At 35.9% G+C, this 119,985-nt stretch overlaps 6 protein-coding genes across 8 annotated transcripts; 4 read left to right on the top strand and 2 right to left on the bottom strand.

Moving 5' to 3' along the window:
• Window positions 1-3,979: 3,979 nt before the first annotated feature.
• Window positions 3,980-5,853, top strand: LOC126714319 (scopoletin glucosyltransferase-like). The gene has a single exon (XM_050414415.1). It carries the CDS (start codon window positions 4,237-4,239, stop codon window positions 5,713-5,715), a length of 1,479 nt encoding a protein of 492 aa, XP_050270372.1. The 5' UTR covers window positions 3,980-4,236; the 3' UTR covers window positions 5,716-5,853.
• A 1,769-nt stretch (window positions 5,854-7,622) lies between these two features.
• Window positions 7,623-17,760, bottom strand: LOC126714320 (MOB kinase activator-like 1A). Its single transcript, XM_050414416.1, has 7 exons — window positions 17,553-17,760; window positions 14,799-14,847; window positions 12,754-12,862; window positions 12,360-12,453; window positions 10,784-10,917; window positions 10,535-10,698; window positions 7,623-7,856 (listed from the first exon to the last, which is right to left on the bottom strand). The coding sequence occupies exons 1-7, from the start codon at window positions 17,573-17,575 to the stop codon at window positions 7,785-7,787; spliced, it is 645 nt and encodes a 214-aa protein (XP_050270373.1). The 5' UTR covers window positions 17,576-17,760; the 3' UTR covers window positions 7,623-7,784.
• A 3,664-nt stretch (window positions 17,761-21,424) lies between these two features.
• On the top strand, window positions 21,425-35,286 carry LOC126714318 (SUPPRESSOR OF ABI3-5). Of its 3 annotated transcripts, none has more exons than XM_050414412.1 (16): window positions 21,425-21,630; window positions 22,625-22,767; window positions 22,982-23,022; window positions 23,316-24,051; window positions 24,152-24,223; window positions 24,313-24,405; window positions 24,489-24,568; window positions 24,918-25,068; window positions 26,489-26,576; window positions 26,664-26,755; window positions 26,879-26,947; window positions 27,722-27,901; window positions 28,337-28,529; window positions 32,849-33,808; window positions 34,107-34,291; window positions 34,872-35,286. In XM_050414412.1, the coding sequence occupies exons 2-16, from the start codon at window positions 22,720-22,722 to the stop codon at window positions 35,049-35,051; spliced, it is 3,168 nt and encodes a 1,055-aa protein (XP_050270369.1). In that variant the 5' UTR covers window positions 21,425-21,630; window positions 22,625-22,719; the 3' UTR covers window positions 35,052-35,286. The 3 variants fall into 3 exon arrangements, with proteins under 3 accessions (XP_050270369.1, XP_050270368.1, XP_050270371.1); XM_050414411.1 differs by having other exon boundaries at window positions 24,915-25,068; XM_050414414.1 differs by lacking the exon at window positions 22,625-22,767 and having other exon boundaries at window positions 21,562-21,630; window positions 22,982-23,057; window positions 24,915-25,068.
• Window positions 35,287-53,731: 18,445 nt separating this feature from the next.
• LOC126714317 (trans-cinnamate:CoA ligase, peroxisomal) lies at window positions 53,732-55,977 on the top strand. Its single transcript, XM_050414410.1, has 2 exons — window positions 53,732-54,094; window positions 54,237-55,977. Exons 1-2 carry the CDS (start codon window positions 53,897-53,899, stop codon window positions 55,794-55,796), a joined length of 1,758 nt encoding a protein of 585 aa, XP_050270367.1. The 5' UTR covers window positions 53,732-53,896; the 3' UTR covers window positions 55,797-55,977.
• A 22,114-nt stretch (window positions 55,978-78,091) lies between these two features.
• Window positions 78,092-107,734, bottom strand: LOC126714316 (ras-related protein RHN1). Its single transcript, XM_050414409.1, has 8 exons — window positions 107,499-107,734; window positions 107,301-107,378; window positions 105,095-105,262; window positions 104,667-104,715; window positions 103,554-103,627; window positions 85,739-85,832; window positions 83,351-83,465; window positions 78,092-78,357 (listed from the first exon to the last, which is right to left on the bottom strand). The coding sequence occupies exons 1-7, from the start codon at window positions 107,541-107,543 to the stop codon at window positions 83,365-83,367; spliced, it is 609 nt and encodes a 202-aa protein (XP_050270366.1). The 5' UTR covers window positions 107,544-107,734; the 3' UTR covers window positions 78,092-78,357; window positions 83,351-83,364.
• A 3,681-nt stretch (window positions 107,735-111,415) lies between these two features.
• LOC126701492 (uncharacterized) lies at window positions 111,416-112,162 on the top strand. Its single transcript, XM_050399624.1, has one exon. The coding sequence runs from the start codon at window positions 111,416-111,418 to the stop codon at window positions 112,160-112,162; it is 747 nt and encodes a 248-aa protein (XP_050255581.1).
• The last annotated feature ends 7,823 nt before the right edge of the window (window positions 112,163-119,985 follow it).

Genomic DNA, 119,985 nt, shown 5'->3' with positions numbered 1-119,985 from the left:
TGATTCACCAAGATCTTGTATTTCGAGTTTATTCATTAGATTTGGAATTTGGAGGTCCTTATCTTCAAGTGCTTTTGTGAGAAGGACGACCCTTTATTCCATTTCAACCATCTTTTCTTCCATCGTAGAGGTGTTAGTCATCATGACTGACACAACTTCCCAAGATGATGGAGAAGAAAGTGAATTGAAGTGAGCACATGAAATCTCATCTTTTGGGTTCCCTTCAGTGGGAGAGAATTCGTGCGACCAACTTCTTGTGAAGGAAAAAAGGGATTTGCCCCCATACTTGAGGTGTTCCAAGGTAGAGATGTCCTTGTTGATGACCTTGTTTCTTGTAAGAGGGTCTAAGGAGATGATTGTCTAGACCTTGGCTTCCTTAGTTGATTGAGATTGAAGTTAATTGTGAGCTTTAGGTTGGCTTCAATTGATTGCACCAATGCAGTTGTTGGTGGTAGCCGTACCAAATCTAATTGAAGTAGCTATTGTTGAAGCTTGAATGTTCTTGCTAGAGGTCATTGAAGTTGGTAGCAAGATGATGAAGATTTCTTTCTTTGAAGGAGAATGAGATGAGAGGTAGAAATGTCCCATTGGGCGTGCCAGAATTTGTGGACGACTAAATTTCTAGTTTGAAATAAATCAAAAAAGTAAAATAGTTTCACAAATATGAATTTGTCTTGATGAATATGTGATACAATTCTCTGAAATTACAAAAAAGTGATTCTCTGATTCAGTCTCCTTGAAAGACTTGTTGATTGAAATTGTAATAATGTGATTTTGACTCGAAAACCAAATATCCTTCAATTTGGATGAAGGATGGATCGATGACCCTTGAAACAAAATTATAATGAATCTTTGGCTATGAGCTTGTTAGAAATTCTTTGTTCTTCACGTTATTCGCGTGTTCTTCGTGCACTCTTCATCTTCGAAGGCTTGTGGTGGAAATTCTTCGGGGCTTTGGAGGCTTGAATCCGTAAAACTTCACCAATTTATAGTTTCTTGAAGTTTCTGGAGGCTTTTGACCTTGATTCCAATGACCTTTGAGATCTAGGAAGATGATTTGGATGATTTCTCTTCGAATGTTCTTCGTATTCGAAGTTGAAGTTCTTGAAGCTCCTGGAGGCTTCAGGGCTTGATTCCAGCAAAATTTCTGTACTTTTGAATCTTCTTTGATGCTGCTTGTGCTCTAGATGTCTTGGTGTCTTCCAAGATCTCTCCTAAGATGTCTTGGTGTTTGTAGAAATGCCTTAGGAAGGCTTCTATTTATAGGAGTTTGGGGTGGGTGAGTGACACATGGCAGAGTCTGATTGGTGACACATGTCACAGCCTGATTAGACTGCTTATGTCACTGCTTACACGTGCCTGACTGCTTATGTCATCGCTTACACGTGACGATGTGTGATTTTTTTTTTTTTTGGCATGCTTTTTATGCTTTTATTCCAAAGACACTTGGCAAACTTCTATAGGTTTCTGAATAGTGATAGTAGAACCTAGAGCAGGACATGGCGCTTTGTAATTAGCCATACTTTGTGGACTTGGTAGTATGATGTGTTTGTGATAAGTCTGGAATTTTCCCTCTTTACACCTGCCATTGACATCATTTCTTTATGCATCAATAACAATTTGTCCCCTAATGATGTTGCCATGGCTGAATTTTATTTTTAATGTCTTTAGAAATTAGGAGTTGAAAAAAAATTTTAACTCAAAAATCTCTGATTTCTGATATTGGTGCATTGACTAAGTTCGAAACTTATGCATGCTTTGTTAAAAGCATATTTTGCCAGTAATCTCGACAAAAGGAGGTCAACTATGAGTTATGTATTTCGGTTTTCTCTATGCCTCATATCCTCCTTGCTCTTTGTTTGTTGCGAAATTTTTATAGACATGGCATTATTCTCCTCTCTACAGTTTCCATCAATTACCAGGGTCTTGATTGGAAATTAAAAATTAAATTAAAAAAAAAAAACACCAAAAGTAAAAGAAAAATCAATTATGAAGTCAATTACATTACTATATATAATTAATTCATTTAAATGTTTGTAAAGCATAAAAAAGGATAAAATCTTAAAAGAAAAGGAAAGACAAGTATAAATCACTGTCAAAAGGGTAGCGCTTGGGGAAAAAAAAAACTTTTTTTATCTCAGCTCATGCTCACTAGCGTCTTTGATCTCAGTTCTTGCACAATTATGGCTTATCCAGATCCCCTACTCCTGTAGGCTCAGACTCAACAGATAGGATGCCGCTATAGTCACTCACGCCTAAATGAAAAATGCGATCAAATCACCTCTTATCCATTTTCTCCTAGCCCAAAAAAAAAAAAAAAAAAAAAAAAAATACTAGTCTGTCTCACTCAAGAGACAAAATAAACTGGATAACTAAACGTCTTGAACAAGATAGGAATGGTAACGGGCCTAGTTTGAGGCAGGTTTTTTTTTTATGCCGAACCCGATTCGTAGGCCAGATCCAAAAAAGCAAACCCGCCTCGTTTAATAAACGGGTTTTTTTAAAAAACCAAACCTGCCCCGATTTAGACCTAATATGTGGCCCAATCCAAAAAAAAAAAAAAAAAAAAAAAAAAAATTGCCTGAAGCCTGAAGCCTATACTGTGGCCCAATAAAATAAAATAAAAATTATGTTTGCACAGATTCAAGCAGCTGGAATCTAGGCAAACATATATATATATATATATATATTTGATTTTATACTAGCAGGAGTATACTTAGGTAGAGAAAATCAAAGAATAAAATTGAAAAATTGAAAAATAAAAAGACCCACCAGGAAATTATGGATGGATGAACAATGACCAAAGATTTATGATTTTCCCTTTCAAAATCACAAACACAAACACAAATCCTAACACCAACACAAACACAAAAATTTCAAATTTATGATTTTCCCTTTCAAAATCACAAACACAAACACAAATTTCAAGTTTACGATTTACGATTTATGATTTTCCCACTCAAAATCACAAACACAAACACAAAAATTTCAGATTTTTGATTTTTCCTTTCAAAATCACAAACACAAACACAAATCCTAACACAAACTCACATGATTGAGACGAAATGAACCCAAAAAAAAGAAAAAGAAAAGCTGGAGAACTAGGTGGTCCGGTGGAGAAACATGAAGGAAGCGAGGAGGCTAGGCTGCGGCAGTGAGGCGAGGGAACGAATGGGGATGATGTAGGGATGATAGTGAGAGTGAGGGAGGGTGAGGGCGGCTAGGCTGAGGCATTGAGTCTGAAAGTGAGAGGCGGTTGTATGTTGAGAGAGAATTTAGGGTTAGGTTTTGTTATAAGTTATATGTAATTTTATTTTTATTCTAAATGGGTCGGGTTCGAATTCAAATTCGGCGTGGGTATTACAAAAATCCGAACCCGACCTGGACCCATTTCAAATTTTATTTTAAAAACTCAAACCCAACCCTACTATTTATGGATTATCCATAAGGGTTGGGTCGGATACTTGCGGATCGGATAACAATTGTCATCCTAGAACAAGGTAGTGGGACACACCGAGTTTAAAACTAAAGTCATAAATCAGATCATATCACTCGATTTGATTCCATTCGTAACCACTTTTCCTCATTCCTTTAATCTCTACCTGCCAGTCCAAACTCTAAAACCAAAACATCTTTACTTGCTTTCCACTGTAATCATTACACACACTCCTCCCTCCCACTCTCGCTAATCCTTCCTTCTTGATCATCATCTTCTTTCTTCTTCTATATATTTCTTCTTCTTGTCAAGGTTTTTTTGTAATTTTTTTTTTATTCTAAACAGGTCGGGTTCAGATTCAAGTTCGAGGTGGGTATTGCAAAAACCCAAATCCAACCCGAACCCGGTTCGGGTTTTATTTTAAAAACCCAAACCCAACCTATCGTTTATCAGATCGGGTCGGACTGAATATCCACAAATCGAGTAACAATTGTCATCCATAGAACAAGACACTGGGACACACCTGGTTTAAAACTAAAGCCAGATGTCGGATCATATCACTCATTCGATTCGTAACCACTTTTCCTCATTCCTTTATCGTCTCTACCTGCCAGTCCAAACTCCAAAACCAAAACATCTTTACTTGCTTTTCCACTGTAATCGTTACACACACTCCTTCCTCCCACTCTCGCTAATTCTTCATTCTTGATCATTATCTTCTTTCTTCTTCTTCTATATATTTATATAAACAAGTTAGTCCAAACCAAAGCAAAAGGATCTAAATACAGAACAGGAACAGGATGGGAGGTGTCGGTGGTGAGATATTTGTTGTTACAGGTGCTGGCCAAGGTCACCTTCACCCTTGCATGGAGCTTTGCACCCACCTTTCCTCCCGCAATTTCCACACTACCCTCGTCATTCCCTCCATCTCCGGCACCACCCCCACTCAGATTCCCTCTTCCTTCTCTCAAAACCCACTCACTTCCTTCGTCTACATCACCTCGGGTCCTCCTATGCGACCCGGATCCGATCCGACCCGCCAGCAATCCGCCCTCGAACTCCAAGCCCATATCACCACCAACCGCTCTCAGTCCCAACCTCCCATCATCTGCGCCATCGTCGACTTCCAGATCGGGTGGACCAAAGAGGTCTTCCAAAAATTCAACATCCCCGTCGTTAGCTTCGTCAGCTTCGGCGCGTGCGCCGCCGCCATGGAGTTGGGCGCGTGGAAAGCCCAGGCCGGTCAGTTCAACCCGGGCGAGGAGGCCCGATTCATTCCCGGGTTACCCGAGGAAATGGCCATTACGCCCTCCGATCTTAAACGAAAACCTGTAGGTCCTCCACCTGGCGGCCCACCTGGAGGCGGCGGTGGTAGAGGTGGTGGTGGTCCGCCTAAACCCGGTGATCGGCCACCGTGGGTTCCAGAAGTTGAAGGCGCGATCGCGATGATGTTCAACACGTGTGACGATCTGGAGCGTCCGTTCATCGACTACATGACAGCTCAGATGGAGATGCCAGCGTGGGGCGTGGGCCCACTCTTGCCCGAACAGTACTGGAAATCATCATCGTCCAATTCGGTCATCCGCGACCGTCAGATCAGACAGCAGCAACGCCAATCAAATTACACCGAGGAGGAGGTGATCCAATGGTTAGACTCGAAGCCACGTGGCTCGGTACTGTACGTGGCATTCGGCAGTGAAGTGGGTCCCAGCATGGAGGAGTACCCACAAATAGCAGCCGCATTAGAACACTCAACAAACGAACCTTTTATCTGGGTCATACAACCCGGGTCGGGTATACCCAAACACGGTGGTGGTGGTGGGGGTCAACCCGGTTCAGAAAACCAAGAAGGGTACTATCCACATGGGCTGGATAGCAAAGTGGGTGAGAGGGGTTTGATAATAAGGGGATGGGCACCACAACTGTTGATACTGAGTCACCCATCGACTGGTGGATTTTTGTCACACTGTGGTTGGAACTCGACAGCTGAGGCTATAGGGCGTGGGGTCCCATTTTTGGCATGGCCCATTAGGGGTGATCAACACTACAATGCCAAGTTGGTGGTGAGCTATCTCAAAGTTGGGTATAAAGTGGCTCATGATCTTTCAGAAATGGTTAAAGAGGAGGACATTGTGAGAGGAATCGAGAGGCTAATGGGGGATCAAGAGATGCATGGAAGGGCTGCTAGGCTTCGTGCAAAGTTTGAGAATGGGTTTCCTGCTAGTTCTGAGGCTGCTTTGGATGCTTTTGGGGATTTTATTCGCCAAAAAGCACCTTAAATTAAGAGGACTCGAGATTTCAGTTGATGTTTACATCATTTTCTATGTTACCTTGTCTTGTGTGTGTGTACTGTGTGCCTCCTGTTCATGTAAATAACAAGGGCTTACAAATCTAATCCAAATAAGTTGCTTTTTTAATGCATGGATTAAGTGGTTTTAAGGCACATTGAAGAGCAAACAAGGACACTAGACAATGATGAAATCTATTTATTAAAAAAAAAAAAAAAAAAAAAACACTTGTTGATGGGATCGTGGCCTTTCATAACCATATTCCTTCTATTGAGGCTTTGGTTTCCCAACCTGCCTTGATTTTGGTTTCCAATTGGCTTTAACAATTCAACAATGTCCATTGTCATTGCCTCAGCCTTCGTCACATATGGAGAAGTGTCCTCCTTGAAATGGTGTGATAACCACAAATACACGGTCATAGACAACGCTTGATGCTAGTCTCTCGAGATCCAAGAGCTGGTTGACATCATTTCGAGCAGAAACCTTTAGCATGCCCGTTGCATTTTTGACAATAACATTCTGAGTGCGGGTTGAAGCAAGCCTCAGGATATGGTACATTGCTTTTGGGCCTCTTATATTAACTGGGGCAAAACAAAAGTTAAAACGATCTTCAAGAAATCATTTGTGTACTCTCTCCAACATATTTGCGACCTTCTTTATATGATCATGTCAACACGGAAACTATGATCCATCTAGACCGCAATTTTCATCAAACTTTTCAAGTAGATAGAAGAATACTACATTAGGGAGTCGAATAGCACAACAAATGGTTCAACCTGTTCAAAGAAAGGAAAGAGACAGACTTTCCTTACTTCTTCAGAGGGTTGCTTCAAACACTCAAATGTAGTCTAAATTATTCTTCTAAATGCAAGGTTGTGACTCCGTCCCAAAGTAACAGAATAACGGAATACTTGTTGCATCATCTAATCTTCCAATCACACCGCGTTTGCTTCGCACCCTTCTCCGCTCTTAAGTTGCAATACACATCAACAGGATCCCGTGATAAAACAGTCAAATAACCACCCTCAATAGCAACCATGGAATGGTGAACAATACCCTCCTCATTCACATGTTTTTCCTACTCAACCATGGTTGTACCACCAACACTACTATACAACCCTCATCTACTACACCTTGCGGCAATTCAACAGTTTTCCTATCATCTGCATCAAAATCACATTCTGATTCAACCATTGTCAAAGTGTCATCATCATTAGGAACTGTAGCTGAAGAAGAAGAAGAAGAAGAAGAAGAAGAAAAGGGTTCTAACAACCAGTGGGAAATGGTCAGTTTGGGACATCCAAAGCAGAAGCAGCAGGCTAATGCAAAGGAAGATAATCATACACTGTCTAAAAAAGAAAAAGGAATTGAAATATTGGTTGAATAGCAAAACCTAGAAGAAGAGGGACATGATGGTGATTTAATTTAAGTTTATTTAACTAACACACACTCACATGGAAAACCTGGCAGGCTGGAACACTTTCGGAGGGAGAGAGAACTAATTTGGTTGAGCTTGCTGGGCGATGACAACAGAACAGACTTAAGTCTTGACTCTTGCGGTGTTGGTCCCTCCTTGGTGCTGGTGGGTGTGCATTCATTGGATGAAACATGCCACCACAGTCCACAGGTTGATTCACTTTCTTGGTCCGCAAGGACGAGGTGAAAAGTTGGCAGAGACAATTTGAGAAATCAATGGATGTAGCAAATGCACAGCATTGCAACTTAAATGTTCTTAAGCCACCTACATATCAGCTGATGCTTGATAGCCTTCAGCCATTTTCACAACCGCACTCTTGACACCAATGCGATGACTGCTCATGTGCTTTTAGCATTTTCTTGGTCCACAAGGAGAAAAAAATAAAAAATAATAATTGAGAGAAATGCTGGCATAGAAACACTTCAAAAAATCAAAGGCATACATATAGCACACATTCACAGGAATTTGTAATATAAAGCAATTTAGGACAAACTCTAAAGTCATACTCACAACCAGTGTTTGTTTTACTTTATTTAATTATCGTTCCCTTATATATAGTCTTTCACAGGATACGCAGATCCCTTTAGAAAACAACAATGGATTCTATAAGCTCTTGAAGTGGAGCCAGCTCCTTTCTGTCAATTAGCACAAATTCCTGCACAAAACCACAGTGACAAGTTTAGCTAAAAACTTCACAATCAAGGTGCATTTTATATCAGACATACTCTAAATAGCTTATTGTATGTTAAAGAATGTTAAACACATGTCAAAATTGCACATTTGGGATGTCAAAAGTCAAAACACATTGGGACACTTAATGGAGAAAGCAATGAGATGCCTCTCCACTTGCTACGTCCAAGATTAATGGAGTAAGTATATTAAGGTTTTCCATGACCTGAGGTTCAAACAAATTATTCTGCAGAACCATGATCCAAGGAAACAAAGCTCTTTTTCTTTTTTTTGATAAGTAAGAAAGATGTATATTTAAAAATCTACTTTATGCATGAAAAGCACAAAGCTGACCAGCATTTACAAAGAAGAAAAAGAAACAAAGAAGAGAATAAACAAAGAAGAAAACTAAGAATAAAAGAGGAGAGAACAAAGGAACTAAGGGAGAGAATCACTAGATGAGAGTCCCCAAGCCCGAGACTAGTCAAATAGAGATGAATAGAGATCCACTAAAATAGGCAAGCAACTGATCTCTGGAGCTATTGAAGAGTCCTCAAAAGTCTGCCGATTGCACTCCTTCCAAAGACATCACAATAAGTGCTTTGGAACTGTTCTTGGTAAGACTCACGAAATCTCAAAAGATTTAAGAACAAAACTCCACAACCAATGAGCCTTCGCACAATGAAGCAATAAGGGGCTATTTGGATTTTTATTTTTCATCACTCACCACTCCTCACTTAATTTTCGTCACTCATCACTCATTACTCATCACTTAAAATACACCATCACTCTACACGAAGTGTGTTTGGCACCATCACTCAACTTGTCATCACTCGATATTTTTCAACTGTTTGTGGGCCCCATATCTCTCACTTGGTGCAGCTTTTATGTTTTTTTTTTTTTTTTTTCCTTTAACCCTCAGTACCCAAACTCACCGAACCCAGTAAAAAAAAAAAAAAAAAACCCCAAAAACCTGAAGGTCCCGAACCCAGTGAAAGAAGAACAAAAAAAAAAAAAAAATCCCATAAACCCCAACCCAATGAAAGAAGAAGAATAGTGTGAAAGGAAAAAGAAAAAAAAAATGATGAAGAAACCGAACCAGTGAAAAAAAAAAAAAAAAAAAAAAAAAAAAAAAAAGAGGGTCAAAAGTTGGCTGACTCTGACCGTGGGATCTATATGTAGTTTTAATTACGGAAATGTCATTGAAAACAAAGTTATGAAAACTAAAAATACCTAAAATGTGTTTTCAGTTTCCATAACTTATCACTTAAAAATCAGAGAATTGAGTGATAAAAACAGAGTTATGAGTTATGAAAACATGAAATCCAAACAAGCCTCTCAATCATGGGTCCCACCATTTTTGAATTATAGGTGATGGAAACAGAGTTATGAGTTATGGAAACATGAAATCCAAACACCCCCTAAGTGATCCACAATCTCCCCACAACAATGACACATAATACACCAATCAACAAAATCAAAACCCCTAAGTCTCAAATTATCAAGGAAACAAAGCTTTCATGCTAGGAAATGCTTCAAGTTCTTTATCTTTAAAATAAAAAATAAAAAGTTATGTTCCCCAATTGCAAATCCTAGTGTAAAATGAACAAGCACAAAAATGGACGAGATCTCACTTTGAGGTTAATGCCAACATTCTGCAAACTAATGCTAGCTTTGATTTGTTACAATGGGATGTTCCCCAATGTCAGCTTTGATTTTGATCTTTCTGAACACTTGTGCAGACTATTACTAAATAGGAAGTTGCATCAATCAATGATAATGCAACAAATTGTTGGCTTCTTTAATATTATTTACATCCCACTGTAACAAATTTAGTCTTATGATGGTAGCAAGGCATCGCCTAGGTTCAGAATTACCAGATGTTATCTCAAAACATAGTAATATTTGCTGTAGGAACCCTTGCCAGCTCCAAAGATCCAAAACAAGCATAAAGAAATGAGAGAAGTGATTTTTAAAACCAAACCCATCTTGTATGATTGAGTTGTTACAAAAGATTAAAGAATTTCGCAAAAAATTGAAGTCACAAAGCTCAGGATTAAGAAATGTAAAACTTTATGCATGACTTGAAATACACATATTTTATTCCCTTTTTGTTTTTTGGTAAGCTACACTCCAAGTGGGTCATGAACCTACAACCTCAAGTTACGCACCAAGTGGGTCATGAACTGACGACCTCACATGCTATGACAAACACATTGACTAGTGATCCACAAGCATCATATAGTATATTAAATCAAATGCTTGAATAATGCTATAGAATCTTTAGAATTTAGCATGGTTTTATCATATATATATATATATATATAAGATTCTGGTGTAACTTAGAAATATCGTCTTTCAAAAGCATGATTAAGGGAAGAAAAAGGCAGACTTTTGGATCATCAAATGATCATGAATCAAGATTTGCTAGAGTAGTAGTAGACTCTTATGGTTACTTATTTTCCTTTCTTATCAAGTTTCACTTCTTTAATATTATGCAGACTGAGTACAAAAATTATATAGAGAATAAATTATGGTATTTATTTCAAGATCATGTTGACGGTCAATAGATACTAGTTCTGTTCATGAAACCACCATGGAATGAAGAACTCAAACAAAAGAATAAAGAAAAATAAATTAGTCATTGAGATATAGAAGACTTACACAAGTAAATAGTATAAAATGCTTGAAGCATGTATTTAGATGGGCCTCCTCCTTGAGGCTTACAATTTTCTGAAAGTGAGAGTGGTAGATGTGGGCATATACACGGAACAATCTTTTGAATATTGTCTTGACAACATCTTTGAAGTTGGGAGGAAAGGGTGACCCTATGAAATTTTTACTAGAACAAATAAATATAAAAAGCATAGAGATATAATTGAGATAATGTACAAATATGACAATGGATATTACCGAGCTTTTGAGGAAAAAGGGATTCATTATCAAGCTGGCCTTCAATCCAGTCCATTAAAAGTTCAACATATCTTGGAGCAGAAACCTCAATAGGTTTCTTGATTTTTTCACCATCTGCCCACCGATACTCGTATCTGTAAAATTTATAAGCATATTGAAACTGTAAATCTATACTTACAATTATCCATATATCTATCTAGAGTTTTTTTTTTTTTTTTGATAAGTGTATCTATCTAGAGTTTTAACACTTCTTTATTCTTTTTTCCTTTTTATCTTTTTTGTTGAGAGGGGGGGTGTGGGTGTTTAAATATAACTGATTTTAACAAAAATTATTTCAAGAGATTTATATAGGCATTTCATTTTATATCACCATTTAATCAGTTTATGTCATTCTAGGAGGCATGTACTAAAAATATAGATTAGTTTGTAAATCTATAGGCTTAAAATATATGGGAAAAAAAAAAAAAAGGCTTCAATGTTAAATATTCTGGTAAATAAATATATGGCAAATTGCACTCTCCCCTCTTAACTATGGTGCAGTTGAAATGTCCCCCTAAACTACAAAACTAAGCAATGATAACTTAAGGAAGCGGGGTGTAATTATTTTGGAGTGGTACTTCATGTGTAAAACTGAGAGAGTGAATCACCTATTTCTACAGAGTGTCATGGCAAGGGAGTTGTAGTCTATGATATTTTTCTTGTTTGGGGAGAGGGGCATTACTCACTTTTGAAGTTTAAGGGGTACACTTCAACGGCACCATAGTTGAAGGAGGTTGGGGGTGGGAGGTGCAATTAACCCAAAAATATATACACAATGCATCTAGATATCACATTTAGAACCACGTCTTCCCCAAAATGATCAGAAAAATAATCCATATGCTGATTAATTATAGCAAAAACTGCCAAAAAGAAACAACTTCTTTCAAGTTTTAAAGTAGTAAAGGTCATGTAGACATGATGCTTGTTTAGACAAGAAAATCAGTTATGTGGTAGTTACCTGGGAGTAACAAGTAACATTGCCACACAAAATGGAACCATGTGCAAGACAAGTGAGGCAAAGTGAGGTTGAAAGGACTTCATTTACATATTTAATACCATGTAAGTAATATGGGTAGACCAAAAGCTATTAATTTAGTTGGATTTTTAAAAATTTTATACAAACAATTTAATTAGGTGAGGGAGAGACCAACTTCTCACTTTATATGTTACTGTAGATGGAAAAGAACCCACCAATGGAAATATCCCAATTACTACCAAATTGGAGGAAATTTGAAAAAATCAGTGGAAAGTAACACTATTGAATTTCTATAAACTAAGTGTGCATTTGGCTACAACTTAAAAAGCCAACTTATTTTATTATTCAGCTTATTTTTGTTACTATTTATAAGTCCCACTGCACTTTTTGGTACTATTCATGGGTCTTCCTGTATTATTTTAATTAACTTTTACCTTTATTTACAGTACTTTCAACAAAAAGTTTTCAGTTTCAGTAAAATAAACGGATCCCAAACAGACCCTAAATGTCATAAAAGAAGATGAAAAAAAAAAAAATACAGGTTTCAATATTATTCCATACTTGGGGCCTGCTGTCATTGTTGGACAATTCTCATTAGTACAGAATTCTGTGAGGGTCCCATAGAGCAAATTTACTTGGTTGAAGAAATCCACAGCTGAAGAAAAAAAAAAAAAAAAAAAAAAAAAAAAACCAACTTCAAATTTGAATCTCATGCAAGAGCTGCAGCAAAGCAAAAGTTGGTTGGAAAAAAGTATTATTACATTTAAGCATCAGCTAAATAAAGAACATTACACAAATTAGATAATACAGCTGAATAGCACATGATTGTACTAAACCTAGCAGATTGACAGGCTTAAAATGAAGGGAAAAACTCACATACATTAACAGGCTACATATTCTGAAATTGTAAGTGCACACATGCATGCAAGAGAGAGTGAGAGAAAGAGAGAGTTACTGTTGACAGCAAGCCACTCATTCAAGTCCTCCCCAGTAGGAAGTTTTACAGCCTCCCTTAGGTTTCCACTACCTAGGGTGGCATCAATGTGCTTTCTAAGTTGTGCCCCCTGCAATAGAACAGGATAAGTATTGGAGCTTTCAGTTATACCAATAAAATAACAATCAGAGAATCATTAATAAAGAGGCAATGTATTTCAATTAGCCACAATAAGACAGATCTAAAGAACTGGACCAGAGGCTCTGGAAATGGCAACTTGATCATCATATCAAAAAGAATATCAAATACATTTTCTACATGGTTATTCAATTCATTAAATATGCATTTAAAAAAGTACCATTGCATTGACTCAACCTTGTTTCTCTGTCCATTTTTACCACTCAATTGTTTCTCAGCACATGTTATCCCCAAAATAAACTATTGGCAGTCATATTTCAGCCACTGGATCCAAATAAGGCCCCAATGAAATGACATGGACTAAAGGGGCTTTGTAGGCGGCAGGATAGTCCTTTAAAGAAAAGGCTGGAACAGCCCCATAACATGACCAAGCTGCGGGCGCCAAGTGGTTGACATTCACACAACAAAAGGACCTGATTTCAGCCAATTCCTGGGATGTTTCCAGCATTGAAATTGGGCCCTGCTCCCACAACCCTGGAAATTGATTTTGCAGCAGAGAGGACTCTTTGCTAAAGGTTTAGGTCTTAAAATCTTGTTTTAATTGGATAAAGTGACTGCTGATAGAAGCAATATGACGCAGATGCATATGCATAAACTTGTTCTCCTTCACCAAGAATGATTTTTCAGCCTATCAAAAAGAAAAATATGCTCTCTCTATGTAGATATACGTTCACTAGGGATCAAACTAAGGGATATAAGCATATTTGATTTGTTGGGGATAGTTTTTTTATATAAGTAATAATGAATTTTAATAAATGAACTCTAAAATTGTTTCCAAAAGAACTACAATCTAAGATCTACTAAAGAAATAGAAGACATTCCACCAATTAGAAGACATTCCACCAATTATAATACAACACTCAAACAAAGAAAGTAAAAATATAGATTTCATCTCAACGACTCTACCCCTTTAAACATTCAAGTATTCCTCTCTCTCCAAATTGTACACATAACACACTGAGGATTAGAATTCCAAATAAGACTATTAGTATGTCAACCGTACAGCCCTCTCCAACAAGCATAGTCATCTATCATATTCTCTAGCATCACCCAATCAATTCCTATTACAGAAAATACAAAGAACCACATCCTACAGGCAAATGAAAAGTGTAACAAGAAGTGATCCACAGACTGGCAACTATATGACATAAGTATTAAGCATAATTTTCATCTATGAAATAACAGGTGTTACTTTCATGCTTTATCATCACTGTCTGTGTAGCTGTTTCTTCTTAAGAATTGGAGATTTACTCCTTATTAGTTGTAACTAATTATTACACTTTTGCTATAAACAATTAAAACCTATTTCCAAAAGTGAATTTGGTCTTACATATTTTGAGCCTTAAATCAAAAGGCCAAAATCTGGATCATCAACAACTCAGATAACCCACATAAGTCTCCCATATAAATATATATATATATATATATATATATATGTGAGTGTGTATCATGAAACTGACCCCTAAAAAAGAAAAAAAATAAACACAAAGCACATAAAGCACCAAAAACTAAGGTCTAGTGAGCCATGACAAATATTGGATAAAGGACATCAGTCAATATCTACTGTTCTAATTTGGTACTGAATTCCTAAAGATCCTACACTAGAGAGAGGGAGAGAGCAAGTGTTGATGATGGTGGTGGTGGTGGTGTTCATGACAAAGACAATAAAGATGGCGAAGACTGAAGAGACAATGATGATTGAAGCAAGTTCTTTCCCATACAAGAGTAAGCAATACAAGATTTTCTGATGGTACAAAAAACAAATGAGCACCCATGTAAAACAGATAAATAAATAAAAACATTTTAAAAATCTTGTAAAACCCAAAGCACCAAGAAAGAGATGTGACTAGATAGAAAAGGGACTTAACCTTGCTCCCTGAGGGCGCACTCTTTTTTGGGCGGAATGTCCTTTGGTTTCTGTTTGCAGAAGAATTAAAAAGGCGAATATATATCAGCAAAAGAGGTGCATCACATGGTTTTAAAGGGCATCAATATTCAAATAAAATCTAATGTAATAAGGAATATTTATGAACAGCACAAAACCATGATCTTCACACCTACAAGGACACACACACACCAAAGGAGCAATAGAACCACATACTGAAACTTTGGCATCAAGTCAGGTAGAAACTTGTATAAATAGTCATTCCCAGCAACAATAATAATTTCAAATTAAAATAAATACATACATAAAAATGTACAAATAGCCTGGAAAAAAACTTCCCAATGCACTCTTGACTCATTTTACCCTAAATTAACTAGCTTTGGTACAATACATTTATATGCTTTGAACTTCACCACCATGTTTCTCATAATGAGAGGCCCCTGGTCTAGATTATTCAAGGATCCACTACGAGTTTAATAAAATAGACAACATTAGCTTACCTGTCCAAAGTTTACTATCTAATTTTTTTTATAAAGCAAAAGCCTTCTTCCTTTTAGTTTAGAACCAATCATTGAGCATGTATATCTCCCCTATAATCTTGCAATACATAAAGTCATCCATATAACACTGCCATCCCTACATAATCAAACTCTCTTCAAGGATCTCATTATCACTTCTTAAGTAATAGCGATGTCCTTTACATTCATACCCAATCATTGAATTTTTTTTTTTAACACTCCCGGTGGGTTTTGAACCCACAACTTACCCTCCACCCTTCCTTATGTGGGGGAAGAGGTGGGATTTGAGCTAGAGCTCATTGGACAATCTTTTTTTTTTTTGGGATTTACATTTAAACCTAACTGCAAAACACATTCTCTCCTCGGGTGCGTTGCATTTTTGGACTTTGCAAGAAGTAATCACTAAAGCTTTGCAAAGGCAGATGAAGTGTTTCATAATAAGGTCGCTCCTCTTCAATTTAAATGGCATCCCTTTTCCATTGTTTAAAAAAAAAAGCATCCTACAATACTGATATAAGGCTCTTAAACATATCACGGAGAATCGTTCCTATAATAGAAAAAACAGACAAGAGGGCTCCTTTCTCAAAGCAAGCCCTGTCCTTCTTGGTGCCATATCTTTCAGGAAGTTACATTCTGACAAAAGCAATAGCATATAATTCAATTATGCTAGGCAACTAGCTCAACAATTGAGCAGTCATTTATTTATATCCGGTGGAAATGCACCTATAGCATATATTATTTCTTTTTCTTCTAAGCAAGATTGTATTTGTAGAAGAAAATTACATTCTGAAAGAAGTAATCAAGATATAAAAAAATGAGACCACACGTTTAGCTCACCAATTCAAACTATCATTTATTATGTCTAATTGAAAAAATGCCCCTATAGCATATAAATAACCAACGTTATCTATTAAAAATACACCACTTAAAAAATGCACACCACAGACATTGTGAACAGTCAATTTTAAGGTGCAGACAGCAGATGTCTACCAGCAGAACCAAGATATCATCATAAACAGGCAAATGCATCTGAATCCATACATGTGAACAAGTTAATTAATTTTTGAATAAGCATATCAACCACTTAGAAGATGCTGCAAAAACTTGTTCAGAATTTGAATCCATAAAGTGAATACTATCACCATAATCAGCGGTTTCTTTTTCCAGAGTTTGAAACTTTTGGTCATTGTGAAGAAAACAAGAGATGCTGCAAAAACTTTCCTCTTATTCTATTTTAGATTGAAACCATCATGTCTATTCCTTTCTAATAAAGGAATGATTCTCCATCTTAGTTCATACACATAAAATGTTGACAGAACTATTGCTTAGTTCTTATAATGAAAAAGGAATGAACAGGGGAAGTTTTCATGAAGACCAAAGTTGTTATGCAACACTTCATTCATTCTAAAACTTCAATGTTCACTTCATATGAAATCCATCAGCACAATGCACTCACGGCATCTTGTGTACAATTAGAACGGGGATTTCCCACTTTAGCTTCATCTTTTGAATACCCAAAATAACTTTTAGATAAAATTACATGTTTAATAGAAGATCAAATATCTACAACCAAGACTAAAATAGTCAAAAGAAAAATTCAAGAACACCATTTAAAATGAACTACCATCACTCAAATTCTAACCCATATTCCCCACCACTTTCTCCTTTATAGTTTATCTTTCCTTATTTCACTATTTTCCGACTCTCTTATAACTAAATAACTTCCCACATCTACTCACATAACTTCTTTATCTCATATTCTCAACTAGTTAGAATATTATAACGCAAAAACAACTATAGAATGTTAAAATTGAACTTCAATTTGGATTTTGGACCCATTCAATTCAAGTAATTTTTGTTTTTTTGATAAATAATTTTAACATATGGCGTCCACAATTGCTCTTTATCATCATGCCAAGAAATCAATTTGTTTTTGGTGTAGGTGGGTATCAACCCAGACCTCTTATTCCACCATGAAGCTTCTATTTGTAATAATTATAAATAAAATTATAAAAAAAAAAAAAAAAAAAAAAAAACCCATATACACAATCTTGATCATATAGCTTTTTGAACCCATTTGCAATTATGCCAAATAAATAAAAAGTAAATATATAACCGTTCGAAGTCACTATCTAAAATCACTAATCTGATCTAATCTTCTTCACATAAAGCAACCCAATAAAAAGAGAAGTACATTTTTTTTTTTTTAAATTATTTACCTGCCGAGGCCAAAGAGACTCATGGCTAGCGCGAGAGAGAGCGAGGATTCAGAATTCTTTCAGGTGTGCTATTTGAGTAAATTTCGAATGAGTTCCTGAATGTGCTCTTATTTGCGTGGAGCGCCCCAGAGAATGAGATGTGATGAGATATAAAATTATGCAGAGATTGACTTTTTTTTCTTTTTTTGAGAAACAATGCAGAGATTGACCGCCTGTACATGTGCTGTAAAGAAAAGATGTACGTATTTTAAGGGAGTTTCGGCCCTACGTAGGGACCACTACTTTTACCACCATTTTGGGCCGTCAATTATTTTCATAACGATCTACCATTCGTTCTTTACCGTTTGTTTCTAACAAAAAGTAAAACATATTTGTTTTTCACTACTCATATTTGATCACATTCTAGTTCCCGTAAAAATTGTATCCATATATTTTCTTGGTAAGAAATGAGGTCTTTTTTTTTTTTTTTTTTTTTAATCAGAAAAGAAACAAAACAGCTTTATAAACTAAAAATGAGAGATTACATCTTGGATTATAGCTTACTTAATGAAGTAAGGATTCTCTTCAATCCATGTTAAAAAATCAACAATGCCAAAAGGGACACGCAAGGAATGAGTTTAATAGTGTATCAAGAGGGACACATAGTTAGGTGAATGGTTTGTGGGGTCTGTTGGAACTATTTTAATTCATTCATTATTATGCCAGAACTGCCCCAAAATATGATAGGCAGGGATTGGGTTCACTTCTTTTGTGCATTAGACTTATTAGAACGTTGATGTGTGGCAAAAGTTTGAATCACAATAGGTCCAATGCACAAGAGAACAAGACTCAAGTTAGATCCTAATATAACATACTTTATATACTATATAAAAAATGAGTCCAAATTTGATAATGATGGGGTGTAAAACCTATTTTTTACACCCTCCAACCATAACATGCCACATAATCTATACACAACTTTTCACTATTTGAAGAATAGGGCTAACCACACAATCATTCATCTTATTAAGAGCCCTCTAATAAATAAAAAATCCCATCCTCCTTCCCTTGGAATCGAAGAATCACCAATGAACAAACCTCCACCTACCAATTTGACAACCACCGGAGACATTGCCGGAGTTTGAAAAGGAAATATTTGTTTGGATCCCCTACACTTTGGCTATGTGTGTGGTGGTGCTGAAGCACTTGCTTTTAACCATTTTGTTGTTGGGTTCTATTCGTTCTTACCGTGTGAGCTCTCAAGCAAAAATCCATCAAATACATTTTTGAATTTTGGTAAAGAATTTTTTTTTTTTTTTTTTTTTTGGGTTACCAACACTTAACTTTGTGTTTGACAGTGCCCAAGCTCTTCTTTTTTTTTTTTTTTTTTTTTTTGTGTTGGGTCCTCTTCAATCTTCCACTGTGCAAGTTCTCAATGATATTAGCCTCTTCGATGTCTCTTAGTCTGGTGAGGTTTGTGGTGGGAGTTGAGGAGGGAGATGAGATTTTAGAGACTCTTTTTTACATTGGTTTGAAAACGTGAAATATGATTTTTTTTTTTTTTTAGATGTTATTAGATGTATTAGGATGTATTGATTTTACAATGAGTCTTAAGTAAAAGGCTGATGTGGCATGTTCTTATTAGCTGGTATAAACCAAAAGGTTTACACCCCGTCCTTATTGAATTTATTCTCATAAAAAATTGGTCATAGAAATTACTGATGCACCAAGTAAATATACTCTCCTTAATTATTACACATGCAGGGTAATTTAAACTCACCCTATAGGTACTTGTCCCATCTTTTGCCCCTAATGAAGCGGGTTTTGCCCACCCCAGTAGCAAATAGGGTGGAGACAAGGAGTTAAGAAGGGCTAAGTCCTTCCCCATAAGTACCCCTCCCTTTATATAATATTTTAATATGTTTTTTAAAAGGCATATATATATATATATATATGTGTGTGTGTGTGTGCACACGCGCATGTGTGTGTTCTTTAACTTTCAAAATTAAAATTAATGAATCTTGTGCTGTTTTATTATTTAATTTATATTCTATATTTAATATTTAAGATTTCTATTTTCCTTTTTATAAAATTGTTGTATTATTGTGTTTGAATTGTTTTTATATGTTTCAATACTTGAATTATTGCATTGTTATGGCAATGGGTGAGTATGGGGTAGGTTTCTATTCCCCCCCCCCCCCCCCGGTCCTCTCATCTTGGGACTTCCCATTCAATTTTCTGTTTTATAATTTTATTAAAATACCTCATACATTAAATAAAAACCATTCTATCTTGGCGATCAAAAAAATTAAATAAAAACCATAAAACATAAAGAAATCAAGATATGATATTACAAAACTGTTATTTACCATCTATTTATATTTCATAGCATCCCAAATTGCATTGTAGCTAACTCAAGCCAAATGGAAACCTAACTACAAAAAAAATAGAGGCTAATTTACTATTTCATTGACTTATTACCGCATGGTTTCTTATTCCTTTACAATCACCCCATATATTTTGCTGCTTTTTTTCTTTTTTTCTCAATGAGATTTGTACGGCACCGAGGTCCCAATACCCAATTGGGCCCTGGGTTCAGGCCCAACCGCATGGCCCCATTACTTTTGTACGGCACCGAGGTCCCAAGACCCAATTGGGCCCTGGATTCAGGCCCAATGGCACTGCCCCATTACTTTAAATTATGCTTGAAACTACCTTCACAAACTACGAGTTTTGAGCCTCGACCCCTAACTAATGCTCGGCATAAATTTCCCGAACAAACAAGGAAGTCTTGTCCAGACGTACCATAGGATGCTCGGCAGTTCAGGAAACATCACTACCGAGCATATTAACCTGAGTTGGAACCAAGTTCCAAAGTCATAATCGCTGCATTCCACTCTCACCTAAACATCCACTTACAACAGATAATATTGGACCTTCAATTGCACTAACAATGACAGTAATCATGATCTCCCCACTAACTTAGAGCTATAATTAAGAGAAGTTGGGGAAGAAATGGGGGTTGAGAAAAAAGAGAAAAAACAGTTACTCAGGGAGGGAGAGAGGATATTACTTTGAGTCTCTGTGCCGAGAATGACCCAAAGTAGGAAATCCTAAAACCCACCTCATAAATAAGTTGTGAGCCCAAGTGAGGCTAAGCCCAATAGTCTCATTTCCGGCGCGCACAAGATTGTTGAGTTGGACTAATTTAAAGAGCAAAGCAAAGTATAGGCCTTCTTCACAAATTATAGTTTTGCATATATATGGAGTCATGAACATGTAACACATTTATATTAAAAAAAAAAAAAAAAAACACGTAACACTAGTATGTGGGCAATGTTTATGCACTAGGAATATTTCACAACCCTAATCATGTGAAACGACATCGATAATGGAAGAAGTGGCAAGCGCCCAATATAAAAGTTCATCCCTGCACACACCAAAGTATGAGTTAAATCCCAAAATACTATGCATATCAAATATACCATCATTGTGAGTGTTGACTTAAGCATCAAGGAAGTTTTGATTGGCACTTCACTAATACCAACTCCATAATTTGGGTGATATTTGTTTTGCCGACCTTCTAAAATTTATGCAAAACCTTTTAACTACTTAGATGCTGTTTTTTAAGATGTCTTTTAAGATTTTGTCATTGGATTTTTTCTTATGAGATGAAAGTGTATTTTTTTAATTAAGTAACTACATAACTAAATTATAACTGAATTTTAAAAGGAGAGAATCTAAGTAAAAGTAACTAAGATATTAAGTTTTATCCACATATATATATATATATATATATATATATAGAATATTCTATTCATGATAATGATAAAAGATATATAGTATATACATGGCATGAATATCGTCCAAACTTGATGTAAAAGACTATAAAATAAAATAAAAGGTGAAGTTGTTCGGTCAAAACAAAAGTCTTGAGGGCAGTCACCACCACCACCAGTGGTTGAGGAATTATAAAACCCTAAGCACAAAACGAAACAGCAAAAATTAAAGAAGAAGATAGACTAGACCAGACGAGAACCCAACTCGCCGTGGACCCAGATCGGATCGGATCGGATCCGACTCGACTCATATCCTCCTGGTATGTACTCGGTCCTGTCTTCCTCGCCAATTAGGGTTTTCGTTCTCTACTAATTTCATCGATTTTTGTTCTGTAAGAGAAAATCAGAGAGGAATAGAGCTTGAATTTTCCTTTCCATATATCTATCTATCTATCTATCTATCTATCTGTTTCGCAATCCTAATTTGATTCCTCATATACATAGGCATATATTGATCGTTGATAATTTCTTTCAAAGATACAGTTTTTATAGCTACACTGGTTTTAAATTATGGTGTTAGTATGAATGTTGTGGAAAATTCATATTGGAATTGTTGATAGATATGCATTTTGAAATGAATGGCTTCTCCTTCTTGGAGGATTTGCTAAAGCAGTTTCAAAACCACATATTTTTTTTCTTTTCCAAGTACAGTTCACTTTTTTTCAACGTGCAGCTTTATTTAAAAACACCATTTTTTAAAAAGCTGAAAATTAAGCTGTACCAAGCAAACAGGTGCTGTATGACCCATCTTCTCTTGTGTTGAAAGTGTTTTATGTTTTGTAATGAATCGTGATAAGCAGAATAAACAAATAAAATTTTGAAAGAAATTTTTTGTTTTTAGCTACTGATGATATTGATGGCTAAAATTTGAAGTATATGAGTTTTTATTTTATTTTATGGTCTCTCTGCCAGCCAGCCTGCCTTGTCCCACCCTACTATGTGCTATGAAGTTGTTTTACGAAAAATGTCATGCCTGTTTATACTGGTTATCTAACATTTGGTTTAGGATTTGAAAATTTTTTTTTTCTTTCAAGATTTGGTAATATTCATGATCTCTTAGCTGATGCCCTGATGGGTTTCTACAATCAAGACCCCTCTGTTTTGTGTGTTAAAGAGAATTGGAAGATGGGTCTTACTGAATTTGTCGAAAGGGTTTGATTTTGAGGATTCCAGGGAGGCCAAGATGAAGTCGTGGGAGTTATTGCTTCTTGGTTCATCATGGCATAACTGTTTCTGTTTGTGCATATATTACAGGAGAGGTTTTCATACATTCTGCTCCTCAATCTTCTGAACAATCATCAAGGGCCTGCCTTGCAGGGGCTAACGCTGACGGGTATTGCTTGCGAGAAATGGATCCTGTTCGCTATGGTCTTCAGCAAGGATGGGATAATAACAGCGTAATTGTGGTTTCCTCCTTAATAATCACCTATATGGGATGATAAAACAAGAAACTATTAGGGCACATGTGATTGTCCTTTTTTTTCCGGCATCTCATCCTTAAAGAAAAATGAGAGAAAGCCGTGGGCAGTGAGGATTTGGACTGGATTTGCCTAAGCTCGTATCATGATTGATTATTTGTGGCTGACATAGCTTATTCTCTTGAATTCACAGGCTCTGGAGGGTTATGGTGCAGTACACGAGCCAAACTTCCGGTGAGTGTCGACCGTTGCTTATCATCGTCACAAGGGTAATTTAGTATTCGCGGGTATAATGCAGTCACTTAAAAATATTTGAATGAGAGGTTTAGTGTTTACTTTTTTTGGTATGTATTGCATGCATAATTGTGCAACAACACTTGCTAATTGATATTGATATTTATCATATATTTTCCTGGTTCTTATTTTTGTTGTTGTTGATAAGTCTATGTTTTTATGGTCTTTATTTGGAGTGCATGATATCACATTTTATCTTTTCTCTTCCATCCCATTTTACATTCTTTTGGCAGGGTTGGTGCTCCCTATGATGAGAGGAGGTTCTTAGATGAAAGATATTCAAGAGATAACATTTACTCGAGGAATGCCTTCCATCGTGATGTATTGGATAGGGAGAATTATCCACCACCACCACCACCACCACCGCCTCCTACTATGGGTCTTTGGCCACAGTCGAGGAGGAGAAGTTATGAAGAGGAATATCCACTTGATAGGGAATCTAGGCGACATGAGAAACCACACATTGATTCATTCCATGAGAATGATGAAATTCAGGAATTTGATAAGCTTCGGGATGACTATCGCAGTGTGGATAACTATCGTGATCATGGATTTGACAGGCCTGGTAGGTTTGGGGAGCGTGACCATGATGATTATACTTATGATGATTATGACTATAGGTCCCGCATTTCCCATCAAAACAGGGAGGATAGCCGTGACAGGGATTACGACTATGGTCGTCATAGTTATGATTCTGATTATGACAGAGGCAATAGGAGAGATGGTAATTGGAGGCGGCGTGACTCCCGTGATAAGAGATGTGCAAGTCGAGAAAGAGATCAGAGTCCATATAGAAGACATGAGCGCTCCTGGTCTCGGGGGCGTGATGATCGGCCTAGGTCAAGGTCTCCTCGGGGAAGAAGCCATGGTCGAAGTCATCGAGAAGACAGCTATGATGATGATCGACATGAAAGGATTGATAAGCGAAGGGAGCGGGAAGACAAGCGTCATCGGGAGCAATATTCTGTGGTATGGTTCAGCTGATTAACATGTATCTTGCATTCTCTGTGTTGTCTCTATGATTTGTTACATGGTAGGGGGCTTTAATAATAATCCTGTTTTCTTATAGGCCCCATCTGCGACTATTGTTGTGAAGGGCCTCTCACAGAAGACAACTGAGGAAGATTTATACCAGATCCTTGTAATATTTTGATGATTTTTCTGCAAATGCTATTGTTTCATTTCTATTTAATATTTCCTTGATAAAAACTCATTTTGTATGACTATCAGGCTGAATGGGGACCCCTTCGTCATGTCCGTGTGATCAAAGAGCGAAACTCTGGAATTTCTCGTGGATTTGCTTTTATCGATTTTCCTTCTGTGGTACCTATTATAATTAACTTGTTAATTTTTGATGTTTTTTATTTAATTAATTGTATAAATGGGAGATTATTGTTTTGGAATAGGGTGCAGCGCGTGCAATGATGGACAAGATCGGAGATGATGGTCTTGTTGTGGATGGAAGGAAGATTTTTTTTGAGTATAGGTAGTTTTTGTACTACCATATTTTAGATTTAGTTCCTTTTATTCTATCTGATAAGATTGTGTTCCACATTATTCTATGCTTGTTATTAATTAAAAGAAAATATTTCACACTTAATTGCATGTGAATGTCATAAGCATGTAACATTGATGACAAAAAAAAGGTTAAATGTCATAATCTTGTATTGAAGAATTAGTCTAAATCCTCAGACTGGGTGAAATCTGAAATTTTTTTTTTTTTTTTTTTATCAGTATCATTTTTTTTTTAAGTGAAAGCACTAGTGAATATGTCTCAAATACATGGCAATCCTTTGGTGCAAGTATACTTGCTGAACTTTGTTGTGTTGCAGTAGTAAGCCAACTGGTGGGTCAGGTGGATCATTTGGTCAAGAGAATGCTTTGAAATCAGGCCACTTTAATCATAAAAACATTACAATACCATCTGATTGGATGTGCAACTCTTGTGGCTGTGTCAATTTTGCACGTCGGACATCTTGCTTCCAGGTTTGAATTTTTGTTTTATTACCCTTGATTTTTCATCACCCTGTTTCTTTACTTGGGCTGTTGTGATCAAAGAGAATTTTTCAAATGCAGTCCAATTTGTTTTTTGGTTGGTGATCATATACAAGGGCCATCCTGCTCACTAACTCTTCCACCTTGCTTGTTCTAGAGGAGGTGCTATTTGAGTTAGAGCTCGTTGGCTGTAATATGGGAATCCAAAACTATCTATATTAAGTTACTGAGCATACTTGCATTTATTTGTGAACTGCTTTTCAAGAGAATCATCTATCTATTATTCTCTGATTAATTGTTTGGGGCCTGATGCTCTTTTCTGTTTTCATTTATTTTTCAGCCGAGGGTACATATTAACATTGTTGGTACAAGCGCAGGGCACACTTAAGTGCAAAGCGCAAGCGTGCGCCTAATTGAAGTGAAGTGTACATTTAAAAAAAAAAAAAAAATTTTGAAATTAATTATTAATGAGCAATACAACAATCAAGTGATCAAATAATTATATAAATTGAAATAAAACATTTTATATACTTCATATAACATTTATATAAACTCTCCTTTTGCAAATTTACCATAAAAATTGCAAGTCATTATTATTTTTTAGGTAAGCTAGATATGAGTATTACAATGCAATATCCCTTCTTGAATCTCTGGTAGCTATAATGCCCTATTACTAATTACTACTATCATTTAAATTATCATATCACTTAATGTTAATGACTATAGGTCTATAAGAATTTTTCAATTTAAGTCTAAGTCCTATGTTCAACATTAACTATAACTAAACGATTAACACAAATAAATTATATCATACCTTTTTTTTTTTTTTTTTTCATGAACTAAGAATTTCAGGACATTGCAGTTTTGGTAATTGGTACCAAGCAGATATTCGAGGGGGAAAATTAAAATAAGATGAAGAAGAAGATGGGTGAGTTAATTTTTTGGGGAGAAAAACCAAGAAAAATTTTAAAAATAAAAATAGAGAAGGACTAGGGGGCTATGGGTTTCAAGATAAGTTAAACTAAAAATATGCCAAAATCAATAATGTTAAGATCCTATGGCTACAATTCAGTTTTGGTTTTTTTTTTTTTTTTGAAAAATATAAAAAAGCGCAAAAATCGCTTTTTGAACATTGCAAAATAGTGTGCCTAAAGTGTGCTTCTTTGAATGTGCTTCCTGAATACGAATGCACTTCTTTGTCGCTTTGTGCTTAGCGCCTTTTTACCAACACTGCATGTTAAGGACCGTTTTTCAGCTTTATCATGTCACTGTTTCATGTCTTTTACCTGGTGCTTCAATGGACCTAATCAGTGTTATTGAGTTCTGCTGGACAGGGCTGATACTTAGCCTTTATGTTTGAATTCTATTTTAATATCGTATTGGTTGTTTCATTTTCTTCAATTCCATGCAGTGTAATGAGCCACGTACTGATGATGCTCTCCCAGCAGATATTGCTTTATCAAATTCAGCACCTTTAGGGAAGAAAGGATTGGAGGCAGGTTGGTTTTTGTTAATGCTTTGAGCATGCATGCGTTCTTTTTTATTATGCACTGCCATATAAGTTGATGTAATTGATATGTATTCAGGGCCTACTCATGTTTTGGTTGTTCGTGGATTGGATGAAAATGCTGATGAGGAAATGCTTCGGTATGAATTTTCCAAACATGCTCCAATTAAGGTACAAAAATGATAAGTAAATAATTAATAGCTTATTTGCCCTTTTATATTTTATTAACGAGAAGGCTGCACCCTTCTTCCCCTTTAGCACTTGCGTAGAAGTTTTATTGATCTTAAATTGCAGGACCTTCGTCTTGTCAGAGACAAATTTACTCATGTCTCAAGGGGATTTGCATTTGTACATTTTCATTCGGTACGTACATTTGTTGTCAGTGATTGAGCCCAATTGAAAATTTTATCCTTGTCCTTTATTCATGTTCCTAGCTTGGCACACATTAAACGTATAAAACTCCTGCAGCCTTCTACCTGGTTTGAACATAATGTAATATGGACTTCAATGTAACCACAGGATTCTCCATGTATGAGGTTGTAAGGGAAAAAAATGGAACCTTGCACAATTGAATTGTGGATACACTGTTTAATTTCGTCAAGTGAAATGAGTGGTTCGAAATCGATCAGTAGTTACTTATTTTCTCCTTTTTGTTAATTTTAATGCTGATTATGGTTTTTTTTTTTTTTTTTTTTTTTTGTGTGTGTGTGTGTGTGTGTGTGTGTGTGTGTAAGTTGTAACCATGTCAACATGAATACTGTGCATGTGCTTTAGTCTAGTGTTGAGCAAACTATATTTTGTTCATACCAAGAGAGTTTTAATTTATCTGAGCTTATTTGGTAATAACTTTCAATAAATACAAGTAACACAATCCCAATGCTTAGGCTTGTGGAGATTATCTTTGTTTTTATAGAGTCATGGATAGCTTTCATCTAGTTCCTTGGTACACTTTAAAAAGACTGGGCACTCCATGTCCTACAAGGCTGTGGAAATTGTTATTACTTGTCCTCCCGTCACCCTCTTTTCTCCCTAAATGAAGAATTTTTTTCTAAGATTCTATAATACACATGCACTTTAGGGTGTAGGTGGTTGCCAAAAAGTTTTGATTTGAGCTAGAACCATATCTGTTTTTTGTAGGTGGAGGATGCTACCAAAGCTCTTGAAGTAACAAATGGAACAACTCTTGAGAAGAATGGGCAGATCTTGAGAGTGGCATATGCAAAAAGCATACTTGGTCCAGGATCAGGGACATCTGGACCTTCCCAGTCAAGCAGCCTTGCTGCTGCTGCAATTGAGGCAGCGACATTTGCTCAACAGGTGCTTATATGTGTTTGTGTGTACTATATATATAGTATTTATTTGTTTATTCATACATAATGTTGATGCTTGGTTTTACCTGTTTTGAATACTTAGCATTAAAACATTATGGAAAGAAAAGTGATTCGGTGCGTATTCTAAAAGATTGATAAGTTTTTATCTTTTATAACCACTCATTGATCTCAAAAGAGTGATTATAAATTGATACAGGTAAGAAAGCACGAATTTCTTGTTTCAGTTGTACACTGGAGTTATCTACCTGCCCTCACCAAACTAGCAGAATCTATTTAAAGCAATAATGTTAGATATTTTGCAGTATATAGACATGAATATCCCATCTAGCTTTTTTTGCAGAATGAATGCCATTGTTTTCCTGTATTTTGGCTTGACTATAACGTGATGGCGTTCCATGCTCCTATCTTTTTTGCCTTTCAGTATGATGCAGTTGGATGGACACCAAAAGAATACAACCCAGATGATAAGCAATCAACCAGTGGCCAGGAGCAAATTGGTGGGGAGATTGCAGTTCAACATGATGGTTCAGCTCCGCAATCCGGATTTGTGTGGGATGAAGCATCTGGTTATTACTATGATGCTGCTTCTGGGTTCTACTATGATGGAAATACAGGTTTATATATTTTCTGACTGTATTATGTTGAAGCCATCTGAATCTTAATTATCTTGCATACATTGTGAACGAAATGGGGTGAAAACCGAATATGTTTAAATGTAATTTGTCTTTTCTTGTTTTTGGGTGTCATTCATTCTGAACAGCTTAATGTTGATCTACTTGGCCACACATGGGGAAATGCATTTTTCAAGTCATGGCCTAATGTCCACTGTCCAGCCACTGTTATAGTCTGGCGATTCTCTCTCTTTTTCTCACCCTGAACATGCACAATGCATTTTTACTCATTTACATACTGACATATGCACACATATATAGACAAGTGCCAACTGCCAAGAGATGAATAAAATATATTCCACGCAATGACTAAAAAAATACAAAACACATCTTGAATTGTACATATCAAGTTTAAGCTATCTATAAATTCTAAGAAAGAACACAATCATCCAAACATTGTATAGTTGATAATTTGATCATGTGGATAGGCCATTTGGTTCCATCAAAAGTTACATTACTGGAGCTATTGAAAAGATTGATGTCTTTGTTGGAAACACCTTCAAGTGCCGGTTGAGGTTGAGCTACAAGGCTCTTGGCATCCTTGTATACATACTAGTAGTATGCCCATGAGAATTAATTAAAAAAAAATATGCTTAACCTGTAACGACTCAAGGAAAAGTACTAACCACATTTGCGCTATACCTCAAAAGGACTAGTCACCATTGAGGCTCCTTGTAGTTGTTAATAAAGCCCAGTTCAACCCAGTAAATACCCGATGTGGGACTCATCATACACTCGCACACATCACACAATCAATCAAATTAGGGCATCACAATCTCCCTCACTTAAATCCCTAACGTCCTCGTTAGGGCCCACTTTGTGGGGTAGTGTCTCTGAGCCCACATGGGATTACCAACCTGGCTCTGATACCATATGTAACGATCCAAGAAAAAGCGCTAGCCACATCTACGCTATACCTCAAAAGGACTAGTCACAATTGAGGCTCCTTGTAGTTGTTAATAAAGCCTAGTTCAACCCAGTAAATACCCGATGTGGGACTCATCACACACCCACACATATCACACAATCAATCAAATTGGGGTATTACAATGTAACGACCCAAGTAAAAACGCTAGCCATATCTGCGCTATACCTCAAAAGGACTAGTCACAATTGAGGCTCCTTGTAGTTGTTAATAAAGTTTAGATCTATCCAGTAAATACCCGATGTGGGACTCATCACACATCCACACACATTACATAATCAATCAAATTGGGGCATTACAATCTCCCCCACTCAAATCCCTAACGTCCTTGTTAGGGCTCACTTTGTGGGTAGTGTCTTTGAGCCCACACGGGGTTATCGGGCCGGCTCTAATACCATATGTAACGACCCAAGAAAAAGCGCTAGCTACATCTGCGCTATACCTCAAAAGGACTAGTCACAATTGAGACTCCTTGTAGTTGTTAATAAAGCCCAGATCTATCAAGTAAATACCCGATGTGGGACTCATCACACACCCACACTCACACACATCACATAATCAACCAAATTGGGGCATCACATAACCCTTCAGGGGTAAATGTCTCTGGATTACCCAGCAACTGTCAACTGGTTTTGGTGGGTGGGGTCAGTTGCTTGTCAAAAGAGAAAATTTATATGTTAATAAAAGAAAACAAAAACAAAATATATCATTTTAGTAATATCTTTGAAACTATCTATTATTCAAAAAATAATAATCTTTGAAAATTTCTTAATAATTAGGGAGCTACTAGAAACTTTAATAGAGTTTCATCTAAGGTAAATTAACTATCTTCATAGCTAATGAGCCACTCATTAATTTTATGTGTAAATATATATTGAGTCACTTGGCAAAAACATTGTATACAGTGTGTAAGTTTTCCTATGTTAATAAACAAAATTATCATATATATTAAAAAAAAAAATAGAATGAATATTATTATTATTTTTAAAATTACTTGAATATTTTGGGAATTGAATTTTTGTTGGAAGTAGAATATTAAATTTCTTGAACTCATAACCTAACTCTCTACCTAAAACTTATTAAGGGGAGGAGGTGCAATGAGCTCTAGCTCAACAAGCACCTCCTCTTCTTATGAGTTCTGTGTGGAGGGTGAGGTTGTGGGGGATTCAAGACCCACTAGGTGCATGTATAACTTAATTAAAAAAATCCTAACAAATTAATAAATCACTTCGGTAATAGAGCTTAATATTAGGTAATTTATTGTAATAATTAATGAGTATAACCACTTGTCGCAAAGAAAAGATAGCCACTTGGCATAACCATGGCTTCTGGGATTCAAGTTTGATTTTTTTATATATATATATATATATTTTTTTTTATAAGTAAAAAAATATCTTTTATTATATAGTATATGATATATTCCTTCTTTCATGATGGTTCTTTCTTCAATTTAGAGTTTGTAATTTGGTTTCCTTTTCCATGCATACCTTCATGTTATGGTGCTTACGTTAGAACAACTTGTAGAATGATCTTTCATCTCTTGAATCAGATTTGATTGACTCTTCATGTTTGTAGTTTGTATGTGCTCCTACCTACCTACAGGTTCAACTATACTTGGTGTGACTTTTGGTCAAATAACATTTTTATACATATTTTGTTATATTTACCACTAGGGTAATTCTTATCATCACAAGAGTTGCATGTTAGTATCTTCCCCCAAGTTGCTGTCCACATGAATGTATGCTTTTCCACAGCATGCTCATCAAATATCAAGATCCACAGCATTCTTGTGTTTTTTTTGGATGACTAAGATCCACACCATTCATAGTAAGGCATAAATGGGCTAGATTCCTAAGAAAGGATGAAGTGTTCTGAAACCAATTCCTTCATCCATGTAATAGATTACCAACACTCCTTGGCAACACCCAATGAACCCCAACACTAAGAGGATAAAAGGCCACAACTCAAAGGCAACATCAAAATGCAACAATAAATTATCCATGGTTCACCACTATGTTTGCAAATGTAACACTAATCCACTAGAGTAATTCCTATCTTCATAAGATTCTCACACGTTAGAGTACTCCCCCAAGTAGTTGTCCACATGAAGGACGCATCCCTTTTTGGAGCCTTAATACAGCGATACTTTAACTAGAGCTTCTCAATGCTTTATAATATGAACAAAAATCAAACTTCCAATTAAGGTTCAACCTTCGTCTCATTTTGTCAGGACTTATTCCACTTGGGATGTTGGAATTCAAATATGAAAGAAACAAATAAATCGAATCCAATTCTCAATCATTGAAATTACAAATCAACCGGATCCAATTCTCAACCGATTAGTCCATGAACGTATCTTCCCTTCTTTATGAGACTCTAAAAAATGATTGATTGAAGCATCCTTATCACCAAATCTCATTCTTTCCAACAAGAAAACTAAGGTGTCACTGTGGACATGAGCATACACCTTTTTGATATCTAGCTTACAAATCACTCCTGGAACACCACTTTTAATTTGGCTATGAAGCACTCATTTGAAATAAGTATTGAGTCCAATATATGCCTTCCCACACTACTGACAAATGCATTATAGGACTTAGATACAAGTTTATCTACCACCAACTTCAATTTATTTGCCAACACCTTCACCAACAATTCATAAGCACTCCCAACCAAACTAATAGGCCTAAATTCGTAATATTTATATCAACTCCATCTAGGCATGTTGAGATGTGAAAGGCACGACTAGATGCCTCAATAACATAAAAGAATTCACTTAGAAGTGTTAAGCATGTCTAGGAAACAACTCTTACATGAGGGAATGTCTTGCTGGACTTGGGGTTTGACAGATAGAAATCAATCTAGAAGTTCCCATGATATCCAGTCAAAGAATGTATATTACTGCTTGCAGTGCATATGTATGTTGAAATTGATAGAGAAGTTATTGCAGAACATCCAAGCAGCACCTTGGTTGTTATATTTACATGCATCTCAAATGATCTTCTGGGACTAAGTGTGTCTGATAGCTAACTAGTGGTTATTGGGCAGTTTATTTCATGTGTCATAAAAAGGAATGAAACTATTGATGGATTTTTTAAGGTTACTTGTGAACTCTTCTCTCCCTAAAACTCTAAATACCACTGCCCAACTTTGTGAAGTGTGGTACCTGGGGTTTTTTATTTGTTGATGCGCAGGATCCTATTATTATTTTTAGATTTGCAAATATATATTGCAGTATAGGATAATTCTCTGAATTTTATTAGAAATTTCTTCTCTCTGAAGTTGCATTTAGAATAAAATATTTGTTGATTCTCTTGTATGTTCTTACCATATGCAGGTCTTTATTATGATGGTAATGGTGGAATCTGGTATTCATTTGACAACCAAACGCAGCAGTACATCCCTTGCACTGATCAGAATGACAACAAAACATCTGGTAACCAATCTGGGCTCCCCAAGGCATTGGATGGTTCCAGTAATAGAAAAGTAATCATCTCTGCACCAGCTACAACTGTAATATCAGTTGAGAAGGCTGCCTCATTACCAGACGCTGTACAGGCTGCAGCAACAGCAGCAATAGCTGCTGAGAAGAGAGAGAAGGAGAAGTCAAAAGAGATAAAGCTCGCTTCAAAGAGCAGTATTTTGGCTAATAAGAAGAAGATGAATAATGTATTGTCAATTTGGAAGCAGAGGAGTCATGAAGGACAAGCGACTCGTGTGGCTCTTGATGACAATCAACCGTCTGGGTCAGCTGATGATAGACCTTTTTCTGTTGCACCAGCCACAAAGAGCAAGTTTAAGACTGATGCAACAGCAACAAAAGATAATATTACATCCAGTTCAGTGGCTGCCACAACTGTTTCTGTGGCCCAGACTGTTGGTTTGGAGTCTTTGGTCAAGCCAAGGCCTGTGAGTAACAGCTTAGGTGGAACTGTGATGGGGGTTATTAGGGGCTCTGGAAGAGTTGCAGTGAGATCAGATACTTTGTATTCAGGATCTTCTGGTGGAGTTTCCACTTCAACTGTTGCAGCAAGTGCTGCGGGTATGTCAACAAATGCAGATATGCCTACAGTGGCAACTCCATTTAAAACGGATGCATCTGCCTTGGGTTCCTATACCCCACCGACGGCTGCTGGGAGTGCCAAGAGGAGGTTTTCTGAAATGCCATTAAATCCAGCTTCTGCTCACAAGGAGCAACCTCAAACTACCTATAGGGATCGTGCTGCTGAGCGAAGAAACTTGTATGGTTCGTCTGCTCTTGGAGATGATCTATCTGACCTGGGGCTCGGTGATTCAAGTAAGCTTGCTCAGCAATTTTTCTTTTAGTGGCATGCCTTTGATTGTGTCTTACATGCTTATATTATATATGTTTATTATAATATAGTATATAGAAAAATTCTCCAATAGATTGAAAACATCAACTTCCCTTTTACATTTGTCTTTGTAACTGGCCCTGGCCCTAGGATGCCTGCCACAAGTCAGTTTTTTGTATTAGAATTTAGTTATCCAAGTTTATTGTCCATTGTTCTCTACCTGTCAATTTTTGTATAAACTTCTGAGAATTCCTGTCTGTTTACTGTTGGTGAACCTCCAAGATCGAGATTTTGGATTAAGGAAGGGTTCTATGGATTCAATGCCTTTCCCACCTGGTGTTGGTGGAGGACGTGTGTTTGGAGAAGCTAATGTCAATAGTTATGAGGTGATTACTGCAGACAAAGCAATTGATGAGAGCAATGTGGGCAACCGGATGCTCCGCAGCATGGGCTGGCATGAAGGCTTGGTATTATTTCCTTCTTTGCACCTAGAATAATGTGGACTGTTGATGTAGTGGTTGAATATAATTGAAATTCCCATTCCTATATTTTTTCAGATGCATCTAACAGTTCCTCAATTTCTTCAGCTTGTCAAGCAGTCAAATATGGAGTATTTAGTTCTTAAAGTGTTCTATTTGTTTCTATAAATGCTAAAAAGCATATGATGCCAACATCGTCAATACCCTTAAAATATTTTCTTTGGTTTAATTCTACATCTTATTATCATAGTTACTATCCTTTTTTCTCCTTATTTTGGGGGTACTGGGCTCTACATAGGAAATGGTATCTCCTTAGAATATTATCTTTGGTTTAACAAACATCTTATCTTATATGATAGTTACTATCCCTTTTTTTTTTTGCTTAATGGACTCTACATAGGACATGGTATCTTTTTACTAGCTTATATTTTGGGCACTTCAAAATCTGAATGATACCTGTGGCCACATGGTGCATCTCTATGACACTTATGCTAAGATTCTAACATTTTCACTCTGGGGATTGTGTTTTTGGGTTTTGTTTTTGTTTTGGTCTTGATCTGGTGCACAGGGACTGGGGAAGGATGGAAGTGGAATGATAGAGCCAGTCCAGGCACAGTCCACAGAAAGTAGAGCAGGACTTGGGAGTCAGCAAAAAAAGGTTGATCCTAGCCTTGAAGTGCAAGCTGGGGATAGTTACAAAACTCTCATTCAGAAGAAGGCGCTTGCCAGGTTTCGGGAGATGTCGTAGATAGGTATGGAGTGACTGAAGCTGCTTGTGGAGTGAAGGAAGCAGATATAAAATCTTATGGTGGAAGATAGTGCCAGAGCTTTATAATTGGAATTGAAAAATGTAGATTGCAATAGCTTTGTGGTAAGGCAGTATTGGTTTGAGGTGTTGTATGACTCGTTGTCTTTTAAAAACTATATAGCTTTTCAGCAATAGCAAAATTCTAATAAAGCTTTGAATTTTGATTGCGCTTGTAGCCATTTTGTTCTCCAGATATCTTTTTACAAAACAGTATTACATCTTTCTTAATGGATTAGTAATGAAGTAGGTTTGTGCTATTGACCACTTGAAAGTGAATTGCTCTATTAATTTCATCAAAGTATATCTATTTAAAGGAAAAAGCTCCAAAAGCGGCTTCCTTTATCTAAATTGACCTCAATCTTCGTTCTTCAACTCACTGATAGATCTAGGGGCCCAAATGTTGATTAGGAATTTATAGTAGGGTTAGTTGTGCGTGAGTTCTTAGTCTATAGAAAGTATTTGACTCCTAAAATGAAAATCAGCCGAAAGAGCTTTGAAGTGATTAGAAAGTAATAGTCATCACTATGCGACGATCTATGATAGAAGAATCCTAAAGAATTTCTTAAACTGCCATGAAGTGGTAATAATATTTGATAAAGAGTAGTTCGGATTCCGTTCTCTTAAGAAAAGAGAGGAATACCATTGATGAAGTAGTTTATTGTATGATTGATTGAGTTGATTGATGAACATGCAATTAAAAAGATACTAGGATGGAAACTAGAAATGTCTTTGAAGCCTAAGTAAGAGAGTACCTTTATTGGAAATTAATCTAGAGAATGAATGCCGCATCTTTCTTGCCTTTGTTTGGCCTGAAATTCATTTTATAAAAAATCTTGGTGGCATATTGCCAAATCCTTAGCAAGATTTAGTATAGTTGTTAGGTTGCTTATCATGTATATTTTAGTTGAGTTCTATTTAGAGTAGTATCTAATTACATTCTTGGATGTATTGAGCGTGAATGAGATCTTTCCAGAGATTCTTGCCATATTTCCGCGCATTTGATGAGATCATATCTATACATGCTTGGTTGTCCTTACATGAGTATGTATATTTACATCCATGTGAATTATAAGGTTGGCTATTTTGATTCTTATTCCTTTGATTGAGCTATAATCACAAGTTACTGGTGGACAAAACAATAATTTAAATGGTAGGTTCAAATTAGAACTAATAACAATTTACCCTTTGAGATTTATTGGGAAAATTTTGTGAATATGACACTTCTCTTCTTTAGATTTATATATATATATATATATATATATATATATTAGATTGATAAGTTCTATGATGTTGGTATTGCCTTTATTAATTTGCTCCTTTTTTGGGAATGGGTTTGCGTGCTAGCTTTTTAACTAGTATTGTAAATTCCATTATCCAACATCAAATGGCTTGATCAAATTTTATCTCAAAAACATTTTTGAAATTTTTTCCAAATGCATTTTCCAAATTGTTTTCCACAAAAAAAAGGCGCTTTCCAAAATGGTTTTCAAAATAATTCTCCAAAGTTGTTTTTCCAACTTCCAAAAAAAAAAAACCATGAAATTTTCCTTTAAACCTTTACAAAAATCATGAGATTTTTCCATCTCTAATTTTTTTTTTTCTTTTAAAAAAACTTATGACTGAATTCTTTTTTCCTAAAAATTAAGGATTTTTACTCTTGAAAGTAACTTTTCAAAACACAATTTCACTTTTCCTTAAAAAAAATGTCTTCCATAAGAATTTTCCAAAAAAATCCCACTTTCTTTCAGAGAAAAAAAAAAAAAAAAAAATCCTTAAAAGACTCGTAAGAAATTGAATCCTTTTGAAAATATCATTCAAGAAAAACTCATGAGATTTTCAAAGAACAAAAAGTAGAAATTAGGAAAGAAACCAAAACATGGTTCTATGGTAGGATAGATGTTGTAGAGTTTCTAAAACATTTTTCACCCCATAATAAAACTTCCGAGTCCATATCAAAATGAAATGGATTGAACTGACCGAAGTTAAACTAATCAGAGTTGACATTTTTTTTTTTTTTTGAGAAAATCAGAGTTGACATTAATTGGCCCTGTGTTAAATTGTATGAATACGAACCAACTAAAATTTTGAGAACTGGTCGAAATCTAGGTCGTCTGCCACAGTTTGGGCCAATTTAAACTCTGTTTGGCTATGAGGATGCCAGAGCTGGTTGGAATTCGCCGAGATGGGTTCAATGGTGAATAACTAGCTTTGATTGATATGAGATTCATTTTATGTCAAATCTTGGTGACATATATTGCTAAGTTCTTAGCATGATTAGTTCATAGCTTTCTTATCATGTATATACATGATAAGAAAGCTATGATGAGGTTGTGCGATTTTTTTTTCATGTTGCCACCTATTTGATGAGATCATATCTATACATGCTTGGTTGTCATTACATGTATATGTATATATACATGCATGATGCATGCTGTATTTTTTTTTTCTTTTAAACTCTTATACATTAGATTGATATTTCTTGATGGTAGTTGGACTATTTTAAGAGTAACTTATAATAAAAGTTTTTATGTAACCCACTACGTGACGGTTAAAAAAACCATTCACATGTATGAAGTATTACTTATGTAAGTTACATGACTATTTAATAATGTCATGTGACTATCAATGCATGATGCATGTTGTATTTTTTGACTCTTGTTCATTAGATTGATATTTTTTTTTTATATGTTAGTTGGACTACTTTAAGAGTAAATTATAATCAAAGTTTTTATGCAACTCACTACGTGACGGTTAAAAAAACCATTTACATGTATGACGTATTACTTATGTAAGTTACATTACTAATTAATAATGTCATCTGACTATAAATGCATTTTTTTAACTATTAAAATAATTTATGATTTTATTAGTACTAAAACAAGAATTTAAAGGACCACCCCACCAAGCTCAACCTCAAACTGTTTCTTTGTTTTTGTCTATATTGCAGTGTGTTCTTTTGATACATACAGGTGCTTCTTTATATATACAAGAAGTGCGAACAATCATTTTCCCAAGATAATGCAATTCATTTTGATGTATACAGCTGTTGCTTTGTCTATTTAATTCTCCTGATTTTTTTTATGGAGTTGGTAGACTTTATATATATGGAGAGATCATAATTTGAGTTTAATTTTTCACCACATCTCATTTCGTGTGAAGAAGAAAAGAGAATAATAATTTTTGTTTTCCAACAACCATTCAGGGACTATGGTCCTCAACAAGAAAAGAAAGTCACATTGAAGGAAAAAAAAAGAGTCATCAGCCAAGACCTTAGAACCATTTTCAACCACCAATTAGCCTGTCCAATTCAATTGGGCCAAGTAATGAATTTAACCCCGAATAGTTGTTGGAGGTGAACCAATAGCTTGTCCATTTTGCAAAGAAAAATATAAATAAACTTGTTTTTTCTTTTTTGTTTTTGAGAAGTTAATGTGTAAACAAACTTCATTGTCTTTATAAGTACTCTGTCTGAACGTACTTGAACTTGCAGTGTAGATAGAACCTAGAAATCAAACTCAAGAGTTAAGACCTTCAATAGAAGTTTACAACTTGGAAGACCATTTTCCTTCAACAACCAATTTCTTGTCCCCTTTTGCAGATGAAAACAAAAGTTGCATGTGTTTCATAGTTTCATTTGGGATTTGAATTTCCTTCGAATCCCGTGCCTCGCACTAGGTAACGTGGGAAACGATTTTCATTTTTCACAACCACTTGTTCTTTCTTTATTTATTTACTTTGGTTAAAGGGAAAACCTCTTGTTCTTTCTAGTTGCAAGGAAGGATGTATCCATTTACCTGCAATAATAAAGTATTAATATTAAAAGCCAATAATTCTGCACGTAATGCATGAGGATGGACATACAATATTTTATAGTATGAAATAATTTCCACCCTTAGATTCGATTAGTTAGAGATAGATGGAATAGCTGTACGTTAAGCATTGCATTGCGATTGAACTAGCTAGTTGTTAAGAATATAGAGAATGATACGAATATGTTTCACGTGAAATACCTCTTAAGCATGACATTTTCCGAAAGGGACAGGAAAATCAGACCTAAATACCAAATACTTAACATGTTTGGTTACAAAAGAGCACTTTATCCAATTCTTTCCCATTGTTTTTTTTTTTTTTTTTTTTTTAATGATAAATATCTATTTCAATTCCTAGAAGATACGGAAAGTTCTGAATTTCTAATTTGATCTTTAAAATTTAAAATTGTACGTCTAGAATATTTTTACACCACTTTCACAACAAATTATAAATGGTTAGAACAAATTATAGGTGGTTAATTGTTATTGGTTCTAATTTGAACCTACCACTAAAATTATTTTTTTTCTCTATCAATAATAATCCGTAACAACCTGTCACTTTGGATTTATTGTGAAAGTGTTGTGACAATGTTGTGAACATAGTATTTATCTTAGTTTTTAACTTATTTTGTTTATATACAATTTTTTAAAATTTTATTATTTTCCTCTGAAAAATAAAACCTCATTTTTTTTTTTCAAATACAAGTATAAATGATATATCCATTAACCAAAAAAAAAAAAAAAAAAATCACAAAAGCCAAATAAGTTGATGATAAATGGATACTACATAATTTAAATTTTTGCAGTTAGATTCTTTGATTAACAAAAATTGATGATGTGTTTCATTAATTTCTTATGTGGCAGCTGAAGTGGCTAAAGCCTAAAGGAATTCCACCTGAGTATTTGCATCAATGTTGTCAATTCCGTACCGTACCGGCCGGTACGGCCGGAATATACCATACCGACCAGTAATCCGATACGCTCAACTCCCCTGTTTCGTACCGAAAAAAATACTGGCCGTACTGGCCATACCGGTCAATTTCGGGCAATACCGACCGGTACAGAAAAAATTTTTTTTTTTTTGTAATTTTTGAATTTTTGTTAGGAAAGAATGGTAACTTATTTGCATTAACTTATTAGTATTATTTTTTTTTTTAGTATGCAATAGTAACTTTTAAGCTTTCTATTTTATTTTTTTATTTTTTTCCCTTTTAATTGATACCAAAGTTTAAAACCATGAATAATTAGTTCTGAATTGAGAAAATGTTTTATGGTAAACTTTTATATTTATTATAATATATATATATATATATATGTATTTATTTATTTATTTATAAATATAAAAAATAGCGGTAAACCCGAAATGGTACACCGGTATTAACCGGTATCCGAAATATATCGTATCGGTGGCCAAACCGGTACGGCCTCCGGTACGGTATTGACATCCTTGATTTGCATGCTTACTTCTTTTTGATAGATACAAAATCAATGCTTACTTCTTTTTGACAGATACAAAATCATCAAAACCTATATTGTTACCTTCATTATAATTAGTTAATTATTATATATCATTAGGCCAAAACATTAATTAATTTTTGGTATAAAGGGAATTAAATTCAAAACTTTTATTCAAACGACTGCGCACCGTTGTGGAGTGTGGGGTGTGCATGGGGTGTGGGGGGTAAGGGCAGAGGTTCAAGTCTTTAAAAAGAAGTTTCATACATGTATACACTTAGATTAGGTTAGAGTAGAATTTCTATCTTGTATATATATATATATATATAAAACTTTATTAAAAAAAAATATTTTAAGATTAGGCTAAGGTAGAATTTCTATCTTGTATAAAAAAAATAACTTTTATTAAAAAATAAACAACTTGGACACTTCACCTAAGGAAAAAAAAAAAAAAAAATATATATATATATATATATACATATTTTTTTTCTGTCCGTATATGGTCTGTGCACATTTGCACGCTTACTTCACCCAATAATCGTTTTTTTCATGAAATTGTCAATCCAAGAAGCACCGGCCAAATCCCAAATGAATTCGAGTTGTTTGAATCATTTTAAAATTCAAGAATTATTATTAATTTATTAGTGACATGGATTGCATTATCCATGTGGAAAATATATTATTAATTGTTTCAACTTTTGTAGTTTTACACTTCACAAGAGTACCACGAAAGTCACGACTTCCTTAATGAGTGGTAAAGTCGTGACTTTCGTAGTTTTACACTTCACGAGAGTCACGACAGAGATTCTAACGTTTTACCTCTATTTTTTAAAATATTTGGCAATATGCTATTGTTTTGAAACTATATAGGTTCGTGCCCTTGTTTCGAAACTCGATTGATAGAAAATCGAGTATGGTGCGATCAAACTTTAAAAATAATAAAAAAAATGCATGGAACTCGAGTTCATGGAGCTCAAGTTCCATACCTATAGCGGCATTCAAAAAGACATATAATGGCGTTTTAAAGCCCTATAGTAGCATTTTCATGAAATTTTTTGTTTTTATAAGTTTGATTGTCCCATATTAGGTTTAGGGAGCCCTATAGTGGCATTTTAAAGCCCTATAGCGGGCATTTTCATGCAATTTTTTTGTTTCTATAAGTTTCATACAATTTAAATGGAACTCAAGCTCTAGGAACTCGAGTTCCATGCAATTTATTTATTTATTTATTTATTTATTTTTTTTAAGGTTTGATCGGACATAACTCGATTTTAAACCAATTGAGTTTTTCATTGAAACTTGATTTTAAGAAAATCGAGTTTCAAAACAAGGGCATGAACTTATATAGTTTCAAAACAAGGGCATATTGCCAAATATTTTAAAAAATAGGGGTAAAAGACTAGAATCCCTGAGTCACGACTTCATTAAAATTCCTTAAAATTTTCAAGAGTACTACAATGATAATACAACCATTGACATGACTCATTGTAATTAGAATAATATCCTTTCCGAATGAGTTTATAATTGAGATTTCATTTATTATACATAAATTATAACAAGTCATTTGAAAAGTTAGTTAAAAAATTGTAAAATACTTTTTTAATAAATATTTTGGGGTTAAACTACATATTTAGTGTTGGTTTGGCATGATTAATTTTGCCAGCTTATTTTACTATTCAGCTTATTTTTGCTACTATTCATGGACCTCACTCAGTGGCGGCTTCAGGATTATTTTTTAGGCGGGTCAATAAAAAATATAAATTATACAAAATTTAAAACAAAAGAGAACTTGAATATATCGACATTACAAAAAAAAAAAAATGAAATACATAAAGTTTTACAATTGCTTTTTACGATATTTCATATTTTGAAATCATTACAAAATATTTTCATTATCAATCCTATGAGTTACATCTCTTTCAATGTACACAGTTAAATAATCATTCATCTATTGATCTCTCATTTGATTTTCAAATTTTTTAAGATCTAAATGTGTTTTTTCTAAAATTTAATATTAACAAATTTCTACTTTTTTTTTTTTTAGATCAAATTGGTTTGTTATTGAGCTTTTTTTTTTTTGTGTGTGTGTTTAAAAATGCTAGGATATTGTTAAGATGATCATATTCAAACTTCTTTTAGCTGGGCTTAAAAAAAATCTAGGATTAGGGTATTCAAAATTTTATTTAAGGGAGGTCAAAACAAAAACAAGATTAAAAAATCATTATACATAATTTATTTTGGGTCAATTTAGGGGGTTCATTTGAACCCCTAGGCTCTAAGTGGAGCCACCCATGGCCCCACTGCACTTGTTGGTACTATTTATGAGTCTCATTGTACTGTTTCAGCTAACTTTTACCTTTATTTACCATACTTTCAGCAAAAAGTTTTCAATTTCAGCAAAATAAATGGATCCCAAACAAACCCTTAGTCCCTAACTTTTACCCCATATTTCAATTTAGTCCATAACCTTTCAATTGTGTCAATTTGGTCTCTAACCTTTCAATGTCGATTCAATTTAGTCTCTACCGTTATATCTTAGATTAAAATTCTTAATATGGCAAACAACCAAAATAAAATTTAAATTTATTGTCACATCAACATAAGCTAATTTTTATTTTTTTTTTATTTTGGCCATTAGATAGGCCATCAATTTTCATCCAAAAGATAACGGTAGAGACTAAACTGATACGGTATTGATAGGTTAGGGACCAAATTGACACAATTAAAAGGTTAGAGATTAAATTGAAATATAGTGTATAGGATAGGGTTCAAATACATAGTTTACTCAATAATTTTTTATTACAAACCGTGGACATGACTAATTGCAATTAGAATGATATTTGTTTCAATTGAGATTATGTTTATTATGTATAAATTATAACAAGTCATTTTAACAGTTAGTTAAAAGTGTAGGGTCCGACTTTTCTGATCTAGCCCAATATGTGTGGGACTTTAGACCAGCAAGCCTGATACAATGAATTTGTAGAGAGTGGGCCAAAGAGCTAGGCTTTGGTATATGTACAACAGTTATCATGGTGTTTTACTCGATAGGATGAGATGGACTGAGTTCATCTGGGAGAATTGATCCTCAGTACAGTTCCGGGAGCCCTTTATGGTCCCTCCTATGTGTTGGGGGGTCTTCGCCCTCCCCCACCCTCCTTTTATAGTAGTTTTCTTCCTCTGAATGGGGTGTCTAGGGTAGGTACCATTCCCTCCAGTTGTTGGGAGTGGTTGTAAGGACAGAGAAGTATGGTCGTGTCAGACTCAAGGCACTAAATGCAATAATGACAGCATTTACTTTAAATACTTTCGTTGTCCTTTTCTGCTTTAGTACTTTTCCCGCTCCATGGGATGATAGGGAGTGTCACTACCGGTGGCAGGTTGTCTCCTCCCTCCTCGGCTTCACTGTGCCGAGGAGGGCTCTCCTCGTGGCCGAGGAAGGACTTTTCCTCCCCGCGACCGAGGAGAGATTTTTCCCTTGGGCTGGGCCTTTGGCCCAATATAGACATCGACATGGGCCTACTGGTCTTTAACTCCCCCCCCCCCCCCCCCCCCACACACACACACACACACACACACAAAGATTGCAAAATAGTGATTTGTTTATAGATTTATTGATTTTTGAAAAACAAGATAGATTGCAAAATAGTGATTTGTTTATAGATTTATTGATTTTTGAAAAACAAGAATGAATGTTTTGACATTTTTTAAGTTTTTTTTTTTTTTTTTTTTTTTTTTTTTAATAAAAAATTTGGCAAACCGTCCCTTCATGGCTAGTAAAAGAGTATATCCTTCCCGCTAAACTTTCGTGGAAAAAGCTTTTATGATGACTACATGTAAAAAAATAAAAATAAATAATTGCCTTTATTTTTTCTGTTGTAAAAGTCAAATCATAATTGCCTTAAATAAAATAAAGTCAAAAACGTCAATCTCGTTTTGTTTTTTTTTGGGGACCTGGTTGCTGTCGAAAACCATAAGCTAGAAATTGAGTACAACCATAAAATAGATCTAGATACACCACAATTCTCACAAGTTTTTCTATAATTATTGAGGTGATAGATTGTGATTTATGTGTAATAAAAATTATATTAAATGTGGTCTCACATAAATTGATGTTGTTCCAGTCACAATTTGCTATATTAACATGTGAAATTTGTCATGTTTCTAACCTTGTTGGCAAGATAAAATATAAATAATCTTTCACTCACATCCGAACAAGTGGTCTCCATCTCCACTCTCTCGAGTTGTTTCAGCGGTGAGGAAGGTGATGGAGGATTTTGACGTTTTTTGTATATTCATTAAAAAGAAAAGAATCAAATTTAGGTAAAGTATTTATGTGCACTCAACTTAACACCATGTGGTCACGTGACAAGTTTTAACCATGTGGTCACGTGATAAGTTTTAGATTAGGTAAAGTATTCATGTGCACTTTACTATGTGGTCACGTGACAAGTTTTGAACACATATCTTGGTATTTATCAGGTTTAATTAGTACATTAACAGCATGACGTTGGAGTATTGAACCCAGGCAGTGTCAAAAAATGAAAAAAAAGTGGTTGACACTTGGAATAAGTATTAAACGACATAATTACTGCCCATACTTTACTTGTTCCTATTTTGGTTATCAAATGTGGGGTCGTTTGTGTGTATAGGTCAAGCATATTCCATTACAGGTTAGTCAAGCATGGTAATGAAGCAATTAAATTAGTAAAAAAATAGGCTTTGGCTTGTGCCATTCCCATATCTCTCTTGTTTTGGGTAGATGGAGTTTGTCTTTTTGGATATGGATTAGCCAATATCTTTTTGGATGAATGGGACTTCACTGGAAATAAGCAAATTCCAAGTATTTCCAAAAGTAAAAGAAGAAAAGAACCTCGGAAATTTCATAGAAATTGAGTCAACAAGAAACAATAAAATAGATTTAACACTTTATTTTTATTCCATGGAATGAAATTCACGTATTTGACTGGACTGGAGTGGCTGCGCTGTTTCTCTTCTATCTCGGTCACCATCGTCTTCGACTGTTTCAAAAAGTGGTCGTACTCGTTAGAGTCTAAAAATAAGTAATCTACGACCAAAGAAAGTAATTGTATATCACTAAAAAAATCATAACTTTTAGCATAATTATCTTATATAGTAGACTGTGATTAATAGCATGTTACTTTAAAATAAATATACAATTTTTTCTTCATGGCCTATAGTTAGCCATGTAGACAATTACCATAAAAATTGTGATTTTTTTATGTTATACTAGAATTTTTGAAAAAATAAAATAAAAATAATGTTACAAAGTATTACTATTCTTGATGAGGCTGACTGACTGACTGAGAGTCTTGGTTGGACTCTCATTGGGGCTTATGCATATTCCATGGTTTACACTCAATGTAACAGTAAGGACCCACCATGCACTCCCCCTCTCTTTCTTCTTGTCTTTCAATGATTTTGCTTTCCTTCTGATCAATGTTATGTTTTTTGTTAAACAACAAATTTAGTTTTAATTTCATTCCATAATTATTATTATTATTATTGTGTCAATTTAATTTCTCTATTTTCAAAATAAAATCGATTTTTATCTTTCAATATTTACTCCTTTAAATTTTAAAGGATAATAGCTAACATGTCAATAGAACCTTTTCTTTTTCTTTTTTTTTGAAAAAAGAAGGTACTATAGGAAGTTTATAAGTTTTGAAATCAAGTAAACTTCAACTATTTAAAAAAAAAAAAATCCTGCTCAAAATGGAAATGAGATAGTAAAATGACACTCATTTACTTTTGAAAATTCTAGAAACTAATACAATTGAGAAACCAAATTAAACTTCGTCCTATAATTGAAGAGAAAAAATGAAAAATTTGTAGCTTAATCTTCTTTTCATGCCCTTTCTTTTTGGTTCCAACCAATTGTAAGTTGTACATTTGTTTTTTTAATTTTTCTTTTTCTATCACCCTCTTAGTGCGTGCATATATTTAGGGAAATGGGAATTATTTCCTCCACATGCTCAATGGAGTGGGCACAAAAGATATCTTCCCTCGAAGAAAAGATAAAACAAATGAAACATAAAAACACACTTCAAAAAATCTAAGGAATAGTTAAATCCATAGTTGCAAAGATGTCATCCTATTCCATTATTCCACCTCTTAAATGATTAGGGGTAAGGACGTAATAAATATTTAAAATTTAGTTTTGGTTTCACATCAAATCCTAAAATTTTAATTGCATCAATATTTACTCTATAAATGTAAAAATATTGCAATTTGAGTTCTTAATGAGCTTTTATTAATTAAAAATATTGTAAATTATATATTTCTTTTCTATGTTTTGCATGTATGCATGAAGTAAAGTATACAAAGAGATTACCAAAGGCAAGCAATGACACATCACACAAATGAGATTCTAATGGTTTTTTTCTCTCGATTTAGGTCAGCCCATTTAGTTAGAGTATGTCTTTTAAGTTTGTGTGTATGTGTGTGAGAGATAAATTGTGCACCTTGGATGTTGGATGTTCATGAACAAAGGTGACCCTCTTTAGTCAAGAATTTTTCTAACCTTGGGATGTAGGCATGTGTACATTTTTTCTATTTTGACAACTCCATTGGGGACACTAGAGAATTTAAACCAATGAGATTTTGACACATAATTAATTACAATTAGTTCTTTTAAAATCAATCATAATTTATCACATATAATCATATTCATTTAGCCTTAGATTCCAAGAATGCATTTAGTGATCCACTGAAACTTGATGCTTTTTCTTGCATTTAGTCCATTGAAACTTGATGCTTATCTTTAAATCTAGTAGACCAATTTTTGCACTAAGGTATCCTTTTAATAGTGAGAGCTTTGATATTGTTTGGAATTATGTTCTTATCATTTAATGGTTTAAATGACAATTTAATCTTTCTTAATAAGATTACCAGTTTATTTTCGATTCACGAATTGACTTACTACAAAAAATGCGGACTATAGCCGTGTTTTTTTTAGCCACGTTTACAAAAACGCGGCTATAGCCTCATCATTTGGTTATGTTTTACTTGAATCTTCCTTTTGTTATAGTTCAAAAAAGTTGTATTACATACACATACACAAAAAAAAAATATATATATATATATATATATCCAATGCATTTGCCATCTGGCCAGGAAAAAAAAAAAAAAAATATATATATATATATATATATATATATATAGCTATGTTTTAAAAATGTGACTATAGCCAAAAAAAAAAAAAAAAAAAAAAAAAAAAAAACCAAAACAAAACAAAAGGGTTATAGCCACGTTTTTAAGATGTGGCTGTAGTTGTCCCCTATAACCGCGTTTTATAAACGTGGTTAAAGTATATATTATAGTTGCGTTTTTAAAAATGCGGTCATTGGTCCTGGCCTATAGTTATGGGTTTTAGGCCACGACTGAAAACACGGCTTAAAAAAACGCGGCCATTGGATTTTTTTTTTCTTTTTTTCTTTCTAGTGACGGCTATAAGACCTTTTTTTTTTTTTTTTTCTAGTGACTCTTATCTACAAAATAGAATGTTTACAGTTTCTTGGCATTAGTATAGATAGGTGGCATGCAGGGGTGGCACCATATACAATTGAGGGTGGTCACACGACCACCCTCAAACTTGAAAAATAAATAAATTTTATACCTAAAAAAAGGGAAATTCTAAATTAATATAGATTGTTGACCACCCTAAAAAAAAAACTTGAACATCCTAAATAAAAATATGTCCATTAAAAATAAAATTTGACTTCTCCAAAATTTTGGTCCATTGAAGATTGAACCAAAAAATTGCAAGAAGTGCTATATTCACAACATGTCCTCAACACTTTTATAACAAATTTTAAGTGGTAGATTGTTACCGGTAAAAAAAAAAAATTAATGATATGTAAATTAAAACTAGTAACAATTGCTAACTAGGATTTGTTGTGAAAATATTGTGGATGTAGCGCTTCTCAAAAATTGTCCAAACAAACAAATTAGCCTAAAAGCCTAAATCAAATGTTTAATTGTGATATTTTAAATTATGTTTACAAAAGACATTTTAAATTGCTATTTTTTTATTAAAAAAAATGCATATTTTCCAATAGCTAGTTAGTTAGTACTTGCTTTAGTCTTTAGATGAATTTATTGGATTTATGTGTTACATCTTGTACATACACATATGCACTAAAATAATACCTCAATATTTTATTGAACATGATTAATGTAACGGTTTAATGCCTAAGTTGAATACGTTGAATGAACTTGTAACTTACCCTTTATTTTTTTGTTATCACTATGGACAAAATTCTTATAAGGAAATTACTTTTATTACAAAATTTATCTTCTAAGTAAATTCGTATTCACTTGAATAATCTTCTTTTAGATCCTAGGCTATGAGAAAAGTTCTCATCTTTTCATCCTAATAATCAAGAGAAAATAAAAGAGCATATTTACAAAGATGTTCTTGTCAACCTCTTTGCCATGATTTCCCTAAAAAAGAAATTAGTAGAGCAGTGCATTAATTTAATCCTGATTAATAGCCATGTCAAAGATTAATAGCTATGTCATCAATCAATTGTTAAAATTCAAATTTTTGTAGTTTAAAATAATGCATAAAAGATGAGTTTATAAATCAAATGGTAAAATAGCATCCGATTGATATGAAAATTGGTATGCGTGTTAAGAACATATAGAACATGTAATTCAATGATTGGATTTTCAAAATATTAATTCAATAACAAATTATTGGGTGGTGTAACATTGCTTAGAGTTACACCATTCAATATTTTTTAATTGGATGCGAATATTGACAAATCCACCGTTAGATTACATTATCTTCATATATTCTTCATGCTTGTAAAATTTCGAGGTGATCCAAGATTAATAGCTATGTCATCAATAAATTGTTAAAATTCAAATTTTTGTAGTTTAAAATAATGCATAAAAGATGAGTTTATAGATCAAATGGTAAATAACATCCGATTGATATGAAAATTGGCATGCATGTTAAGAACATATAGAACATATAATTTAATGGTTGGATTTTCAAAATATTAATTCAATAACAAGTTATTAGGTGGTGTAACATTGCTTAGAGTTACACCACTCAATATTTTTCAATTGGATGCGAATATTGATAAATCCACCGTTAGATTACATTATTTTTATATATTTTTCATGCTTGCAAAATTTCGAGGTGATCCAAGATTAATAGCTATGTCATTAATAAATTGTTAAAATTCAAATTTTTGTAGTTTAAAATAATGCATAAAAGATGAGTTTATAGATCAAATGGTAAATAACATCCGATTGATATGAAAATTGGCATGCATGTTAAGAACATATAGAACATGTAATTCAATGGTTGGATTTTCAAAATATTAATTCAATAATAAGTTATTAGGTGGTGTAATATTACATAGAGTTATTGTGTGGTGAAGGGGAGAAAAAAGCTTCGAATTACGGAGTTAGCAGCATATTGTAATTATCTCTAAAAAAAAGGTTTATAATTGAACATTTATTAATCTTTAATTTATATAGTTAGGGTGTGAGAAAATAGAGCATCATTTCTCTATACTTATAGAGTATCAAAAAATTTTCCACTAACATTTAGCAAGTACCTTGACAATTGTGTATTTTACTATTTAATAATCAAGCCTTCTGGAGGCTTGAAAAGCATTTGGGACAAAAGTTGTTGCCAACAAAGTTCTTGGAAATTACAGATCATATACTTTACAAGTTTTCCAAGTACAGTCTAAAATGCAAAAAAAATTGAGAAGACAACTTCATAATGGTTTAAATTCCTAATTTCTATCTGCAAGTAGGAACTGACGATAAGAATAGAATTTTTTGCCCTTGACTTTCACCTGGTCTTGCCGTCTTGACTAACTTTAATATCAAGAAAGAGGAAAATTTGGTGGAAACTGATTTATATAACTCAGTTTCATTGCCCATAATCTAAAAAATGTAGGATTCACACAAAAAAAAGTTTATTTAGAAATTTTTTTGAGTATTGTTTCCATCACTCAAAACTCAAAAAATTGAGTTTGAGTAATGAAAACTGGAAATAATTTTTTTTGTGTTTTCAAAATATGGAATATGAGTTCCAGTGGCAAAGTTGTAAAAATAATCAAATTTATGGGACCCATTTTTCTGACTTCTCACTATTAAGTCATTAATGCCACTTTGCTTTTTTCTTCTTCTTTTTTTCTTCCTTTCTTCTTCAAACTGATGTTCAAACAACTCCACGCAACTGCCCTTTTTTTTCTTCTTCTTTATGTGGTCACTCTCATGCCAACTTTATTTGGTTCCTTTTATATATATATATATATATATATATATGGTTATGTTCAAGTTACACCTGATAAACTTTAAGTTTTTAAGTAATGTTACACCACCTAATAACTTGTTATAAAATTCTTATTTTGAAAATCCTACCATTGAATTACATGTTTTATTTGTTCTTAACATTCATACCAATTTTCATGTTAATTGGATGTTATTTACCGTTCGATCCATAAAATCATATTTTATACATTATTTTAAATTACAAAAATTTGAATTTAAACAATTGATTGATAACATGGCTATTAATCTTTGATCACCTCGAAATTTCACAAATATGAAGAATATACAAGGATAATATAATCCAATAGTAGATTTGTCAAAATTTGAATCTAATTAAAAAATATTGAGTGGTGTAACATTATTTAGAGTTACACAAAGTATAACTTGAACCCAACCCATATATATATATATATATATATATATGGGTCCAGTTAATATATGTCCTTAGAGCACATATTAATAATCTATTTTATGAACTTTTTATGAGTAATTGAAAAAGATGTAAAAAAAAAGTTGGTAATTTTTTCATTAATCATATATATAAATATTAACATCAATTAATTTGAAATAGTAACATCATAAGGTTTACATCAGTTTTTAACAAAAACAAATGGAATTTGCCTCATCCCTACAACAATTAATTGGTACCAAGACTTGATTCATGGTTCAAAACCTTTTGAAGAAAGGAAGGGAGAGAAAAAAAATTAATGGTCAGGAAATTTCCTACCAAATCCTATTTCAGATTTTAACAATTAAGTAGAAAATAGGATGTAACCTTTATATAATCTTGGAAAATCAACTGGGTAGTTTATACATATTTTAAGTATAGGTTAAGAGTCCCACAAATTCAGTGTTCAAAATACATTAAATTTGTCCTCGTGTGTGTGTGTGTGTGTGGGGGGGGGGGGGGGTGGTGTTGTTGAATTTTTTGTCGAGAAACAGAGTAGGAATGCGACACTATACCATTTAAGTATAGGTTAAGAATCTCACAAATTTGGTTCTTGAAATACAATGAATTTCTCCTTTTTGTGTGTGTGTGTGTGTGGTGATGATAGCATCATTTTTCTTCGAGATACAGAGTAGGAATGCCAAACCATACAATACAACAAATTTTGGTTTTCATGGTGTAATGGTATTTGTTTAGATTAAAACATGTTGGGTTGTGAGTATGTTCTGCTCTTTTTGTTAAGTCTCCTGCATAAAGATATGCCACACATACATGACTTAACATTTCCTTTCACATGAATAAAGAACATACCTACTCATCTAAAAAAATTAAATTGAATCTCAGATCCCTTCTTTAGCTAATGGAAGAATCGTTTGGATTAGTGTTTTCATTGAATACGGCTTTCTGCAGAATCCTATATGTATCTATGAGATTTTTTTTTTTAAATTTTTTTTATTTATTGAAAGTGGGTTAAAATACAATTGTACCTAAAATAGTAAGCTTTTAAAAAGCTGGACTAAGAAAATAAGCTAAGTAAATACTCAAAAAAGCTAAACCAAATGCACAAGTTTCTTTCTTTTTGGCTCTGTTTAAATTTTACATTAACGTTAAAAACACAACATTTTCACAACTTGTCAAGTTGTAATTTAAATAACATCACTTTCTTATGAAGTCAACTATTTGATATTGTTTTTATCATGGAATAATCATAATGGTATACTAGCAATTGTAATTAAACAGTTGAGGAAAATTTCTTGGTCCCTTAAATTTTAACCTTCAGATCTTTTCCAAAAAAAAAAAAAAACCTTCAGTTTTAATGTCTTTGGTTTGTTGATGAATACTGATATTTTTATGTTGGACAAGTAACAATAAAGATTTGTGCGACTGAAAAAGAAACGTCGACCAGCTTGTCCGATAATAATGATGATAATAAAATAAAATAAAAAACAAAACGAAACAAAAAACACTGTACATTATGTGTTTGTACCTCACTTTCCGGGTTGTACTTTGTGCAAGAAAATTATCACTATTAATTTAGGGAAATGTTAATGAATGTCTTTAGAGTTTAGTACATTGGTTAATAATTCATTTAAAGAAAGTTTTTATGGAAAAAGAAAAAAAAAAAATTAATGTTTTGACAGCTTCTTTCATTCCTCATAAAAGTGGTGTCAAAACTTTCCTAAAATTGATTGTTAACCAATGCCTTAAGGACACTCGTTAACATGACCTATTAATTTATTATGCTCTAAATAGGAATCACTGTTCACTAGTTTGCAAAAACAACAATCCTCCGTCCATTAACATTTTTTTACAAATTTTATTTTCTTCTTTGTTTAATAATGAGTTGAATTGGTAGATTATTATTAATCTAATATCATTTTTATATAGAATTCAATCGCTTCTAACATAACTCATATTATATAACAATCATACTCTGCCTAACTATTTTAAAAAAAAAAAAAAGTTGTTAAATCTATGGTGCACTAGTCGTTGTAAAAATCTTGCAAGGTGTGACTCAGTGCAGGGTCTTTCAATTGATATCAACCACAAATATAAAAAGCGAATATGAAGTATCCATTTACAAGAGTATGCGAGTAGCGAGCATAAATACAAAAAAGGGAGCAACAGTAAAATGGAAAAAATGAAAAATAAAAATTACATAATTTTTGCCGTAAATTTGTTCACGAAGCAAATTATAAGCAGTGAAGTTGTGAACACACTAATTTTTCTTAATCAAGTTGTGACAAAAATTATGCTATAAATGATTGTGACGCTAGCATTTTTCCATTAAAATGTAGTGCTAATTTGAAGTGGGAAAAGTCTCGCAGTCCACCAAAACGTGAACGGGGCATTAATTTTAAAGGGACCCAAGGGAGGGTCAACAATTTCTTTATAATAAGAACTGGTTCAACAGCCTTTTTTTTTTATTTGTCTAACAGTTTTTTTTTTTTGATTTGTCAAGTCTTTTTTTTTGATTTATCAACAGTCTTTTTTTATGTTCAAACTCAACTAATATCATACCTCATAACTCATAAGGCAATTTCCTTATAAATTTCCATACAAGCTCCAAGCATCTTTCCACTGATCCCCCATTTGGCACTATCTTAGGCCTAACACACTATATAACCTGAGGCCTTTCTGTGTTATTCACGTCCCTCATAACAACCCTCCACTCCTACTTCAGCCTCTCTCTCTCTCTCTCTCTAAATCTCTTCCTAGAGTTTCCTTTAAGGGTCTCTCAATAAAATTTAATGGATAAGTTAGAGAAATGTGGTGCCAACTATGCCCCTCTTTCCCCTGTAACTTTCTTAAATAGAGCCTCTAAGGTTTATGCCAACCGTACCTCTGTTATATACCAGGGTACCTGCTTCACATGGAGGGAGACATACCAACGTTGCTGTGCTCTTGCTTCTTCTCTTCTTACTCTTAACATTGTCAAGAATGATGTTGTATGTTACGCTATTTCTTTCCCACTTATGATTCAATTTATTTATTTATTTATTTTTTTAAATTTTAAATTCTAGAAAAGTTATGTTATATATATGATGAAAGAAACTAACTTTTAACTTGTCTACCTATTTTTTTCAACAGGTATCTGTGTTGGCTCCTAACATTCCAGCCATGTATGAGATGCATTTTGCAGTGCCTATGGCTGGTGCTGTGCTTAACACTATTAATGCCCGGCTCGATTCCAAAAACATAGCTGCTATTCTCCGGCACTCTGAAGCCAAGGTCTTCTTTGTGGATTGTCAATTTGTGTCAGTAGCAAGAGAAGCTCTCCTCTTACTTGTGGCCGAGTCGTCCAATATCCCTTTGGTGATTGTCATCGATGATGTTGACACACCAACAGGTGTTCGGCTAGGCGAATTGGAGTACGAGGAACTTGTCAAAAAGGGCAATCCTAGCAACAAGTATCTTCCTAGTGAGCATGAGCTAGATGAGTGGGATCCAATTGCTTTGAATTACACATCAGGAACAACATCTGAGCCTAAAGGTGTTGTGTACAGCCATAGGGGTGCTTATCTTAGCACTCTAAGCCTAGTCCTTGGATGGGAAATGGGAAGTGAGCCAGTGTATTTGTGGACACTTCCTATGTTCCATTGTAATGGGTGGACTTTCACATGGGGCATAGCAGCACGCGGGGGGACCAACGTGTGTTTGCGCAACACCACAGCACATGACATCTACAGCAACATTTCTATGCACAAAGTCACACATATGTGTTGTGCACCTATCGTGTTCAACATCATTTTACAAGCTGGACCCAATGAGCGCAGAGATATCACCACTCCGGTCCAAATACTCACCGGTGGAGCACCTCCACCTGCAGCACTGCTCGAAAAAATTGAACCACTTGGGTTCCATGTCACACACGCTTATGGCCTTACCGAGGCAACAGGACCTGCCCTGGTGTGTGAATGGCAAACCAAGTGGAATCAACTGCCAAAAGATAAACAGGCAAAGCTTAAGGCACGTCAAGGTATTAGCATACTAACTCTAGCAGATGTTGACGTCAAGGATTTGAAAACGATGGCAACTGTGCCATATGATGGAAAAACCATGGGGGAGATAGTCCTGCGTGGGAGTAGTATCATGAAGGGGTATTTCAAGGACCAAAAGGCTACATCCAAAGCCTTCAAGGATGGTTGGTTCTTAACAGGTGATGTTGGCGTTGTACATCCAGACGGGTACTTAGAAATCAAGGACCGGTCTAAAGATGTTATCATTTCTGGAGGTGAAAACATCAGCAGTGTAGAATTGGAGTCAGTTCTGTATAAACACCCAAGAGTCCTTGAAGCAGCAGTAGTAGCAATGCCACACCCTCGTTGGGGAGAGAGTCCCTGCGCTTTTATCTCAATCAGAAAGAACTCCAGTGGAAAAACAAAGGATGTGACTGAGACAGAGATCATATCCTATTGCAGGAAAAATCTTCCCCGTTTCATGATTCCAAAGAAGGTGGAATTCTTGCCGGAGCTACCAAAGAATGCAACAGGAAAGATTTTGAAGAATGAACTGAGGGCTAAAGCAAATGACCTTGTGATTGTCGCCGAGAATCTTTCAAACCACAAGTCCACCCAAGTCACACCCCAACTTGCTCCTCAACCTCAATATAATAATGGCGAGCAGATTATGGCCATGTCCCGGCTCTGAAAGTTTTATTAAGCTCGGAATAAAATATGTACAGTACTCTGTTTTGTTATCTGATATTTTTAAATATGTTATCAGTTAACTATATAGTATCTATTAAGTTATATTAGGTGGAGTTGGTCGAATCTGAATTTCGAAGAGCTAATACAAGTAATAAAAATGTTTCTTTTTTTGGGTTGCCCAATTGGCCATTTAGTCAACTTACTTAGTTGCAGTTTTTGCCTGCAAGTTGCAACCCAAACGCATAAATTAGCAAAGGTGTACTTCAAAAAAAAAACTAATACAGAAGGTACCAGGTGGTGCACATAATTGGTCGGGATTTGAAGAACTAATATAAACAATTAACTTAGTTAATTGTAGTTTTATTTGCATGCAAGTTCCAGCACCAAAGACATATATTAGGAGTATACTTTACAATTTATCCAAAAAATTAAATACAAGGTACTAGGAAGTGCATGCACACAAGGAATTTGTCAGGATTTTTTGAAGAACTAATAGAAACAAAGTGCCCCCCCACCCCCATTACAAAATGTTCAAGACAAACCCGAATCTCCAGCAAAGATATGTTAGGTACTACAAAAGACATGCTTCGCGTGCATCCAAGCTTTGTTAAGAACTCAACTGTTTGATTTCCTCAACGTTAGGAAAGAGAGAACTCTAAATGAGAATTACCATGCTAGGTGTGGTTGGTTGGTAGTTCTTGTATCACTTTATATAATATTTGGCAGGAATTGAGTGGTTCGATTAGCAAAGCTTCAACGAATGTGTTGTACCTACAATTAGGGCCGGCCCAAGGCCTAGGCCTAAGGGCCCCACCACAAAAAATATTTACCTTTACAAAAAAGGCTCTCGTCTCATTGTAAAAGGCTCAAAATTTTATAAAAGATATGATTTTTTTCAAAAGGTTGTGCAATTTTAGTTATTAGTGATGTTATGGATATCACAAATTTTACTATAAATTTATAAATTGATATGTTACCAATCACAAAAAATTATTTTAAATATTCATCAATTACATTATTGAAGTTCATCAACCACTATTATTGTCATATTATATTGTGATCATTTTATAGCACCTTTAGCATTTTCCTTTTTTATTTCTAACAAGGCTTTAAAAAAATTTACAAATGTGTTAGATGATCAATGATGATTAATCTCCCTTAATAGTTCGAAACTTTCATATTTTTAAACTAATCTACTACAAAGCCACACATCAATTAATATCATAGGTTATACATTAGATTATAAATGTAATTAACTATGTATCATCATATATCCAAGATAAATTAATTTTCTTTTTAAAAAATAATATATTTTTTCTTTTTGTTAAATTTATGTTTCAACTATGATATTCAATTCTCTATATGAAATTAACCTTAGTTTTAGTTCGTATTATTAATTAAATTATGTATTTAATACATCAAATTAACCTCATTTTGATTAACATTAAATAATTTTATTTAACTAGTATATACATATAAAAGGCCTCACATAAATCTTTCGCCTTATGCCCCAAATTAGGCTGGGCCGGCCCTGCCTACAATGATAGCCTTATTAAAGCAATAATGGTACACATGATATTACCCTTATCGACATGTGACGTGGAATCAATGAGTCCACATCAAAAACCCCTCTTTTATTATATAAAAAAATAATAATAATAATAATAAAAAGAGAAAGAAAAAAAGAACTCTAAATCAGAATTAGGCTCATGGAGAGGGGATCTGCAGTATCTAATGATACTAACAGAAAAAGGTTGCAGTAATAGTATGTTTAGAAAATGTAAAACCAGTTTGTCATCCATCAAGTTCCACGGGTGTGATCAATCCGAGTGTTTTAGCAAATAAAAAGCCATCCCTAACTGCTCAATGTTCTGTTAAAACACTTATTCTTCTCATAATAAATCTCCAAAAGCCAGGTAACCACCATAGCCTGCTCAATATATTTGGGAGACTAAGACAATAAGTTTAAAGTAGGATATTTTATATATTTAAATATCAATTAAATAAATTTATTTAATATTATAGAAACTAAGGTTAATTTGGTAAATTAATATTAACCAAACTAAAGTTAATTGCATATAAATAATCAAATATGATGGTTCAAACAAAAAGAACAAAAAGAAATGAAAAATTTATTATTCTTTTAGAAATGAGATTTACCTTATCTTGGATAAAGTAATGAATCGTTATAAATTTTTATTTTGGTGTTAGAAAAGAGACATATATTATTTGGTGTGTAGTTATGTGGTAGATTAGTTGGCTAATGTTGACAATTTATCATGTAGTAGATTAGTTGGCTAATGTTGACAATTTATCATATAGGATATTGGTTTACAAAAATTAAAACCTCAAAACATTTTTCTCATAAACAGCTTATGGTTTTTAATTGGGTTAAGTTTTTTTTTTTTTTTTTTTTTTTAATTTTTTTTTATGATAATGGGTTAAGTTTTTATTTTTTTTTTATTTTTTTTTTATGATAATGGGTTAAGTTTCTATTGATCTAATGTGCATTTGGGAAGTAATGAAAATTATAAATTATTTCACTATTTAGTTTATTTTAGTTACTATTCATAAGTCTCACTACACTTTTTGGTATTATTTATGAGTCTCACTGTACTATTTCAACTAACTTTTACCTTTATCTACATAACTTTCAGCAATAAGTTTTCAGTTTCAGCAAAATAAACGGTATCCAAATAGACTCCTAATGTGTGTTTGGCTCCAGCTTATTTTTGCTATTATTCATTGGCCTTACTGCACTTTTGGTACTATTCATGGCCCCACTATATTATTTCAATTAACTTTTACCTTTTATCTACGGTACTTTCAGTAATAAGTTTTCAGTTTCAGCAAAATAAGCAGTATCCAAACAGATCCCTAGTCTGCGTTTGGCTCCAGCTTAAAAAGTCAACTTATTTTTACTACTATTAATGGGCCCCACTACACTTTTTGGTACTATTCATGAGTTCCACTATACTTTTTGGTACTATTCATGAGTTCTACTGTACTTTTTGGTACAGTATTTTTAGTAAAAAGTTTTCAATTTCAACAAAATAAATGGATCCCAAACAAACCTCGAATATTATGAAGACATTTTTGGAGGTGAGAAGAATAGTGCTTAATTTTTTTTGGGTAAACTGCAAAGTTAGTCTTTATCATTTGCACCATATCTCAATTTGGTCCCTAACCTTTCAATTGTGTCAATTTGATCCTTAACCTTTCAGTGTAATGTCAATTTGGTCCCTGCTGACTGTTGTTAAGTGTTGAATGGAAATTGCCGATGTTGTCTAACGGACTGAATAAACTATTATTTCCATACATAGGTGGACTAGACACCTGGAATGCCACATCATTCTGATTTGATTGAATAAAGGCGCAATTGCACTTTTAGTCCCTACATTTTGAAGTTTTTCCATTTTAGTCCCTACATTTTATTTTTTCCATTATTAGTCCCTAAAACCAATTTACGCTTTCCGTTTTAGTCCTTAAAGCCTCATTCCGTCACCAATTAACGGGGAAACTGACGGGATGAATAAAATATTATTATTTTTACACGTTGGTGAATAAAATAAGGAAGGAATGAGGATAATAACTCATGTGAGTGTCACGTGAAGCACTTATCCTCAATTTACCTTCCACTGGCGCGCAGGTAATCAGGTAATCACACAACACTTGACACGTCCAGCCCCCACACGTGTGTACTTACCCACCCATGGCGCGCACCTTTCTCCCAAATCAGACTTAATCCCTAGTGCCTCTGCCGAAACATAGCAAATCACACTTCTCTCTCAAACCACCATCATCATCAACCATCTCAAGATCTTCAACCATTTTGAAGTCCCTGATCAGATGGAAGCAAGCGTTTCATCCAGTTCAAGCTTGAGAAGGAGAGCTCCATTTAGGTGCTACTGTGGTGAAAAACCAGTGTTAGTGGTTTCGTGGACACCAGAAAACCCTGGCAGAAGGTTTTATGGCTATATAAACTACTGGGTATTTCAATATTTTTTTTTTTTTAAATTAATCATGTTTTTTCTACTGGGTACTGCAAGCTTTGTTACTGTTGGTGGGTTATTGATGTTACTCTGTTTTAGTGAGATGGGGTTTACTTCCTCTCCATTGTTTTTGGTTTTTTTTTTTTTTTTTCCAATGTCTATTATTTTCTGATAAAACAAGGGAAAATCTAGGAAAATTGATTTTGAATCATGGGGTTTTCGTGTTTTTATTTTTATTTTTATTTCATTGGGGTTAAGAGAAAGGGAGGAATTGTGTTTTGCATTGGGGTTTTCGTGTTTTGCATTTATTTCGTTTTCCTGGGTTTGGAAGGAATAATTTTGGGTTTTTTCATTTCTTGTTTTACTAAGTTGTTTGGTGGTGTAAAAAATGGTGGGGAATTGTGTTGATATATCTGTGAGTTTTCCAGTGTTAGTGGTATGTTTGTACTTATAAAGAGGAAACCAGTGTGCAAGTGGAGAATTATCATCAGTATGGTAATGTTTATCGAATTAGCTGGGGAATATTTTCCTTTTGTTGACAATTGTATTATTTTCCTTGACAATTGTTGCAAGTGGAGAATATTTTCCTTCTCAATTTCATGGCAATTGTATTATACAGTCCTTATTGGTCATTAAGTAGCTTGATGGATAAAGAAATTGGTTTGTATTTCAGGTTGGGCGAAAGTGCAAATTCTTCCAATGGCGTGATGATGAGATATGTGAACGTGGTAAGGTGCTCATCCCAGAGCAAAGGCAACGGATTATCAGACTAGAGGCTGAGGTTGCAAGATGCTACAGGAGAGAGAAGTTTTACACTGTGGCTTTGGCATTCTTATTGGTGATATGTGGGATTTGTGTCTTTAGTTGTATGGGTCGTTAGACAAGTAGTGGAAGTTTGATTAGGCAGCAACTGGGTAGGTAGTGTGGAAGTGTTTATGTTTGGTTAGCATGTTACATAGATAGGGGAGTTTCAATATCCTGTAATTGCTAATGCATAGGGCTGGCAGGCTGGCAGTGTGTAAATTTTTTGGTTAGGCAGTTAGCATGGAAACACCTGCTGGCTTGTTTTTTTGTATCATTCCTGGAATGAAATGAATACCCCTATTTTCTAACTGTGTTGTTCAATGGTAAAATATTAATAATGATCCTTTCTCTCCTTTGTAACTCTTTCCCCACATTGAATGATATGGAATTTGTGTGTGCTTGACATTTGTTTAGTATTCATCAATGTGGGATAACTGTGTTTATGAACTGTGGGGCTGCTGGAATTTGTATATGAACTGTGTTCATACTGGTTTCAGTTTAATAAAATAAAAAATACAAAGTTAAATAACCAATTGGAAAAAAGAGATGTGAATATGAAATTTTATAATTTCAAAGTCAGAGAGTAAATGATGACAATTCAAGGCATGTTGGCACAGTACCAATGTTTCCAAATGTTACCAATGTGACAAAAAACAATCCCAAAGCCACAAAAAGAATAGATTATGAATTAAAGAGTTTTGACCAAGCTATATCCAAAAAGTTTATAAATCTTATTATATTGTTTTGTCTTTTTGGGTAATGCAACTTATATAGCATCAGACTCCAATATTAGGGATAGATAGACAAAGGCCAGGTGACCCAAAACTGCAAATATACTTAAGGCACACTACAAAATACTTGATGAACCAAACTTTTTGCAAATTTCTACCAACAAATTTCTGCAGCAAATTTCTGCAGAAATTTGTTTGATTTCTGCAGCAAATTTCTGCTGCAATAAAAATTTCTGTCTTTCAAACAAATTTCTGCAGAAATTTTTTGGATTGCTGCAATACAAATTTATGCAACAAATTTTGCTGCAATGCAACAAATTTCTGGGAAAAAAATTTCTGCAGCATATTTCTACTGCATATTTCTGCAGTTCCACTGCATACAGTCACAGTTCTACTGCATATTTCTGCTGCACACAGTCACAACTCACAGCACACAGCACACAGTAACAACTCACAAATTTCTGCTGCATATTAATAGTACAAACACTTACAGCAAACACAGTAACAACTCACAAACACTTACAAATTTCTGCTGCACACAGTAACAACTCACAACTTTCAGCTTGTGCCAACTAAGTCACAGTTTGTACAAACACTTACAGCAAACACAGTCAAACAAATACAAACACTTACAGCAACACTACAAAATATCATATGTATGGTCAGTTCTACAAATTTCAGCACTAGACCACAGTCACAGTTACCACTTTCTACAAAATAAAGGGCAATGTTCCATACTTAACCCTATCACCATAACTACACAAAACAAGCAAAAAAATTAACTTGTGCTCTCTTCACTTTCTTGGACCATGCACAGATGATGATTGACTCCCACCATGTCTGATTGCTTCCATGTATCTGGATGCATTCTTAGAAGCCTTTACAGTCTCTGATGTGACCACCCTTGCCTTTTTCTGCCTTGGCTTTGGGTTGCTGCTGCTGGAGTTTTGATGTGCACGTACATTCTGTGTGGTGCTGCCTGACTGGTGAGGTGCAGCTTCAGTGGAGCTGTGCTGTTGGGTATATGTGCTTCTAGTCCTGGCATGAGGTGTTACATTTGGACTGGTCTGAGATGGTGCAAATTGAGTGGCTGAGCTTGTCTTGGCATGAGATGGTGCACCTGGCCTGAAGCTGGGCTTGCTGGATTGGCGTGGTGCACTTGGAGTGGCTCGGCTATGCATGCTAGACTGAGGTGGTGCAGCTGGAGTGGAGCTGAGGCTATGCATGCTGGCCTACAAACAGCAACTAATAGTTGGATTAATGCTGTGTGTTCATAGGATTAGAAAAATCTGTTTTAATAAATGGCTAGCAAAGCAAGTCACAGGGCATGCAATGGCTAATGAGAGTCATGGAAAAGCACATATGTAAGCATGAGTTTACTGTAAAATGTAAATGACAAGCGGCCAGAAATTTTTTTTTTTTTTTTGGGTTTTGTTTTTGGGGCCAAGCAAATAAATTACTATGACAAGCTCATCTACAATTGTATTTCACATATATTACCTTTTTAGATGAACCGGTTCTATTTGTGGAATTCCCTCCAATCTCACCCTTGCAACTTCTTTTATTATGCCCTAACTTGCCACAGGTCTTGCATTGCTTAGAGATGCCGGCTCTCCTTGTTGGCTCATTAGGTTCCCTTGCTCTCTTCTTCTTTGGTCTGCCAGGTGGTCTTCTTCTGATGGGAGGCTGAACTGGGGTAACACCACTAGGTCTCCACATATTGGCTCCATTGATTGGTGTTATGATTGGTTCATAGCAAGCCTTGTACGTAGAGACATGGTAACATGGATGAACATACTGCTCAGCATCTTGTCTGTTAAAAAATATGCAGCTGATTGCATGAGCACAAGGTATGCCACTTATATTCCACTTCCTACAGCTGCAGTGTGCTGTGGCCAAGTCAACGGTGAAGCTTTGCAGCCCATTTTTTACTTCAAATTGGGTCTGTCCTGCCCAACAAGCTACCCACCTATTGGCTGCCAATTTTTCCTTGTGCAACCTTTTCAGAACCTTGGCACAAATATCTGACTCTACTCTCTGAATCTTCTCTCTGTTCTCTTGAAACCGAGTCATGATATACAGCCTGATACACTCAAGCTGCAAGTACATACAAGTAAAATAAAGCATTAGATATTAATTGCAAAATCTACTAAATTGTGAGTTGTTACTGTGTGCTGTGTGCTGTGAGTTGTATATGTGTGCAGCAAAATTTGTTGCAGAAATTTGTATTGCAGAAATTTGGATTGCAGCAGAATATTTACGTAACTTCCATGGAAAATATACGTAACTTTTTCTCATAGCTCATTAGAATATTTAACACTCAAAAGGAAAGGCAATCTAGAGAGAGGAAGGGATATTATTAAAAAAAACTAATATGCATTTAAATATATCCATAAGAAAATACCTTTAAGAATTCAAACATTGTGAAGCAAAATGATAGAGAAACTCTAAAGCTTTCTAGCTTGGGCACTCAAACCCAATTTTACCCTCAGCCCCAACCAACTCTTCACCTTACCTAAAGTCATAACCTCATCCCTATAAGGTAAAAAAAATGAAATTATGGTCACAACTTATCACTAAACAGCCCTAACTAGCTCACTTCTTCTGCTCTCTGCTCTATGTTTGTAGTGACAAAGGACAATAACCAGAAAAGCTATGTATTTGTAACATATTAAAACTATGAATCATATAATTTAGATTAATTACTCAAACAGCTTTTAACATAACCTCCCTAGCATGAACTCAATTTAACTTCAACCCAATGACCCTCTCCCACCAAAACTTCCTAGGCAGTTACCAAACTAGCTAGATGGTGCACACCAAGTATCAATGCCTGATTCATTCATTCAAAATTTCCTCCAGCAAAGCCACATATTCTTATTCCCAAAACCTTGTCAAAGATATTGTCAAGCAGTCTATACCATCACCATCCAAATACCATCCGATCCCAGAACATTCCCTTATTCCCATCATTTACAAAACCATAATCCCATCTCCAAAAATAACAATGGTACCAAAAATTAGTCCATGCATAATCCAATGCTTACCACAATTCTCACCCAATATCCAAAAGCCAAAAACCCAATTCCCATCTAGCAAGGCTCTTAATCCCCAACTCAAAAAAATAATAAATGATAGACCATAATCTAATCCATGCAAAAATCTAACAATACACCAATTCCTACTACAATACAAAACACCCAACTGCCATCTAGCAAAGACTCTACAAACCCTTTACTCTTAAATGACCAAAACAAAAACCAAACCGTTAGATAAAACATAGTACATCTTTACATGTGTTTGGTCCACGGCAAAGCATAGCAAAAAAAAAAACATGAAACAAAAAGAACAAACTTTTATTGCAGCAGAAATCAAACAAAACATACAAGTAAAATAAAACATGTGATATTAATTGCAAAATCTACTAAAAACAGTACCAAACAATGAACCTAATTAAATGTAGGTAATCACAAAGACTCGTACCATGCTAATAATAGGCTTAGACCTGAATTTCAGAATCCTACTGTTGAAACTCTCACACATATTATTTACTATAGTGTCAGTCAAGGCATCCTCACTAAACATGTGTTTGGCCCATTTTGTTGTTGAATGAGCATCCAACCAGCCGTGTGCATCAACATCAATGCCCTTCAATTCATCCATCACCCTATCAAACTCTTCTTTATAAGTTGCCTTGGCTGCCCTCCAAAAGAATTCTCTAATCAGAACACCGGGATGGTTCTTCCTTAAGTTGTTGTAGAGGTGCCTACAGCAAATTCGATGCTCATACTGTGGCCAGTTATCAATAAAAGTATGCACCAACCCCTGTCACAAACAGTACCAATGTCCTTAATTTGTCTTAGAGATAAATACAATGCGTAAATGAAGAAAAAAAAAAAACCAAATAGAGAATAAATTACACACCTTTTGCTGGTCTGACATAAACACCCATCTCTTATCCTGACCTATGTCCGCAAGCAACAAATTGATGAACCAAGTCCAAGAGTCCTTGGTTTCAGCCTCTACCACTGCATATGCAAGTGGGAAATACTCCTCATTAGGATCTCTACATACGGCAGTAATCAACTGTCCCCCAGACTTGTTCTTCAAATGGCAGGCATCCAAACCAATGAATGGCCTGCATCCAAACAAAAACCCCTTCTTGCAGCCCTCCAAACATATATATAGCCTCTCAAAATAAGGCACCCCACACACTAAATCCATCTCAGCCGCTAAATCGCCATCATGGAAGGTATGTACCTTCATAAGGATGGTACTACCAGGACTAGCTCTTCTTAATTCCTCACAGTACTCCCACAGCTGGTTGTACTGTTCTGTATAAGCCCCCTCAACATATTCTTGAACCTTTTCCTTAGCCCTACCTGCTTTTCCTACACTTATGTTTAGGTTGTACTTGTGATGGACAGCCTCTTGGATGTCTTTCAACTTCATATCGGGCTGTCTTTTCACCTTCTTCATCAACTTCTTCCCAATGTATGATGAAGTACACCTAGGATTCTTATATGTTCTAGAGCAGGTGTGTTCCAATGTCAAAGTCCTTAATTGGTAGCTCCTCTCCCTTGGCAGCTTTGTTAGATATGCAACAAACTTGCACCCTTCTTCGCATACAGCTCTTACCCTTTGTAGATCATTTTTAACAAATTTTATCCCCCATCCACCTGAAACTGCATAATCTGTTATTGCTTCCTTAAATTGCTTAGGTGTAGTAAATAGCATATCTTTCTCAAAATAAATATGCTCAGCCTTATCCACTGGCTTAAACATAGGGAACTTCCTCACTTGCTCTTTTTTTTGTTCCCTTTCATCTCCCACATGTGCCTGGTTATCATCCTCAGACTTATCATCACTATCATACCCATACTCATCATCAGATGATGATTCTACAACACTGTGCAATTCCTCACTCTCATAATCAGAATTCATTATACCATCACCTGGTTCATTAACTTCAGCATCATCCTTACCATCCCAACTGTCACTACTATCCTCAACAAAGTCCCTAACACCATGACCCAACTCTACATCATCTTCTAGGCCACTTCCCCCACCATCACTACTATCACTACTATCACTTATATCAATGACCTCAGGTGGATGCTCAGTGATAGGTCTTTACCTACTCTTCTTGAACCCGCTTGAGCAGCAGCCACCTTAGTAGGAACACCAACATTAACCTCAAACTCATCCTCATTTTTAAAAGTTTGATCATTAAAATACATGTCATCACTATCACTATCATAAAAATCATCCCCATCATCTTCACTGCCATCATCATTGTCATAACCACTTGTAAAGTCTTGCTCCAATGCCAATGGCAATGGCTGCACACCCTCACCAGCATCCTCTCCTTCATCAACTAATATAGGCTCATGTATTGGGTGCTCTACATACACATGAATATCTTGATGACTCCTCACTAATTTTGTCAGGTACATGGCATCACTATCACCAACAATCAAATGGAAGTCTGCCAGTTCTAGGTCCACTCCAGGCATTTTATACCACAGCCTGCTAATAGACGTGTACCCAAAATCCCTACATATACTATCTATCTCAACCTTAGACCACCTGTCAGGATCACAATTATCAACTATATCTACTGCACCTCCCACATATTTTCGACCATTCTCAGTAAAATGGCCACCATGATGCACGGATATACTAAATAGGTTATCCATTCTGCATGCAACATAACACCAAAACCAATTAAACAATGCTAGGTACAGAACAAAATATATATTATATTTAACAAAACAACACTCATTCCTAATAAAATATTCTATTATGCATGCAGACAACACAACACTTAATCAAATATTTAAGTAAAAATCATACTAAAAGAAACAGAGAAACCACTTTTGTCATACACGGGGAACACAAGGACCACACAGTAAACCACAAACAAACACATGCAGACAAGGACCAACAAACAGTCAAAAAGCCAAAATATACAAAAAGGCAACACAACACTTAATCAAATGTTTAATTAACAATACAACATTTCAATAATTTTGTCATACTAAAAGGAACAGAGAAAGCACTTTTGTCATACTCGGGGAACACAAGGACCACAATGTAAACCACAAACAAATACATGCAGACAAAGACCAACAAACAGTCAAAAAGCCAAAATATACAAAAACTTTGTGGCCCCTACTAGGAAAAAGCCAACAAGCTTCTTGTAAAGCTATAAATAAGGACAGAGAGAAGACCTTTTCACAAAGACAGAGGCCTCTAAGCTTTCATTTTCTCCACTGCCAGGCACCACAGTGTGGGTATCAAGTGGGATTTTTCGGAGATGGGCTTTGAGAAAGAAGTGCCTCTCGTGTGGGTATCAAGGTAGTGTCTCTCTTTCAGAGATGGGCTTCGTGAAAGAAGTGAGATTTTTCGTGAGATGGTTGATGATGATGGTGGTTTGAGAGAGAAGTGTGATTTTTCCTTAGCTTGATGATGGTGGCGTTTCGGCAGAGGCAGAGCTTCACTTCGCTAGGCTAGGGATTAAGTTTGATTTGGGAGAAGAGGTGCGCACCAGGGATGAAGGGTAGGTAAGTACACACGTGTGGGGGCTGGACGTGTCAAGTGTTGTGTGATTACCTGATTACCTGCGCGCCAGTGGAAGGTAAATTGAGGATAAGTGCTTCACGTGACACTCACGTGAGTTATTATCCTCATTCCTTCCTTATTTTATTCACCAACGTGTAAAAATAATAATATTTTATTCATCCCGTCAGTTTCCCCGTTAATTGGTGACGGAATGAGGCTTTAAGGACTAAAACGGAAAGCGTAAATTGGTTTTAGGGACTAATAATGGAAAAAATAAAATGTAGGGACTAAAATGGAAAAACTTCAAAATGTAGGGACTAAAAGTGCAATTGCGCCATGAATAAACTATTACATTTTTTTTTTAAAAATGTGAGGGGCTAATTCAGTTCTTGCACGAGATTGTCTGTTTGGGATCATAATCCAAGCTAGGTTTTTTTTTTTTTTTTTTTTTTTTTTTTTTTTTTTAACTATTACTATTCAGCTTAATAAGCTGTATTCATGGGTTTTGCTTATTTTGGTGTATTAATTTATACAAAATTATTTTTGTGGGCTTTCTGATGATGTATTTTTGCTATTTTAACAAAATTAAACTAAAGTTTGATTTTGTATTGACAGGTTCTTTTGGGAGATTTGATGCTTATACAAGGTCCTAGGATGAAGAAAGTTGGTAGGAGTAGAATAAATATAAAAAACTGGATCTTTGAGAAATTTGTTACTTTCCACTACAAATGTATTTTCTGCGTTCTTTCCGTCAGTTTCATTTACTGAAAAAGCAAAACCCAAAATAAGCACATGAACAAATACTCCCCACAACAAATCCCAACATCCAAAATAAGCAAAACCCATGAAACAAACCATGAAATTAAAGCCTCTGACCCATTTCAGTTCAGTTAAGACATATGGTATGTTTGGATAGAACTTATTTTGCTGAAACTAAAAACTGAAAACACTGTAGCAAAATAAATTTTAAATGTGTGAATAGTACTGCGGGACCCATTTTTAATGAAAAAGTTACTGAAAAGTGATATTTGTGGGTCTCGTATACTGTTCACGGGACCCACAGGATTGAGAAAAGTGACAAAAAAGTAGGAAAAGTGCGGCTACTGTTCATGAACAGTAGCCGTTGTCCCCTGCTGCAGCTGACAAAAAAAAAGAAAAAGAAAACGCAACACAAAACGCAGACGTGAGATTCATTGCTATCCAAACGTTCACATAGAGAGAGATTGTAAGAGAGAGAGATTGTGAGATAGAGAGCGAAAACTGATCGGAATGGAGCTGGAACTCGCCACCGGGCCTTGCCACTACTCCTTGCCTCTGAAACCTCATAGCCTCACCCTTTCTTTCTCAACCAAATGCTAGCTGCTCTCAAAATCTGAAGAGCAAATTTGAGGATTCCAAGTGTCCACTTACGTTGGTATGGAAATAACAGTTTATTCAGTTTGTTAGACACATCAACAATTTACATCCAACACTTAATAGCAAGGACCAAATTGACATTACACTAAAAGGTTAAGGACCAAATTAACACAATTGAAAGGTTATGGACTAAATTGAGATATGGTGCAAAGGATAGGGTCTAACTTTGTAATTTACCATTTTTTTTCTTTTTTTTTAAACGATTTATTATAATACAATTTTGAAAATGCTAAAGGTAGTATATATTTTACAACATAAAACATATGAAATGATGTGACAATGAATGTGATTAGTAGGCTTTAACCACCAAATAAATGAATTTTTAATTTTTTTTTAAATTTATTTGTGACATATTAATTTCTAAACTTTATGTAGTAAAATTTGTAATATCTCATAGCATTGCTATATAATTTAGGGCATTTTTATAAAGGAATAGGGCTTTTTATAAAGGGCAAAATTTGGTCCAATACTCCAATTCACTATACTAGTTGAAGTGATGACATGTGTCTACTTTTTGACCATGTATCGTCATCGCAACAAGTCCATTTATAAAGGGGTAGAAGTAGAACTATTTAAAAGGGGGCCTCATGTAGGACTGTAAACGAATCAAGCTTTTTCAAGTAGTGCATGTTCAAGCATGACTCATCTGAAAAAATCAAAAGTTCAAACTTGGCTCGAGCTTGTGACAAGTCTAAAAATAATGTTTGAGCTTGAACTCATAGGAAAGCCAAACAGCTTGAGTTTGGCTTGATTAATTAGTCAAGCCAAGTTCAAGCTAAATTTCAAGCTCAAACTCGAGCTCAGGTCAAGCTTTTGAGCTTAAGATCTAAGGAAATTACATTATCAAATGCTTAAATCTATAAAATTAAGAAAAAAAATAGTATACTCATTTTATCATGCGTCTAATCCTACTTATGATTAGCCATTATTTAAATTAAAATTTTACATAATTAAATTCATTCATTCATCCTTCCTTGTCTATAACTTCAACAATTTTTCAAAATACAATTTTTACATTCACGTTAGATGGTGAAGAATTAGAAAAATACTTGATTGTAACCATTGAGTGCAAAATACTAACATGTTTTATGTCTTTACATTAGATAATTGATGGGGAAGGATCATATGTGGAACACTTAATTAATTAATTTATTTTTAAATGTAATTAAAGTATAAAGTGGTTCTTGGTGAGTCTAGAGGGAAGGAAAAAACTAAGGTAATGGGTAGTGGTCTCATGCTGACCATGTCATTATTAAGATATATGTAATAAGTATATTTAGCTACCATATATAAATTTATAAATGATTCTATACTTGAATTGTTTTATTTATATCAAGCCTTATATCTCGCGAACTTGTTTGTGAACAATTTTTTTTGTTTAGACTTGGCTTTTATATTAAACGAGCCTAAAACCAGGACTCAAGCTTGGTTTATTTATAAACAAACAAATATGAAAGAACTTTTTATCGAGTAAAGTCCAAATTGTTCATAATTGACTTGGTTCATTTATAGCCCTGGCCTCATGCCTAGGTCTTAAGCCACCACTAGTAACCACAGCCCATTATGGTGCCTAACTAAGCCAGCCCCCACAACCAACTCACTCTCCTAGAAAAGAGTAGTCAGTGTTAGTTTGGTCAAATGCTCTAATGTACTGAATCTATTGAGTTGATAATATGTGTCCACTTTGACCATGTGTTCTCAACACAACAGATCCAATACACTTGAGGCACTCAATCAAGTATTTTTATAGAAGGGATAAAACCATTTAAAAATGGATATTAGGCTTGGGCTTAAGTTACCTAGGCATTCAACCACCACTAGTAACCACATACCATTATGCTACCAAATTGGACCCGCAACCAAATTTTCTTAGCTTTCCTAGAGAAGAACAAACCTAAGTCATTGTGTGTTTGATATGTGTGTGTGTGTTTTTTTTTTTAAAGTGATAACATGTAATCTAATCGGTGGAACCTACAGTTTTTAAAATATTTATAAAAGTACCATTGAACAATGTTATTTGAAAATTGAATACTGATAAGAGTAGTTTTCTAAATTTAGTGTTTAAACACCTAAAAATGAGAAACGTAACTCAAACACTTTTAAAAAAACACTCCTACCAAACATGTTATTTTTTTGGGGTTCACAGTTTTCAATGTTTAAATACTGAAAACTGTTGTTTGAGTTATGTTACCAAATAGGCCCTAATAATTTGAAAAAATTTATATGAAAGCTAATAAAGAAGGAATTACTATTATAAAAATTAGCTTGTAACCTCATGCATATGCATTGATACACTTATAGATATACAATAAGATACATAATATAATTCTTATATATATAATTTAAATACAATTGATAGTCATTTTTATATTTTGTTAACTCTTTAAAAAAATTTGTAAGTATATTATTAGGTATAAAATGTAAATTGTCCATTTTTTTTTTAATTATTGTGCAGCATTTTTTTTTTTTTTACGATTCATTTATTCTATACTCTTTGTTTTTGTACTTAATAACTCATTTTAGATAAATATTTATGATGTGGTCCCACATTTGATTCTAAAATTAAGAAATAAAATTCTTTAAGAATAAATAATTTAGGACACATGGCACAAAATTGGAACTCTAATTTGGAATTCTAATTTGAGTTTCTCTCAGCTTCACCTATTATTATATATATATATATATAGATATATATTATAGACTAGGTTGTAACCCATGCATATGCATGAATATACTTAAAGATATACAAAAAGATTTATAGTATAATTCATATATATATATATATATATATAATTTAAATATTATTAATAGTCATTCTTATATTTTGTTAATTCTTTAGAAAGTCTTGTAAGAATATTATTAGATATAAAATGTAAACTTTCCATGTTTATTTTTATTACTTCTTAATTTTTGTTATTGTGAAGCACTTTAAACTTTTATTTTTTATTATTCATTTTTTTTAAACTCTTTGGTTTTTGTACTCAATAACTCACTTAAATGAATATTTATGATGTGGTCTCACATTTGATTTTAAAATTAGGAAATACAACTCTCTCTGAAAATAAATAATTTAAGACACATGGCATAAAATTGGACTCTAATTTGAAAAACTAATTGGACTTTTTCTAAGTTTTGCCTATTAATATATATACTAGTATGTAACCCATTCTTACGTATAAGAATGATAAATTGTAGTGGTGCTATTGATGTTAGTTTGGATTATTAAATATATAGGATACTAGTTCGACTAGAATATTTGGAGGTACTAAAATGAATTTTCCTTGCGATCTATATGATATTGGTTACACCAAGTTTTTCATTATACCGTTGTTATGTATATAATTTTAAAAACCACTATTAGACACTACATATACAATATCAATTTACTATCAATATCCATGAAATTCTACAAAATACAACACAAAATAAAAGAATAAGTTGGTTCAATAGTATCTCCTAAATTGAATAAGGATAGGGGTGCATGGAATCGTTTAGCTCAGTAACAATTTGTTACATTCAAGATCTTCACATACAAAATATCTAAATGGAATAGTATAAAGAATATACTCATTAGTTCAAAAAAATAATAATAGAAAAATGTAAACAATTTAATTTGTATGAAAAACTAACAAACGTAAAATCTAATTTTGATTCTAATCAAATTTTCTCTAAGCTATTGACTACAAACTAATTTGTAATTAATGACTACAACTCCACTCAATGTTTTTTTTTATTAGATGTGAATTTTGAAAATTCTACCATTGAATAACATTTTTTTTGCATATCCTTTATGCTTGCAAAATTTTCAAAAGATTAAATATCAAAACTATATCATCAGTCAAATGTTTAAATTTTAAGTTTTTGTAATCTAATGTTAATTCAAAAGTTAATAGCATTAGATAAAATTTTGAAATTTGTGAGTCCAAAATTATAACAATTCTAAAGTTCAAGTGATTAATTATCCATTTGAATTTTTAAATTTTATTTTATTTTTTATAATACAATAGTTGGGAGTTGGAGGATTTTAATTTCGAAACTGAATGTCTCATTTAGAAATAGTAACTATAAATTAGGAGTATGAAAGACTAAAATTACTCACAGTAGTTCAAATTTTCAAATAATTAATTGACAGTTTTAAAACTTAGAAGTAATAAATTAAAATTAACAACAACATAAAAATTATAAGTATTAAAATCTATTTATAATAAAAATATTAAAGTTAAAACGGCAGTTTTATTGGTTGGAAAACAAGACAATAATGTTAACAAGAACAGTAGATCACAATTGACATGAGAGGCCATCAGTTTTGGACATTACTACAGGCTACAGCCAAACTTGGGACACCTTAAGCTGAAAAGCAAAACAATCCAATCTCGCCAAGGCCGTTGAGTTTGATATCAGATTCACTCTATGGCCTACACCACCCTTCTAAGTTCTGAACAGATTTTGATAACTGATAACCTCCCCCACCAATAAGTGACCCAACATTGACAAATGAAACTCAAAAGAACTCAGCTCATGTGTGCTGCACATTTTTTGGTTTGAAAGATACAATCGAATTCAAATCTATGACGTTCACTTCATAATAATTGTTATTGGTATAGATCTCTTATTCGACTAAGTGATATGCCATAATGCCACATTGCCACTCTTTCGACAAATAACGATCTCCCTTTACTTACATTTATTTTATTGAAGCTGGGGTTGGCCATCCATTTTTATCATATGATGGGAATGGCTGGTATTCTCTCTAATAATGGCGTACTCTCCAAATCTAAAAGTTACATGATGGGGTTTTTTGGCTTTATGTTTTTTAGTGCACACCTGTATGCACGTTCAGCAACAAGAGAAAGAGATTCAAGAGTTCAATTATTATGGGAGGGTGGAGGACAAGTTATGTCAAGTCCCTTTTAATTTGGATCAGTCACGTTGTCATGTCAGAAAATTGCAAATATCTGTTTAGTTACTGTAGATTACCAAAGGTCTCAAAAAATACATACCGTGACAAATTGTGTTGGATGAAGATGATTCTAACTTCGGTAAAAGAATAAGTTTGAAACGTAATAATTTTCACACATTTATATATATATATATATATATATATATAATATATTTTCACACATTTATATATATATAATTTATTTTCACACATTTATATATATATATATATAATTTATGGTGATTGATACATTATAATAGTGATATCAACCAAGCACCTAAATACGGTGGCATGATTGAGTAATGCAATGACTATAAAAACTCACAAAAAAAAAGAATGAGTTATGTCATATCCTTTCGGATCAGTCATGTTATCATGTTAGAATTTAGAAGTGGCAAATATCTATACATATTGTAGATGACCAAATGTCTCAAAAATATAAACTGGGTTGTGTAAGATGATTATAACTTTGGTACAAGAATAAGTTTGAAACGTAATAATTTTCAAAAAAAATTTATATAATTTATGGTGATTGATACATTATAGTACTAATATCAATCGAGCATCTAAATATGGTGACGTGATTAGGCAATGGTGATTGATACAATATGATATTGATATCAACATAGCACCTAAATATGGTGACATGATTGAGCAATGCAAGGACTACAAAAACTTACAAAATTTTGTCACGAGTTGAATTGTGAAAGTTTTTGTGGTCCTAGCATTTTTTAGACATAATTTGTCTTCTCTTTTCTTTACCGAATAATAATGGAGTGGGCCTAAGATTGATCAATTGCTTGAAAGCGGCACATGCTTGTGAAAAAGATACTTTTTTCTTTAAAATAAAAGAGAAGAAAGAAAGCATGGCTTCTAATTTGAGTGAATAATAGTGATGATGATATAATTGAATTTTTATGATTTTATTAAGCAAAAAAGATTTTTTTTTTGGTCCTACATTCCAAAGAATATCTTCACTCGTTGGCTTCTACCTTCCCGTTAACAATATTCGCATTGTACCAATAATTTTATAATATTGAATGATATTTCTTCTCTTTGCAAAACATATTGAAATTTTTCAATAACACATATAAAATAACAAAATCCAAATTAATATAAAAGCGCCATGTTATAGAGATTATTTCATGTCGACTCACTTATGATAGATAATTTGGGTGAATTTAGTGAAACAATGAACTCTAATTCAAATTGCGCTTTTCTTTTTTTAAAAATAAGATAGTGAGTGAGATTGTGAGTTCAAAACCTAGGTATGTGCATAGTTTTATTTTTAAAAAGTAAAAAAAAATAAAAATAAAAATAAAAAACTTAGATGAACTCAATGAAATGAATTTAAATATTATATTTGTTCAATTAAACAACAGTGACAAATACCTTAATGTTAAGCTCATTTTACATGCATTTCACATCTTTAGACTTTATGTTCATTTAATCTTTGTTTCATATCTTGTATCTCTTGTGTAGTCACATACTACTATCTACTAAGTAGTCATATGTTGAGATAAATATTAGGTAGTAATGATAAAAGTAATCGGTAGGTAGAGAAGCCCTCAATCACTAGCGAGTTTGGTGCAGCGGCAAGAAGCTCTCAAAAAAAACCCGTCACTTCAAATCAAGTGCCAAGAGTTTGTGGGTTTTAGTACTAGTACTGACCCATATTTTTTAATATGCAGAAATTGTGGTAATGAGATTAATAAGTGACATGTCATGCTGTGCGCTGGTGGTACCCATGGATTTTACCAAAAAACCCAAGTAGCAATATACCATGGGGTGATGATTACACATGCAAGCCCCCTTTTTTTGTTTCTAAAAAAAAAAAGTCAAACCTTCAAAATGAATTAAAGTATGCTTTAATACATATATTAGAATCTTGCCAAGACCCTTGTAGTTTAATTGGTATCTCCAGATATTTTTAATTGAGACATCCAAGGTTTGAATCCTCCTATTGTAATTATCAAATTTATGAAAAAACAAAAAACAAAAAAAAAAAAAAAAAAAAAAAAAAAAACAAAAACAAAACAAAACGTATATTAGAACCTCACATGAAGATAGTTTAGTTTTATTAACACCAAAGCACTGCCAGAAATGACACTATTATTTGGAAAATGTAGCAACATATAAATTGGAATTTCATTTGTTTAAGAAGCAAAATTCTTTAATTATTAATGGATTTTTCTTAAATTCTTTAGTTTTTACTAGCAACATTCTCTCTCTCTCCCGAGAGAAAGAATCTCTCCTTTGCTCCATTGTGAGCTCTACTCCAAAGTGAAAATCTCTTTGCCCAGTCAAAGAGCTTTCTCTACTTCTCTTGTGATTTTCTCCGCCCTTTGTGGCAGTTTTTGTCATTTCCTGCAAGGGACTTGAACCAACCTTGCAGTGTCTCTCTTGTTGTTGGCAGTCCAGATCTATGATCCTTCGGTCTAGCCTTAAACTTTGCACCAAAATGTTTGGATCTCAAGGTTAGAGTTTTAGTACTGGATGGGTTCCTCCTCATGACCATCGAACATTGATGTTTCATTACGAGGTGGGCTTTCTCTTCTGGGTCTAGTTTTTCCCAAGCAAATCTGGCTTTGAGGTGGATTATTGGAAAGCCTTGATTTTTTGTTTTTCAATTTGTATTGATGCTTCTCCTAAGTTTGATGTGGTTTTGATATTTTGGTGCCTGTAAATTTTCCTTGAGATTTTTGTTCTTTCCCAACATATACCATTGTTGTATTTTCTTTTACTTGTATTTTGATTTTAGCAACAAGATTTATACTGTTTAGCTTTAAAAAAGGGGTATTTTCAAGACAACAATCAGGTCATTTAACTCAATCATAATGTACTTAAAATCCTAACAATTAATTATTACATAAATATTTTATTTTTTTGCCACGTGAATAAGTTTTTGAAGAAATATTTATTAGTAGTTATATATATCTAAGCAATTGAAGACGTGTCAAAATCTAAGGAATTTAAGAACTTTATGATTGAGGTAATTTAGAAAATGTGGAAGATCTTCAGAGCATCAGTATCCACACATGTAAAACTCCTAAAATGCTATATTTTAGCATCAAACCACAAAAGGGAAGCATTATCCGGCATGCTAATTGAAAAAAAAAAAAATTACAATTGAGCTATAGTAGTATTCTACATTTAGAAACTACTGTAGTAATATGGTATAATTTTAAAATAATATTTTATTGGGTTTTATTTGGGTATTGGGTTATATTATTTTATTGTATAGATATATTATTTTAATGTATTGTATGACAAAATAAAAGTTGAAATGTTAGGTATATTGTAAAATGATATGACATAATAGATAAATTAGCTTTTACAAAGTAAAATGAGATATTTTCTAGAAACCGGATGCTTACAAGATCAATTCCTCCCCAAACAATTTGGTCTTCCAGAGATACACCAAGGCTTCCCTAATAATTCAAGTGGCATCATTTCTGTCTCTTTCTGAGACTCTACAGTCCTTTGCACAACTCTGTTGGTTCATGAGTTTGTGGTTCATATGCCTTGATATTGCAAAATGGACTCTATTGAATTATTTTAAGGGTACGATCTCTGCCTCTTTCTTACCAGATTTTTGTCTGGGGTATCAAGATGAAGATGGGATCAATCCTATCTTTTGTAAGCTGTTTTTAAATTTTTTTTTATTGAACATCATACTTGAAAAAAAGAGAAAGAAAAAGAAAAATTAGTAGCTTTCTTAATTAAGGGAAAAAAAAGAAAAAAAAAAGAAGTTAGGTAGCACTCTTCATCATTTTTCAGATTCATGGGCCGTGAGTTCCATTATTTGTAATCAATAGAACAATGGTGATACAAGGAAAACTGCAACAAGTTAAACTAGAAAACAAACTATAGTATTGCTTTAATCAGTGCACACATCCATTTCAAAGTTAGATCGTGTCCATATACTTACATCTCTAAAGATTAAAAAGAACAATCTTTAAATTCGGTATCTTAGGCTTAAAAGAGCAGAATAGTGAGAAAAATGGACAGCTCTTGATGAGGTCTAAAGGAACATTACAAGATAATATTAATATCTTGAAGAAGAGAACGTATATGATATAAGAATTCGTTCACATCTGCAATGTTGTACTTGACCTGCAACATGATAACGTGAATCAAGTTTTCACATGAAAATGCAATAACAAGACAATCAAACAAAGCAATCCCAAAATCTGTCAGTTATTTTTCGCAACCTCAAGACAATTTTGGTACCAAGGGCATGGTGTCAAGTCAAGAGTACTGATACACTCTTGGATCAGTACAGTCAGGCTGAGTCACTTGATGAACTATACGAAATCACGATAAAGTGAGCTCCTGAATGATAAAACGTACTCTGGGATTTTTGGGGTACATAAAAAAAATGGGTCCTAGTTTGTGTTTTGTTGCCCTTGGTATTATTATTATGGGATATGTTAATGAGCACAGCCTGGTGCTTGTTAAGTACAAAAAAAAAAAAGACAAAAGAATTTGTCAAAAAAAGAAACCAAATAGTCCCTACAAAACTGAAAAAATGACATAAACTACAACAACAACAAAAAAAACAAAAAATTTGCCAGAAAAAAGTAAAAAATATTGTGGTTAACGGGCACCTTGCGGTGCCCATTAACACAACCCTATTATTATTACTTTGAAGTCGTACTATCTCTGCAGCGACAGCTAAATGCCCATACTCAATGAGAGCGAATCTCATTTTAGAAAATCAGTTTGAAAATGATAGCTTTTCAAGAAAACTTTTATAAAACGGATCACAGATTGGGGTTATAGGTAAAAACTATATATCTGCTACGAGATCTAAACATTTCAACCTCAACATGAATAATACCAACTTCCAGTTTGAGACTTCGAGGGCAAAAAAAGAAAAAGATGCTTCTCAAAGTAAAATATACGAAGGAAATATTAGGTAAAACAGTCTTGTGATCTTTATACCTTTCTTGATGCCACCGGCTTTAACAGGTTGAGTTATCTTTAATACCTTAGTTTTTTTTCCTCTCTAAATGATTGCTTTATATGTGTGTGTGGATATATTTTGACAGTGTCATTACCTTTAAAGAAAGATTAATTTTGCTGGTAAAACTGGAATTTTTAAAGTAAATTACACAATTTATTTTGGGACAAGATGATTACTACTTAGGTTTCCGGATTAAACTCTACCCCCCCCCCCCCCCACCACCACCACCACCACCACCACCATAACTTCAATCAAAATGACAATTAACCTCAAGCACCAACTTCAACTTCACACTGTTAACAGCAAAGTTAATTTTTTTCCATAGATTAACCTGTCCTTGGTCAAATGATTTTTTCCATGTGGTTCATTCATCTGACCATATACTAGAGCCACTTTCCACTATTGGGTTGTACCATACATATTAAAAGGTATACAATAATGGCGTATTCTGACTAGGGGAGCTTTCCGTTCTTGATTCTTTTGTAGTTGGATCCTTCGACAAGGAATTCAAAAAACAATTGTTCTTTAAATATATATATATATATATATATATATTAAGGCTAAAACATTATTTTCGTATCTAAACTTTTAAAAAATCGTTTCTCATCTCTAAACAATTGAAATGTTTCACTCTTATGTCCTTCAACTTTAAAAAATAACTTTTACTCATCCCTAAACTATTAAAAAAAGCCCTCTACAAAATTTAGGAACGAAAAACAAACTTTCTAAAATTTAGTAATGAAGAAAGAACTTTTAAATAATATTTTAACCTAATATTAATGTTCTTACTTCTTATTGTACTCTTAGCATTTAGATGTGTCACCCAGTTTACCCCTAGCTTCTTTTTGCACCTACTACGAAATCATAATTCTGCCCCTAAAAAGACATCAAGATTCCCATATTGTCCCTGCATTATTAGTGAAATCCTCATATCCGCCAATATTGATTTTTCAGGGATTGCCATATTATCAAAGAGAAAGTCTATTATAATAATAAAAATTGTCAGATGTGGCAAATTGTTAATGATAAGTAAAAAAGTGATGTCACTAGTGAGCCGGGATGAGAACTAATACAAGCATGCCAACTCAACTCTTGTAAAAAGTGTTTTCAAATTCTTTGTGTATCTACTGCTCCGTTTGTTTTGAAGTAAAATATTTTTCAGAAAATGTTTTCCCATTTTCAGGTGTTTGTTTGCATGTAAAATGTGGTCAAACTTGTAAAATATCCCCTCACCCCATCTGGTGGCTAGGTCACCTGTTTGGTGGGCTAGGTAGCTAGTGCCTAGAGCCACCGCTTCGGCTATCGGTGCTGGCAATATGGTGGCCAGAGCCACTGCTCTGACAACCGATGATGGTGGTCTAATCACCAGAGACACCATTTGGGCAACTAGTACCTAAGGTTTGATAACTGGAGTTCGGTGGGCTGGGCAGTCGATGTTGGCAATCGGGTGGCTAAAATCACTCCTCTGGCAACTAGAGCCGGCGTTCCAGCAACCTGTACCGGCAGTCTGATCACCAAAGAACACTATTCTGCCAACCAGTGTCGGAGGTCCAATAATAGGAGAAATCGTTTCAGCCACTGGTGTTGGCAATCTGGTGGTTGGAAACACCGCTCCAGCAGAGGTCGCTAGCAATCCAGTTGCCGAAGCCACAGTTTCGACTGCCAGTTAGGTGGTCCAATCACCAAACCTTTGACACCAATGGCTTCAGTGGCTGAGCCACTAGTTTTAGTGATTTGCTTGAAAAATTTTACTTATCATAACAAAAACCTGAAAATATTTTACTTCAAAACAAACAAAGCATAAATCACTTATTGGCCAATACAGTGGATTAAACATTTTGGGTTTCGAAAAATCCAAATTGGCAAGCACACCCTCAATTCGGAGTTAAGAATTTGGTTGTTTGAAGCTTGTCATTGTTTAATGCTTCAAATTTCTTGCTCTATGGTTCAATTACTGATTGGTTCAGGCTTTGAATTTTTTTGTCCTTTACAATAATTGGAGGAGAGAAAATTTGAATCCTGAATGTTTTTGTTGAAAACACTAAGAGATACCAATTAGTTGAGCTACAAGCCTATTAGCTTGAATGATGGCTTTACAAGTGATTGATTTAGAGAAAAACTTAAAAAATCTATGGTTTCCAAAAGCCTTCTCTATCGACCCATTTAGTGAATCTGCACTAAAGAATAGCGCCACCCTTGTCGGAGCATTCTATTGGAAACTAATCTCCTTTGGATAGCAGCTACTCAGTGTACATAAGCAACGATGAGGTAGGATTGAAAGGCTTGGTGGGTGAGCTAACGCATCCAATGTCAAAAAGTGATGACGATCTTACTAAAAAACTGCGATGTAAAGAGAGGGACTCTTTGATGGGAGTCTTTCATAGTGATAGGAGGGGTAGGCTCCACAAATGTAGATTGCTTTGGATTTTTTTCTTTTTTGGTTGATAATTCAATAGTTACAATAATGGGGGAGGTGGGATTCTCGTAATAAAAAAGAACATGCTATCTCATTGAGTTACAAGGCTTTAGACTAGATTGTGTTTTGGGTTTGACAGTCCTAGTTTGGGATTCTATGAAGCTGAATCTGGGTGGGCAAAGCCTATATGAGTCAACAGCTTTGGTTAAAGGGGTTCCGAGTTCATGAATCTAGTAATTTTGGCAGCCACTCAGTTGGGTGATGGTAGAGAAGCTTGGGTGACCTTAGATGATCCAGAGCTCCTCACATTTACTTCTTTGGTTAATGGTAAAAGAAGATACTAAAATTAACAGTAGGTGTGTTTAAATACATTTAAACACAGTTAATAAACATAAAAATTTTAAAAATAAAATGAAATATTTCATTAAGAGTTAGTAACAAAACTTATTTATTATGATTATCACAAACCACAATGGGAAGTGTCATTTCAACCGAATTTTGGGGGTGAGTATTAATTCTTGGAGCCTCAACTAAGGTTGGTAGTATAATTTAACTTGAATCGACAAAATTAACTTGAATCCTCAAATCGACAAAATTAACTTGAATCCTCTAAACAAAAAAAATCTTCAAAACCTCTTAATATGAATAAAATGCCTCTAAAATCACTAAAATGAAAAATACCCCAAAACCATCCAAATGGTGAAAATAGCTCCTAAAACCTTCAAAATAACCATGGTAAGCCTCATATCATTCGGAATCCACTCCAAATTTTTAAAAATTGCACAAAAACAACTTTCAAATGCCATTTTAGAGGTTTCAAGTGTTTGTAATTACAAATGTATGTGTAGTTAAAGTTGATATTTTTTGTTAATTGTTTTATTTATTTTTATTTCTATTGCACCCATATTTGAATTTTTTTTTTTTTTTTTTTTTAAGTTGATTTTAGTTGTTTTGTATTAATATTTTAAAGTGGTGAAATAAAGTGTTTAGTTCATATCCATATAAAAAATATAGGAAAACTAAAGATTTTTCATGAGGCAAACACCTGAACCTGAAAATGTTTCCTGACAAAAAGGTTTTTATATTGAAACAAACAGAGATAACCTTGACTCTAGTATATCATAATAAAACATAAAACAATATATTAAAACCTATCTAACAACCATGGACACTTATTGTTGGGTTTTACCTTAATCTTAAGCTTCCAAAAAGGATATTACTTCTCTAACCATGCCATGGTTGCACCATCATGTGAACTTTTTTTATAAAAGTAACAAATTCTATTAAAGAAGAGGAACTAAATTATGTACACATAAGATACTCCTAAAGAATAACAATTCATAAGAGAGACAATCAATGAAATCTACAATAAATATATCTCAATAGAGCTTAAAACACAAGACCATTCAAACAATGATCTTATAAAAGGCGAATTCACCTAGACAACTGTGACTTCCCCTGATTGGCACACACATCTAGGCAGTTTAGAAAGATTTACAAGAGACATGGGAATCTGAATTCAAAAGCATGAATTAAAATTGTAAATTTCTATTGGGATGACAACAAACAGAAGAGACACGTTTAATATAGCTAAAGTGTACAATTTCTAGATAATGTATCATTTCAAATGCATTATTAGTTCCACACACTTTTGGCTCGGTTCAAAACTACAGTGCCATTTTAAGTATATATTTAATTAAAGAACAGAAAGAAAAAGGACAGACCTATAAGAAATGCTTTATGAACAGCAAGATGTCGCTTGGGATCCTTCTGCAGGTCTATCCACAAGGACCATCCCTGCTGGGTTCTGAGCAGGCTGAGATCTAGGCAACCTTTTAGCTGTAACAGAAGAATTTCAGAAGGAAAAACCAAAAATAAAATAAAATGTTAATGACCGAAGAGGCCACCAAAGAGGAAAATAAACAAAAAACACAAGTAACGAGACCTGGTATACAGTCATAATAATTCAAGTGAAAGACAAGTTATGAGAATGATTTGTTTTTTTATGAGAAGCATCAATAATAGGTAATATCAAAATTTCTTGAAACCACAGGCAAATAGAAAAAATGGAAAAGGTAAAAGAATTTCCCTTAAACTTGGTTAAAAGACTAGTAATATAGAATTGAAGATTGTTCACAATGGTAACACAATACGGGTAGACCAAACAGCAAGGTTCTAACTCAATGAACCAACTGACTGATGGACCGTGGGAGCCAATATGAATTTCTTTTAGGTAAATGTATGTTTAACCTTAAGTTGTGATAAGTAGTTTCAGTTATTTGAAGTTATAAAACTCGTGGAAAAAGTATTTTGTATCAAATTATACTATGTCATCCATATAAAAATCCAATAAAAGATAGACATGTGTACAAAAATAACTTCCCACTAACACATGTCTTCATTTGTTAGTGGGGTTTGTTATTTTTGTAGACATGTCTCTCACTTATTTGAATTTGATATGGCTAACATGGTATCATTTGATACCAAATACCTTCTCATCCTTGTGATATTTAATTATTTGTTTGATGAAAGAGGAGAAAAAAAAAAGCAGAAACAAATGCTAAGCATTTAATCAAAAAAAAAAAAAAAAAAACTAAACATATACCAAAAAAGAAAAATAAAAAGGACAAATAAAAAACCCATCATTTAACACAATTGAAAAGGCATATAATGGGAATTGCTGAAGCCCCAATGCTATATTGTTGTAAGACTAAATTGAACACAAAAAAAAGGAAGAAAAGTAGATAGAATATTATACAGTTCAACGATAAGTTTATTCTTAAGGTAGATTGTACAACGGTGGGTGATGGCTGCATCTGCTATTAATACCGTACTCCAAATGTTCAACAAATGGAATTACAAAGATTTTGATTCATAATCCAAACCAGTCCTAAAAGATATACATTACATCACTCTAAAACATATTTTATCCCTCTTAAAACACAATGCAATCCCCAGTGAAATATATCCACCCAATATGATTCACCCTTCACTTATAAAAGAGTCATTACCTAGTGCTATCCTAGCTGATTGGGGTCCTAGGTGTGTGGTTTAAATACAATCCTATAATTTTGAATAAAGTGACTGCTCTAAGGACTCAAACCCACACACTTCCACTTGGCAGCTTGAGACTACCAACACGGCTCCTTTCTCCCTTCACTATCCTCTATCAAATTAAGCTCATACAATGCCTAATGCCATATTCCAACTAAAGATTAGTCTGAAACCAACAAAATTGTAAGATTTACTATTTTTATTGATGTGTTGGGCATGGAGTAAGTTGACCATACAGTTTGTTTCTTCAAGTTTCTTCTTTCTGTCACTTAAAACTTGCATAACTAAGCCACCATTAATTATTACACAATAGACCTAGGTACAGAACTAACTGAGCTGAAACATATAATCTCTTAAAAAAACTAAGAAGAATGACTTGATGCCAGCAAAAGAATGGAAATCTCTCAACCAGCTCTCATTTACGTCTTGATTCTTTGCCAAAGATGAAAGCAAGGTCAATGGGAACTTCCCTGAAGGGCTACAGTGGACCAAACCATATGCATGCACCAGTGCCTTTTTCGTTATTGGTAAATTGCACGTGCAGCTAGAGGATCTTGAATCCATGACCTCACCCTTTATCTCGTTATTAAAAGAGGAAGAAGTGTCAGTTGAGCTATAGCTCATTTTTTATTTGTAAGTTACAAAAACACCCAATGGGTCTTAAATCCATGACCTCACCCTTCCCCTAGAACTTATAAGGGGAGGAGGTGCCAGCTGAACTAGATCTTATTGGCAATTGAGCTATAGATCATTGGTGTAAGGATACAAAATAAAAAGAGGAAAGAAAAAACAAAAACAAAAGAAGCAACACATATATATAGTCATTTTATTTTCAAAAAAGAATACAACAATAATATCACAATTCATTTACTGCTTTTTCTAATACTCTACTGATATCAGACATTCATTATGTAGCAGCAAAGGCTACTCTCATCGTCTAAAAATTGACATTAAATTAAAAAATCATAATAAAATAAAATAAAGAGAACAAAACTGAATGAATAAAAATCATGCTAAGATATAATGCCCATATGGAAACAATCAAATTACAATCGCACCTATTTCATAAAATATATCATTGACATTGACAGCTGTTTTGGCAGAGGTCTCAATGAAAAAGAGTCCATTTTCATCAGCATATGCACGTGCCTCCTGCAACATCAATCAGTTAAAGCACAATAATTTTTTGCTAAATGGTCAAAGCACAACTGCTTGGTCAAAGCACAACAATGAACAAACAACACATAATTTGAAGAGACAACTGAGTGCAACAAAACAAATAGATAAAGTAACATATTGAAATACATAGAGAATCATCAAAGAAAATTGAAGCAGATCATTGGTGATAAAGAATAGACAAAACAAGATGTATGTCAATAAGTTCACAAATTACATCATTTAGAAAAATTTTGAATAAAGTGAGTTGAATAAGGATAGAGAGTGAAAAAGAAGGGGGAAAAATAAAAAATCTCTAGGTAGGTTTTTTTTTTTTTTTTTTTTTTAAAGAAAAAACTTCACATAAAAAGCATAACCTTACAAAAATAGGACAAAATTTAGCTACAAAATTAGTTGTAGCCTAAAGTTACAACTTTACTCAATAAAATAAACATTACTACATATTTCGAAAATCTAACCATTGAATTACATGTTCTTTATGCTCTTAATACACATGTCAAATTTTTTGTCAATCGAATATTATTTATTATATGATCTATAAGTTTATATTTTATGCATAATTTTAAACTACAAAAACTTGTAATTTAAACAATTTATTGATGACATAGCTATTTGATCTTTAAATTTCTAGAAATTTTGCAAGTATAGAGGATATAAGAAGAAGATGTAATCCAATGATGAATTTGTTAAAATTCACCTCTAATAAAAAGATATTGAGTAAGGTTGTAGCATAAAACTACAATCAATTTTGTAGCTAAATTTTGTCCATAAAAATAAGCATAAAAGAATAAGCATGAATGAAAAGAATTAGCCCAGTCACTTATAAAAATTAAAAGAAAAATCCTAGTCGGCAGTTGCTTAAAAGAAACCAATGATAAATAAACTAAAATTATAAAGGAAAAAGGAGGTATGAATTAATATCACTTTCGGATTAAATAACCATAAGTTAACCCTAGCTCACAAGCTCAAGATAGCACAATCATTAATTCCATAGAAATAGCCAGCAACTGGTTGCTCAAGCTGCAAGCCTACAATTAGTCAATATATTTGATTTTTGCCTCAAGACATCAGCCAGAAGGATTCAATTTATCTACAATCATTAATTGGGAAATGCTCACATTTAAGGTAGACATTATATTCCGAATTTATCAGATACACCACATAAAACTCCAATCATAATGTGTAGATGCTAAATTGTAACTGTGGTTCTAAATGTCAAAGATTAAATAACTGGTAGTTGCAACTTCAAATTAAACACCTCCACCATCCACAAAGATCACGTCTAGAATTGACAGAAAGCATGGGAATGTTTCCATCCAAGCCATTCCAAAACTTCACACTAAACTAACCAAATTGATGCAAATAAAGTCATGGAGGTAGAGAAAATACTACAAGATAAGAGAGAAGATTATGCAGCACATTTGAAGATCAATTTGTTACAACTTCACAAATTTGTCCATTCAAGATTTTATATTATGGGCCCACATTTGAAATTCAATTGAAGTAAAATTTGTGTGGTTTTAAAGGTTTAGGTGTGAGTCCTTTAGGATTAAAACAGGTTTTTATTTAGGTTGAACCTTCTCTACTGTAATTTCCTGAAAATTAATTATAGGTGCTCTTATTGCTGTCACTTTGGCCAAAAAGCAAATGTTTATACAGTCATTGCCAGACAAAAATCAAGTAGGCCACAAAGGCAAACAACACCAGTTTAGAATTTTCAAAGATTTGAAATAAAATGATAATTAAATCAGTATTGGAAATTTCAGCAAACTATACGTGACCTACGCACAACTTCCATATTTCTCAAAATATTCAAAGGAAAACTAATTTGATAATGAGAGAGAAAAATAGATTAAATTGAGAATCCGCATCACTCACTGGATAAGAAGAGCATCTTTGAATTGTAGAAGAAATTAACTGTAAACAACTTTTTCTTTTTACCAAAAAATATTATCATATTGAATTTTCATGCAAGGAACACACTTGGGTTTGTGTTCCTTGACAAGAGAATTCAGTTCTTGAGGGCTTAGTTGCTGTAATTTGGTGTTTAGGGCCTTCGGAATTCGGCTAGGGCTTAGGAGGATGGCAGGCTAAGGGTTTGATATGAGATCTTGATGAGAAGTAGCTAAGGTTTCAAGGGAATGCAAATAGGGTTTGGTTTGCATGGGAATGGTGAATGGATTGAATAGGCTGTGACTTCTTCGAGAGAGATGAGATTGCTTCTAGGGAATCTCTAGATCCAAGAGAAAGACAAGACGAGAGAGAAACTTGCACAAAGGCAACAATGTGGTTATACTTCATTCAATAATAAGATAGGAGTTACAAGTTGAGTATTTATAAAAAGCTCAATTCTTATTGGTTGTTCATTTAGCAGATATTAAATAGGTTATTCTCATATTTAGCATGTGTTAAATTAAATGAGCTCCTAAACTGATCTGACTAATCCATGCATGTTCCACTAGTAACTAACTAAATAACTTTGACTTATCAACCATGCTACATGAATAAACCCTAATCTGAACTTCCCATTCAAGTTACAAGCTTCCAACACGTGCATCTAACTATTAAGAAGCTGCTGAGGAAAGATGGAAGCAAGGGCAGGCTCATGGTTGGATCAACACTTGAAAGTGTCAATTGTCCTATTCAGACAGCCGATCAGCAGTCACGTTCATGTGGCTACCCTAAGTGTTGATTGGCACTTAGGGTCAAAAACTCTATCTCTTAAGTTATGCTCAGTTTGTGACCCAATTGAGCTTCTAACATGCTCCTAACATATCAAAATAGACCAAGTACAGAGACAGTTTGAGATAACTGATTGATAAATTACATGGAGCTTTCTTTTACACTAGACGGTAAAAAGGGAATAGGAAGTTAGGAATTCGTGGCCACAATGGTGGTGGAGAGGGTGAGGGAAGGGCAGAGCCTTTTTTTTTGGAGGAGAGGGTGGAGCCCTTTATTGGAGGAGAGTGGGCAGAGGAAGCAATTGGGGAGGACAGATGAGAGGTCCTGCTCCAGCCAAGACAAACCATGATGACACTCATCTTCATTGTCAAGGACCACAACTTTGACATGTTTGTGGTCGGTGTGGTGGGAAATGGGGTGGAGAGAAAACTCATACATTAAATCAAACAAGTTCCCACGGGTAGCCTTTTTCATACCGCACAAATTAGAAAAAGTGATAACATTTGTTGCAGCCTCTTCGTTTGCTAATTCCAGGGACGGAACACCCAATCAAATGTATAAAACAAAAATACAAGGGACAAAACTAAAACATGTCAATTTATTTTATTGGTAAGTTACACACGTACCTAGTGGACCATGTACCAATGACCTTAACCTCCACCCAATACTTTTAAGGACCAAATGTGTATTTTAGCCTATTTTTAATAGTTTTAGTCAGGTGTTTTGGTTTGTACCATTCACAGCAAGTGGTTAGTTAAGGTTGATTATCGGTAGGGTCAATTATCTAGACTTTATTTCTTAAGTTCTGGTTAGTATATAGGTCCTTTTGAATTTACTTCAGTTGTATGCTCAATCGACTTAGAGAAACTTGGTCCCCAAGTTGGCAAGAACCCTAGTATAATGCTAGGTTGATCTTTCCTCATCTTTCTCTCTGTTTCCTTTTCTCTTTATTTGCTGTTTGCTGTGGTATGCCCCTTGACTCACATTATTCCAGCCATAGTTGTCAAATCATGAATCATATCGTGAATCAATTTTTTATTTTTCTGTATCGTATATCGTATTGTATCGTGTATATAAAGGGTATATTTGTTATAAATTTTGAATATATTTAACTAATGACTAATTTATTCATCACTTTTTGTAATAATATTTAACAAACTAACTAAATAAATCAAACTAGCATTTGTTTATAACTTACACATTCAAATTGATTAAACTTAAAGAGTGATAATACATTACAAATGACCCAATATAATAATTTATTTTCATCATATTCATTATCTTGCCTAATCAACTTCATTTAAGTCAATGTTATCATCATGTTCATCAATTTGCAAACTTATTTATTCATTGAAATTTTGTTCTTCATCATCAACGTTTACTATCTTTTCTTGTTCTATTATTTTAATAATTTTAAAAATATATATTTCTTCTTGGCATTCTAGTTTTTTAGACTTATAACAATAATGACAAAAATAAAAAATAATTATATTGTTAGTTAATACCTTATTCATAGTATAGAAAGAAATTTGTAAGTATAAAAGTGAAGTATAAGTGTGTAGTCCAAATTTTGTAGGAGAAAGAAAAAAAAAACTTAAGGACATGTTATTTTATTAGGCTAAATTAAGTAACCTAATAGTTCCTCAAAAAAAAATTTAAGTAACCTAATAATATTGTGTTAAAAACAAGTCTAACAACTTGTTAGATTCAAATAAAAAGTACAAATTTTAACAAAAAAGACTCATTTAAAGCATATGTCAGTGTATCATTCGATACGTACACTGTATCGTACAATTCATGAGCACTTCTGATACGCCCTTACTATGCAAAACTTTTTTCACATTATATGATACATATCGCATTTCGTACGATATTGACAACTAAGATTGCAGTCTTAATCACTATGTCCCTGCCCAAAACACCACATACAGAACTAATCTTATTACACATATGCATCAGATCTGTTAGTTTCCCCAATACTAGCCCCAAAAATTCTTAGATTTTTTAGTCATTAGATAATGAACTATAAGATCCTGCAGAACCTCCAGTAATATGCATTCCATACTCCTCAATGTCTCCATCCTTACAAATGATCTAGTTCAGATACCCAGATTAGTCATGAAAGCATTCTGATATTCATGTCTTTCAGAGGCCTGGCTACCTCAGATTAGTCAGATATTATCTCTTCTTTATTTTTCTTTTTCATTAGTATGGGAGGGATACGTAGTTTTTTCATTGAATCGAAGCTTTTTCAGTTGGTGGTGGAGGAAGGAGGGAATTTCTTTGCGTTACAAATCTTTGAACGGGGCAAACACTTCATGAAATCGGTGTTTATGGGCAAAAGCGCGGCATTATGGTTGATGAAAAATATAGAACACATGGTGATTGGGGTAAATCCTAAACAATTTTTCACACTTAGGGAAGGTGATTCTGCCTACACCTTGCAACGGGGATCAAACTCTTTTTGTCAGTTCCTGCTAGTGTCTGAACTCAAAGTTGGTGGTCTCTGAAGGTCTGTCATAATCCCTGAAGGGAAAGAAAAACATGGTTGGAAGGTGTTTGGCCTAGAATTGAGGAAGATGTTAGAACCCAATCAATATGCTCTTGGTCACTCAGGCCATGCAAAATTTATCCCTCAAAAACAAAAGCGTAATTCAACGGCTCATCCATCTCGGTCTTTTGTTGAGACAGTGAAGGGTCAAGTGCAGGCCAAGGGTGGTATTCAACTGATCCATAAAGCCAAGGATGTAGGACAGAATATTTTAGATGGGGCGATGGGGGAGAAACAGCAGAACAGGACAAAGGAAACAACGAAGGAAACGACGGCAGTGCCTCTGAAACAATCTTGGAATCAGGTTGTGGATGGTCCGGTAGGTCAGCCTGGTACAACAGCCGTGAGGGGAGGGAAACGGAGAGAGAGGAGCATTAATTTGGGTATTAATTTAGGTGAGAAATTACCGGTGCGTAATAAAACAAGATCTCCATTAAGTTTCAGTTTGAATTCAAATAAAGCTGAACATGGGAAGGGGCATGATCTGAGGGATTCACGTTGGATTGGGAAGGGATTAATAGTGGAGGTGGCTGAGAATGGAAAACGGCAGGTTTCTTGGGATAATTCCAAGGGCGAAAAATCTTCTTTTAAATGGGTGATACGGGCTCCCATTGAACAGAAGGAGGAGGTGGGTATTGGTTTGGGCCCATAACTTTCGGAAGCCCACTGTGTATCTAATTCAAGCCCGAGGAGTGCAAGCCCATATCACTTAGAGGTTGGGGAATGCTCCAACACTTTTTTAGACCCAATCCCTTTTACACTTAATCCTGATGGGCTGGAAGAGAATCCCACGGTCTCTCCATTATGCGTAGTGGTGCCGGTAGAGTTGTCGAGGAGTGTGAATGAAGGGAGCGAGAATGAAGGGAGCTTCTTGGTCTCTCAGTTGCATGTGGTGTCGCCAACGACGGAGAGGCAGTCCGATGCAGATGGATTTTTGTTTGCTCAGCCGTGGTGTGCTTCGCCGATAGGAGTGTTGGGTTGCACTGAAAATATTCAGCATATGGCTTTCAGACTCAGCCCTGACCGGAACAGTATTTTGGGCTCAAATAGGCTGTCGGGTGGGCTGTTTTCTGAAGGTAAGTGGTTGGTTACTCTTGATTTTGTGCCGCGACTGGTTGGACCCTCTTTTCCCGATCTTTTTCAGGAGTTTTTGCGAACTGGGTCACTGGGTTCTGGTGTGTCAGGTAAGGGGGCAAATTCCTACTCTAGTAAGGATCTGTTAAGCCTTCCTAGGGAGGTTATGTTGGTGGAGGAGGCAGCTGATTTTTCTGTGGGTTTTGGTGAAGCAAAAATGTCGGATTATTTACCTTTGCAGATTATTGCTCCGAGTTTGTCAACAATTTCAACGGAGTTGGAGGAGGCCACTAAGGTATTGAGCATTGAGCCTAAGTTAGATATCTCTGGGAGGGTGAAACACAAAATTCCTGGGTTCAGTAAATTGGTTGGGTTATCAATGACTCGACATGAGAAGTTGTGCATTGCTCTCTTACAGAGGCTAGAAACTAAGATGGAGGCAACCAATGTGTTACACAGGAAAGAAACGGGTAACAAAAAAGTGGCTAAGTCCAAAAACAGGAGACGTAGAGAGTTGCAAAACTTGATCTGTTCGGTGAATTATGACAGGAGATAGAGGGTGGTTTTGTGCTGGTGTCAGTAGTTGGGGATATTTTTGTGTTTATGAAGATAAAAATGATTTCGTGGAATGTTAGGAGTTTTAATGATCCTCGGAAACAACTTGTGGTGAAGAATTTGTTGCGGGAGTGGAAGTGTGATGTTGTTTGTTTACAAGAGACGAAAATTGCTAACATGAATAGACAGCTGGTTTGTAGTTTGTGGAGCTGTCCATATGTGGATTGGGCTGTTTTGGAGGCTGATCGGACTGCTGGTGGTATTTTGCTTATATGGGATAAAAGGGTTTTGGATAAGGTGAAGGTTATGGTTGGTACTTTCTCAGTTTCGGTAAAGTGGCAAGGGGTGGGGGACGGTTTTGTATGGGCATGTTCAGGGGTTTAGGTGGCCCAAATGAGAATAATGAGAGGGGTCACATGTGGGATGAGTTGGTGGGTATTTAGCAGTATTGGAGGATACCGTGGTGCTACTTTGGGGATTTTAATATTGTTCGCTTTCCTAGTAAGCGTAGGGGTGAGACACGGTTGACCCTAGCTATGGAAAAATTCTTTGAATTTATTAAGGATCTTAATTTGGTTGATTTGCCTTTGGAAGGAGGTAGCTATACATGGTCAAGTGGTACTGAACAACCAACGATGTCTAGGATTGATAGAGCTTTGGTCACTCCAGATTGGGAGGGCCATTTCCCAGATGTTATTCAAAGGATTTTACCCTGTCCTATCTTAGATCACAGTCCAATTCTCTAGGAGGCAGGGGGAATGGCAAGGGGAGGGATTTGTGGATAGAGTTCAATCCTGATGGAATCGGCACTCTTTTGTAGGTACACCTAGTTTCGTGCTTGCAAAAAACTTGAAGACTCTGAAAGAGGACATTGTGCAATGGAATCGCCAAAAGTTTGGTAATGTAGAGCGTCAAAAGAAACAATTATTGGAGGAGTTGAGAAATTTGGATGCTAAGGAAGGGGACTTTGGTCTCACTGATGGGGAGAAAGGTCATAGGACAGCTTTGAGGTCCCAGGTGGAGCATCTTCTTTCCTTGGAAGAAATTTCCTGGAGACAAAAATCTAGGATGTTATGTATCAAGGAAGGGGATAATAACACCAAGTTCTTTCACAAAATGGCTAACGCCCATAGAAGGTTTAATCATCTAAGAACCTTGGAGGTGGATGGGGTGGTTTTTGAGGAGGAATCCGAGGTAACTAATGAGGTAGTATAATTTTATAAAAATTTGTACAAGGAAATTGAGGGGTGAAGGCCTTTTGTGGAGGGTCTGGAATTTGATCGTATTGGGGATATGGAGAGGGTTTGGCTTGAAAAGAAGTTTGAGAGAGAGGAGATAATTCAAGTTGTAAGTGACTTGGAAGGGGACAAAGCTCCAAGTCCGAATGAGTTTACTATGGCGTTTTATCATCATTGTTGGAGAGTAGTGGAGAAAGACGTCTTAGCAGTCTTTGAAGAGTTTTTTCAACATTGTAAGTTTGAAAAATCCCTTAATGCTACCTTCATTGCATTAATTCCTAAAAAGAATGATGCCTCTAATATTAGAGATTTCCGACCTATTAGCTTGGTGGGGAGTGTGTATAAAATCTTGGCTAAGGTTTTGGCAAATTGATTGAGAGTGGTTTTAGATCAGTTGATCTCTGAGACTCAGAATAGCTTTGTGGGTGGGCGTCTTGACTCAGTTCTTATTGCGAATGAGTGTGTGGATAGCCGAGGGAAGAGTAGGGTTCCTGGAGTCATTTGTAAACTTGATATTGAGAAAGCCTACGATCATGTGAACTGGGAGGCTTTGTTGAATTTGTTGCATAGAATGGGCTTTGGAGTGAAGTGGTGTAAGTGGATCCGTACTTGTATATCCACAATTTAGTTCTCTGTTTTGATTAATGGGTCTCTAGCTGATTTTTTTGGGTGTTCAAGAGGTTTAAGACAAGGGGATCCACTATCTCCTATGCTGTTTTTGATTATGATTGAGGTATTTAGTAGGATGTTGAGAAGAGTGGAGGGAGCTAGCTTGATCCGTGGTTTTAAAGTTGAGGGTAGGAGGGGTGGTGGGGAATGTGTTACACATCTACTGTTTGCAGACGATAATATCCTATTTTGTGATGTGGATGTGGAGCAAATTCTTCATATTCGGTTGTTGTTACTTAGTTTTCAAGCGGTAACAGGTTTGAAGGTTAATGTGCATAAGAGTGAAATGGTTCCAATAGGGGAGGTTGATGATGTGCATGCCCTGACTGAAATTTTGGGCTGCAAAGTTGGAAAGTTGCCTATGTCTTATCTAGGCATGCCATTGGGGGCTTCACATAATTTCCCTTCAATTTGGAATCCTATTTTGGAAAAATTTGAGCGGAAATTAGCCGGGGGGAAGAAGCTGTATTTGTCTAAGGGGGGTCGATTGATGTTACTCAAGAGTACGCTATCTAGTCTTCCTACCTATTTTCTATCGTTATTCACAATTCCTACTCATGTGGCTAATAGAATTGAAAAGTTGCAAAGGGACTTTCTATGGGGTGATAGTAAAACTCATCTAATAGGATGGGATAAAGTTTGTGCATCTATAGCCAATGGTGGCTTGGGGATAAGGAAACTTACTACTTTCAATAAGGCCTTATTGGGGAAATGGTTGTGGCAGTTTGGGAGGGAAGAGGATCGGTTATGGAGGAGGGTGGTAGCTTCAAAATATGGGGAAGGATGGGGGGGTTGGACCTCAAAACTGGGTAGGGAAGTTCATGGGTGTGGTTTGTGGAGAGGTATTCGCATGGGATGGGAGAATTTTAGCAAAAATTGTCAGTTTGTTGTTGGGTTGGGGAATAGAGTGAGGTTTTGGCAGGATGGGTGGTGTGGGGATCAACCTTTTCAATAGGCTTTCCCAAGATTGTATGGTATTGTCTTTTTTTTGATAAGTAATAAGACTTTTATTGAAAAAAAATTGAACATCGTGCTCACGATGGTGAACACTTTGAACAAAGAAACAAATACAATAAGATCAAGAGCTAAAGGAAATAGAAACTAAAAAATCAGCTACAGTAGTACAATTCGTACACCCCCAAATACGAGCCCAAAGAAACAGAGTACGAAAAAGTAAACATTTTAAATGTTTCAAAGTTCTCGCCTTGTCTTCAAAAATGCGGGTATTACGTTCCTGCCAAACTAACCACATTAAACATGCTGGGACCATGTTCCAAATGATAGAAAGACGCTTTCCAAACCAGTTTCTCCATATAAAGAAAAAAGATTTCACTGACCTTGGCATTACCCATTGAATCCCAAACACTGCAAAAACTTCACACCATAAGGCATGAGAGAACTTACAATGAAGAAGAAGGTGATCCACTGATTCCCCATCGCAACAACACAAACACCTATTAACCAAAAACTGACCTTTCCTAATAAGGTTATCAATGGTGAGTATCCCATCATTAGCTACTGTCCATAAGAAGAAAGACACCCGTCTAGGAACCTTAGTACGCCATATACCCTCCCAAGGAAAGGCATCAGTGGTGGAACTAGCTAATAGCTTATAAAAAGAGCGCACATCAAAAACAACAGATGTAGTCAATCTCCAGATCAAATGATCATCCCCCTCACCCCTCAGCATAGACGAATAAATAAACTCAAAGAATGAGTAGACAGTGGTTGCCTGCCAATCCTGAGGACCGTGACGGAACAATAAATTCCAGCTCCTACCTCCTTCTAAATTTGAAACAACCAAATCAGAGACCCATGCTTCTTTAGAAACAGAGCAATCATACATGGAAGGAAAAAGTTCCTTCAAAGGAGTAGGCCCACACCATGTATCATGCCAAAAACGAACACGGTTACCCTCCCCCACATTATACAAAATTTGGCTAAAGAACTTCTCTGATCCTTCTCTAATACTCCTCCACTTTTTTTTGATAGGTAATCAGAAATTTATTAATAAAGAGAAAAAAGAAAAGAAAAGAAAAGTACAAGTTGTTCATGATGATGAACAAGAGGAAAAAAACAAACAACACAGCAAAACAAGAAATTAGGAAACTAAGCTAAGAGAAGACATAAACTCAAAGAGAGAAGAACATTCAGTAAAACCCCAACATCGAGACCACTCTAATACTCCTCCACATCCCACACCTTGCCTCTCCATATTTGTCTGCTATAACCTGACGCCATAATCTATGATTCTCTTTCCCAAACCGCCACAACCACTTCCCAAGTAAAGCCTTGTTAAACAGTCTAACTCTTCGGATTCCCAAACCACCACACTCAACTGGCAAGCATACCTTATCCCAAGCAACTAAAGGATATCTAAAAACATCCTCTGAGGCCCCCCAAAGGAAATTCCACTGAATTCTTTCAATTCTTGCAGCCACAGCTTGAGGGATAGTAAACAACGATAAAAAGTAGGTGGGAAGACTCGATAGGGTACTTTTTAACAAAATAAGCCTACCTCCTTTCGATAAATATAGTCTTTTCCATCCAGCCAGCCGTTTCTCCATCTTTTCAATAATAGGATTCCAAATTGATGAATCCTTATAGTGTGCCCCAAGAGGCATGCCCAAATATCTCATAGGCAAAGTGCCCACCTTACAACAAAGGATACGAGCCAAACCATTCAAATCCCCGACATCGCCAACAGGAACAATCTCACTCTTGCCTACATTAACTTTCAGGCCAGTAATAGCTTCAAAGAAAATCAACACCATCCGCACATATAATAACTGTTGCCTAGAAGTATCACAAAACAATATAGTATCATCAGCAAAAAGAAGGTGAGAAATATGGATACCCCCACGTCTATGCGACCCCGCTTTAAATCCACAAAGAAAGCCACCATTTTCTATCCTCTTCAACAGTATACTCAACACTTCCATAATCATTAGAAATAAAAGTGGAGACAAAGGATCCCCTTGACGAAGACCACGAGAACTACCAAAAAAACCTTTAGGGGATCCATTAATCAAAACTGAGAATTTAACTGTAGAGATGCACGCCTTAATCCACCTACTCCATCTTGCCCCAAAGCCCATCCTATCCATAAGGTAAAATAGTGCATTCCAATTCACATGATCATAAGCCTTCTCAATGTCCAGCTTTATTATAACACCAGGAATACCACTCTTCAACCTGCTGTCTAAGCATTCATTAGCAATAAGAACCGAATCAAGAATTTGTCTCCCTCCCACAAAAGAATTTTGAGAGTCGGATATCAATTTATCCAACACTCCTCGAAGCCTATGAGCCAACACCTTAGCCAACAATTTATAAAGGCTACCCACAAGACTGATAGGACGAAAGTCTTTGATATTTACTGCATTAGTCTTCTTGGGAATCAAACATAGAAACGTGGCATTAAGAGATTTCTCAAAAACACACTGGCTGTGGAAATCTTTGAAGAAAGCCAATATATCCCCTTCTAAAACACTCCAGCATTTCTGAAAGAACGCCATGGTAAACCCATCTGGCCCAGGGGCCTTATCACCTTCTGCATCCTTAAGAGCCTCAATAATCTCCTCCTTCTCAAACTCTCTCTCTAACATATACCTCTCAGTTTCGTCTAGACAAGCGAACTCTAACCCATCAATAGTAGGTCTCCAAGCTTCCAGTTCTTGATATAATCTCTTATAAAAATCCACCACCTGATTTGTAATATCTGACTCCTCCTCAAAGAGAACGCCATCCACCTCCACACCCCTAATCTGATTGGTTCGCCTATGGGAATTGGCAATTCTATGAAAGAACCGTGTGTTGTTATCACCCTCTTTGATAAACGAAGCCTTGGACTTCTGCCTCCAAGAAATCTCTTCTAAAGAAGCCAGAAAATCTATATCTGATTTAACCGCCAACCTTCTAGCCTTGTCCTCTTGAGTCAACACCTGCCTCCCTTCTCTCATGTCAATGTCTAAGAGCTCGGTCAAAAGACTCTTTTTTCTAAAAGCTACATCTCCAAAAACATGCTTATTCCAGTGCTTCAAATCCCTTTTAAGGAGCTAGAACATAACTTGGAGGTCCCACAAAATGATAACCATTCCACCAGTGACGAACCTTATCCACAAAACCCTCCACCTTTAACCACATATTTTCAAATCTAAAAGGACTCTTCCCCCTCAACATACCACCTGCCTCCACTAGCAAAGGACAATGATCCGACACCACCCTAGGGAGAATTCTTTGAGTCACATCTAAGAAATGCTCTTCCCAATCTGCTGTCATCAAAACTCTATCAAGTCTAGACATAGAAGGACTATCAGAATCACGAAACCAAGTATATTCACCTCCTACCAAAGGCAAATCAATCAGTGAATGTTTAGCAATGAAATCTGAGAATTTAAACATAGCAGGACTAAAAGAATTACAGCCAAGTCTCTTAGCTGGATAACGGATAACATTGAAGTCTCCAAACAAGCACCAAGCCCCAGCCCACCGTGATCTCACTAAGTCTAATTCTGCCCACAATGCATCCCTAAGACTTCCGTCAGTCGGTCCATACACCCCTGAACAAATCCATTCAAAACCATCTGACACACCCTTCAACACAATTGAAATTGAAAAACTTCCAACCACTGAATCTACCCTCTCAACAACCCTATTATCCCACATCAGAATGACACCCCCAGCTGTATGTATGGCATCTAAGGCCCCCCAGTCAACAAAAGGGCTACCCTAGAGACTTTTAACCAAGCTAGAACTGGTACTGTCTAGTTTAGATTCTTGCAAGCATACTATATCACACTTCCATTCCCTTAAAAGATTCTTCACAACATCTCTTTTATGGGGATTATTCAAACCCCTCACATTCCATGACAGCATTTTTAAATTCATTTATCAATAGATGAACCCAAACTAGAGGATTTCAAACTGCCTCTAGAATTTCTACCAGAATGCCCATCATAATTAATAGATGAAAACAAATTTCTTAACTCCCTCATCCCCTTTTGGTTTGAGTTGCTTACCCGACGAGTAGTAACAACATTGGCTTGCTGCTCCCAAACCTTCTCAAGTTTTTGAAAAAAAAAAATACACTGTCTCTCACAACAATCAATAGGGAAACCCACATAAGTACTAAAATCTTTAATCATCCTACTCACCCATTCTGAAGGCTCCAAAACCTCTTCCACTGAAAACCCATCCGAACCATCTTCCATAGAGACGAGATCAAAAGAACCATTGGGTCCCACAGAGCCAAAGGTGTAATGACCTCAGGATTAACAGCCTCCTCATCCTTACCTGACATCGAAGAAGCATCCCAAATCAGTCTAGGAACCTTAGAGTCAATCAATCCACAACCCACCTCAGAAATAGGAAACTTCAAGTCCGAACCCACCCTCACTTGGCTCTGAACCTGAACTGGGCACCCAGAATTTTCAGTGGTTGTCGAATGAGCTCCAACAGCAGTATCAGCAACCAAAAACCCAACCCCTTGGTCCACAATTTGATCATCGGCAACTGGGAAGTGTGCCGGTTCTCTATCGGCACTCAAGACAGTCTCCACAGCATCACCGTGATCATCCGAACCCAAAACACTATCATCGGGCTTCGTATCAGTTGCAAGGGGGCCGCTTAGCCTCTCACCGGAGCTCTGGAACTCCCCTGCCTCTGCCTTGTGAGACAGTTTCTCATCGGACTTCGTATCGATAGCAGGGGAGCCACCCAGTCCCTCGCCGGAGCTTGGGATCTCCCCTTCCTCATCCTCGTATGTTCCCGATCCTTCCCCAGTCACCCACTCTTTCATTTGCAAATTATCGGATCCATCGCCTATACAGACATGTTTGGGCACGTCAAATAAAAGTTGGCCTGACCCATTCTCACGATTGGGTTGGTGGGCTTGAGCAGGTCTACTTACAATGGGCTGTAAATTACCCCAGGAAACAGTCCGCTTACCCTCACCCACCAAGTCAATAGATATTTTTAAACAAAAGTGGGCCTGGGTCCATTTTAAATGACATGCACGTACAGGCCTGCCAGCTGTTGACACACTAGCAGAATTTTTTGAAGCATCAAATCCCCCCAAAGACTCAAACTGATTATGCTGACCAGTTATATTTGGAAGTTGTTGCACAACACGTAAATTACTCCCTTTATTTTCGTGGCCATTTAATTTTTTCCAAACTTGGGGTCTTTGCATGTCAACTGCTTTTTCAAATTCTCCACCTCCGGCCACCACCTCTTCCTCCGATCCAGCAATCGTCTTCCCCAAAAAATATTCACGTAATCTTCTTCTAAACAAAGCCCAACCACCTATCTTGGTCCCCTCTGGAACCCGTAGGCAACCCCTTCTTGCACCATTGTGGTATTCAGAGATTTCCACAAAAAAGCCGCCCTTGTTAAATCTACTGGTAAACTCCAAAAGTTTAGAGTTCTCACGTAAACGTTTGAAAAAAGGTGATTTTCGAAAATTCCATTGATCTAGGTCTGCCAAACAAGCAATAATCCAACCCAAACCCGAACGACCCACCCTAATGGAGCCATGGAACTTACCCCGTCGTTCATGAATAGCATAGGAATCTATCCTACCACCCTCAAAAGCTAAAGAAAAAACCTTTGAATCAATACGAAAGACAGCTGAAATCTGCTCTAACCCCCCTGACTGTGTTTTATGCTTGGGCTGTTGAGATTTGGGTGGCTGTGTGGGAGTAGCAGTGGGCTTTGATTGTAAAGTTGAAGGGTGTGAAACGGTATCGGTATGGGAAGCTATGGGTACAGGTATCAAGGGGAGTGGTGGTGGTCCCTGACCAAAAGTTGGCCAAAAAAATTGTGGTGGTGTGAAAAAAGGTAAATGGGGATGATATGGGTTATAAGGATGGCAAGTTGGTAGTGATGGTGGTGGTAGTGATGGTGTATATGGATGCTGAAGTTGGACAGGTTGTGGTGGAGGGGGTTGTGGATATGGTGGTGGTGGTAGAGGGGTATGGCGAGGTGGTAGAAGGGTAGGGCGAGGTGGTAGAGAGGTCATGGTAGAGAGGTCATGGGAGAGCCTTTGTAATCAATCCCACTCCAACACAATTTTCTATTAAACAAACCTTAGAAATATAGTAGTTGTTCAGGACTTGTTTGCCAAGATGGAGTCATTAGAAGCATCAAGAAGTCATTCCCAATAACCTCAAAGGTAAAGCTTCCTAAATGGTAGACAATACTGATGAGCGACCAAAATTTTTTATTGATGTAGAAGTATAAGTGCCAACAGATGCTGTCTTAACATTCGTGCAGCAAGAAAGAATAGAGAGTAGCACCTAAACTGGTATTGTCATTGATAAGGAGGTATCTGTAGAAGCTTTTTTGTCAAGGCAGGGGGCGGAGGATAGAAGAATTTGGGATGTTCGTTTTATTCGAGAATTTAATGATTGGGAGATGGATGAAGGGCTGCATTTTCTTCATATATTGGGAGCTAATACTCCTCCAATGGATGTGGGAGACCGGATGAGGTGGAAGTTGAAGCTTAATGGGGATTTTGATATCCGGTCATATTATAACAAATTAAAGAATTCTCCCTCAATTGTCTTTCCTTGGAAAGCTATATGGAAAGTAAAGGCCCCTAGGCGAGTTTCCTTTTTTGTTTGGTGTGTAGCTTGGAATAAGATCCTAACGGGTGATAACCTGAGATTGAGGAGATTGGTTTTTGTGGACTGGTGTATTATGCGTCGACATTGTGGAGAGACAGTAGACCACTTACTTCTTCATTGTGAGATGGCTTATCGGTTATGGAGCTTTGTCTTTATAACTTTTGACCTGTCTTGGGTTGTACCTAGATCGATCCCAAATTTACTTTTTGGCTGGTGGAATTGGTTGGGGAAGCACTCGTCTCAGATATGGAATTTAGTTTCATCATGCATCTTTTGGTGTATTTGGAAGGAACGGTATCGGCGGACTTTTGAGGATTTGGATAGTTCCGGTGATCAGATGTTTGCTTCTTTTAGTGGGACTCTTTTTGATTGGTCTCGGGCTTGGGGACTCACGACTAGTGATTCTCTCCCTTCTTTCCTTAGCTCTCTTTCTCTTTGTAATTAATCTGTGGATTGGTTTTCTTTCTTCTTTTTTTCTTTGTTTTTTCCTTCTTGTATTTTCTGGGTTTGCTCTATGTTCTTCATGCATAGAGTAGCCATTCGTATATATAACATCTTTACTTATCAAAAAAAAAACAACCTCAACCATGTGCCATTATTCAGATCAATTAGAGATGCAACAAAAAACCAATAAGATTGGTTGAAAGAAGAAAAACTCATAAGAACTAATAATTGGAGTTAGTAAAAGGTATTTAAACTAAGAAAAAGAACTAAAATCAGACTTTGTCAGCAATGGAACGCAACAAAGAGTACCAGGAAAGAAGAAAGTTACAAAAAATAATATTATAGTACACTTTTGGGCCTTAAAAATTGGGATTGTTTTCATTTTGACCCTTTATGTTTGATTCCATTTTCATATTGGCCATGTCGTCCCTTTCTATTAGTCTTCTGGTGACACTTGGCACTATATGGGTGACGTGTCTTAATGAAAGGCACTTATCTAGCACTTAACTGTCAGATTACTGACAGAAATGGACTAATAAGAGTGAGATGTCTTAATGAACGGCACTTAATGATTAGATTATTGACAAAATTGGACTTATATGGGCAACATGTCTTGGTGGATGGCATTTATTTGAGACTTAATGGACCTAATTATTAACAAAAATGGATGGCAAGACCAATAAGAAAACAAAATCAATCATGAAGAGCCAAAATGAAAATTCTGGAACATAAATGGTCAAAATGAAAACAACCTCAAACTTTAAGAGCTAAAAGTGTACTTTAGTCAAACAAATAACAACGCATATCAAAGAGTCCCCACAAAAACTAAAAAATATATAACAATAACAGTACTTACTTCAGTTGTAACTTTCCTCTTATCTTCCAAATCAGTTTTGTTTCCAGCAAGGGCCATAACCATGTTAGGATTTCCTGTAACAACTCCAAAATGAGTGCATGATTGCTACATTAACTCAAAAAAATTGACCCTTCAGACATAAGAATGTTCTTTTCTAGATAATAAAAATGAACAGATAAAATTTGAATAATAAAAATAATAATATACCTTAAATTAATACTTTAGATAATCTCCAAGAATCAAAGGACTCAATTTATCAATCCTCATATTCTTAAAAGCTTCCCTATATTACCATTTTTTCTAAAGTTTCATGTAACCCTAATTTGACTCGTAGAAATCCTTTTTTTAAGGCTAAACTAATGAGTATAGGATTTGTTTTAATTTAGTCCCTAGATTTTAAAGTTCCAATTATGCCTCTAAAATTGTTAATTGTTAGCAATGGAGTCCTTTCGTCCTTAAAAATGATGATGTCATAATAGAAATTGATGGCATGCCAAATGTTGAGATGAGCCAATACATCAATTTTTGTATGCCATCGTCATCAAATTTGAGCAGAATGACTACATAGCATAAAATTAAAAATTTAATGGATGATATTCGAACTTCATAAAATATAAGGACCTAATTGGAACCTACAACATCTCAAGAACCAAAAGTACAGTAAATTTTTTATTTTATATTTAAAAGTTTGTTTCACCTTCCATTTCATATTAATTTATTAAAAATATTAAGTAGGTTCTCATTCCGTCTTTTATCTTCCCCCTTTTTAAAAGAAGTGGTTTTAGAATAAGTTAGACTTCAACAAGAATCCTATAAGTATGCAACCACTAATGTTATTTGTTAAAATAAAATATTATAGAAAAGAAACTTATTGTTTATAAAGAGTAGATTGAGTAATGGTTTTAGTAAAAAGAACATAAGACCTGGCTACTACATAACAAGTAATTTCCATCATTGTTGAAATTAGAGAGACTCAAATATAATCCAAAGATAACAAAACAAGAATAATGGAATAAATAGCCAAGAGGAAACACATGCCCTTATGCCTTTTCTTCAACTTTGACAATTTATTTATTCTCAAAATAAGCAAGTTCAACCTTAACTAATAAGCACCTTGCTTCTGAAGCTCTTGTACCCACTTCTTAGCCCGTGCATATGACTCCTGCAAATCAAAAGAAATAAATATTAAATAAAAACCCTGAGTAAGAAGAGAACAAAATATTTAAACACAACCACATTACCACACACCACCCCCACAAAACCAGATACAATCTTCAAAATCTTTCTTTCTTGAACTTGTGAAAACACATTTGCCGCATGTGAGTTGTTGAAAATCAAAACGAAAAAAAGCATATCGTTTAGCTCTATTTCATTGAGACTTTCATTTGCTTATTGAGAAAAATTTGCAAAGAACAAATATTTGATCTTTTCATCATATGCAACCAAATCATTAGCAAGACTCATCAGAACTGCACGCATTAATTTTACTTGCATATTTCTTATATATATAGGCTTGTATATGAATGGAGAAAAAATCATACAGCATTGGTGATATCGTAGACAATGATGGCAGCAGCAGCACCTCTGTAATACATTGGAGCCAAGCTATGGTATCTCTCTTGTCCAGCTGTGTCCCATATCTCAAACTTCACCGTTGCATCATTCACTGCAAGCGTTTGCGAGAAAAATGCTGCTCCTATGGTTGATTCCTATCACCAACATCATTAACCTCAATGTTAAAATAAACATTTAAAAAATACAAAAGCACCATCCCCCATTGTTCAGCATAAAAAATTATTGTCCAACATTTTTTTATTGGTAAGTTACACAAGCATCCTAAAGGTTTTGAACCCGCAATCTCACCCTCCATTCATCTTATAGGAGAAGGAAGTACCATTTGATCTTAAAGGTCAATGGCATAGTGTCTGTCCAACACTTGTAGGAAATTACATATTTCATTAACGATCCAGTAATATTATGGTGCAACTGAGTTGCTCAAAAACAACCCAACCTCAGTGCATAAAAAGCTTGTTCATGATAGTTTATTTAGAAACAAACCAAGCTCATTCCTTTTCTGAAGTTTGTTTGGTAAACAAGCCAAGTTCAAACAATTTTTTATTATTTTTTATGAACATATGGCTCAAAGATAAACATCAAAACTTAGGCTTGATATAAGCTCACTTGTGAGGCTTGTGGGCTTGATAGTTTAAAGACCCACAAAATATCTTAATGTCTGGTCCTAACTTACCAGGTACAGTGATCCTAATTTATTTACCAAATGCATGTGGTCCTTCAGGAAAAAAAAGTGGTCCTTACTCCTTGTTACCCTTTCTCATTGATAGTGATAAAATTTTCAAGGGCTTCAAGGGCTTTATCAGCATATATGAGATTGGGATTTTTAAGGTTTCTTTTAATACTTTTTTTTCCTATATTGTTTAGATTTTCTGAGATTTGCACATAATACTCCCCCAGTAATATTTGGCTTGTAGTTAAATTTTAGCTTAGATTAAAATTTCTCTTCTTGGATCTTGCCAAGTATCTAACTTCAAAATTTTGAGAAGACAAGTATAATGTTCGGGATGTCAAGCCAAGCTTTTGACAAACGGATCTCAAGCATTGTTGAATTGTACTTATCAAAAAAAAAAAGCATTGTTGAATTGTGGCCAAGCCAAGTTTGAACATGTTTACTATGCCTTTTCAAGTTCAAGGCAAGCTTGAACATTCAACACTCAACTCGGCATGGCTCAGCTCAATTACAGCCCTACAGCTAGCTAGGGCTATAACTGAGCCGTCAAGAAATGCATGTTCAAACATGGCTTGACAAAAGTAACAGGGTGTTCAAACTCAACTCAAGCTCGTTAAAAATTCAAGTTGCTTGAACACAGTTTGGCTTGACTTATTCCATGTTAGTACACTCAAGTCCACAAACAAGCTTTGTACAGGTAAAAAAGAAGAAGAATAAATTGCATTTAAAGAGCATAAAAGGTGAAAGTAATTATTTCCACGTAAACAGCATTGTAAAGAAGTCGACCCAAGCCACATGCCTAGATATTTTGTAAGTTTTCTTGAAGCCATACCAAGGCTTATTAAGGTTCTTAAGTTCAGTCTAGGCCCGACTTGTTTATCCTCGGGCCTTATGCTCAAAAGCATGTTCATTAACAAGAAAATTAGCTTCAGCCTTGCTCATGGTCTCTTTGATTTTAGTTGAAGATCTTAACATAATTTCACCATCAGCTTATGCACAGCTTCTTTTTTTGGTGAGAAATGAGGGAATCCATACGTCTTTGAACACCTGACTACTCCCTCGGGTATGTGTAGTCCCCCCATCCCATTACAAGGATGAATCCCTTGGGGGTGGTCCCAAGATGTTAGACCTACTCTTGCTCTAATATCATGTTAAATTACCGATTGTTCCCTATTGAGATATGGTAAACTTAATCATTTATCCACATACTTGTAACATATAAAATTAGGGACATAGATAGAATTCCACCTACATGGGCAAGTAGATGGCTTTTTAAGGATTTCTTTTTCTTTCTTCTTTATGTTCCTCCTAAAAGATTTCTAGCAAGACAAGCAGGTCAAAGTTGCTGTTTGTTTGTTGTTAACTAAAATTCATGATAACACTTTATATAGAAATTCACAGTGTAATTCTCCTACAGAAAAACATGTTGAATAGAAACAAACATACCCATTTGCTGAATTAGAGAAAACAAATAGTTAAATTAAAAAAAAAAAAAAAAAAACCTGAAATTCAAGGAATTGGCCCTTGACAAAGCGCAGGACGAGGCTAGATTTACCAGCGCCCATGTCACCCAGCAAAACCTGAGAATTATGAGATCAAATCACAAACCCACCAATTTTTTTTTTTTATAAATAAAATGAGAGAAAGAATTGGAACCCTAGAGATTAGAGAGTAGAGAAGAAAGGGAAAATTGGACTGACCAGCTTGGCGTTGTGACTGTTGTGTGCGATCGTAGTAGTGGCCATGGAATGGAATCGACAGATATGAATAGAAAGAAAGAACAAAACAAAGAAACCTTGGTTTGTTTTTTTGAGTGAAATGGCGAGAAAATTCTGAGTCTGAGTCTGTGTTGTGAATATTTGTAGCAGTTGCCTTTTTTTGGGTTCAGCTCAGCTGGTTGGATTTATTTGTTTGTTTCTGAATCCAACTGAGAGATCCACTTGACACAGGTGACACGGTCGCGTACTTTTCTTTTTCTTTTTCTTTTTTTTGGATTGAGTAATGTGATGTGCAGCTGTGAATTTAGAAAAATTTTAAAAATAAAAAATAGTTCTAATTTAATTAGATAATTTTTATTTTACAAAAATAAAAAATAGGGTTAAAATTGTAATTTAACAAAATTTAAAAAAAAATACTAAAACAAAATTTCCCTAAAAATTAGTACACTCTTTATTTAAATATATCTTATGTATATTTAATACATTTTTTTTCTTAAAAACTAGCATATACTAAACTCAATAGTTTACTCCATTTCAAATTCTAAATTTTAGTTTCTTAAAAATCTCTTCCCATGTAATCTCACTAATAATAGATAAATTCAAATTAAAAAATTACATTAAACTAAAAATAAATAAATAAAAAACCTCATCGCATATGTGTAGCGCATGTGATGAATTTAGTAATAATTAGCTTTTGGATAGGATAATGCTGGTGCTACATAAAATAATACAATTTGTGCTATAACTCATCAATATGGCGAGTTGTGAGTGGTAGAAAATAATACACGATAATTATATATATATTTTTTAGAGAGCTTATTATTATAACTACAATAGTGTTCTTAAAACACAATATCAAAGGCGTGTATGTCATAATTTATAAAACTATTATTATTATTATTATTATTATTATTATTATTATTATTATTATTATTATTATTATTATTATTATTATTATTATTATTATTATTTAAACAAGTTATATGACTCGATAAAAAAATCATCATGCAACTAAAACTACATATTGATCATGTCTTTAGTTGTAACATAATAGGTTGGAGCAAGATAGCTATTAGTATATTTGAAACCAAATGTTTTTTAGGTTTAGAATACTTGAGGGAGACTCATATCAACTTATAGAGACTCTACAACATATAACACCAAATTTCTTGATAAAAAAATGCTAGGACCACAATTTGCCCACATAGCGAGTTGTGAGTGATGCAGTAAAAATGTTGGGTTCACAACTCTACCACTCACAACTCGCCAAGTTGTAGCAAAGTTTTGGTTATAGCATTACTGTTTTAACAATAATTGTACGGGGTTGGGCCCTAGGCCCCACGGGCCATGGGCCCAAGCCTCGCAATACATTATATGACCCTGTCTCCATTCTGGACCTTTAACCTCGATCCAGACGCCTCAAGGCCCAATATGGGCCCAAGAGCTGAAATGAGACTACGTCGTCTTGGATATCCAAAGCAAGCCCCTCCCAATCATCTCTAACCCAGTCGAAGGTGTAATTGCTCGAAGTTACCCTGTACTCAGCTGCCTGGTAGTGCCTTCAGGAATATCACTGCCAAGCGGACTTTTAGAGGTGGAAATCAATTCCAATGCCATTACCACATTTCCCAACGGAACATCCACTTAGAGATGATAGAATAAGACCCTCATTCGCACTAATAAGGGGGAGTAATCATAACACCTCCACTTACCTTAGCCTATAAATAGGAGAAGAGAATGAGAAATAGAGGTTGGAAAAAAGGGGGGGGGGGGAGAAAACGAAGAAGGAAAGAGTGACTAAACCAAGAGAGAAAAGGAGTGAGTCTATAAGGTAAAGTGAAAGGTTTAAGGAAACAGGAGTGCATTTGGGTGACCGAGCATAGGACCACCTATAGTAGGAACCTAAAGTCCACAACACAAATAGATTGTGAGCTCAAGTAAAGGTTAAGCCCAATAACCATATTTTGGGTACGCATAATTGGGGGCTGGACCTCAGACCCCACGGGCCCAAGCCTCACGATACATAACCCTGTCCCCATTCTAGACCTTTAGCCTCGATCCAGACGCCTCAAGGCCCAATCCTGAAATGAGACTGCACCGTCTTAGATACCCAAAGCAAGTCCTTCTCGATCATCTCTAACCCAGTTTGATGTGTTATTGCTTAAAGTTACCCTGTACTTGGCTGCCTAGTAGTGCCTTCAGGAATATCACTGTCGAGCGGGCTTTTGGAGGTGCGAATCAATTCCAATGCCATTACCACCTTTCCCGACGGAACATCCACTTAGAGATGATGAAATTGAACCCTCATTCGCACTAGTAAGGGGGAGTAATCATAACACCTCCACTTACCTTAACCTATAAATAGGAGAAGAGAATGAGGAATAGTGGTTGGAAAAGGAGGGGAGGGGGAGAGAGAAAACGAAGAAGGAAAGAGCGACTAAACCAAGAGAGAAAAGGAGTGACTCTATGAGGTAAAGTGAAAGGTTTAAGGAAACAGAAGTGCATTTGGGTCACCAAACATAGGACCACCTATAGTAGGAAACCCAAAACTCACAACACAAATAGATTGTGAGCCCAAGTAAAGGTTGAGCCCAAAAACCATATTTTGGATACGCACAATTGGCGCCGTCTGTGGGAAATCTCCTACGAAGTTGTGGTTCTGCCAAGATGTGCACGGGAAAATGTCTGGGGGTCAATCTGGAAGCTATGCTGAAAGTGGCTCTGAGAGGTCTTCTCGGGGATCCACTTGGTGAGAAAGAAGGCAGAAGGGGCGCGAAAATAGGGAGTATGAGGAGGAAGGGCAGTCTAACCTTGGAGAAAGGTTGTTTCAAACATACCGAACAATGTCCGGTACTTCGAGGCGCAATCATTTCGATAGAAGGGATGAAGAGCTTGAGCGAAGGGACGAGGAACTTAAACATCTACGTCGGTTGGTGAGGGATTTAAAGTTGGAAGCGAGAGGTAGGTGTCGAAGAAGGGACCATGAGGAGCAAGGAGAAAGGTCGACTAGTGTGGGGGGTCACCATGGAGCAGGGTCCCATCAATCCGGATCTCTTCGGCACCAAGATTACTCATTGGAATATGCAGACCGGGACTCGATTTCCCCTGAGGAGCGATGACCCCGAAATGTTGCCATGGACATTATGAGCCGCGCATTACGCCGAGCTGCCCGATCACCATTCTCAAGGGACATTAAACGGGCCCCTATGCCGAGCAAATTTACACGACCGCCTTTCAATTCTTACGATGGAAAGACGGACCTGATAGAACATGTAAGCCATTACATTTAAATGATGTCTTTGCACACCCATAATAATGCACTGATGTGTAAGGTATTTCCTTCAAGTCTAGGTTCCACTGCTTTGAGGTGATTCAATGGGTTAAGGAAAGGCTCGATTTACAGTTTTTCCGAGTTGATTCAAGAGTTTGGTGTCCGGTTCATGACCTGCAACCGAGTTTCGCAGCCCGTGGATGCATTGCTATCAATGAAAATGGGGGCTAGGGAAACCCTCCGCAGCTACGCTAACTAGTACTAGAAGCTGTATAATGAGATTGACGAAGGTAACGAAAAAATTGCGGCAAGTACTTTCCGGATGGGATTGCTCAAGGATTCCGAATTGCGAGACTTGTTGACAAGGAGGCCTCCTGAGGATATGAGACAGTTGATGAGGCGTATTGAAGAGTATAAACGGTTGGAGGATGATCAGTTGCAAAGCAAAGGTAAGGCCCTAGTCATAAATCATCCTTGGTAAAGCGGTTTACAGTCAAGGCCCCAGAAGGATATGAGGATTCAAGAGCCAAGGCCACAGATAGGGGAAGTGAATGTGGCCTTCAAGGAGCTAGTGCACAGGATTGTGGATTGAATCAAGAATGAGCCGTACTTCCGGTGGCTAAACAAGATGGGGGGTGACCCTTTAAAGAGGAATCAGAACCTGTACAGTACTTACCATAGGGATAAGGGGCATACCGCTGAACAATGCAGAATGTTAAAAGATCATCTGGAGCAGTCAGTAAAGGCGAGGTATTTGAAAGAGTTCATGGTGGACCCTAGCAATCAGGAAGCCGGGCAGAGTGTTCGGACTCGTGGGAATCCTCTCCCACCCCCATTAGGAGTAATAGAAGTCATCCACGCGGCCCCAAGGGGTGCTCAGGTGTCCAAGAGGAGGGGGGTGCTGGCTGTGGTACCGGCAGGAAGTTGCGTGGGTGAGCAACCCTCCGAGAAGAAGTTGAAGTACACTCGGGATCCCATCGCTTTCAATGACGATGATCTAGAAGGCACAATTCAACCACATGATGATGCTTTGGTGATTACAGCCCGAATGAATGGTTTCATAATAAAGAGAGTATTGATAGATCAGGGGAGTGGTGGCAAGGTGATGTATCCCGACCTATTCAAAGGGCTTAGCCTGAAGAATGAAGATCTCTCTAAGTATGACATGCCCCTAATGGGGTTTGATGGTCGTATGGTGATCCCAGAGGAGCAGATCTCGCTTCCTGTGAATATGGAAGGTAAGGAGGTGATGGTAACATTCATAGTGGTCGCTTCTTTTTCTTCGTACACGTTGATCCTTGGAAGGCCGTGGATTCATGCAATGGGGGCTGTACCATCCACCCTACATGTGAAGGTCAAGTTCTGCACCGAGTAAGGTATTGCCGTAGTAAGGGGCAATCAACAAGTGGCCAAGCAATGCTTGGCAGTCACAGTTAACCGGGGAATCAAGTAAAAGGAGTCAACCAAGGAGACTCCCTTATAGCAATTACAGGGACCCCAAAAGGAAGCGGGGGGCTAGCTGTGCCGAGAACTTAGTAAGAGTAAGGATATTACAGAATGATGATAGGAGTTTTCTTATAGGAGCAAGTGTGAAGGACAAAGAGAGGGTAGAGATGTTGTTGTTTCTTGTGCAGAATGTAGATGTGTTCGCTTAGAACCCATATGAGGTGCTCGGGGTGGACCCTGAGTTCATAGTTCACAAGCTCAACATGGATTCTTTGTACCCTCCCAAGAAGTAGAAGCTGAGGAGATCAACTAAGGAGCATGTCGAGGCTGTCAGGCAAGAAGTCAAGAAATTAAAGGAGGCCAGGGCTATAAAGGAGATATTCTTCCTAGAGTGGCTCGCGAATACCATGGTGGTAAAAAAGAAGAACGCAAATGGAGGGTCTGTGTTAACTTCACTAACTTGAACCAAGCATGTCAGAAGGATCCATTTCCCATGCCGAAGATTGATCAGCTGGTAGATGCCACCTATGGGCACCTAAGGATGAGCTTTCTAAACACTTTTTAGGGTTATCATCAGATTGCCCTAGCTGCCGAAGATCAGGAGAAGACATCATTCATATCCCCTGATGTTAACTATCATTATACCGTGATGCCATTTGGGTTAAAGAATGTCGAGGCCACATATCAACGGATGATGACGAGAATGTTTAGAGATAAGATTAGGCGCACAGTTGAGGTGTACATTGATGATATGATGGTAAAAAGCAAACGGGAGATGCAGCATATTGATGATCTCAAAGGGGTGTTCGAAGTACTTCGACAGCACAAGCTGCGCCTCAATGTCGATAAGTGTGCTTTCGGAGTGGGGGCTAGCAAGTTCCTAAAGTATTTGATCACTAACCGAGGAATAGAAGTCAACCCTGACCAGATTGAAGTAGTAAAATGCCTCAAACCGCCTAGCAATCCAAAGGAAGTCCAAGTACTAACCGGCATGTTAGCTACCCTTAATCGGTTTATTTCCAAATTTGCTGATCGGTGATGTCTATTTTACCAACTTTTGAAAAAATGGAAGGGATTCCAATGGAACGAAGAGTATGAAAAGGGTTTTCAGGATTTGAAGGAATTTTTGATGTGAGCCCCTATATTGACAGCCCCGGAGCTTGGAGAGGACTTATACATGTTTCTTTCGGTATTCGAACATGCCATGTTGCTGAGAGATCAAGGTGTGCAATAACCTATATACTACATCAGCAAAACCTTGGTTGATGCCAAGACGAGGTATTTACCTTTGGAGAAGTTGGTATTGGCATTAGTTTATGCTATGAGGAGGCTACCCCACTATTTTTAGGCTTATACTGTTTACGTATTAACCAAGTATTCTCTGTAGTCGTTATTAAAGAGGTCTAATTTCACGAGAAGAATAGCTAATTGGGGGACTCAGCTAGGTTTTTTTGACATTAGGTACAGGCCTAGGAGCTCGATGAAGAGTCAGGTCCTTACCGATTTCATTGTAGAGTTTTCCCTGAAAGGGGGGAGGGAGATGATTTGCCCTGTGGAGGTAATCCCGTGGAAGATATTTTGTGGACGGTGCGTCTAGCGCATTAGGAGCCGGGGCTGGAATCGTAGTCATCACCCCAGAAGGAATAAAATTGGAGCATTCCTTTAGGTTAGGCTTTAAGGCATCTAATAACGAAATTGAGTATGAGGCCTTGCTTGTCGGATTAAGAGTTGTCTTGGATCTAGGTGCTAAGAAAGTAGAGGTCTACTCGGACTCTCGATTGGTGGTCAATCAGGTGCAGGGAAGCTTTGAGGCCAAGGATCCCCGAATGGTGGAGTACTTACGATTAGTGAATCAAATTATAGACCGCTTTCAGAATGTAAGAGTAGTTCAGGTAGCCAGGGGACAGAACTAGCACGTCGACTCTTTGGCCACACTAGCGTCACCATCAATCGAGGAAATTCCTCGATTAATCAAAATGGAGTTGGTAGCAAAACCGAGTACCAATGTAAGGGTAGGTGTTTCGCTAGTGACGACAACTGAGCCATGTTGGATGGATCCAATCATTGACTTTTTAGCTGAGAATCGAGTGCCTATTGATGAAAAGGAAGTAGAAAAAGTGTGCCGGACAACTACTCGGTATTGGTTACCAGCCAATCATAAGCTGTACTGAAGGTCTTTTGAGGGGCCTTACCTATAGTGCCTACACCTCAACAAGGTTAAAGAACTCCTGGCCGAGCTACATGAGGGAGTGTGCGGCAGTCACATGGGAGGATGTTCACTAGCTCACCGAGCGATGACTCAGGAGTTTTGTTGGCCACGAATGCAAAGGGATGCCATTGAGTATGCACGAAAGTGTGAGTAATGCTAGAGGCACGCCCCGATGATCCACCAACTGGCAGGAAGCTTAAATCCCATTACTAGCCCTTGGCCCTTTGCGCAATGGGGACTAGATATCGTCGGTCCGTTCCCTCGGGTTACAGAGAACCGAAGGTTTGTCCTAGTGGCTGTTGATTATTTCACCAAGTGGGTAGAGGCAGAGGCGTTGGCGAACATCCGAGATGTGGATGTTAAGAGGTTTGTATGGAGAAACATAGCGATGAGGTTCAGGGTACTGGAGTCCCTAATGTCAGACAACGGGCTGCAGTTTGACAGCAGGGCTTTCCGCGAGTTTTGTAGCAGTCTCGGCATCACAAACCAGTATTTAACCCTGACATATCCACAAAGCAACGGTCAAGCCAAGGCTACCAACAAAGCCATCGTGAGCGGGTTAATGAAGAGATTAGAAGGTGCTAAGGGCAAGTGGGCAGAGGAGTTGCCTAATGTTCTGTAGGCATACCGGACAACTCCAAGGAGGTCCACGGGAGAAACTCCGTTCTCTCTAACCTCATACCGGCAGAAATAAACTTATGTAGTGTCCGGGTTTCAGGATTCAACCTCACCAAGAATTCGGAATTAATGCTGAAACAATTGAACTTATTGGAGGAACGCCGGGAATCGGTGACTATACGGTTGGCAGAATATCAGCAAAAACTTGCCCGGAGATACAACAGGGACGTAAGGAGAAGAGAGTTTGGAGTGGGAGATCTGGTACTTCGGAAGGTAGTGGGAAATACACGAGATGTCAACGCAAGGAAGCTAGCACCGACTTGGGAGGGATCTTATAGAGTTACTGCTATCACAGGTGCAAAGGCGTACTATTTGGAAGATTTGGATGAAAGACCACTTCCCCGGCCATGGAATGCCCACAATTTGGAGAAATTCTACCACTAACCATAAGTACACAGGGGTATGGATTAAGTGTAATGTTATATGTGCATGATATTAATTAATATGAAGGTGATGTTTGTCCATGCAGGTGTATTTATACTTATAATTTCATTGTTGTTAACTTATTAGCCTCAGTCAACAAACGCAAGGAAAACCTTATATCAAATTTTATCTAAGGACAAAAACTTGCTTCTCGGTTCGTTCTTAATCATCGGGCAGGTGGAAACCTTATATCAAATTTTATCTAAGGACAGAAACCTGCATCTCGATTCGATCTCAATCACCGGGTAGGTGGAAACCTTATATCAAATTTAATCTAAGGACAGAAACCTGCTCCTTGATTCGATCTTAATCACCAGGCAGGTGAAAACCTTATATCAAATTATATCTAAAGGACAGAAACCTGTTCCTGGTTCAATCCTCATCACCGGACAGGTGGAAACCAGGTCTTAAATTTTATCTAAGGATAGGAACCTGTTCTCGGTCCGATCTTAATTACCGGATGGGAGGAAACCTTACACTGATTTATTCCAAGAATACAAACCCTCTTCCCGGCTCTATTTTAATAATCGGGCACATGGTGCTTACGTCGAACTATTCATGGGACTGAAACCAATCTCTCAGATTCAATCTGGATCACAGGGTAGGTAATTTCCTTACACTAAATTTTCCTAGATAAGTCAACATATGTCAAATTCGGTTCTTATCATCGAGGAGCCAATTCTTTCCAGATACAGGCAATCTCTTCTAGACCAGTCCCAATCACTATACATGCATAGATATAATCTATCCTTTTGAAGATAAATGAGAAAACAGTGTCAATCACCATTCGAGGGCAAATCATGATTAGACTGCCCAATTATGAGGAATAAAAAAAAAAAAAAGAAGACAAAAAGAAAAAAAAAAGCAGGCAAAGCATGACAAAAAGAATAACTTAGTAACAATTAATCATTCATAAATATGGTTAAACTAGATGTTTGTTCACCAAAGAAAAGCAAGCAAAGATAAATCATTGTTATATCACCACAACCTAGTGATTGTAGGCAAACCAAACCAATAAAAGTAAAAATTAAACACGAGTGGAAAATAAAAGCAAGTTAAAAACATAAGTATCAAACTGAAGGATCGGTGGGCGGGAGATAGACTGCATCATCGGCTTGCCGGTCTAGGACATCCTCGGTTGGTGGTTGTTGGACTTGCGCGTCTTCGGCAGAATTAAGGTTGCTGGTGACCTTGAGATCAACGGTCTCCACATGGGTGTCAATTGTTTGCACCAGCTCCCTCATGCTGGGGGTATCTTCTTCGTCGACAACACCAGCTTGACTCTAAACGGGTGGAGGAGGAGTCGGGTATGGGATTTGCCCTGGATTCTTCAGTGGGGAATCTTCGGGCACCCCCATTGCTTGAAGGGCTGCCAACCACCCCTCCCCGAACCCATGAAATCGAGCTTGGTGGACAATAGGCTTCACAGAGTTTTTCGCATCCATGAAGCCCTCGTTGTACCACTTGTTCTCGCAGGCTTCAAAGGCCGCCTTCAGCTCAGCTATCTTGTCAACTTGGGCTAGGTTTAGGCTTTCTGCCTTCGCCAATTTAAGCTCTATGCCCCCCAGCTTAACTTCCATCTCAGCCAGTTTCTTCTCCGCCACCAACCGAGCTTTCTCCAAAGACTAAGCCATCTTTTCGGCTGCTTCAACAACCTTGCCCTTCTCCTTTGCCATGGCGTTTGCAACGTCCTTGAAGGCTTTCTCCCGTTTAGCATCCTCGACGAGCTCCTTCAGCCTCTCTTCGAGGATATGGGTCAGCTGCACGACCTGATAACGCAACAACAACAAATATAAAGGTGAAGAGATTACTCATGCATCAAAACAAACAAAAAAAGGAAGGAGAGGTAGTTACCGCTATAGTATACCATTGTAGCTGCCTTGCTATTGACTCCTCGGTATCGTCCAAGAAGAATTGGACATCCTCGGGCAATAAAAGACCCTGCACCAGGCTTTGGGCGACTCGCCCTCCTTCGCCCTGAGCCCATATCCTCACGTTGGCAAACACCGGCAGAGGCTCGTTCCTGAGTCTGAAAGCGGTCTGCCAGCCCACCTCAAGCCGAGAAGAGGATGCAACGTTTGTCCCAACCTGGGTAGTTAGTCGAGAAGTGCCAGCCGGTTCCCGGATCATGATCCTGCCAGACACCTGGAGAGGGGTCTTGGCGGGAGCGTCACTCGGAACCCTAGGAGGCTGATCAGCGACACGTTGTTTCTTTTTTGCACGGCCAGCAGGGGGAGGAGGGGGAGTTCAATCCTTTCCTTGAGGCTGTTGAGGCTAAGCCGAAGGACCAATGCCGGGTAAGAACCGATCAACAGTCATCGTTTGCTTGGTCACCATTTCTACGCCTTGGTCGGCCTTGGCTACTTCTAGCTCGGCTGTTCGGGATGGGGCTTCTTGCTCTTCAACAAGCACATGGACTTTACGGCTTTGAGACACATGTTCAGTCGATTCTCACCGGTGCAAAATCCTCTACTATAGTATATCTGGGGCCGAGGTCCCAAGCTTCACCAACTGACAACGAGGGTAGAAGGAAATTGGCGTGTCGAACATTGATGTATGATAACAACGGGCTATCCACCAACAAAGCTGGCCTGAAAGGCTGCTAAGTAGTATAAACGAGATTGCAGCCGAGAATAAGATGCGGTACACGTAGTTGCCCGTCGGAATGCACAAATAGTTTAGACCGAAGTATGAAATTCAGGTCTCTCATATGCACCACTCTAAGGTCTAGCTTAAACCTTTTGCTTTCTGCATCAAAACAATACAAAAGCTGGTTAGTGCCTATTTAAGAAAAATAATCATGGGTAAAACACAATTAACAAGTAAAAGATGCTCGGTACCGACCAACATCACATGGCGAAAGTGGGCAGGAGAGCTCATCGGCAAGCCAATTACCGCTCACTAGGACGAATTCTCCCGCCGAGTTCCTATTGGAGTCGGGAAGGCATGATATAAGCCGTACCTGTATGTTCCTAGTTTTTAAATAATAATTGGACCTAATATTGCCGCATAAATTATACATAAAGTTGATGTCGTGATGGTTTAGTTGCAACCCGTATATTTGGTTTAGCCTACTGATACAACTCACAACTTGGTAAAAATTAAGGGGGAGTTGGTCGGGGTATAGGCCATAGAACCTAAGTGTACCTACAATGAGAGGGTCCACGGGAAACCTAACCCTACCCTCTAGTATAGCCATCAAGGGAAAAAATACTACCTTTGGGCCAGAGCCCTTCTCGAGAGCAATATCGCCCTCATGACAATAGACAATATCGACATCCCTAAGGACGCCATAGGCTTCTCTAAAGTTGGCCAAGGCAGCCCCAGGTGCAAGGAGATGAGAGTATCCCATTCTTAAACTATGGAGTGAAGAAAAATTGAAAGGAAGAAAAAGTAAAGAAAACTTACTTTAGGCTCTAGAGAATGGTCTGGAATGGATTGTTTACACACAGGAGGAGAATGCTCAGCAAAGAGGAAGTTGAAGGAGAAAGGATGTAAAGAGTGATGTGGGAAATTAGAGGGAATTATTTAAAGGGTCCAAATGGGGTTAAGAGCATTTAATGAAAAGGGGAGGAGAGAAAAACTTTCCAAATTCTTTTCGTAATTGCCATGTGCGCTGCCTCGGTTCACGAACCGTCAGGCTATGATGACAATTACACCTGACAGCCTGGCATGTCGCACCTTTCAAGAGCACATAAATGAACGTCCTATCCGTTCAGTCACTGACGCATGAGCTTCCCGAGGAGCCTTTGGCACATGCCTTCCTTGATTCATGCCCGGGAGCCAAACACAAATCAAAGGGGGGCTATTGTACGGGGCTGGGCCCCAAGCCCCACGGGCCTTGGGCCCAAGCCTCGCGATAGATTATATGACCCTATCCCCATTCTGGATCTTTAGCCTCGATCCAAACGTCTCAAGGCCCAATCTGTGCCCAAGAGCTGAAATGAGACTACGTCGTCCTAGATACCCAAAGCAAGCCCCTCCCAATCGTCTCTAACCCGGTCGAAGGTGTTATTGCTCGGAGTTACCTTGTACTCAGCTGTCCGGTAATGCCTTCGGGAATATCGCTACTGAGCGGGCTTTTGGAGGTGGAAATTAGTTCCAATGCCATTACCACATTTCCCAACGGAACATCCACTTAGAGATGATAGAATTGGACCCTTATTCGCACTAGTAAAGGGGAGTAATTATAACACCTCCACTTACCTTAGCCTATAAATAGGAGAAGAGAATGAGAAATAAGGGTTGGAAAAAAGGGGTGAGGGGGGGGAAGAAAACGAAGAAGGAAAGAGCGACTAAACCAAGAGAGAAAAGGAGTGATTCTGTGAGGTAAAGTGAAAGGTTTAAGGAAACAAGAGTGCATTTGGGTCACTGAGCATAGGACCACCCATAGTAGGAAACCCAAAACCCACAACACAAATAGATTGTGAGTCCAAGTAAAG

The sequence above is a fragment of the Quercus robur genome, chromosome 2 (assembly GCF_932294415.1).
Source record: "Quercus robur chromosome 2, dhQueRobu3.1, whole genome shotgun sequence".
NCBI classification, from domain to species: domain Eukaryota; kingdom Viridiplantae; phylum Streptophyta; class Magnoliopsida; order Fagales; family Fagaceae; genus Quercus; species Quercus robur.
The sequence above is the reverse complement of the archived record's forward strand: the minus strand, read 5'-3'. Positions and strand labels throughout refer to the sequence as shown.

Bases quoted from the DNA above. Each gene is read 5' to 3' on its own strand.
- LOC126714317 (XM_050414410.1), top strand. From the start codon at position 53,897: ATGGATAAGTTAGAGAAATGTGGTGCCAACTATGCCCCTCTTTCCCCT. The intron at 54,095-54,236 runs GTATGTTACGCT...TTTTTTCAACAG, and splicing joins ACATTGTCAAGAATGATGTT to GTATCTGTGTTGGCTCCTAA.
- LOC126714316 (XM_050414409.1), bottom strand. From the start codon at position 107,543: ATGGCCACTACTACGATCGCACACAACAGTCACAACGCCAAGCTG. The intron at 103,628-104,666 runs GTGCTTATTAGT...GAGTTGTTACAG, and splicing joins ACAAGAGCTTCAGAAGCAAG to GAAATCCTAACATGGTTATG. The intron at 85,833-103,553 runs GTAAGTACTGTT...TTGATGTTGCAG, and splicing joins AGAGGAAAGTTACAACTGAA to GAGGCACGTGCATATGCTGA.
- LOC126714320 (XM_050414416.1), bottom strand. From the start codon at position 17,575: ATGAGTCTCTTTGGCCTCGGCAG. The intron at 12,863-14,798 runs GTTAAGTCCCTT...GTTCTATTGCAG, and splicing joins GTGCGCCCTCAGGGAGCAAG to GGGGCACAACTTAGAAAGCA. The intron at 10,918-12,359 runs GTATGGAATAAT...TAAATTTTACAG, and splicing joins ACAATGACAGCAGGCCCCAA to ATACGAGTATCGGTGGGCAG.
- LOC126714318 (XM_050414411.1), top strand. From the start codon at position 22,720: ATGGATCCTGTTCGCTATGGTCTTCAGCAAGGATGGGATAATAACAGC. The intron at 24,052-24,151 runs GTATGGTTCAGC...GTTTTCTTATAG, and splicing joins ATCGGGAGCAATATTCTGTG to GCCCCATCTGCGACTATTGT. The intron at 27,902-28,336 runs GTGCTTATATGT...TTTGCCTTTCAG, and splicing joins CAGCGACATTTGCTCAACAG to TATGATGCAGTTGGATGGAC.
- LOC126701492 (XM_050399624.1), top strand. From the start codon at position 111,416: ATGGGGGGTGACCCTTTAAAGAGGAATCAGAACCTGTACAGTACTTAC.
- LOC126714319 (XM_050414415.1), top strand. From the start codon at position 4,237: ATGGGAGGTGTCGGTGGTGAGATATTTGTTGTTACAGGTGCTGGCCAA.